The sequence below is a fragment of the Lissotriton vulgaris genome, chromosome 4_1 (assembly GCF_964263255.1).
Source record: "Lissotriton vulgaris chromosome 4_1, aLisVul1.2, whole genome shotgun sequence".
Classification (NCBI taxonomy): Eukaryota; Metazoa; Chordata; class Amphibia; order Caudata; family Salamandridae; genus Lissotriton; species Lissotriton vulgaris.
Genome location: NC_141691.1, coordinates 318295794 through 318439972, shown reverse-complemented (window position 1 = coordinate 318439972; position 144179 = coordinate 318295794).

Genomic DNA, 144179 nt, shown 5'->3' with positions numbered 1-144179 from the left:
CACTCCAGATAGTACAATAGTAGGGAAAGTGTTGGATAGCAAAGAGGATAACATTTACTATTCCAACTCCAGAGAGTGCAACAGTGGAAAAGTGTTAGATAGCAGAGGGGTAAAAATGACTATTCCCACTCCAGAAAGTGCAACAGTAGAGAAAGTGTTGGATAGCAAAGGGGAATAATTTACTATTTCCACTCCAGGGAGTGTAACAGTAAGGAAAGTGTTGGATAGCGGAGGTGAATAATTTACAATTCCCACTCCAGGGAGTGCAACAGTAGAGAAAGTAGAGAAAGTGTTGGGTAGCGGGAGGGTAACAATTACTATTCCCACTCCTGGATTTCCTGGATGAGGCCATGTCCCCGTTTATAGTAAAATATGCCAATTTTACAATTCTTGGGGATTTAAATATTCATATTGAAGATATGACATGTAAAATTGTCTCTAGTTTTATCAAAGACTGCAGGGTTTTTGACATGCAGCTTGTTAATAAGGATCCTATGCATAAGGCTGGCCACCTACTCAATCCTATATTGTCAAATTGAAAAACTTTGAGAGTTGACTGGGCAGTACCTCTATCTTGGTCAGATCATTTGCAGTCCCTTTTCACCTTTCTGTACCAGTTTTTTTTGCGCAATGACGCCAACTCCATTTTTGTTGGCATGAGTTGGTCGAGGCTTAATGTAACAACTTTGAATTAGAAGATGATGCATAACTGCTCGAAACTCAATAATTCAGTAAATTCTGATGCACTAGCCATTGACGGGTAGGTCAGAGATGCACTTGACTATCCAATTTCTGTCATGGAAAAAACAGCATAGAATCCTTCCTCCGACTCCCTGGTTCATTGACACTTTGCTTGAAAACAAAGAGTGTTGCAAAGTCCTGGAAAGAATCTGGCGTAAATTGTACTGCGAATTGGATGAAGCCAATTATAAGGTGGCTTTAAAACAGAACCTTAAAAATTGCAGAGCAGCTAGGGCTTCTTTTTTTGGACAAAGTTAGTGAAGCCGAAAACTGTCCAAAACACTCTTTCCCAGTGTGAGGAACCAGCTACTTTCTTCTTAAAAATGTAGCAGATGTTAAGGCGTTCTTTGCCCTCTCACCAAAATGGGGCCATCAAGAGGACTGGCCATCTTAGCCATGTGTATCTTCCAGCCCATGGATCAGCAAACGCTTTTCTATCTTCTGACCTCTATTAAGTCAGGTTCACCTCTTGATCCTTGCCCTCCCTTGCTTTCCTGTAAATTGGAATCTGAACCATTGGACCTACTCACCCAGTTCTTAAACATCTCTTTCTCCCAAGGCATGGTTCAAAAGCCAAGGAAGCAAGCACTGGTCAAGCCCCTATTAAAGAAACGTAACCTGGATGCTCACTCTTAGTCAAATTATAGGCCGATCTGTTTATTACCTATTCTATCCAAGGTTTTGGAAAAGCATGTGAACAAACAGCCTATGTCATTCACAGAGTCCAATGACCTGCTCCACCATTCTCAGCACTCTTAGCAGTGACAGCCTGGACTGCAGTGCAGCCTTTGATACGGTGAACGATACCACACTGCTCCAAAGACTAAATGTTATTGGCGTGCAGGGACATCTTATTTCCAGGACTAGGTTTTTCAGGTCTAATCTTAATAGCATTGCTCCAAGCCACACCCTCTTACATCTGGAGTCCCTCAAGGCTTCATTTTAAGCCCCACCTTGTTTAATCATTGTGTAAGACCATTTGCGGACATTGTTATAATTATAATTCTGTCATATGATGATGATGCTCAGATTACGGTGTCCTTGTCCTCCAAAGAAAACAACAGCGCAGAGGCATGCATAAAAAATCTTTTTACACAGAACTTTTCATGGATGACTGACAACTTCCTTAAGTTAAATGGGGACAAAGCCAAGGTGCTGTCGGTGGGTAACCTTTCCCATATTTGGAGCTCTCATTTGTGGCCAAAGGTGATGTGTAACATTCCCAGCTTTGACCCTGTGGTTAAGAACTGGGGAGCTTGGCTGAATAATGAGCTATCCACGAGTCACCAAATCATGAGTGGCCAGTTGTTTTGGTATACTAAGATGGCTTAAAAATATCTTGGGGGGCGTGGCTAAGCAAGATGGCTGAACGGCTGTGATCCGTTTCAGCTCTGGACCCCCTAGGTTGCCATGAGTGATCTCAACGCCCATAGAGGGCTACACATCGTATGGGCTCTATTACTGGCCCATAATAATCAGGAGTGAGGCTGTGGAAAGTGGCTCCTGAGCTCAGGTGCATGGACAGAATATGGCGAATCAGTGGGCCGAGCTAGGCCTCAACATGGTGCAAAGGCCGGCGCAGAACCGAGCGCCTTTTGCAACTTGAATGCCTACTGTCCCTGGACGCTGCCAGTCTGCCAACCTACCAGCCGTGTGTCTCCCTGCCAACGGCAAAGCCACAGGGGAGCTCTGATGCATGTTGCCAGCCTTGGCGGTCTGATGTGCCGCTTTGATGAGAGCAGCGCTGTACATGTCAGCGGCGGGGCAGAGCCGCAAGATGTGTGAGCCTTCGGAGCGGGCTAAGAAATAAGGCTTGTGGAGGCATTACCAGGGAGCGCATGCAGACGACCGACTATGTGGCCCTTCAGTCGGGTTAGTCTGCGTTATTAATTTGAATTTGAGTGAGCAGTGTCTTGGGGAGAGGCATGTGTGGAACAGCTCCACCTGACCTTTAAATGGCACCTGCACCTTAGAAAATTCCCGGGACCGGCCCTGACTTCGCTTTCCTGGTAGTGAGGGTGAAAGAGGTGAGCAAGGAATCTCTACATTGGACTGACCACCCAGCCAGGAGCGGAGATCACCCAAGCTTCCCCTTCGCTGTGACAGCTCCTCTTCCAGCGTTGCCTGACTTTAAGATGAGATACTTTCTCAAGGTTATTAATAAAGGTTACACCCTGATTAGTGGTGAACAGCAGAATCAATCGAAAGCAATGGTAAACAGACAAAATATCGACTACAAAATATCTAATGGACATAATATCGAGTACAAAATATAGGCTGGACAGAATATCGAATGGACAGAATATAGACATCAAAAATATTGTTTTGAAGGTAAGTAATGTAATATCGAATTTTAAAATATAGATAGTCAAAATATCGAAGTACATAATATAGGTTAATAAAATATCGAACATTTAATAATATCGAATTTTTTATAGGGTATTTTATGTGTTAAAAGTGTTTATTTATGTTATAATGTAATTTGATTAATGAATTTAATGTTATTTAAATTTTGCGTAATTTAATTCTGTAGCGGGTTGTCGGTTTATAGGGGAATAGGGTGGGAAGTAATTTAATTATAATTAATTAAAAATGTAAATGTATTTAATGGTTTTTGTTGATAAGTAATTGTTAATTAATTTTCATTTTGTAATTAATTACATTTTAATTGCCAATTAATTTATTTAATTGATTAATTGATAATTATGTTAATTTAACTAATTTAATTTCTGTAGCGGGTTGTGGGTTTATAGGGGAGTAGTGTGGGAAGTAATTTAATTATAATTAATTAAATATGTTAATTTATGTAGTGTTATTTATTTATAATTAATTGTTAAATAATTTTTATTTGGTAATTAATTAAATTTTAATTTCCAATTAATTTTATTTAATTGATTAATTGATAATTATGATAATTTAACTAATTTAATTTCTGTAGCGGGTTGTGGGTTTATAGGGGAATAGGGTGGGATGTAATTTAATCCTAATTAATTAAATATGTTAATTTATGTAGTGTTATTTATTTATAAATAATTATTAAATAATTGTTATTTGGTAATTATTTACATTTTCATTGAGAATTAATTTTATTAAATTGATTAATTGATAATTATGTTAATTTTACTAATTCATTTTCTGTAGTGGGTTGTGGGTTTATAGGGGAATAGGGTGGGAAGTAATTTAATTATAAGTAATTACATATGTTAATTTTTTTGGGGCATTTATTAGATTTTAATTGTTAAGTAACTTTCTAATTACTAATTAATTAATTGTTAATTTGTAATTAATTATTATTAATAGATAGCTAATTGTAATGATTAAATTAAATTAGTATTTGTAATTAATTAATTATTATATTATATTAAATTGGTAATTTCTTTTAATTCTTTTTTATAGATATTAATATATATAATTTTAAAATAATATATGAAGTATCTACTTTCCCTACTGTTGCACTCACTGGAGTGGGAATAGTAATTTTTAACCCCTACGCTATCCAACGCTTTCCCTACTGTTGCACTCTCTGGAGTAGGAATAGTAAGTTTTACCCCTACACTATCCAACCCTTTTCCTACTGTTGCACTCTCTGGAGTGGGAATAGTAATTTTTACCCCTATGCTATCCAACACTTTCCCTACTGTTGCACTCTCTGGAGTGGGAATAGTAATTTTTACCCCTATGCTATCCAACGCTTTCCCTACTGTTGCACTCTCTGGAGCAGGAATAGTCATTTTAATCCCTACGCTATCCAATGCTTTCCCTACTGTTGCACTCTTTGGAGTGGGAATAGTAATTTTTACCCCTACGCTATCCAACGCTTTCCTTACTGTTGCATTCTCTGGAGTGGGAATAGTAATTTTTACCCCACGCTATCCAACCCTTTCCCTACTGTTGAATTCTCTGGAGTGGGAATAGTAATTTTTACCTCTACGCTATCCAACGCCTTACCTCTGTTGCACTTTCTGGAGTGGGAATAGTAATTTTAACCCCTACGCTATCCAACGCTTTCCCTACTGTTGTACTCTTTGGAGTGGGAATAGGAATGTTTACCCCTACGCTATCCAACGCTTTCCCTACTGTTTCACTATCTGGATTGGGAATAGTAATTTTTACCCCTACGATATCCAACGCTTTCCCTACTGTTGCACTCTCTTGAGTGGGAATAGTAATTTTTACCCCTACGCTATCCAACGCTTTCCCTACTGTTGCACTCTCTGGAGTTGGAATGGTAAGTTTTACCCCTACCCTATCCAACCCTTTCCCTACTGTTGCACTCTCTGGAGTGGGAATAGTAATGTTTACCCCTACGCTATCCAATGCTTTCCCTACTGTTGCACTCTCTGGAGTGGGAATAGTAATTTTTACCCCTACGCTATCCAACGCTTTACCTACTGTTGCACTCTCTGGAGTGGGAATAGTAATTGTTACCTCTACGCTATCCAACGCCTTATCTACTGTTGCAATCTCTGGAGTGGGAATAGTAATTTTACACCTCTGCTATCTTACGGTAATAATATTGGATATTTTTAAATTATATTATGTTACTATATATATATATTTTTTAACAAATATGATTGTAAAGTTTTTTTATAACTTTAATTAATTATTTCATTATTATAAGGCAATTTAAGTATTTTTAAGTATATTTTAGAAAATAGTTTTCAATATTAATTTAATTTAATTTGTTTTTAATAAAGTAAATATTTTTACAAACTATATTTTTGAAAACGATATTTTTTACTCGATATTTTTGTACTTACCTGTTTGTAGATACAAAGTCGATATTCTGTCTGTCGATATTTTTTGCCGATATTTTTGGTAGTCGATATTATGTCCCTCGATAATATGTCAGTGATCCGAAAGCAATAAATGTATACATTTTAAAGAAAATAACAAATATTGACATAACAATTTGAAAGGTAAAACACGAGGTGAAAATGTACTTTAAAGAACATATATTTAATATAGGATCACAATTTTTGGTCCGGGAAAATGATAATCAAAAGCAACGAAACATAGTTTGAAAGGTGAATTTAGTTAGCCTATACAACAACTATGTTGACATCTTTTCTGATATTCAAAACAATCAATGTGTGAGGAAAAAGATGCCATTGTCGACGTTTCGGTCTGTGATGGCGATGAGACTGTCAGACCATCTTCAGGACCGCATAAACATGACTACTTTGTTTCCCTAGGACTGGAACAAATATCTTCAGAGTCGTGGAAACAATAGATAACTATTTTACTCAGTCAATCATGCATGCTTCATTTCTAAAGAATTGCAGAAGAATAGTGAGACAGGCTTTTTCAATAAAAGGATTTATTGAACAGTCTTCTTTCTAATGCAAGAGAGGTGAACTGCTACAATCGTTACACAGAATGCAAAGTATTGTCAGGATAACACTCCGCAGGATCCGCATGCAGCAACAATGCTCCACCTCCGGACCCTCCGAACACCCCAAAGTGTAAACACAGGGTGTTCAGACGATACGGCGAGGGAAAAACCCCAAAAGGGGAAAAACCCAAAAGAATAAAGAGAAGAAGGAAGGGGCAGCAGGGATAAAGAAACTGTAAGACAAAAGTACAAAGGTTAGTACAAGTCTTAACCCCACACTCATTCAATTCTCGCTAATCCACAAACAGTTAGCTTCACCTGTAAAATATGCACACAGACACCATACTGCTGTTTCTTCTGTCTTCCTTCTATCCTGCATAGCACAAGAGACTGTATAAATCAATGAGGCATAATACACCATCTGCCTAAAACTTTGATTCTTGCTAGTAACGTACCCCATAGCCATTACTCATAAATATCTGAAGAATAGCTCCATGATAATCAATAAATAAAATGATAATATATCTGGCACGCCTGCGCCAAAAGAAAGTAACGAAGATCCACTGAAGTCAATAGAAATCCTCCTTCGCTATGATAGCGCCAACGTTTCCTCTATACTCAATATGCACGAGGGTTAACCCAAAAACGGCATGGTGTAGTTCCTTCACTACTGCCGACCGCTTTGGTATTTAAAGTTCAAAGTCCGGTTTGAAAACAATCACTTCACAGATTCGTGACGGTAGTGCGGAGGTCCTCATCCCCCCCTGCACTCCGCCACTTGCTAAGTCCAAACTGCAGTAATAGTAACACACCGCTGTAACAGACAACGGCGTGTGTACCACAAACTCTGAGACCACAAGAAAGAAAAATGTTTCCTCGCAGCCGTGAGGCTAGACCATACCCCGAAATGCTCCGCTCAGCTGACAATGAAAAGAGCAATGAAATAAACGCGCTAGCCAGCGCGCTTCAAATACCGGAACTGCTTCATCCTCATGAAAGGGAAAACAGCCAGGGAAAACTCAGGAAACGAATCCGGGACACAGAGGAGCAGCCGCTGCCTCCGAACAAAACAGGAATCACGAGCACTGGCCGTCAGGCTCTGCCCAGTGATATCCTGTGACTCCGCCGGGGATTCTGGGAACAGTAGTCTTGAGCCCAAGATTGCTGGGAAATGTTGTTTTTAGGCAGGCGCGCTGAGCTACAACCTGACAAGTATAATGTGTACTGCGAGAATAGTATTATAAAATAATACTGTAATAGCATTGTCTAGTGCTATGACATAAACAACTACATACATAAATAACACAGGCTAAAATACTCAACTGGTGCTTCTGAAATACGCCTACCCCAATGTACCTAACCTAGGTCTAGTACTAGGGAAGAAGTAAGTGTGGTCTGTAGCATAGGTTTTAGTTCTGCCAAGAATTGCCAAAGGTTTCTCTAGGTTCTAATCAGCTCCATACCTTTAGAATGAAGGAGGTTGGTATATCTGTCTTGGAACTCGATTTCCCAACACCCCGCAAGGGGAGTCAGAAACACTGGAGATGGATTCTCGGCAGAGGAGGACAGCTTCTTGTCAGTGCATCAGCTGGAGTTTCGGCTTCCTTCGGTACTTGCTGTAGCGAGCTGTGTCGGGCAAGTAGGTAGTCGAACTGCACCGAACCACACCATGCTTTGCTATAGCAAGTGAAGATATATTTATACCTTGAAGGTGTTTAGGAATGCCTGCTTTGATGTACAGTCGGGCATATGAACGTCATGGATGAACCACTAAGGAATACTTGTTCATGCATAATAATGAGTTTCTTGGAGAAATCAATATCCAGGCTAGGAGAAGTCCCTTCTGCTTAAGAGTCTGGTTTTCCAAGAAATTGTTGTGACGTTTGATGAAGGATGGAAGTAGCCATGCCTGTATTTGGGTAGCATTGGTTATGCCCAAATAAGGGCTTGATTTCTATGCCTATATAAGGGCAAAGCAAATTGTACCTATAAAGGAGAAGAATCTGGAAAATTCATTCAGAATCTAAAACGCCATACAACACCCACCCATTTTCTTATGTATGACATTACTAAGTTCTAAACACGTTAAATATATCTAAACATGATGTGTTACAACCCACCCAAAACACATAAAAATGCAATGGTACTGGTTGTACATGAAAAGCGCATTGATGCTGTACACATTAAAAGCAATGTTTCATTCTAAACATATATGTTGACATTTGTAAATGCTGTCTGAATGAATCAAGAAAATGTACATTTATGAAATGGTTCGTAAATACAGAAGAAAAAGGTCTGAAGCCATTTCATGTCAGATTACATAAAAACTGTTTGTGTATGTGGACAAGGTCAAATATTGTCTCTGGAAGTTTTTCAAAGAATTCTTGTTCTCTATGAATAGTTCTACTTCAAGCGGATTACTTGTGCCAAAAAAAGGAAAAAAATAAATTTGGGAAAGAAAAAAATATTCAATCATAGGAAAAGAGTCCCAAAGTTAGAATGTTGTTTTTGAAAAATGAAGGCCGAGTTCAAAGTCTCTCAGAACACCGTGTGCCAAATAACAAGTCAGTGTTACTGTTTGGAGAAAACATAAAATCTTCTAAGTCTGTAAAAAAGTCATCTACCATTGTAGCTGAAAGTTGGATTACCTCGTTTAGAAGATTAACTGCACATAGATGTGAAGCCTCGCCGTCAGCATTGGTCGCATTAGCAATGTTCATAGTGGATGGTACCTGTGTGCCTGTTTCCTCTTGTACCTCACTGTTAGCATTTTGCGTCTGTGAGAGCTCAATGAATGCTGTCATCAGAATTGGTAGCCGCTGGGGACAACACTGCTCATGGGCCTTTACCGGTTCAAGCAAAGTATCAACATCCATTGGCATGACGGATGGTAGTGTGAGACATGAGTCTAACAGACATTCTTCTCCGCATAGCAGGCAGCGTAGAACAGTCAACAATTGCCAAATTGGGGGGCGTGGCCAGTGACATGGTGGAGTAAAACGTGTCTCCACTGGGCTCCTGGTGCCCTGCCGTAATCCGTCGCCGTAATAGTGCCAAATACTTCATAAACCTCCATAACTTTGAGCCAGAGCAGCCTCGAGACCTCGGCAATCGGACCCGCTCGCAATCCTGCGGGGGAAGTGTTGAAATCGGCGCCGAGAGGGGGACTTGAGCTGGCGGAGCGGAGACAAGATGGCGGCCGGACGGAGCCCTTCGGCCTGAAAGCGGCGCTGCCTAGGTCCTGCGGTCTGCACCCCCTGGGACCCCCCGCATCTGCCGGACCAGCACCGGTGCCCAGCGGAAAGAGAGGCGGACCCCCCCCCCCCCTCCCCCCCCTCCCGACCCCCGGAGCCCGCCATGCGGGCCTGCGGACAACTGCGGGGGGAGACGGAGACCTGGAAGGGGACCTGCCATCCTGGGGACGGAGAAAGCGGAGGTGAGCTGTTCCGGATGGAGATCAGCGACGGAGGTGCCCTGTATCAGCGGCGGCTCGGGTAAGGAGGGGGGCTGACCCAGCTTGGAAGCCCTGGGAGGACACACATGTACCCCCCCGTCCCCCCGGCCCTGCTCTGTCCTCGGTTGCCCGGCCTGGACTGAGGGGGGCCCCCGGTGACTGACCGCTGCTGGATGCTGTGGTGCTCCCGCCCGCCCGGCGTGCAGAGGTACCCTGAACTTGTGCCCCCTCCCCCTGCGCCCTGTAGCCGCTGCGGTGTGGGGGAGACTCCCTGCACCACTCTGTGAGGGATCCGCGGCCACCGGGGGAGAGTAGACTTCGCGCACCCTCGGCCTCCCCGTTAACTGCGCTGGATAGCGCCGGCAACAGCTGCCCCACGGCCGGATCTGGCCTCCCCTCCCCCCCTTCTTCCAGGGAGGTTGTGGCCGAGGGCTGCGATCCGCGACCTGTAGCGACTGGGGTCGCGGTGGTGCGTGCCACGTCATCCTGGGGGTACCGAGTGGAGGCCAACGACCATTACCGCCATCCCCACGAGGAGGGCCCTGCTGTGAGTGGTGGACGCGGTGAAAAAAAAAAAAAGGGGGCCATTTTTCTGATCCTCAGGAGGGTGCGTGCCTGCGCCCTGTATACCTCTACACCTCCGCCCTTGCCCTCGCCTCTTGGGCTGTGACCTGCGTGGGGGACCTACCGATCCGAAGGTGCCTGGACCGGGGGTTTCTATCCCTCCACCGCCTTCTATAGCCGCACCAAGACACTCCCGCCCCGGGTCGAACATTGACATGGGGAAAAGAGATCCACCGCCGAGGCCAGCTCGGCAGGAAACCATCGAAAGCTACGCCACAACACGGTCGCAGAGGGAGACGGCCCCGCCGACCCTAGAAGCGCGTTCAGACACGGCCAAAATCATGGAGGCGATCCAAGCCTCGAGGGTGGACATTCAGAGCTCTAGGACGGCACTCGAGGCGAAAATAGGTGAGGTGGGCTCGGAGGTTCTCTTGCTGCGTCAGGATTTCCGGAACCTGACAGAAAGGGTGACGGCCACTGAGACCAGAATTGGTGAGGCGGAGGATTCACTTACCACACTCCGGAAAGATATGGCGGAGTTGCAGGCGTCCCACAAACAGCTGCTGTGGAGGGTCGATGATGCCGAAAATAGGGCGAGGCGCAACAACCTCCGCTTCGTGGGCTTTAGGGAAGGTATTGAGAAGAATGACGTAGCGGCCTTCCTCCGTGACTGGTTGCAATCGACGTTCCCTCGCGCCCAATTTTCAAACTGTTTTATCATAGAAAGGGCGCACAGAGCTCTACTGATGAAACCTCCAGAGGGGGCCCGGCCACGGCCAATCATTGCCCGCTTCCTTAACTTTGCGGACAGAGACCTCATCCTGAGGGAGGCGAGAAAACAGGGGGAACTCAGGCTGGAAAATACAAATATCATGATCTTCCCAGATTATAGTCAAGACGTGCAGAAGCAGCGCCGGTCTTATGACTCAGTTAAGGCAAAACTCCGAACTTTACATATATCCTACATGCTGCTCTTCCCGGCAAAACTAAAAGTGCTATATAAGGGCAGATCGCTCTTCTTCAACCGTCCTGAGGAGGCCTGGCAGTGGCTGGAGGAACGACCGATGCTCCGTGAAGCAGAGGAAGAGGGTCGCAGGATCCGCACCGAAATGGCGGTAGCCAACTTCCGGAGAAGCCCACCGAAAACGCAAGGGTCCCACATCCCGAGAATGCAACGACACACACTCTCACCGGCACATTCGGAAAGGCCCGCGATAATCAAAGGAGAAGGAAACCGGGAAGCGACCATGGGGAAAACCCTGCGCCGGGATCCAGATTTGGCAGCTTGGCTCACCACACTGTCGAAGGGATGGAGGATAACGAAAGTGACCGTCTGTCGGAAGCGGAGGATTTGACAGACCGCTCGCTACACCCACTGGTAGCGGCGATCCGAGAAATGGAACAGGGAGCGACGGGAGGCACTGACGACCGTGATGTGGACACGCAGGACTCCCATTCATGAAGAAGTATGGCAAAGACATCCGTGACGGCAGGGCACAGCTGCAGAGGACACGCAAGTTACAACCACTACTCTTTGAGTATATTCTGACACTACTGTTGTTTGTTTGTCTAGTTGCTGCCTTTGGTGGCCTACGGGGTCGGGGATCCCCGTCCTAGCGTTGGTTTGTTATTTGAGCCCGGGACAATAACGGCTGAAACCCTAGTCTCAGTCTAATTGGGGGGGGACAGAGGGAGGGCGACAGACCTTTACCACCTGAAAGTCCTGTGCTTCATTGGTTACAAGTATGGGAGGGACGGGAGGTGAAGGTGGGGCGGGGGTGGGAGGGGTTTGGGAAGGTCAAACAGTTTGGTGTTGGGGTTGTTGGGATGAGGGGGGGGGGAAGTTGGTACTGCAGTCAAATTTCCTGGTGTTCTATGCTACACCTCCACACCGCAAGTCACTCTCGCGAGCCCGGGGAGGCCATTGGGTATACCTCGACATATCACATGAAGGTCTGGGCCGCTTGACATGGGAGGGCTGCCCGCCTACCTACTTCAAGCCAACTCCATGCTAAATGACCCAGACACACACCTGGAAAGCCGGGGTGGGATGAGTATCTTGTCCTGGAACGTGAATGGATTGGGCAGTAAGATTAAAAGGGCACTGGTCAGCTCGTATTTGAAACGTACAGCCCCGGATGTCACGCTCCTACAAGAGACACATCTCAAAGGCACCAAGTGCGGCTTCCTAGCTAGAGGTCGTTTCAAGCTACTAGCACACGCAGGGTATACCTCTGACTCTAGGGGAGTCGCCATCATTCTGAAAAAGACCACTCCATTTCTCACTACACGAACATGGACAGACCCCCTGGGAACATATGTAGCTATCAAGGGGACATGGAACAGATGCGCCTATACTATTGTCTCAGTCTATGCACCATCGAAGCTCCAGGCTAACACACTTAAGAAGGTAGCGGACATCCTGCTGGAAACAGCCGACACCATACAGATTGTAGGGGGAGACTTTAATGATGTTATGGATGTCTCCAGGGACAGATCCAGCACGGCGCAGAGGAAGGAGACGCAAACCCCCTTGTTGTCCTGGGCAAACAACCTAGGTCTCACAGACATATGGAGATGGCTACACCCTGAGGCACGGACTTACTCGTTCTTCTCGGGTGCCCACCAGGCCTTCTCGAGATTAGTCTATGTATTTATGGCCCGCCAACACCTCATGATGCAAGACGTGGCAGAATACAAAGCTAGAGGGGTCTCGGATCATTCCCCACTGCTAGTCAAACTGGGGGCGAAACGCCAGGGAGATAGACGACACTTACACTTAACGGCGTGGGATCTGCAGAACCCGAACGTCTTACGGGGACTTAGGGCAGACATTAAAGTCTATGTTGCCGAGAACGAGGGTTCAGTGAAGTCGAAAGTGGTTTTTTTGGGAAGCTCTCAAGACAGTTATGAGAGATAGGGCGAAGAATAGGTTGGCTGAGGAGCGACGAAAGCTCCACTCTGAGGCCGAACTCCTTGAGCAGGACATATTGGTTCGGGAAAGGGACTGCCAGAACTCGAGAGACCCAGGGGCACTAAGGAGACTCACAGATAGACAAGCTCAATACAGAGAGCTGGTGACAGGGGAGGCGAAAACCCAGGCACTGGCCACCCTGCACCGCCTGTATGATGTAGGAGACAAGTCTGGTAAGCTCCTGGCGTGGCTCAGCAAAAAAGAAAGGGCGGAAAGGTGGGTGGAGAAGATTACAGACTCTCAGGGTACGACATACCAATCAGACGTACTTATAGCTGAGGCATTCGCAGACCACTATGAACACTTTTATGAGTCTAGAGAGCTGGGGACGCGGGAAGAAGCGCTACAGTATATGGCCCAAACTGACCTCCCGACCTTGTCCACTGAGGTGAGGACGCAAAAGCGATGGACTCGGAAATTGCACTCGACGACATATCTGACGCACTAGCCAAACTGAGACCGGGGAAAACACCAGGCCCCAATGGCTTCCCAGCCGAATTCTTTAAAAGAACGGCTGATCTACTAGTGAAACATTTGAAGGGATTATTTGAGGATGCCCTCCGAGATGGAAGGCTTCACCCTGATCTGACTATGGCTACTATTGTCCCTATTCACAAGGATGGCAAACCGTGGGAGCTCTGCGAGTCCTACCGGCCAATTTCACTATTAAATTCGGAAACGAAGCTACTAGCCACTATCCTGGCGATGAGAGTGAGACGGGTGATATCGCAGCTGATCCACCTTGATCAGACTGGGTTCATATCAGACAGGGCGACCAGACTGAATCTTAGGCGCACTCACAATTGGTTAAGGAGGTGGGGGACAGGGAGGACCCGCACTGGTTCCTATCGCTAGATGCAGAAAAAGCCTTTGATGCGGTACACTGGCCTTTTCTAGAGGGGGTCTTACAGAAATTTGGCTTCGGGCCTAACTTCCAGAAATCGGTGCAGCTGCTGTACACTGAACCGAGGGCCAGGGTGAGAGTGAACGGAGTCCTCTCACGGGAAATTAAAATACGACGGGGGACCAGGCAGGGGTGCCCTCTCTCCCCACTCTTATTTGCTCTAACGATAGAGGTCTTGGCGGCTAAAATTCGCCAGAACCCGACCATCAGGGGATTTCAGCGGACCGTCGGAGATGTTAACGAGGAAAAGATCTCGCTTTATGCAGATGACGTCCTCCTATATGTAACCTCACCGGAGAAGTCGATCCCGCAGTTGTTCCATGAACTGGAACTATATGGTGAATATGCCGGATACAGAATAAACTGGCATAAGTCGGTCCTATATGACCCCGCGGGGAGGGAGGAGTGGCCGGACCTCCCAGGACGGCTGCTCACTACGACTGGGGGATTTCAGTATCTAGGACTCTACCTCACCTTGGATAGACATATCTCATATACCCGCAACATTGAGCGTATCATGGTTAACTTCATCGCGGACATGGACCGCTGGAGACAGCTCCCTCTCACCCTCTTGGGCCGAGCGGCCATGTACAAAATGATCGTCCTCCCCAAGTACCTATATGCCCTCCAGAACGAGTACTACCCCCTTCCCCCAAAAGTCTTCCCTAAGATACATGCAGACCTTCGTGCCTTTCTATGGCTGGGCAAACAACCCAGGGTGGCCCTGACCACCCTACAGAGGCACCAGTATAGTGGGGGAATCTCGCTTCCGAATCTGGAAGCATATTACTGGGCAGAACACCTGGTCCCGATAAATGAATGGTTACATGCGCAGGCAGATCACCCTTCATACGCACTAGAGCGCCACAAATTAGCACCCAGACACATCCTTTCTTATTTATACGGGGGACATGGTAGGAAATGTCTACTACCGGCAACTACAATCACCATTCAGGCCTGGAGGGCGTCCACGCAACGAATGGGGCGGGACGGGAAGCCAACGAAGCAAACACCAATCTGGCACTGCACGTGGCTGACGGAGCTCCACAAACTGACGGGATACAATAGATGGGACGACATAGGAATTTCCACGCTGGGAGACATCCTGGCCAAACGGCAACTGAAAACATTCACGGCGCTGACCACGGAATTCGGCTTACACCCCACACAGAGGTACAAATACACTATGGTAATCCCAGAATATTGACACCACAGGTTTGGCAGAATTTGCCCCGCTTGAGGTCAGGCTTATGCAGGAACATATTCAGCAGAAGGCGGTATCTCTGACCTATAAGACCCTCACAAACAACACGCTGGGAGACCTGGCCAGGCTACGACAACATTGGGAGGCGGACGTGGGAGGCATGGAAGACATTGACTGGGAATTGGTCTTAACACACCCTAGAGAGGTTGCAGTTAAATCCCGCCTCCGCCTTATCCAGTTTAATGTGCTACATAGAACCTACTTCGACAGGGTAAGACTTCAGAGGATGGGAAAGATAGATGATGCCAAATGCCTGCGATGTCATGACCCCAGGGGGGACTTCTTTCACATCCTGTGGTCGTGCCCTAAAATACAGGGGTATTGGTCGGAAGTCTTCATGGAACTGTCCGCAGTACTGGAGACCCCATTACAGGTCGACCCCAAGCTGGCTTTGCTGGGCATGTCGATCGATGTGGACCTCCCGCACCCTCAGTTGGCCTTTCTAGTACTAGCATTAGTGGTGGCAAAGAGGGACATTGCAAAATACTGGGGGGCGCCGGATCTACCATGTCTGGAGGAGTGGAGGGGTGGCCTGGACATGTACATGGCGGCTGAGAGGGTTACATATAAGGCAAGAGGGTGTCCCAAGAAGTTTAGAAAAGTGTGGGGGAAATGGCGAAACTATCACGGACTAGATGCTGGACTGTGAGGGTTCATTACGAGAGGTCCAACTCGGAGGGCAAAGAGACTTTCAAATAATGGTAATGCTGATGATATGGTGGAAAACCTGCTTGGAGCTTATTTTTGTATGTGAATTACATGCCTTCCTATGGGTAGTGGCAGGGACGGGGCGGCGGGAATGGGGGGTAATGCATGATGCACTACATGTTGGAGATGACTGCAATGTTCAGTTGGGAGAAAATGTCAATAAACACGGTTTAAAAAACAAAAAACAATTGCCAAATTGGTCTGTATGACAGAAACCATTTGGTATTTAATTCTTGTAGTCGAGGTAGTCCCAAAATTTGGACGATGCGCTCACGACACTTCATCGCCAGTAGAATTGTCTCCATGGAGAACTGGGTGTCACTGGTGAATTGGCTTGCCATATCGCAGCAGTAGGAGCAAAAATAGTATCCCTGAAGTGAGTCCCAAAATGAGGGGCAGTCCTACAAACACAGAATGCACGAAGTTTGGAAATATTCCTAGGACAGCTTAAAAAGGTGCTAACACTCCAGAAAAACTGTCTTAAATACATGTACAATACCCCTTGTATCAGACATGTTTAAGATATGACTTAAAATGTCTGAGAAATGTACAGGGAAGTTTGTAGTTAAGAGGGCATGTATCTCTGCAGAAGTCCTTGCAACTTGCAGATTATAGGTTTCTTTGGCCGAGGTCAGTGGCACTTTTTTTTGCAAAAGAATGGCCTTCATTCTGCTTAAAGTATCAATTTGTATAGGAGAGATGTTCAGTGAAGGCCATAACGGTGACTCCCTGTCTGTCTTGGTCTTTGGAAATAATACTTGCATACAGCAAGTGATCCTGGCTGACACAGTTACAAGATATGGTAAACCTGTCAACATGCAACAGCAGCTGTGATCGTTCAACATGAGGTAACTTCCATTGGAAAGTTGTCCAAAAATTGGATCAATCAACGCAGCTGGTGAACCTTGCACGTGGCAGGATATCTTGGTAGAGGAACCATCGCAAGCCCGTGTAAATTAATACCCTGACAAAGGAGAGAACCGCTTAGTGCGTTTTCACAATTTTTACCACTAAGAAACACTTCTCTTCCCCCACTCCAACATCTGTGTGTGTATGGTAGTTCCCAGGATATCTTGATGTATTCTTTACCCAACCTTTCATATGTGCCTGCTGGTATATGTTTTAGGCAATACTGAAAATGGAAAATTGTAACAGGCAGAGGGATTGTTTCATGTATAATCCATTCAGTTGCTGGCTTTTCAGTGACAGTAAATGGCAATCTTTCCAGTTTTTCAATTCTCAGCACCGTATAGTCTGCTCCCCTTTGTGCCAGTTTGATCTGTTTATCATTGAGATTTAATTCTGAAAACAATGACATGGTATTGATTAGCAAGGGGTTTTGTTTATATGAAGTTTCAGCACTGGTTAGGACTTGTTTAGGGGCAATCAAAGTACCAAACCTGAATTCAATCAGCGGCTGTTCAGTTGAATTAAAAATGAAAAAGTTCTAGCAATAAGAAACACAAGATGTTACCACACTAACATCATAGGTACAATAAATGAGTAATAAAACATGAAACCAGGATAATTTGTTTGTCTGAAAAGTTATTATTTTAAATTCAATACAAAGGATATTTCTGTACAAAAAATGAACATTAACATAGGACAGGGTACATACATAGATATACTTTGGATATTTAAGGTATCGGTTGCTTTTCCTATAACATATCCAAGAAAACAGTCCAGACTGCTGGGACACAATGTTGAATTGATTCCCACTATTAATCAGGAGAAAATCAAAAGTTGATACAAAACAAACTATGCAGAATTGGACTAGGCAAGTCGACGTTTCGGTCTTATCTTGATCATTCACAAGACCATCATCAGGACGAAGTGATAATATATACAATTGATGACCCTCTGTAAGGAAAATAACATGACATTACGGTGTGTTCTGTTACAATTAAATACCTGGTTAGCTAACTATAAAACTTTAGAATTACATCTTTATTCGACAATTTTATATACATTGTGAAATTATAAAACAGTCGGTGTGGCGACTGGAATAATACAAAGAAACATTAATCAATCAGAGGACTCCAGATAATCAATATAATGGTCCCTGAGTGCTACTCAATATATGTTGGCTTACACTCACTTTTTTGATTCAGACTCACGTCACTTTAGACTATGTGACGGCATCCGCTTCTTCTTTTAAGGCGGGCAATGTGCTAAGTCAATTTTAGGTAGCAAGCACTATTGGGGAGAGAAAAGTCATTCTCAGTTTTTTTCTTTTCTTAAAGTATGAGGCATGCATATTGGCATTTTCTGTTTTGCAAGGATTTACCTTATGCATACAGCAGTGCTGCAATGAACAGGTTCTGGTGATTGATCCAATTTGTATCACTGTTCCAAGGCGCTCACGTTTATCTAAATAGAAAACAATGTATCCGTATTTTAATGGACTAGTATTTGTTCGTCAATTTTTTGTGCAGAACACGTCTATTTAGACTGAAAGCTTTCGGTTAATCGTCTGCCCTAATATGAGCATAATAATGCGGGTTGATTGTTATTTATAGATGTGTGGGCTGAATATGGGGCGACATGATTAGGATACCTTGTGTTTGGCATCAGTGGTGCTGCCCATATAGCTTAGACACCAAACTCATTTTTGAAAATCAATGATGTTGGCTGTTTTGCGTTTTAGGCATTGCACTGCGTGTATTGTAAGGACCGAGTATTTGGGGTTGATAGTTAAAGCCCAACACACGTACAATTTACAGGGCGGGAAAAGCAATTGCAATGCATGTATCAAGTTGCTCGTTTACGGAAATTAACGGAAATTAGCCCCAATAGGGATCTCTAGTTTACGAGCATTCCCAGTATTAAAGCGCTAGATATAGCTTGCGGTTTACAGGGCGGAGAAAGCAGTTATATTACATGAGCCGAGTTGTTTGGGGTGTAAGTTTCAAGCCTAGCGCACGCGCAATTTAAAGGCAGCAGAGTGTTTGTTTACGAGAATTAAACCCTGGAGGGATCTATATTTCGCGAGCATTTACAGCATTAGAGCGCTAGTTCACTTACTTGTAGGCTTTGGTCACGGGACGTCAATTACGTGCGATCCGGATAGTAACAGTGTAGCAGCTTAACATTGTTCAAATACCGGTGTTTGACAAATGATGGAATGCGTGATCTCGCGATATTACGCGTTGGCGCTTGGAGAATAGAGGTCGATTGAATCCAAGGCGGCCATCTTAGCGCATGTTAGTTAGTATTACATGGCTCATGCAGTTATCACAACGATTAATTATTTGTGGGTTAATCAGATATTTGAAGCGGTGACGTTGTTGTTACGATTGACTCGTGATTTAAGAAATTGTTTCAGATACCGAATCGGTATGTCACTGAATCACAGCAACGAGTTAGGTATTTATTAATACAAGGCAATTTGATATTATTTGTATACCATTTTTCAGTGAACAGCAAACCAAGTGGTGTCATGGTGTTCACTAGTGGTGTGTTACCCATTCAGGATATCCATGTCTAAGGGGCGGCCATCTTGGATTTATATTTGTGCCTTATATTCTATAGATTGTATCAGGTTAAATCCCTGTATTTAAACACTCGTTGGTTAGATTCAAATATATGAAAAATGTCATCTCATTACCTTCAGGTTAAGTAGCAGCTTATATAAATCTATACGGCAGGTGAGGGTTACATGTAAAGGCCATATTTAAGCACACATTATACGATTTTGGGGTAATTTCGTATACTAGTTTGGTGAGTAATCTACCCAATTACCATCACTTAAACCAGAAGCTGCAAATCAGGTGTAACAAGTGACTATCAGTGCTGTCACCAGTTGGGTGCTCACAATCTAGTTACCTGATATCCTATCTATCAGCAGAGTCTAGCACAATATACAAAATAGTTAGTTTGAACGTACACAGCATATATTAATGTATATGGCTAGAGCAGGTAATTTTGTTGACACAATAGAATGAACTGATTAGGTCAAACATGCAAGGGTATGCCATTCGGTGCACACATTCAGTCCGTTGTTTACACTTTTTGCTAATTCAATCCAACGGTTTTCCTTAATGATCAGACTTTTATCACAGTTTTTTTGTCTAATAGATGGTTAAAGTCTAAAGTGACGTGAGTCTGAATCAAAAAAGTGAGTGTAAGCCAACATATATTGAGTAGCACTCAGGGACCATTATATTGATTATCTGGAGTCCTCTGATTGATTAATGTTTCTTTGTATTATTCCAGTCGCCACACCGACTGTTTTATAATTTCACAATGTATATAAAATTGTCGAATAAAGATGTAATTCTAAAGTTTTATAGTTAGCTAACCAGGTATTTAATTGTAACAGAACACACCGTAATGTCATGTTATTTTCCTTACAGAGGGTCATCAATTGTATATATTATCACTTCGTCCTGATGATGGTCTTGTGAATGATCAAGATAAGACCGAAACGTCGACTTGCCTAGTCCAATTCTGCATAGTTTGTTTTGTATCAACTTTTGATTTTCTCCTGATTAATAGTGGGAATCAATTCAACATTGTGTCCCAGCAGTCTGGACTGTTTTCTTGGATATGTTATAGGAAAAGCAACCGATACCTTAAATATCCAAAGTATATCTATGTATGTACCCTGTCCTATGTTAATGTTCATTTTTTGTACAGAAATATCCTTTGTCTTGAATTTAAAATAATAACTTTTCAGACAAACAAATTATCCTGGTTTCATGTTTTTTTACTCATTTATTGTACCTATAATGTTAGTGTGGTAACATCTTGTGTTTCTTATTGCTAGAACTTTTTCATTTTTAATTCAACTGAACAGCCGCTGATTGAATTCAGGTTTGGTACTTTGATTGCCCCTAAACAAGTCCTAACCAGTGCTGAAACTTCATATAAACAAAACCCCTTGCTGGCCACTTTATATTACATTAAACTCTGCCCGAGCCCGCAAGGGTATATTGGGTTACTCACCTTCTTATACATGGTATTGATTAAACACCAAGGCACATCGCCTGAATGCAGGTTTTGCAACGTCCAGCCTAATAGCATGATAGAACGTAATTGCGACTGACCATGTTGCAACATGACCAAGTCCTGTTCCATGATGTCTATGGCAGAAGACACTATGCTGTCCAAAGAAAATATCCTGGATGACAGAGTCGTTAACCCATTATCAACCACAGAGAGAGTTTTCTCTAAATTAATAGAATACATTTCTCGTATTCTTTCTGCAGTCTCTGCTTGCGTAATCTTCCATGCTTCATTATAAGCAGCATAGATACCGGCATATATAAAACGTTTATGACGCAGTGTTCTTGGGCCAAGCAAGAATTCCCTAAGATCAGCACCATCTTTAAGTAAAGAGTGTTGTTTTACATCCTTGAGTGTAGATCTATGTAACCATTCAAGGCACAGTTTCTCTACACTGTATGTTGTTACTATTCCTGAATGCTATCTTTGAACATATCTTGCGTCTGGCCTAGTGAATGTGAAAGCCTGTTTTTTTTCAGGAATCTATCTTGACAGTTGTTTGTGTCTGTGGGCCAGATCAACCATTTTTTCCAATCTGGATCGTTTCTGTTGTGATGCAAAATAGTATGTATGTCGACCTACTCCTCTGAAGTGTTACTGCTATCAGGTGCAAGTGTAGGTATGGACGGAGTGTTCAGGTCTTTTATCTTGGCTAATCCTAGACAAGACGTCTGTTGGACAGTGTCATTCAAAAACATAATTTACTCAGGGATGATACAGGCTCTAAACATAGCTTTTATCCCCTGTACCTTCCAATCCTTTGTGCCCCAGACAGTTTTCGTGTCAATGTTGTCTTTCCAAAAGTCGAAACCTAGTTTAGATATTTGAGCATAAAAGGCTGAAGAATAAATCTGTTTGTTATTTGTCTACATACTTTTCATGCCTGTTTTGTTTACATTTCTAAAGTAAAATGATTCAGCATTGGATACATTGAACCCTGAAAAGTACTGGAGTTTTCTTGTAAATGTTTTTGAGCTACCCTTTGTTGGTGTAAGACAATAATCCCATTGGTTATACATTAATACATTTCTAGGGCTTGCAGATTTGTGCAAGAAGTGATGACCATAATGATTATAAAAAAACATGTGTTCATAGACCGAGGTCTGACATCATATTATTAACAGTCTTGAAGTCCCAATCATCAGAAATGGTACTAGATGAAACAAAGTAATTTAATGAGATCTTGAATTGGTGTAGAATCTTCACAGCTCGGACGGGCCAAAAATGTCATAGTCAGTTCTGTCCCAAGCTATACCCCCAAGTATAGGAATGGCTGTGATATTCACTGTTTTTTAATTTTTTTTAAACGTTTATTATATCGTTCAACACAAGATACAAAAGTAACCCTGCAGCGGCAGGGGCCGGTACCACATGCATGCAACACGGATCAGTAATGCCAATAACACAGCTCTTCAGCTGACAACCCAAGGGTCCGGCAGCAGTAAAGGATAGACGATGTATCGGAAACATTTCGAATCAAGGATATGAATAAGGTTTCATTTTATATTTAACCCCCCCCCCCAGAACGAGATAAAGAAGAAAATACAGGATAGCCGGAGCTACACATTCGGAGGTATAAACTATGCGGGTAGGTGTTAAAAGCAGTCGTGAATCAAAATAGGCCAACAGTAAAAACGCAAGCGCCAGTAAGTTCACTAAGGGTAAAGAACTAAGCTACCTATCTATCATCACAGCCACCCACTCCATACCCCGCCCACTCACATACATCAGGATGAAACCGAAAGGTATCGCGACCGGACCCTGCGAGAAAAAGAAAAAGAAAAGGGCCATAGAACACAACAAAGGCAAAATAACAAACCCCCCTCACACCCCCCACCCTGCTGCCCTGCAATGGCTATGGCCTACCCCACTAGCAGCACGCCTGTCGCCCAGAGGAATACCGAAAGAGAGAAGAGAAGAAAAAAGGGGCCATAGAACAAAACAAAGGCAAAATAACAAACCCCCCACCAACCTGCACCCCTGCAATGGCTACGGCCTAACCCACTAGCAGCGTGCCTGTCGCCCAGAAGCACCCCTAAAAGAAGAAAGCAGCGGAGGAGGAGAAACAAAAACACACACTCCCGGACTCCCCTCCCCCCCACCAGATGCGCCCCCCTGGAAAACAAACTCAAAAGAAAGGGCAGCGAAATACGCAATCAATCCGGGGAAGTACCAAACATACCACCCGACTCCCGCAGTCCACAGGTCAAAATCCCAGCAACCGATTACATTATTGTCCCGTGTCCTGAAAAGCCCCACAAGTTAACCTTGGCCAGTACGAGTGTTCACTGGAGCAAGTGTAACCCAGGCCACAGCAGCAGTGAGAGCGGTAAAGCTTTCATGGAAATTCAAGTCAGTACGAACAAGCCAATTAAAGGATAAAAGGTCACAGTCTACACAAAGCAAGTGAGGAAAAGCATGGCAGGATGATAAAACTCTCCAATAGTCACAGATGATCTTGTTGAGGCAGTCAAGGTTGTCCATAGTGATGTTCGGCGAGATAGGGCTCAAGCAGGGAACGCTGACCATGTTCACGGGCGCGCGATCTGTAGTATAGGAATCCGCAGCGCCAAAGGAATCCGGCTCCTGCACAGGGACCTCGAAGTCGGATATACGATGTTCCGTTGGTAGCACCGCTGGCTGTGATGATGGCAAAAAGCCACTGTCCGGTCTCCGGCAAAGATCGTCCATCGTTACCGACAGTGCCCGGTAGTTGATGATGATCTGTGAGTGGAGCGCTCTAATGGCCGCCATTACGGTGTGCAGCAGTGGCGTGTCTTTTGTCCCCTCCATCTCCTCTCGCAAGCAACAGATCAGGATGCAAACCCTCGGAGGCCGGCTTCTCCGGGGTAGCAGGCAAATCTGGAGCGGACACCAACAACGGGCGCTCTCACCTCACGATGTTACTCCTTCGCTGCTGATCAGGGCTCCCGTCTGCACCCCCACGGCAAGCTTACTGAGTCTCCAGGCGTCGGATACGGGGCCACCAAACGATGTGACACGCCGTAGCATGTATGTTGCAGGCAGGATACGAAATCGCCGTCAAGAACCAGGAAGATTATATCTCCGTTCGGGAGACCGGACAAAGCCCAAGGTTCCAGCCGATGTTGTTCAATTCCAGCCCGGATGGGGTGGAAATCGAGGCCCCGACTTCAGCTCCGGCGTAGGCCAAGAATGAAACAAGGCATAACTCTGCCACCCGGTATGATAAAAAGTTCGGGATTGCGCCTTCAGAGTCAGCTACTCCTCACACATACGGGAGTCCGATGTGAAATCAGGATAACTTGCAGGATATACGAGCTGCTGGCGGAGGTCGGCGGAGCCGGGAGCTTAAGCGGCCATCTTGCTTGCTGACGTAGCGCCTCCCCCTGTGATGTTCACTGTTGACAAGTCTCTTTGTTCACGATGGGATGATTTGTGTGGCTTGAGGAGTAAGTTGATGTTCTTACTTGCTGTGTCCTTTTTGACATATCTTCCATTTATCAGCATTCCCAAAGTTATTACCAGAGTCAACCAAATTAGCAGAAAAATCACACCCAACACAATCCAAAGTTCCATCCAAGGTAAAAACCAGATAAGTCTTTTCCAGGTGAGGAAAAAGGTTTGTTGCTTGTTCTTTGTAAGTTCTTTTCACTGGCGTCGTTTCAGGTTCGCTGGGCTCCTCAGAAAACATATCAAAGTTATGAAATAGCCAGAGGCAGTACTGTCAATTGTTGGGATTGCATCAGGATTCGGTGAAGTCGCTGGAACCTCACAATCCCTTGTTACATTTGTGTAGTCAGATGCTGCTGCATTGTAGACAGGCGTTTCTTGACAAACTGTTATTTGGGTTGCAAGAGGTACAAGTTCCATAGCTTTATTGCATAGTCCTTCATTTTGCACAGCAGATTCCTCAAAGGTGATGAGTCTCTCAGTTTGAACCTCTTGGATAGTAGCTGGATTGGTGGAGTCCACTTGGCCTACTGCTTATGATCGGCCACATGATGTGGTTTGACCAGGTTGATTGACACAAACCTGTTCTCCTTTTTTCTAGCAAGGGGCAGCAGTAATACTGTTCTTGATCCGTGGATTGCTAGGACAGGTACTGGTTGTCTGTAAGAAGGCGCAAATTCCTTCTTATCCGCGATCTTCTCTCTGACTAGATCCCCAAACTTAGGAATCCAGACATTCCTTACTGGGACAGTCGGGTTTTCTTCAGTGGTGGTTGGCTTTAGGAACACGTTACTTTGTTTGGTTCTTATTTCACTTCAGTCCTGTAAAACTGCCAAACGTTCTCTGATATCAAAGGGTTTTTCGTCTACCACTGAAGTCTGACAATCGAGGTCCGCTACTAACATTCTGGTCGCAAAAAAGACTTCATATGGTGTGATTCCCCCTACAAAACTTCTTGGCAGATTGTTAAGACTAATTTGGACACTTATTAGATGTTTGACCCACCCGTTACCCGAGCCTAATACCCTAGCTGTTATGGATTGCTTTATGTCCTGTTTTTATCTCTCCACAACCGAATTTCCCACAGGATGGAATGGACTAGAGTACTGCAATGCAACGCCCAATTTGGCCATGGCTTCCTTGTAAGCTCGAGAGCTAAATGCGGAACCCTGATCAGAATGTAGCGTGCAGACTACGTATGTGCCAATAAAGACTTGCAAATCTTTTATAACAGTTCGAGCGTCAGCCGAGCACTGAGGCCACATCCAAATGAACCTTGAGCACGAATCCACTGCGACCTAGATATATTTATAGTTACCATCCCTCTGTAAGGAACCGCAGTGGTCCAGGTAAACGCAAGCTAATGGTTTGTCTGAAATCAACAGGGGCGTCTGCGCAGGACGTTTCACAGTAGAGACTTTCATCTTTTGACATATTTCACATTCCAAAAGATAGTTTCTGGTTTGTTTCCTTATGCGCGGCCACTAATATCTCTGTCTTAATAATGATACTGTGGCGGAAACACCTGCATGTGCAGAGGCGAGCCCTTCATGTGCTGCTAAGATTAGTCCTAATCTATGTTCCATGTTTGGGATTACTTTATCCCCCACTCCAGGGATTCGAGCAAACTGAACATTGTTTGCATCAGTTATGTATGAGTATTTGAGTGGAAACCCTTTAGGTAATGTTTTACCACTGTCTTTGCTTGAAGCATTGACAGCCAGCATTATTTTGCAGTCTATTTTCGTTTTTGAACAAGTGATTGCTGCTATGGAAAGCGTTTGTACAGCTGCCTTTGCGGCTTCATCATCCAATGAATTCCCTTCAACGTAAACGCCATCACGTTGATGACTCAGGATATGTATCATGTGAGGGCTTTGTAGTCCTTGTCGTAACTGAACTACTTGTTCCCAAAGCAGTTTATGCTTTATTGTGCCACCTTTTGCATCTTTGTAACCATTTTGAAGCCAGCTTTGCAAATATTCATTATAAGATTGAACACAATAATACGAATCCCACACTATAAGTGTGGGGAATTCGCGGTCCGTTTTTTCTAGTGCCATCTTGAATGCTTGTAGTTCAGCTCGCTGAGCTGTACAATCACCTAAAGATTGAGTTTTAGAGACCATTAGTCGGAATTTGCCATTGCGCCAACGACCTTTAACAATCGCGCACGCCGCACTATAGGCTCGTCTACCCCTCGTAGCGGGTTGAGCTGATCCATCAGTATAAATTATACATTCATACTGCTCTAGAGGCAGAATTTCAGTAGGCAGAGGACATTCTGGTTCGTATTGTAGAAATGCTTGTGTTTTCAAATAAGGATCAAAAAGGTATTTAACGTCTCCTGCAGCAAGAGAATTAACCCATTGTATCCATCTTGGATGTAAAGCTTTAGCATTTGGAGTGCTGATTTTTGTCACTGCTTCTAAGGCAGGTACAGGTGTAACAACCATAATGCGAGGGCTCTCTCTTTTGCTACAGCAGTGTGAACCGCTGTCAGATTTTTTCTGTTGAAATGAACTTCATTTCTGCATGTGTTTACAAGTGTGATTTGTTAAGCTATTGGTACTTTTTCAGCTTCGTTAAAAGTTAAGTACGTGAATCTGCATTGTCCTGGAATGATTCAGATCACTAAGTTGCTTACGTTTACGCGTGTTTGTAAATAGTTCGTTGTAAATGGTTAGTTGCTAACATGTCTGTTTGCAATGAACGCAAAATTTCAGTGTGTTTTTGTGTCCAATTAACTGTTTTAAAATCAGGTTTGATTAATTTGTAGAGAGGTTTAAAGCTTTCTTCCAAAATTCAGGAAACCTAGAATCACCACTTGGTATTCAAGTTGATCTAAGATCTCCCTGTCCTGTTTTTTAGCTTCTTGCTTAACTGGGTACTGCATTTGTGCAGTTTGTTGGTTTTTCAACTGAATTTTATGGTGAGGAGAATCCTTATCCCATCCTACATGATTCTTGATTCTTGTGTAATGCAAGAGCATGGGCAACTGCCCATTTTCTGGCATAAGTATATTTGAAATGAAGTGGAATGCGGTTGGAGAAGGCTGACATAATGACGTCCTTGCCTTGTAGGCACTCCCTGACAAATTCTGATGGCTAGTCTTGTTCAGCTAGAAGAATGTCATAGCCCTTAGAAAGTCGCTCCCAAGAGAGTGCTCTTATGTTTCTTGGTATGTCTCCCTCCATTCGGAGTGTTATTTCATTTAACTTATGTGGAGAACTAACCCTGGTATCTGCAGTTTCAACTTGAATTAATTCATTCAAGTCCACTGTCTCCAAATGATCCTTCAAGTTCTTGCGAGCTATGATGACTTCTGCTGCGCTGTCCAACATTGTCTGAGCCCATTCCCCGTTCTTGAGTTGTGTCCTCAAGATCATCGGCATGTTTGATTTTTAGACCTACTACCTTCTTTTTGGTGAATTGAGGTTTCTTGTTTTTCTGAACATGTTGATCGTCTTTGGACTTCACGCGTTCTTCCTTGTGTTCTGACCTTCCTCTTCTTCCAGATTTCTGTGATGAAGTCTGAAAGGTACGAGAGGAACGTGTATCAGTATCTTGATAACTATCAGGTTTTCTCAAATTATTCCTATTCCTGAGGTTGTACCTCCTTTCAGAGGGCTCCTTTTGAGGAGACCTACCTCTGGAATGAGAACGCTTCTCTTTAGAAGTTTGTTTATTGTTTTCCCACTTCTTTTTAGAAGGAGTAGGAGTGCTTTTAGTAAAGACTTTTTCAGGACTTTCCGACAGTTGGGGTTTAACAGGTTTACCACCCAGACTGTCTCTGCCTAATTCTTCATAGGATTTTTCAATTATTCTGGCTAGTTCCTGTGGTTGCTCAGTTACATCAAATTCCCTTCATTTCTGGTGGATCTCCACAGATGCTGCTTCACCTTTAATATTAGCTAATATTATTGCTGAGACCTGCTTGAAATCTTTCAGTAATTGCATACCTAAATTTAAAGCAGGCTCTGCCCCGTATTCATTTTGAATCTGTTTCAGGACATCGGGTATTACCGCCATGGATGGAACGCCGTGCGTTTTAGTGTAAATAGCAGCAAAGACTGTACCCCAAGTGGTGCAGTCTTCCAGATGTGGTGTGATCCCCATTGATAAACAGATTGTTAAAATCCTGTGTTTTTCATGAGGGTTAGTATTGGGAAATACCACTTCAATTTGAGTAATTTTTTGAGCTATCCAGAATGGAATTTGTTCCCGCTTTGCAGGTACTTTACCAATGACTGAGTGTAAAGTCTGTGGGTATGTTGTGGAATCATTATGGCAGGTTGGACTGTGAGAGTCCGCATGACATATTGAACCAATTGTCTATAAATTTAGATTAACTCTTTTAGCTGAGTTCGTAATTCTACATCTGTCATTTCATTAATGTCAGGATGTGGTGTATAGCTGGCTAAGACCGGCCATGTTGCTCCTGGTCTACCTAGTGGACCGAGCCTGGTAATGTGATTTAAATGTTTTAGGATGCCTTTAAACCAGAGCTCATGCTCCTGGTAGGTTAGTGGAATATCAATATCCTCGAAAGGAATGTAGTCCTCTGGTGGTTCATCTTCTTTGTAGAAGTGAAACACATGTGTTACTGGATTTGCTTCAGGGAAGATTATCCATGAGTAGAATACCTCTGTCTGGTGATATTCATGCGTCTCTGTCACAAAAACTATAATAACACCTCTCGATGTTAAGCAATTTTTTATAGGTTTTATAGTGATGGCTTTCCTTAAATTTGGAGGAATGGATGTAGCATCCTCATCGGTTTCATTAAAACCTGTATTGTTAAAAAGCTGCTGGATCAGCCGCAGCTCCACCGTTTTCGGTGCTGTTGTCACTATCCGGCATTTTGTTGACTGAAAGTTTTCAGAGCAAGTTTCAAGGGAAAAAAGATAAGGTGCACAATATTTTGGAACACTGTATCCTTCAACGTTGAACAAACCAAAAAGCTAATACATAGAATTTTTTTGTCCTACTCAGCTCTGGCGGATATTATACTTTTACCCACTTCAGACGTATATTGGAGTATTTTACGGGAAAAAGGGGTCTCTAAGAAAAGCACGACTGAGCTACTTTATTATCTAGTGTTAAATTAGTGCCTTACCAAATATTGGGCACCATGTAGTGTAGTTCCTATATTCCCAATAGGCTCTGCGTATTGGAATACTATAGCCTAAAGATATGACATAGGACCGAGGTCAGTATGTCTCTATCGAATATACTAAACTTAATTGTGAGTGCCAGCTAGCTCAGAGGTCACTAGAAACTTTCTCGAGTACACAAGAAGGGATTAGTTTCTGACAACCGGATAAACATGACTACTTTGTTTACCTAGGACTGGAACAAATATCTTCAGAGTTGTGGAAACAATAGATAACTATTTCACTCAGTTAAGCGTGCATGCTTCGTTTCTACAGAGTTGCAGAAGAATAGTGAGACAGGCTTTTTTTTAATAAAAGGATTTATTGACCAGGCGCACAAGGGCAACGCCTCTACTTCAGGACCTACACTGGCTGCCAATAGCTCAGAGAGTTAAATTCAAGAGTCTATGCATTGCTCATAAAGCGGTCCATGGCTCAGCCCCTATCTATATCAAGGATCGACTGACTAAATATGTACCAAATAGGACCCTTCGGTCTGCTGACGCATGTAATTTGACATGCCCTAAGTTCAGCCTAGTATCCAAGGGTGGTAGAGCCTTTTCAAGCATGGCCCCCCGAGTATGGAATCTGCTCCCAGTCAGATTGAGGAAAGAAACTAATCTCCTCATCTTCAGAAAGCACCTGAAGACGCTGCTCTTCTTGGAAGCTTGGGGTTCATCGTAGTGGGAGGTTGCGTGTTCTTACCAGTGTTATGTGTCCATCGTGAGCGCTTAGATACCTCGGGGTGATATAGCGCTTTATAAAAGAATAATAACATAACATAACATAACATAACATAACATAACAGTCTTCTTTCTCATGCAAGATAGGTGAACTGCTACAATCGTTAGACAAAAAACAAAGTATAATGCGTACAGCGAGAATAGTATTATAAAATAATACTGTAATAGCATTGTCTAGTCCTATGACACATAAAAATACATACTTAAATAACACAGGCTAAAATGCTCAACTGGTGCTTCTAAAATACGCCTACCCCAATGTACCTAACTAAGGTCTACTACTAGGAAAGAAGTAAGTGTGGTCTTTAGCATAAGTTTTAGTTCTGCCAAGAATTGCCACAGGTTTCTCTAGGTTCTAATCTGCTCCATACATTTAGAATGAAGGAGGTTGGTGTCTCTGTCTCGGAACTCGATTTTACAACACCCCGCAAGGGGAGTCAGAAACACTGGAGCTGGATTCTCGGCAGAGGAGGACAGCTTCTTGTAAGTGCGTCAGCTGGAGAGTCGGCTACCTTCGGCACTTGCTGTAGCGAGCTGCGTCGGGCAAGTAGGTACTCGAACTGCACCGAACCACACTGTGTTTTGCTATAGCAAGTGAAGGTATATTTATACCTTGAAGGTGTTTAGGAATGCCTGCTTTGAGGTAAAGTCGGGCACATGAACGTCATGGATGAACCCCTAAGGAATAGTTGTTCATGCGTAATAATGAATTTCTTAGAGAAATCCATATCCAGGCTAGGGCAAGTTCCTTCTGCTTAAGAGTCTGAAATGGTTGTGATGTTTGATGAACGGATGGAAGTAGCTATGCCTGTATTTGGGTAGCATGGGCTATGCCTGAATAAGGGCTTGATTTCTATGCCTATGTAAGGGCAACGTGAATTGTACCTATATAAGGGCATGAATCGGGAAAATTCATTTGGAATCTAAAACACCATACAACATCCCAGTAGCCAGATGGCCAGCCTGCGTAGCTGCGGTTTCTCATGTACCTACAGCCTGCTCAGTACAGTGCTCCCTACAATAACTACTGTCCAAGAACACGGTGCGGGCTGCCCATCGAACCACAAGGTCTTGCAGCGTTAGCCAAGGCATACCCAGGATAAGACGGAATTAGGGGGCGTCAATAAGGTCAAACTGGATGTATTCAAAGTGATCAGCAACAAACTGCATCATGAGAGGAACGGTGTGGTATCTTACTGGTATAGAAGTTACCGCTGTCCCATCAACAGCTTTCACGTTTTCTGGGGTCCTTTTTTCCCTCACAGTACTCGGATGGTCTGCGCATATTTCTGTTCAATGTAATTCTTAGTTGAACCGGATTCCAGTAGTGCAGATATCTCCAGTCGTTTATTCTTGGTAACCCAAAGAGCGATACAGATGTTGAGATGCACCACAGCTGGTTGTAGGGTGCTGGCTATTACTGTAGAGATCGATTCACGTATATCACCCAAGCCAGTGATCTCGTCCTGTCTCTGTCTCTTCAGTTTTCTCAGTAAAATGGCTGCTTGCTTCCATGGAATATTGGCTCTATCTGGGAGTCTATTATGGGCGATGCACTCTTTGATGAAGTGTCCACCTTTTCCACAATAAAGGCAGAGTTTAAGTTTCCGTCTCTTCTCTCTTTCTTTGTTAGTAGAGGACCCCTGATGCCCCCTATCTGCATGGGTTCCGGCCCTTTCACTGGTTTACTATGGTCTTCGGCTGAAGGCTTGAGACTAGAAAACACATGACGATTCTCCCCCCGACTTCCGTCTCCTTTCCGTTCCTGTAGTCAGTGGTCCAGGTGGACCATGAGATCTATCATCTCCTCACATGTCTGGGGCAACTGCACATCTTGTGAAAGGACATGCTTTAGTTCCCCATGCAATCCTTGATAAAACAGAGTGGTATGTTCCTCTTGAGGCCAATCAGTTTCCACCACAAGACAGATGAACGTGGTTATATAGGTCAGGAAATCCTGAGACCCTTATTTGAGGGTTATCAGTTCCCGATCCAAGGTCAGCATATGTGATTTCCGATCAAACAGTGTTAGACGGACCGGGAGGGTCGGCCGAGTAAAAGGGGAGAGGTCTCCAGGGAGAGCCGTCTCCAGCGATCGTACAGACAAGTAACTTCCCCCCCACAGACGGACACCACACAAGGATAAGGTTAAACGATATTTTATCAGCAATTCTTCGAGTACGGTCAAATGATACAAGGAGGTCTGGACTCAGGGGTCCCCTCGGTTCGGGTCTCTGGTGGGGAAAAGGGGTAGCGGGACAGTCTTGTTACCAATTGGGTGGATGGATAGCTCTCAATCCTCGAGCTCGGCGTTCTAGATGATCGGGCCGCGGCGGAGCCAGCAGGTCCCGAGATGGTTGAAGGTAGCGACGGTCCGCGGCGGAGCCAGCAGGTCCCGATGAAGATGGTGGTACAAACGGTCCGCGGCCACGCCAGCAGGTCCCGACGACGACGAAGGTTTACGGAGGTTGCGGCAGCGCCAGCAGGCAGGACGATAGTTCACAAGGTAGGGCTACGGCAGCGCCAGTAGTCCGTCAAGGATGAGTTCTTCACTGCGTCTCTCGACTCCAGGATACAACTGCCTTCCTGCTCTGGAGCTGCCTCAGTTATAGGGCTGTTGCCCTTTGATGTCCGGACCCTCGCACTTGGAGGTCGGGGGGTCCAGGATGAGGGAGTCCAGACACCCAGCAGGGGGGTGGAGCCAGCGCCCGGGGAGGCTGGGGGCGAGCGGTACCTGGCGGGGGAGAGCCATCGACACCTCTTTCTCCCATTGACCTGCCAAGTAGTCCTCTCACCTCCTGGGTGGATGGTGGTGCCGGGATGTCTGAGGCCTGGCCAGGCCCAGGGTTAGGGTCGATCGGAGGCCACGCGGCCTCGTGGTGCAGTGTCCAAGATGGCGCCCAGGTCGGGCGCGCGGGTCAGTAGTGGATCGGGCCCAAGAGGTCGAGATGTTCAGAGGCAGGGGTCCCGGAGGGGACGGAAAACGTGAAGTGGTGGTGTGTAACACTTGGGGGACCGGGCTCGGGCCTGGTCGGGTGGAGGGGGAGCGGGCCCTTCATGTGGCCTGTCCAACATGCGTCCCCCCCAGCTGAAGGCGGGGAGAGTCACCCATCCTCTTGGGGACTCTCCTCGTCGAGGCGGAAAAAGCGTGACAGGCCATCCGCGTTGGCGTGGTCTTGTCCAGGTCGATGTTCCACAGTGAAGTCCATCCCCTGTAGGGAGATGGACCAATGTAGTAGTTTTGGGTTCTCCCCCGCATCTGCATCAGCCACTGCAGGGGTCGATGGTCGGTCTGTACCCGAAAGTGTGTGCCAAAGAGATAGGGCCGGAGCTTTTTGAGGGCCCATACCACGGCGAAGGCCTCCCTCTCGATGGTGCTCCAGCGTTGTTCTCGAGGCAGGAGTCGCCTGCTGATGAAGGCCACTGGCTGATCAAGGCCTTCGGGGTTCAATTGAGACAGGACCGCCCCAATGCCGTGGTCGGAGGCATCCGTCTGGACGACGAATTCCCGGCTGTAGTCGGGGGCCTGGAGCACAGGGGCGGAGCACATGGCGGCCTTCAGTTGTTCGAAGGCTGTTTGACAATCTGGGGTCCAGTTGACCTTCTTTGGTTGATTTTTGGACGTGAGTTCTGTGAGGGGCCCCACTATGCTACCATAGTCCTTCACGAACCGTCGGTAATAGCCCGTGAGTCCCAGAAAGGCGCGTACCTCGGTCTGGGTGATGGGGGGCTGCCAGGACTGGATGGCGGCGATCTTGAGCTGCAGAGGGGCCACCAGGCCGCTTCCCACCTGGTGTCCGAGGTAGGTCACGGACCCCTGACCAATCTGGCATTTGCTGGCCTTGATCGTGAGGCCAGCTCGCTGAAGGGCCTGTAGCACCTCCCGGAGGTGGTGGAGGTGGTCGGACCAGTGATGGCTGTATACAGCGATGTCGTCTAGGTAGGCGGCACTGAATCCTTCGAGTCCGGTCAAGACCTGATTAACGAGTCGCTGAAACGTTGCTGGGGCATTCTTCATGCCGAAGGGCATGACCTTGAAATGATAATGGCCGTCAGGAGTGGAAAACGCAGATCGTTCTTGGGCCCGGGGTGTGAGGCCGATCTGCCAGTAGCCCGCCGTCAGGTCGAAAATGCTGAGGTAGCGGGCAGCTCCCATGCGGTCGATTAGTTAATCTGCCCGGGGGATGGGATGTGCGTCTGTTCTGGTGACCGCATTCAAGCCCCGGTAGTCGACGCAGAACCGGAGTTCCGGTGTGGTGCCGGGGGTGGCTGCCTTGGGGACCAGTACTACTGGGCTGGCCCAGGGGCTGTCTGAGGGCTCAATGACCCCGAGCGTGAGCATCTTGGTTACTTCTTCTTGGATGCAGGCCCGTACCCGATCTGGTACGCGGTAGGCCCGGTGGCGGATAGGGGGGCTGTCCCCCGTGTCCACGTCGTGCACACACCAGGAGGTGACACCTGGGGTGAGGGAGAACAGGCTGGCGAACTGCAGCAGAAGGTCTCGACATTCTTGGCGTTGTTCCAGGGTGAGGGCCTCCGAGAGTCGGACCCCGTCCACGGAGCCGTCTTTCTCCCGAGTCCGTAGGAGGTCAGGGAGGGGTTCGGAGTCTTCTTCGGCTCCATTGTCTGTGGCCATCAGGAGGCTGAGTTCTGAACGCACGAAATGGGGTTTCAGTCTATTAGCGTGGAGGACCCGGAGGGGGTTCCGTGAGGATTCCATGTCGATGAGATAGGTGACAGGGCCCTTGCGCTCGACTACTTTGAAGGGCCCCGTCCACTTGTCTTGCAGGGCGCATGGTTCGGTGGGGGACATCACCCATACTTGTTGTCCGGGTTCAAATTCGATGGAGGAGGCATTTTGGTCATACCACTTTTTCATGTCCTCTTGACTGGCCTCCAAGTTTGCTTTTGCCAGCTCTCTGAACCGTCGGGTCTGGTTGCGGAGGGTTAGGAGGTATTTGAAGACATCTGGAGGGTTCTTTAGAGGGGGCATTTCCCAGCCTTCCTTGACTAGGCTGAGCGGCCCCCGTACGGGGTGTCCATACAACAGTTCAAACGGGCTGAAGCCGAGGGACTTCTGGGGGACTTCTCGATATGCGAAGAGGAGGCACGGCAGTAGCATATCCCACTGGCGACGGAGGGGCTCTTCCAACCCCCCAATCATCCCTTTGAGCGTGCGGTTGAACCGCTCAACGAGTCCGTTTCCTTGAGGGTGATAGGGGGTCGTGAATCGGTAGGTGACCCCACACTGTTGCCAGAGGGACTTCATATATTTTGAAATAAAGTTCGTGCCTCTGTCGCTGACGACTTCTCGGGGGAAGCCCACACGGGAGAAGATCCCCATCAGGGCCCGGCCGACTACCAGGGCTGTCACAGTTCGCAGGGGAACAGCCTCGGGGTAGCGGGTGGCGTGGTCCACCAGTACCAGGATGAACCGATGTCCTTGTGCTGTACGGGGGTCCAGGGGCCCCACAATGTCTATCCCGACCCTCTCGAACGGGGTGGTGACCACTGGAAATGGTTGCAGGGGGGCTTTTAGTTTGCGGCCGCTCTTCCCACTGGCTTGGCACGTGGGGCAAGATCGGCAATGCTGGAGTACATCATTCCTCATTTTAGGCCAGAAGAAGTGGGTCACTAGGCGGCTGCAAGTTTTATCCTGACCCAGGTGTCCAGCCAGGGGGACATCGTGGGCCAGATTTAGCAAGAAGTCTCTAAAACGGAGGGGCACCACTAGCACTCGACTGGCCCCCAACTCCGCGATCTTTTGTTCACTGTATAGCAGATCATTGTCCCAATAGACCCAATGTGTTCCGGAGGTATCCCCTGCGCTCTGGGCGAGGGCTTGTTGGCGGAGTCCCTCGAGGGAGGGACAGGTCTTCTGCTCTTGGCGAAACTGCTCCTGTGTGGGTACCCCTTCTTGATGCCACTGGTCGAGGCCAGAGAGGTCCGGAGGTTGAGCTGGTTCTGGGGGGACGGTACGGTCGGCGTCTTCGACTGGCGCGACCGGGGGAGGAGGCGCCGGCCATTCAGGCTCCTCGGGTCGGAGATTGGCACGGGCGGCCATGGACCGGGTGGTGACGCACGCCCAGTCCGGGATGCCTAACATCCCCAGGTGTTCTCTTCGTTCTACGGCTGCCCACGGAGAGCTTTCAAGGTCATTCCCCAGGAGGCAGTCTACGGGGGCATCGTCTCGGACCGTCACCTTCAACATGCCGGAGACTCCTCCCCATTCGAAAGGGACGCAGGCCATCCGACACAGACTCTCCGAGTTATCGGCTGAACGGACAGGGCAGAGAATATTTGGTAGGAACTGTTCTGGGGTCACCAGGTGACAGCGGACGGCTGTTACACTGGCCCCGGTGTCACGGAGGGCTTCGGCCCGGCGTCCATTGATGCTCACCCATTGGCTGTACTTCCGGGTGTTAGCGGGTAGGGGGACCCGCGGGACCATGTCTTTCCCCCCTAAGCAGGCTAGAGCCATGGCGGCTGGCTCCCATTCTTGATGTTCTTGCTCATATTCTTCTTGTTCCTCGGAGATCTGTTCTTCCCCCAGGGCAGCGGCAGCCACCTGGCGGGGTCTCGGGCTCTGGTTCTGTGGGCAATTTGGGTCGTTTGCGTAGTGGCCGACTCGCTGGCATCGGTGACACGTGACATTGGCCCTATATCCCGGTCGTGCCGGGGTGCTGCCCCGGTTGGCCGGGGGAGTGGTGCTGGCAGCGGGGGCGGCCGGAGTGCTGTCTCTTCCTCTTCCTTGGCCCCCTCCTCCTCGGGGACGGTGCTGACCGTGGTGGTTTCGGTTCTGTTCATAGGACCCATTTCGGCCGACTCTGGTGATTTCCCACCGGTCAGCTTCGGCTGCGAGCTGCCGCGGATCAGACAATTTGCTGTCGAGGAGGTGCTGCCGGAGCTCGATGAAGCAATTGTTTGACAGATGCTCCCACACCATGAGATTGAAGAGCTGTTCGTAAGTTGTGACATTGCTTCCTTTGATCCAACCCTCGAAGGCTCTGCTGAAATAGTTAACGTACTCCACCCAAGTTGTACCCGGGATGCGGGTGCAGTCTCTTAACCTCTGGCGGTACATCTCGGGTGTGAGCCCATATCGGGTAAGGAGGGCCGCTTTCATGTGGTCATAGGAGGTCATCAGATGGTCCGGGAGCTGTAGCAGGGCATCGCGGCCCTCATTGAGGAATCTCCCCCATAGACCGGCTCCCCAGTCGCTTCGATCGATCCGGTGGGAGGTCATAGCTATTTCGTAGGCCTTGAACCATTGTTGGATGTCGTCCTCTCGGAAGTATTCTCGAACGACATCCTTGGGGATGTGTACCTTCTTATCTGTTGCTCCCGGGGTGCGGGGTTGCTCGGTCGCCCCTGATTCCTTGTTCTGCTTGCGTAAGTCTATCTCAGCTAATTTGCGCTCATGTTCATATGCCAGTCTTTTTTCCTCGAGCTCTCTTTGTCTCTGTTTTTCCTCTCTTTCCTCTCGGAGCCTCAGATGTTCTAAGTTCAGTTTCTGTTCGGCCAACTTGAGTTCACCATCCATTTTGAGCCGGGCCATTTCTAGTTCATGTAGTCTTGTTCTTTCTCGTTCCTGGATCTCGTCTTGCGAGAGGCCCGTTCTTCGCTCCTCGGGAGCCGCAGTGTCTTTTTCTACTGCTGCGATATTTTGGTCCGGGGGTCTGACGGCCCCGGTTTCTGCCCAGGACTCCAGGGCCTGTTTGAAATCATCTTTGGTATTTAGACCGGTGGTAGCGATACCTAGTTCGATGCAGAATTGTTTTAATTCACGATGGCTGTATTCTTCCAATTTCTCCATCTGAAATTTCTCGGTGGATCCGCTTTCTTTGGTTGTCATCGTGATTTCGTCGTGGGGTGAGTTACTCTCTGTACGATTATGCGGTGATTCGGATCGCGCCGCTGGCCACCAATGTTAGACGGACCGGGAGGGTCGGCCGAGTAAAAGGGGAGAGGTCTCCAGGGAGAGCCGTCTCCAGCGATCGTACAGACAAGTAACTTCCCCCCCACAGACGGACACCACACAAGGATAAGGTTAAACGATATTTTATCAGCAATTCTTCGAGTACGGTCAAATGATACAAGGAGGTCTGGACTCAGGGGTCCCCTCGGTTCGGGTCTCTGGTGGGGAAAAGGGGTAGCGGGACAGTCTTGTTACCAATTGGGTGGATGGATAGCTCTCAATCCTCGAGCTCGGCGTTCTAGATGATCGGGCCGCGGCGGAGCCAGCAGGTCCCGAGATGGTTGAAGGTAGCGACGGTCCGCGGCGGAGCCAGCAGGTCCCGATGAAGATGGTGGTACAAACGGTCCGCGGCCACGCCAGCAGGTCCCGACGACGACGAAGGTTTACGGAGGTTGCGGCAGCGCCAGCAGGCAGGACGATAGTTCACAAGGTAGGGCTACGGAAGCGCCAGTAGTCCGTCAAGGATGAGTTCTTCACTGCGTCTCTCGACTCCAGGATACAACTGCCTTCCTGCTCTGGAGCTGCCTCAGTTATAGGGCTGTTGCCCTTTGATGTCCGGACCCTCGCACTTGGAGGTCGGGGGGTCCAGAATGAGGGAGTCCAGACACCCAGCAGGGGGGTGGAGCCAGCGCCCGGGGAGGCTGGGGGCGAGCGGTACCTGGCGGGGGAGAGCCATCGACACCTCTTTCTCCCATTGACCTGCCAAGTAGTCCGCTCACCTCCTGGGTGGATGGTGGTGCCGGGATGTCTGAGGCCTGGCCAGGCCCAGGGTTAGGGTCGATCGGAGGCCACGCGGCCTCGTGGTGCAGTGTCCAAGATGGCGCCCAGGTCGGGCGCGCGGGTCAGTAGTGGATCGGGCCCAAGAGGTCGAGATGTTCAGAGGCAGGGGTCCCGGAGGGGACGGAAAACGTGAAGTGGTGGTGTGTAACACTTGGGGGACCGGGCTCGGGCCTGGTCGGGCGGAGGGGGAGCGGGCCCTTCATGTGGCCTGTCCAACAAACAGTTTTCTCATTTCAAAACAAAAGTCCGTGAATTTGTACAACACAGGGTTGTTTTGTTCCATTAATGGTATGGTCCAGCTAGCCGCATTCACTCCGATGTATGACATCATAAAGGCTGTTTTCGCAGCTTTGTCCTGGAAGACAGCAGGTTTACACTAGAAATGCAGTCAGCATGATTCAGAAATGTTTCAAATTTTCTTGGATCCTCGTAGAAATGTTCCGGAGGTGCCAAAGGGATTCCAGTGTAATGTATTACATGAACTGTAGGTGTAGAGTCAGTAGAAGGTGGGGGTACAGACGCTGTAGCAAAGAACGCAGCACCCAGTGTGGTGTCAGGAGGTGTTGTATGCATAGTATGGACAGGAGGGGGAAGAGTCCATTCCCTAATATAGGAACCCGACCCCTTGCCTTCTGTTCTACTTTTTCTGAATAGGCCCGCTACCTCTCTACGTAATGTACCCATCTCTTTTCGGATGTCTTGATTCTCTAATCTAGTGGATTGCACCTCCTGCTGAAGAGACAAAAGGCTCTCCAGGAGGGAGGTCAATACTGCTTTGGTGTCCATTGTCCAGGCTGGGTATCAGTCTTGGGCTTGACAATCTGTCAGGATGTATCAGCAGCTCAAGAATGACCACTAACCTCAAAGGTCGGCCAGCGGGGACGATGACTTGTTGCGTTGCCTCTCTATTCCCTCAAACACAAAATCCCACAGAGTGAAATAACACCGCTATGGAAGGGAGCACTCGGGGGAAAAGGGAAGTAGATAAAATAATAAACACTGCTGCAGGCAAGGCTCCTTGTCTCCCTAAGCCTGGTCTAGGGTTCGGGATGTCTTCCACAAAATCACACTTCTGAAGATGACTGCATATAAATAGAAGAAAGAAAAGGGTGTGAGAGGTAGAACAGACAAAAACACATCTACACACGTATTGGGGTATGTAACTAAACAGACACTTACTCAAGGCCCTGCAGCTATGTATGTCCTATGGAGAGACATCAATTCCGTAGACTAGAACTATGACAGGACACTGTATGAAACACGAGAGCTCACACTTGTAGGAAAACAGATCCAAAAGAACATAAGGCACCATCTTTTGCTTAGAAGCGTAAGTACCTTCTTAGGAGTTAAATAGTACAATCGTGGGGCTCCCACCACTGAATTCAAAGTAAAGGAGCAGGGAAAAATGGTGCATCCAGCCGCTGTTAGTATCCACAGCATGAGTGCGGTAATTGCTGGCGTGCCCAGCCGCTGTTGCTTTCACAGTGCTTGGCAAGCAGACACACCCGACTGCAGTTTCCCCTTGTTGGAAAGTGGGTTATTGGTAGGGGCAAATGTAGGTCTGCCACTGGCAGTAAGGCCACTAACACATGATAGGACTCAACATAGGTCTTAGAAAAATGTTCCTTTGCTCAACCCCTGGTAACGTGGCTGCGAGCAGACAGTCTTAACTTCAAAGACAGGTATGTAAAGCATTCAAAAACACAATTTCAGTGACTTATTAAGACACAACACAAAATAAAAATCCAACACCAATTTATAAAACTAGGTAATATTTTTATCTTTTAAATGACACCAAAACCAATATAATCCACTGTAGGGAACCAGAGATATGAATTTTTAAAGATGTCACTTTCTAGTGCTTAGAAACCAACAGCGCCCCTTTAACCCTTCCCATGCTCATGACGGAGCCGCTCCGTCATGAGCATCGGCTGAGCTGTGCTCATGACGGAACGGTTCCGTCATGGCCCTGCCGCCGCGCCTGTGCAGCGCTGATTTCGCGCATGCGCGGCGCGTTCTATTGAGCGGGCGGGGCCATGACGAAACCGCTCCGTCATGAGCACAGCGCAACCGCTACTCCTGACGGAGTCGCTCCGTCACGAGCATGCGGGTGCCGCTCGGCCCCCACCCCCCGCGCTGCGGCAGAATTGCCGCCGCAGCGAAGGGGTTAAGTCGCTTCATTTTCTCTGTCAGGGACACACCTTTATAAATTGTTCTGAAGAATTCTTACCACTGTAGTGGGCCGTCTTCTTCAGCAAGCGGGGTCCAGTTAGAACACCTTCCTGGCGTTCTGCTTGCAGGTCCCAAAGTATCCAACACACAATCCAAGGTTCTGGAATCTCCAAGAGGGTCCTTGAAAGTGTGAAACTTCAATTCCGCAATCCACTTGAACAAAGCCCTTACAAATCCACTGGTACTCCAGGCTTTGAATTCTTTGTGGGGTTGTCCAGGTGAGCTCTGTTAACCTGTAGCTTGCAGGGAGTTTCCACTCTTGAGTTCTCTGGCAGCAAGGTAATCCACAGGGCTGTCGTTTCAGATGGTGCAGTCTTCATAGGTCAGGCCTTAGAGTTCCTTGCACAGCAAAAAATCTTCAGCAGGGCACTTCTTGCTTCATTCAGTTTCAAGCAGAAGATCTGGAGGGCTCTGTCCCACTCAGATACTTATTCAAAATTTACTGGGTCAAGCACCAGGTCACTTCTGACCAATTAGAACAGGGCAACTCCTCATAGTTATGACCCCATACTGTAGAATGTGGCATTATTTTGTCCCAGAGTGCATCATTCTTCCAAATCCATAATGGCTGATTTGAGGTAAGAGCTGGCTAAACACACCCCCTGGGATGCCTTATTTCCATGGACTCTCCCCCTACCATCTGCAAATACCTTCCTTAAGCCTAGCCCTGACTCTGGGTCAAGATTGTCAGAGTGAAGCTGAAACCCAGGCCTCCCTTCTGCCTATGAAGAGCGTAGTTTACGACGCCACCTCCTGGCCTGGAATTCCTATAGACCAGCACACTGTCCTCCCAGCAGCCTGGCTAATCCATTTAACTCTGACCAATCAGGGCAGATCACAGGAAGGCTGAATTTGGACTTACAAACAAGAAAGTCTTATAACTTCTTGTATGTACACTTTAGGAAAAATTCAACAATCTAATATTGTTGGATTTCCTACTACCATTCTGGGAAGTCTTTGAATGGTCCGGCTAGTCCTCTCCTATCAATATTTATTAATCAATAACTTCCTACAATGTTAACCTATGGGCAATGGGTGTGCAATGGGGAAAATGACGTGCGCCACATTTCTAGGACCAGGGCTTATAAAACCATATTTTATAAGTATTTCCCTAATTTTTACCGGACCCCCACCCCCTGTGCAACTAGGGGAGACTTCAGGGGTTCTGAATCTGCAGAGATATTGCAGATCATCCTTACCCAATTCTTCTAGCATCAAAGTCGAATTTGAGCACCTCTTTAATACAATGAGGGGAGTTAAATGTACAATTTCACTTTACCCAGGCATATAAAAACTCATTGTTATAAGGGCGCTCCTTATAGATAACTGACCCCCCACCCCTGGGATACCTAGGGGTGACCCTGGGGGTCCCTAATATACATGCAAAAACATGGTAGGTTTTTAATTTTTAAGGGCCTCTACCCCCAAAGTTGAGTTTGGGCACAATTTAAGGTTTAAAAGCTGTCCTGGCCACGAGTGCAGCTTTTAACCTGACCGTGTGGCTCTTTCCCAAATGAAGACTCCACGCGACATTTTTCTGCTCTGGTAGGCTGTTGCCTCTCTTCTGCAAAGTGCCTTCAGACCTCTTTTGGTGATAAGTGCGCTATATAAAAGCATTTGACATTGACATTGACATTGACATTGACCACAGGCTTCAGCACTGCACACATGCTGGTGCAGAGAATCTGCTGACCTCTAAACTGCCATGCCCCAGGATACTGGAGACTTCTAGGTAGTTTAAATCCCTTGCCCTATTACATAATAGGGACTTAGGGGGTAGGTCATGCCAACTACAGGGGTACCCCACCATACCATAGTGTACCCTAGTGTATGTTGGGTGTCTTAACTGTGTTGTAATGTGTTCCTTTTAGCTTGGCACTGGCCCTGGGCCTGGTTAAACAGAGCCCAGGGTCGGTCTGATTCAGTTACCACCAGTTCCAGTCAGCAAAAAGTTGGGGGTTGCCCAGGGCACAAGGTGACTTTGCAACATAGCCCCCCCCAAACAAAAGGTGATGGGTTACTAACCTACACCCTGGTAGTCCTCATCGGCAAAGTGGAAAAACCTGGAAAGTCCATCTGCATTGGCATGGGCAACCCCAGTTCTGTGTTCCACTGTAAAGTCCATTCCCTGTAGGGAAATAGACCACCTTAACAGCTTGGGATTCTCCCCTCTCATCTACATGAGCCATCTGAGCGGCCTGTGGTCAGTTTGAACACGAAAGTGAGTTCCAAACAAATATGGTCTCAACTTTTTCAGTGACCACAAAACAGCAAAAGCCTCTCTCTCAATGGCACTCCACATCTGCTCTCTGGGAAGAAGGCTCCTGCTAATAAAAGATGAGAGGGTAAAAGTACCTTCAAGGGATTTTGTTTGTATTATTTATAACTTAAAACAAACAGTGCTGATTTATGACCCAAAATAATATAGGTCAGTCGTGCAGATATGCAACAGTGATTAATCATTAAACATCGGCGAAGATAATAGCCATCAGTACACAGGATATGCGTCATATTGCAGCTAAGGGTCTTCAGAAATATCCTTTTGTCCTGAAGATGGTCTCATCAATTCACTACTAGAGACCGAAACGTCGACTCATGCTATTTCTTTGTTGAATTTAGTATATCAATTGGAACAAGGGAGAAAAGCGTAGACAATTGTTCCAAAGAAGTGTTCAATTCATATTTTTAATATGTACTTCTTGCAACATTGTTGATATTGATTGTGTACCCTTTTTAATTTTTTGAAAAGTATTAAATACAAATATTTCATTTACACCCGTTTTTCTTCTGTTCTCTATGCTCAGATCACCTAGTGTGACTACTACAAATTGAATGATTAATCACTGTTGCATATCTGCACGACTGACCTATATTATTTTGGAAATGAATATATTGAGGCAAATGCACAGCTCTTTAGTAGCGATATCCTGGGTATTTTAATTGTTTTAGGTGCCCCACAGGTGACGTCCGGCGTCCCGGGACGTCCAATATTTAAAGACACTCGTGTTTCTATTGGACCACTAGACCCATCCCTGTGGGCACACCGTTTCCCCTCAGCGCAAAATGAGGGTTCTAACACAATTTTTAGTGGTTCAATGCTTCAGTGTTTTTATTCTTCACACTTTTTATGATTGTTTTTCATTCCATCAATATCTCTTGATTTTTATACGTTTAACATTTGACATTGTTAGGATCACATCCAATGCATTTCGGGCATTTATCTCAGCTCTTCATCAGGGATAACACTAAAACGATAAGAAAAAATGAACATAAAATAAGTAAAAAGTGTGTATATGGTATAAGTATTACTAATTCATGTTTATACTATTTTGTGTGCTAAACGTGACTGATTCTCTGTCTGTTGCTAACACGGGGATGTTAAAGGACCATGTGCGGTTTAAAGTGCAATCGTGAAGTGTTACCAAACAACACGTACCGAACCTTAATGCCCGTGAATTGAAAAATATGGCGACTCGCGCCTCACGTACATGCCGGTTCCTACCACTTTGTCGTCTGTCTCAAAGTGCACAAGCTAAAAGAGAAAACGTGAACGGCCAATCGTTATCGTCGTGTTCTTATGTTCCGATAAACAACTCATACTTTTACGGTCACCAATTGTTATGTTACCAAACTAACCTTATCTGTGGCGTCATGAAACCTTCTCAATCTCTCCGACGTAAATCCGCCTGTCTAGAACGCCGATAGCGTCTACCAAACATTTTCTGTTATCCGCCATTAAATTCAAACCGTTCCGTTCACGTGACTTAATAAAGCTAAACAAGGGACAACATTCCCAATCGCACTACTATGGTACCATGGTAACCTTTGATAACATTTTATTAATCATACGCCCAGAAGTGATGTTCTCTGGCGCGTAAAACCGCTCGTATTGCAATTTATATCTCTCATAACTCGAGGAGCTCTAAACTCAAAAGAAATTCTGTTGTGGACAGAAGCTAGAGGTGGGACTAGAACCCACGATACTTCAAAAAAGGGGCAATTCCCGTGTGTTTTAGTGTGTGGAGCTACAGGAGGAGTGTTGTATGATGTGTAGCAATATTCATACAGATTCACACACACATTCAAGAATTGATAAAAAATGAAAATAGTATTGGCATGAGGATACAAGTAATCCTGCTAATAAAATATAACAACTCAAAAAATTAAACACATCGCAATAGCTATATTGTTGGTCGAGGAGCATTTCATAGGTCTTCATAAATAACTTGATAGTTCTATCCGGTCGTTAAGACCATATGGTTTGTGTGAAGACAGTTTGTGTATCCAGTAGTTCTCCCTTTGTAGGAGGTACTTGGTATTGTCTCTTCCTTCCACTTTGTCAACAGTCTCTAATATGGTGAATTTGAGTTGGGATATGTTGTGTTTTTCTTCCATGAAGTGGACAGCAGTTGAGGATTTCATATTCTTCATACGTATGTTTGATTTGTGCTCCGTGAGTCTGATCTTGACACGTCTCTCAATTTTGCCTATATATAGTTTTCCGCACGGACATTTTAGTGCATATATGACATTCGCTGTGTCACTGCCAGATGAAGATGTTTTGTAACAAAAAAACATCACCTGAAAAGATTTAGATACCTGGAACAAACTGGCTTCGCAAACAGACATCATTTGTACAAAAGCTGATAAGGGTGGCGCGCTAGTTATAATGAACACCACCATGTATGAAGAGAAGGTTATGGAACACGCAATGGACACAAACACATATATGAAACTGGAAGGTAATCCCACCACAGAATTCTTGAAACTTTTAAAAGATATCATAGAGAAAGCTCATGAGATGGGAACCATAAATGACAAAACCAAGAATTTTCTAATCAAAGCTAACCCTAAAAGTCCGGTTTTACATATGACACCAAAAATCCATAAGAATCTCAGAAACCCCCCTTACGACCAATTGTCTCAACTTGCGGTAGCTTACATGAACCGGTTGGCCAATTATTGAATACATTTTTACAAGCAACAGTTAAAAACATGAGAACCTACGTGAAGGACACTACTGACTTTCTCCACAAATTGGACGGAACAACTATTGACCCGGAAGAAAATGTAATACTATGTACCGCAGATGTTCGCTCTTTATATACTTAAATACCCCACTCTCTAGGTATAGAAGCAGTGGAAAAAGCCCTACTCAATACTGACCTGGAGCTTCCATTTCAAACGTTCCTAATGGAACTAATGGTATTTACATTATATCAGAGCTATTTTCGATACAAAAACACTTGGTATCAGCAACTGGTAGGAACAGCGATGGGCAATTCGGCGGCACCGGTATATGCCAACATCTTCATGCAGGACTATGAGGAAACCCACATATTTGCAAAAGCAGAATGGCAAAATAATCTAAAACTGTTAATAAGATTCATAGATGATATATTCATCATATGGAGAAACTCTAAAGAGGAATTACAATCTGCTCTCACAGAATTTAACAACATAGATGACCGCATTCAACTGACATGGGACATTTCAGAAACATCTGTCACCATTTTGGATGTAAAAGTATCAATTACCAACAAAGGCTTCGAAACCGATCTATTCATCAAAAGCACGGACAGAAACTACATGCTACACTTTTCTAGTTTTCATGAACCCAATTTGAAAAAACATCTCCCCTTCTCCCAAATGGCGAGAGTAAAAAGTATAGCATCAGAAGAAAACAACATGCAAGTGAGACTAGAGGAGATGGCCACAAGGTTCAGGAAAAGAGGTTACCCTGAAAATATAATTGAAGAGTCAAGAAAAAGAGTTGACGCAATGGAGAGACCAGAATTACTAAAAACAATAAACAAAAAGGAACAGACCAGGATGGTAGTAGCTTCTGAATTTTCTACAGCTAGCACAAAATTCAGAAAAATAATTTCAAAACATTGGAATATATTGAACCTTGAACCAGACTTTAACAAAGCATTTGAAAACCCTCCATTATTTGCATATACACATGCCCGCAACTTAGGAGAGATATTAAAACACAAACCACCTAAGATTGAAACATTTAAAGGTACCAGCGCTTGTCTTAACTGTGGCAAATGTACCAGTATAATTAAGGGCAATAAGATCAACCACCCAATGAAAGGATTCAAAGTAAAATTAAGGGTGAATGCTACTTGTGACACAGCGAATGTCATATATTCACTAAAATGTCAGTGCGGAAAACTATATATAGGCAAAACTGAGAGACGCATCAAGATCAGACTCACGGAGCACAAATCAAACATACGTATGAAGAATATGAAATCCTCAATTGCTGTCCACTTCATGGAAGAAAAACACAACATATCCCAGCTCAAATTCACAATATTAGAGACTGTTGACAAAGTGGAAGGAAGAGACAATACCAAGTACCTCCTACAAAGGGAGAACTACTGGATACAGAAACTGTCTTCACAGAAACCATACGGTCTTAATGACCGAATTGAACTATCATGTTATTTATGAAGACCTATGTAATGCTCCTTGACCAACAATGTAGCTATTGCGATGTGTTTTATTTTTGGAGTTGTTATATTTTATTAGCAGGATTACTTGTATCCTCATGCCAATCCTATTTTCATTTGTTATCTATTCTTGAATGTATCTGTATGAATATTGCCACACATCATACAACACTCCTCCTGTAGCTCCACACACTAAAACACACGGGAATTGCCCCTTTTTTGAAGTATTGTGGGTTCTAGTCACACCTGTAGCTTCTGTCCACAACAGAATTTTTTTTGAGTTTAGAACTCCTCGAGTTGTGAGAGATATAAATTGCAATACGAGCGGTTTCACGTGCCAGAGAACATCACTTCTGGGCCTATGGTTAATAACATTTGATCAAATGTTACCATGGCACCATAGTAGTGCGATTGGGAATTTATTCCCTTGTTTAGCTTTATTAAGTCACGTGAACCCAACGGTTTGAATTTAATGGCGGATAACAGAAAATGTTTGGTAGACGCTATCGGCGTTCTAGACAGGCGGATTTACGCCGGAGAGATTGAGAAGGTTTCATGACGCCACAGATAAGGTTAGTTTGGTAACATAACGATTGGTGACTGTAAAAGTATGAGTTGTTTATCGGAACATAAGAAAACGTCGATAATGATTGGCCGTTCACGTTTTCTCTTTTAGCTTGTGCACTTTGAGACAGACGACAAAGTGGTAGGAACCGGCATGTAAGTGAGGCGCGAGTCGCCATACTTTTCAATTCACGGGCATTAAGGTTCGGTAGGTGTTGTTTGGTAACACTTCACGATTGCACTTTAAACCGCACATGGTCCTTTAACATCCCCGTGTTAGCAGCAGACAGAGAATCAGTCACGTTTAGCACACAAAATAGTATAAACATGACTTAGTAATACTTATACCATATGCACACTTTTTACTTATTTTATGTTTGTTTTTTCTTATCGTTTTAATGTTATTCCCTGATGAAGGGCTGAGATAAATGCCCGAAATGCATTGGATGTGATCCTAACAATGTCGAATGTTAAACGTATAAAAATCAAGAGATACTGATGGAATGAAAAACAATCATAAAAAGTGTGAAGAATAAAAACACTGAAGCATTGAACCACTAACATTTGTGTTGGAACCCTCATTTTGCGCTGAGGGGAAACGGTATGCCCGCAGGGATGGGTCTAGTGGTCCACTAGAAACACGAGTATCTATATTATTTTGGGTCATAATTCAGCACTGTTTCTTTTAAGTTATAAATAATACGAACAAAATCCCTTGAAGGTACTTTTACCCTCTCATATTTCTTGCCCGAACCCTCAAGGGTATATTGGGCCGCTCGCTTTTTCGATATCCTGCTAATAAAGGCAACTGGCTGGTCCAGTCGCCCTTCATTTAGCTGTGCCAAAACCGCCTCAACCCCTTCCTCTGAAGCATCAGGCTAAAATAATGGCTTACGCCGATGACACCCAGCTCTTGTTCACCTGGCCAAAGGACAACTTGGACACGTCGACTGTTCGGCTTTGCCTTTCATCTGTCTTTCGCTGGCTAGCACTTGCCCAGCTCAAGTGTAACGAAGACAAGTCCGAGGCTCTCTTTTATGGTTCCATTCCGGATAATTTTAGAAACCTCCTATGGCCACCAGATCTGCCTTGCCCCAATTCCATGGGTGGCCCTGCTAAGAACCTGGGGGTCTGGTTTGGGAGTGATCTCAAGTTTGAGGACCATATAAAAAAACTCACGGTGTGTGTTTTGCTACTCTCAAAGCCTTACGTAGGTTCTTTCCACTTCTTCCGAGAGAGGCCAAAGAGACTGTGTTGCATGCTTTAATCCTTTCTAGGCTTGACTACGTGAATCCCCTGTTTAGCGGCTTACCTGCTTGTTTGATCCAACGGCTTCAGGTTATTCAAAATGCGGCTGCACGACTCCTGTTTAAACTGCCCAGGAGATCTAGCATCCGCCCTCACTTATGCAGCCTCCATTGGCTTCCGATGGTGCACCGGATTATTTTTTCAAACTTTGGTTCTCCTTTCCGAGCGATCCATCAGCTCGGACCTGTGTACTTGAGGAAACGGTTTACCCTGTATGTTCCGAAGCGTTGTCTCCGCTCGGCTAATCAGTGCCAAATGACCGTGCCTAGATTTAAGCTCTCCAGAGTTGGAGGCCAGTCCATTTCAGTCAGGGTTGGCAGGGCCTGGAACGCTCTTCCATTCCATCTTAAGGCTGCCCAGACCTCTGCCGCCATTAAGAAAGGGCTGAAAACCCATCTGTTTAATATGAACCTGTAACTGCCCGCCCCCCCCTTGTTATTTCTGCCACCTCTCTCTCCGCGCCAGGATACTTGCTAGTAAGAGAGCGCGTTACAAAAGTCTTTATAACATAACATAACATAACATAACTACAAATTATTTTGCGTAGTCGGGGGCGAGTAACACTGGAGCCAAACACATAGCAGCTTTCAGAGTGTCAAAAGCCTTCTGACACTCTGGGGTCCAAATCACCTTTTTGGGTGTCTTTTTAGAAGTCAGTTCTGTTAGGGGCCCCACAATGGTCCCATAATTTTGAACAAACCTTCTATAGTACCCTGTCAGTCAAAGGAATGCCCTGACCTGAGTCTGGGTAACAGGAGCTGTCCAATCCAAAATAGTTTGGATTTTAGCCTGGAGAGGCTGTACATGGACCCCACCTACCAGGTGGCCCAGGTACACTACAGAACTCTGCCCTATTTGGCACTTGCTTGCCTTAACACCTTCAATGCTAAAGGTATTTCCCAAGGTGCTGCATGCTCCTATTTCCCATTGTCCATGACGATCTGAGCTCATCATGAGCACAGGAGCACTGTACTGCATGACGAGCTGAGCTCGTCATGAGCATGGAAGGGGTTAATAGTCAGGCCTGCCTGCTGCATTGCCTGAAGCACTTCCTTTAGGTGGTTTAAGTGATCCCCCAGGTAGAACTGTATACAGCTGTATCATCCAGGTAAGCTGCACTGAACTGTTCCAACCCAGACAAGACCCTGTTCACCAACCTTTGGAAGGTGGCAGGTACATTCTTTAATCCAAAGGGCATTACCTTGAACTGATAATGGCATTCTGGTGTGGAGAATGGTGACCTCTCCTTTGCTCCAGCACTGAGGGCAATCTGCAAGTAACCTGAAGTCAAATCAAAAGTACTCAGGTACTTATCAGCCCCTAACCTATCAATGAGCTCATCAGCTCTAATTATAGGGTGAGCGTCAGTCTTTGTAACTGCATTCAAACCTCTGTAGTCCACACAGAACCTTAACTCCTTTGGTCTCCCCGAAGGATTAGGTTTAGGTACCAGTACCACTGGTCTGGCCCATGGACTCTCAGACGGTTCAATTACCCCCAGCTCCAGCATCTTAGCAACCTCAGCGTTAATGCTGGCTCTGACGTGGTCGGACGACCTATACAGTTTATTTTTGACAGGTCGGCTGTCACCAGTGTCAATGTGGTGCACACACCAATCAGAGATGCTTGGGGTCAGAGAGAACAGGCCAGCAAACTGCTCCAGCACCTGCTTACAGTCTCTGTGCTGCTGGTCTGTCAACTTGAGAGAGAGCACAACTCCCTCAACTGACCCATCTTGCACATTAGTGGAGAGGAAGTCGGGCACAGGCTCAGTGTCCTCCTCCACACCCTCATCAGTGGCCAGTAAAATGGTCATGTCTGCCCTGTCATGGTGGGGTTTCAATCTATTCACATGCAGGACCCTGTGAGGGTTCCTAGGGGTGCCAATGTCAACCAAATAGGTAACCTCACCCTTCTTCTCTAAGATTGGATAGGGCCGACTCCACTTGTCATGGAGGGCCCTGGGAGCTACAGGTTCCAACACCCACACCAACTGTCCTGGAGTAAACTCAGGCATATTAGCCTTTTGATCATACCAGTGCTTTTTGAGCTCCTGGCTGGCCTCCAGTTTCCTGTTTGCCTTGTACATGTGCTCCCCCATTCTAGATCTCAGGCCTAGCACATAATCAAGCACATTGTGCTTAGCTTCTTTAAGAGGCTTCTCTAAAGACTCTCTTAGCAGGCTCAATAGCCCCCTCACAGGGTGTCCAAACACCTGCTCAAAAGGACTGAAACCAACCCCTTTCTGTGGCACCTCCCTGTAGGCAAACAGTAAGCATGGGAGGAGAACATCCCATCTCCTCCTGAGTTTCTCTGACAACCCATTTATCATGCCCTTCAGTGTTTTGTTGAATCTCTCAACAAGACCATTTCCTTGTGGGTGATAGGGGGTGGTGAACTTGTAGTTGACAACATACTCATCCCACATAGCAGTCAGATAGCTGGACAGGAAGTTTGTGCCCCTATCTGCCACCACCTCTTTTGGAAAATCCACTCTGGTGAACACACCAAGCAGTTCTCTAGCCACTGCAGGAGAATCAATGGTTCTAAGAGGTATGCATTCAGGGTATCTAGTAGCATGGTCAACTACCACTAAGATATACCTATTCCCTGATGCAGTAGGTGGGTCCAGGGGACCAACAATGTCCATCCCCACCCTTTCAAAAGGAACCCCAACCACTGGCAGTGGTATTAGGGGAGCCTTTGTCTTGCCCCCTGCCTTGCCACTGGCCTGACAGGTGACACAGGAGCTGCAAACCTCCTTTACCTTTTCAGACATATTGGGCCAGTAGAAATGGTTCACCAACCGGTTCCATGTCTTTGTCCGTCCCAAATGTCCTGCCAAGGGGATATCATGACCCACAGTCACAATGAACTCTCTGTACTTCTGGGGCACCACCAATCTCCTGGTGGCCCCCTCCTTGAGGTTTCTGGCCTCAGTATAAATCAGTCCATCTTCCCAGTAGAGTTTGTGAAACCCACTGTCACCCCCCTCCTCTTGCTTAGTAGCAGTCCACCTCAAGCTCTCAAGGGTGGAAGAGTCACGCTGTCCCTGACTGAACTCCTTTCTGGAGGGTCCACCTGCTCCTGTCAGTTCTGCCAAATCTGACAGCTCTGGTGGGGAGGATCTGGCCTCTAAGGGAGGGACTCCATCCCTATCAGGGTTAGATTCTTCCTGCACCTCTGGAGTTCCCTGGGCTGGCTCACCAGGCCCAGTGCCCTTGTCCTTGGATGCTTGGCCCTTTGTTCCAGGGTCCAAGTGTCCAGCCCCTCCCTTCCGGCTAGCCTGTGACCTAGTCACAGCACATACCCACTCAGGGAGCTCCAATATGTTCATATGGAGTCCTCTCGCCACCTCTGACCATTCAGAGGCTTCAAGATCATTGCCCAGTAAACACTGGACTGGGAGCACCTTTGACACAGCTACCTCATAGGGCCTGTCACACCTCCCCATTCCAAATCCACCACAGCCATGGGATGGAGTTTGGTAGTGCTGTCTGCATATGTCACCTGGTGAAACTCACCAGGTAACAACCTCTCTGGTGGCACCAGTTCATCCAGGACCATAGTTACACTAGCCCCAGTGTCTCTGAAAGCCTCAACCTCGGTCCCATTCACTTTAGGCCTTTGCCTGTACGTGTCCATGTTTGGAGGTAAGGCAGCAAGGGTGGCAAGACTCACCCCACCCAGGGACACTAAGGTTGCTCCCACCACCTGCCTGTTCTGTACACCACCCTCCACCCCTACACTGACACTGGCAATCCCTGTGAATGGCCCTTTGGGGGGAGCTTCTTGGTGCAGACCGCATCTCACTGCTTATGCCCTGGCTGGTTACAGTCAAAGCACTTACCCACCTTTTTGTGGGATCAAAGAACTTACCAGGCTTTCCCTGAAACCCCCTCCCTTTGAATTTGGGTTGGCTCAGGGCCCCCCTCCTTGTGTAGGTTTTTGTGGGTCTTTGGAGGACTCCTTAAGTTTTTGACCTTCATTTGCCTGGGCTTTCCCCTGGGGAGGGACCTGTCCTCCTTTCTTCTAGACACCCCCCTGATGCTGAATGGAAACCCGGGTTCTCACCCACTCATCAGCTGATTCCCTCAGCTCTCTGGGGTCTGTCAGCTTTGAACTAAATTTCTGGGTACCTCTAAACTTTACCCTGTACTGTTCTGGAGTCAGAACAAACCTCTTGACTAAGCATGCTTTCATCTGCTGGTATGATTCTGCATCCTCTCCCTTCAGGGTCAGGAGCCTATCCCTCCCAGCTACTGGAATCAACTCCCACAGGAGTGCACCCCAATACCTAGAGTGAACCCTACTAATTTTAAGAGCCCTCTCAAAAACTGCTAGCCACTTGTCAATGTCATCCCCCTCAGTGTACTTGGGTACTATGCCCTTGGGAAGTTTAGGTTCAAATCTACCACCCCTGGACATCTCAGCATCTTCTTCACTTTCGCTGCCATCATTCCTTTTCTCCTCCTCCCTCTCCCACTTTCTCTTAGCCAATTAGAATTTCTCCTTCTCCAAGGCAATCAACTCTAATTGAGCCTGAAGCTGTCTCTCTGCGAGGGACAGTAGTGGTACCTGAGTAAGGGACCCTTCCCCACTCCCACCACCACCTTGATTCCCCTGGCTAACACTAGTCACAATGGGAATGGTCTCATCCTCACCCCTCTCTCGGGTGAGGTTGGGGGGAACATCTTCCCACCCCCTTGGGTTCTCCTCCGCTGCCCGTGCCTAGGCCTTTAGGGACTCAAACAACCCTGCCTTCCTCATATTCTTCAGAAAAGGGGGTGGTGATGAACAGAGTGTCTGAATTAAGCAGACCACTCTTACCCAGTCCATAGATCAGGGCTTGATCCATCACAGTTATTTATCTCACTGCACCATCCCAACTCAGAACCTGGCTATATGCAAATCAGTCTGTCCCTGGCCCAGTGCATCACGGGAACAGGGCAGACCAAACTACCAAGCCAATTCTTCACCAGAAAGGAGACAAGCTACCGGGGACCGGTTTCTGGCATTTCAGCCGTCTTCGGCCCGGCTTGCTTGAATCCTGATGGTGCAGTGAGAAAGGGACTCATGTCTGAGTATACCCTGCCACACCTATAGTGGCCAAAAAACGATTCAGAAAAGGGGGTGGTGATGAACCAGGTTCTGAGCTGGGATGGTGCAGTGAGCTAAAAAACGGTGTTGGATCTAGCCCCGATCTCTTGAGTGGGTGAGAGTATTCTGCTTAATTCAGAAACTCTGTCCATCACCACCCCTTGTTGTTAAATATTTTGTCCACCCTAAGCGTGGAAGGGTATACTCAGATGTGAGTCCCTTGCTCATTGCACCATCAGGATTCAAGCAAGCCGGGCCGATGACGGCTGAAATGCCAGAAACCGGTCCCCGTAAGCTTGTTTCCTTCCCAGTGTAAGAATTGGCTTGGTAGTTTGGTTTGCCCTGTTCCCATCATGCACTGGGACAGGAACAGACTAATTTGCATATCGCCAGGTTCTGAGCTGGGATGGTGCAGTGAGCTAAAAAACGGTGTTGGATCTAGCCCTGATCTCTTGACTGGGTGAGAGTATTCTGCTTAATTCAGAAACTCTGTCCATCACCACCCCTTGTTGTTAAATATTCCTCATATTCTTGGCAGGACGCAGCCCCCTAAGCCTACACTTTTTAGAATCTTAAATTATTCCCTGAAAGGTATACTTTTTAAACAAAAGTCCTCATCCACACATCTGAACACCAAATGTTGGAGAGTGGGTTATTGGTAGGGGCAAATGTAGGTCAGCCACTGGCAATTAGGCCACTAACACATGATAGGACTCAGCATAGGTCTTAGAAAATTATTCCTTTGCTCAACCCTCGGTAGCATGGCTGCGAGCAGACAGGCTTAACTTCAAAGACAGGTATGTAAAGCATTCAAAAACACCATTTCAGTAAATAATTAGGACACAACACAAAATAGAAATCCAACACCAATTTATAACAATAGGTAATATTTGTATCTTTTAAATGACACCAAAATGAAAATAATCCACTGTAGGGAACCAGAGATATGATTTTTTAAAGATTAGTCACTTTCTAGTGCTTAGAAACCAACAGTGCCCCTTTAAGTCATTTCGTTTTCTCTGTCATAGACATACCTTTATAAATTGTTCTGAAGAATTCTCACCACTGTAGTGGGCCGCCTTCTTCAGCAAGCGGGGTCCAGTTAGAACACCTTCCTGGCGTTCTGCTTGCGGGTCCCAAAGTATCCAACACACAATCCAAGGTTCTGGAATCTCCAAGAGGGTCCTTGAACGTGTGAAACTTCAATTCTGCAATCCAATTGAACAAAACCCTTACAAATCCACTGGTACTCCAGGCTTTGAATTCTTTGTGGGGTTGTCCAGGTGAGCTCTGTTAACCTGTAGCTTGCAGGGAGTTACCACTCTTGAGTTCTTTGTCAGCAAGGTAATCCACAGGGCTGTAGTTTCAGATAGTGCAGTCTTCATAAGTCAGGCCTTAGAGTTCCTTGCACAGCAAAAAATCTTCAGCAGGGCACTTCTTGCTTCATTCAGTTTCAAGCAGCAGATCTGGAGGGCTCTGCCCCTCTCAGATACTTATTCAAAATTCTCTGGGTCAAGCACCAGGTCACTTCTGACAAATGAGAGCAGAGCAACTCCTCATAGTTATGACCACATCCTGTAGAGTGTGGCATTATTTTGTCCCAGAGTGCATCATTCTTCCAAATCCATAATGGCTAAACACACCCCCTGGGATGCCTTATTTCCATGGACTCTCCCCCTACCATCTGCACATACCTTCCTTAAGCCTAGCCCTGACTCTGGGTCAAGATTATCAGAGTGAATCTGGAACCCAGGCCTCCTCTCTGCCTTTGAAGAGCGAAGTTTACGACGCCACCTCCTGGCCTGGAATTCCTATAGACCAGCACACTGCCCTCCCAGCAGCCTGGCTAAACCTCTTAATTCTGACCAATCAGGGCAGGCCACAGAAAGGCTGAATTTGGACTTACAAACAAGAAAGTCTTATCACTTCCTGTATGTACACTTTAGGAGAAATTCAACAATCTAATATTGTTGGATTTACTACTACCATTCTGGGATGTCTTTGAATGGTCCGGCTAGTCCTCTCCTATCAATATTTATTAATCAATAACTTCCTACCATGTAAAACTATGGGCCAGGGGGTTTGCAAAGTATTTCCCTAATTTCTACCGGACCCCCACCCCCTGTGCAACTAGGGGAGACTTCAGGGGTTCTGAATCTGCAGAAATATTGCAGATCATCCTTACCCAATTCTTCTAGCATCAAAGTCGAACTTGAGCACCTCTTTAATACAATGTGGGGAGTGAAATGTAAAATTTCACTTTACCCAGGCATATAAAACTCATATTATAAGGGCGCTCCTTATAGATAACTGAACCTCCACCCCTGAGATACCCAGGGGTGACCGTGGGGGTCCCTAATATGCAAAAACAGGGTATGTTTTTCATTTTTAAGGGCCCCTACCCCCAAAGTCGAGTTTGGGCACAATTTAAGGTTTAAAAGCTCTCATGACCACCAGTGCAGCTTTTAACCTGACCTCAGGCTTCAGCACTCCACACATGCTGGTGCAGAGAATCTTCTGGCCTCTAAACTGCCATGCCCCAGGATACTGGAGACTTCTAGGTAGTTTCAATCCCCTGCCCTATTACATACTAGAGGCTAGGTCATGCCATCTACAGGGGTACCCCACCATACCATAGTGCACCCTAGTGTATGTTGGGTGTCTTAACTGTGTTCTAATGTGTTACTTTTAGCTTGGCACTGGCCCAGGGGCTGGTTAAACAGAGCCCAGGGTCAGTCAGAGTCAGTTACCACCAGTTCCAGTCAGAAAAAAGTTGGGGGGTGCCCATGGCACAGGATGACTTTGCAAAACCCCTACAGTGTGAGTGCAAGCACCAGAAACGCACCAGACATGCACCAGGCACAGTAACCCCACAGTGGAGTGCTTCTTGGTGTGTCAACGAAAACCGGCAAATAACAGGCTTGCAGGCACAAAGTAATTATTTACAAATGTCGCGGTGCACGGAGAAGCACTCCGGCGTCTTTCCCTGTGTTCACAGGACGATACCTGATATTCTCAGAGTCCTGCAGAATACAAAGGAAAGACCAAGGAGCAGCCCTGTGCTCACGTCAGCAATCTATGGTGGGTTTGCGAATCGCTCACGTTGGGAATCACTGGAGGAGCAAAGCCATACTCGCTGGGTCTCTGGGAACAGCAGCTCATCGTTATCAAATTATATCACAGATCGTAACTTGGGCCCAAGACACTGTACAACGAAACAAAAAATAGTACCAACACCTACTTCTATAAGCCAATAGATATCCAGAGATACCTTGGAAGAATTCAACTTTTGATATCATCTAGCGCCATTCTATACAAAGGGCTCCGGCTGGCGGGAATCAATTCTATAACTTCTAACTAATCAGCTCCTGCAACACTTGACAAAAAGGAATCAAACAAGAAGCAGGAACTATATCCGATTATTTTCACAAAAACTCCTACTAAAATTGCGTGGCTACTCCAGGAAGAAGGCGCTGGCCGCCGAAACGCGCGTAGAGACTCATTGTGCCACCTATCTACTATAGATAATTTTTAACTTGTGTTTTCATTAACTTTTGTACAATGTTTTTTACAATAATGTGTTCTGTGAAATTTTAACCTTATTATTGTGTTTTGCCACTGATGTGTCTATTTTTTACTTAATAAAATACCAAGTTTTGTAGCCAGCTGTAGCCAATTGTTCATTTTTATTGTTATTGTGTTCTAAATATTAGTTGCCTAGGTTGTTGTTTTTCAAATGTATTGTTTTCCCTGACCTAGGAACTATAAGATCCACGTACTCAGGGGGTCCTTGTTAAATATATGTTACCTCTCTATATCTCCTGGCTTGGGCGGTCTTGCCAAAGGTTCTTTATTTATTTCAGGCTCTTCCCATTGAACTTGACCGGGCTCTTCTACCGTGCCTGCGCTCACTTGTCACTAGATTCATTTGGCAGGGGGGAGGGGCGCGCCTCTCTTTTCATGTCCTGCGACACCCAAGGAAAGATGGGGGGTTAGGACTGCCAGACTTTCAGTTATAATTCCAGGCTGCACAACTGCGGGTGGTGATGGAATGGACCGTTAGAGAGTCCGATAAGCACTGGTTCCACGTGGATAGAGCAATCATGGGGCGAACGATATGGAACGTTCTGTGGAAGCTGATGAAAGACAAGCCGACAAATGCATATCTAAGCACGCCCACACGTACCACACTCACAATCTAGGACCAAGTCACGAGGAGGGAGGGTTAGACATCTTTCCCCTCGCCATACACCCCAATTCACTTTAATCCGGCATTCCCGCCAGCACTGCGCGAAGGACCCTTTGACTGTTGGAGGGAGGTTGTTTAAAACTTTCAGACTTCTTCCACAACTTTGATATGTTGACATTCGAGAGCTGTAAAAGGGAATTCCAGGTGGCGCACAGCGAACATTATCATTATCTCCAACTTAAGCATTGGGCTACATTACCACACATAAGAGAAGCAGCCACCAGGGATCTCACAACTATGGAGAGATTGGTTCTAAAAGCGGGTACCCTGAAGGGGCAATCTCCTCACTATATGTCATGCTATTAGCTACTGTACGCGCCCTAAGGTGCGCTACATGTCCTTTTGGGAACAGGAGCTGGGAAGGGGGTTCTCTGATGAGGAATGGAAACTTATCAGGGGCGATATTACTAAGCATAACCACTCTGTTGGGGGGGTTGATTTGGTTTCTTGCTTCTTTCTCTGTTTAAGGGGTTACCCTTAAAGTTGAATGCTTAAAATCAGACATCCTCTTCTTTGGCTGCAGCGGGGTGTAACAGACCTTGTGATACGTGAATCTGGACTATAATTAGCCGTATGCCTAGACCCAGGGCCCTGCGCACTCTCCAGTATGCTTGTTGTAACATTTGCTCATGATGCTGTATAATAAAAAGAATTTTGACCCCAAAAAATGTCTTGGGCTGTCTTGCCAGCTTTGCCCAAAGAACGGACATTCAGGCCCTAGTTCTGTCCAGATTTTCTATATGGGAACATTCTCCATCTAGGGATCAAGAGCCTACTCAGGTGGTTGCAGATGGTGCAAAATGAGGCAGCCAGACCTCCACTCCATGCCGAAGCTCTCTTCAACTGCCAATCTACTTCGAGAATTGCATTGGCTTCCTATTAGGTGCTTTGTTCAACTCAAAGCACTATGTTATGTGCATAAATGTCTCTAATTCTGGTCCGATTTATCTTAGATCTCTAGTGTCTTCTAATACGCCAGCCGATCTTTGCGGTCAAGCAATCTTGGCCTGGCTCTGGTTCCCAGAATCAAGAGGTCCCGGCAAGGTGGTCAAACCTTTTATTTCGTGGGACAAAAGCTTTGGAATTCCTTCCCTCTGATCTAATGTCTTGCCGTTCCCTTCTGCAGTTAAAAACCTGCCTATTATAACTGTTTGGAGTAGGAATTATTTCTTTTAGAGTGTTTACGGATCCATTTAGTTGGCAAAGCTCTGGGAAACCCTTTCTAAGTAGCCATGCCCTATATAAATTCTATTACCATAACATAACATTCATATCATCGCCCACCGTCCCTTTTCTTGTGAGTTCGACTCATCTTATGGCTTCTTTCTAGGACAGGACTGTCTCGCCCTCCAGGTTGCGGCGCCTATCGCAGGTTGCATTTTGTAGCATAGTTCCCTTAATCTCCCATGCTGTCCCCTCATCTCCTGCCCATTTCTGCTTGGTATTAGGTCTCACCTAGCATTGCAGAGCGCATGCGTTGCTCGCTCTGCGAGACATATTGTGGTAGAGGAGATTTCAGAAGGGGACTTGAAGCACCGCCCATTATTTTCATTGGCTGGCGTCATCGTTTGTGCTAAATGGTGGCCTCCGATTGAAAATGAGGCTTCTTTGTTACCGCCCTGTCTCCTCTTGGGACGGCCCAACCGGACTGGATTGTTTGCTTAACGGCTGTTGTTAGGGTATTTCTTATCTAAAGGAGGTGTGTAGTGACGGATCATGTTTCCCAAGTCTTGTTTTTTCAGCTTGTTTCACTTGCCTTAAGCAAGGGCTCCATAAGTCGGTAACCGCTTTTTTTTTTGTTATTTGAAGCGCGGTCCTCTTTCACTTTGGGTGCCGGCTTGTTTATTTCATTATTTAGCTGCGCAATTTGCTTTCAATGCGCTGGTTTTCTTTCGGCTTTGGCAATGACAACAGCTTTTTTTCTAGCCAGCTGCAGTGCTTGCTGCATGTACAGAAGAAGGCGTTTTCAAGCCCGTTTCCACGCTTGTTTATTTGATTATTTAGCTGCACAATTTGCTTTCACCGCGCTTGTTTTCTTTCGGCTTTGGAAACTGTCCCCTGTCTTCCCCTATTACATCTGTTTCCATCCGGCCAACTAGCGGCGTAACTATGTTTAGTGCAGTACGGGCAGTGGCACCAGGGTCCTGGTACTAGAACAGCCCACTGCATCCCAAATTATGGTTGCCTATTACTACCGAACCAGCACGAGGCGGGCGCTGTTTCTTTGTATGCATTAGGGCGTGTGACGGTCCTGCTATGCCATGGGTTTTGAGTAGGATGTTAGGACATTGGTGTACACGCCACGTGTGCATCGTCCATCAGCCGTCTTGTTTATATACCCACTGCTGCAAGTCAACTTACTTTTACGGCTCGATCCCAAAGTATAATTCTGAAAATCATATAGGTTGAAGTTAAGTATCGATATCAGTCCTGGATTTTCCCCATTTAAAGTGATAGGCCACTTTGCAAATTTTTAGCTAGGCAGATTAAACTACACTGAAATTGTATGCAGTTTTGGAAACTTAAAAAAATACAAATCTGGGAAAGGCACGCTTTATAACTGCATTCGAGGCGACGGAAACGAGATACAAAATTTCCAATATGTAAATCGGAACAAAGATTGACTCCGCCCCCCCATCCCTAGATCCCACGGTTCGAACCATGTGTTGCAATAAAAGGCATTTTTTTAGGTTTTATTTGAAATGTTCACACATAGGTCTGAATGCAGCAGCCAATGAATTGCACGTAGAAAATCAGTTTGAAACCCTGCCACATTTAACACTCCAGAGTGGGAATACCACGGGCTCAGGCGCAGACGCACTGTTTGTCCCTACTGTTCAGAAACCAACCTTCCTACTGCGTGAATTACATGCAGAGTTGAAAGTTTACTTTTAATACATATGCCCAACGGGTGGCCAGTATGCACCAAGTCTGTAGGTACGGTGCCAACATGCGTACAGCAGCACCTGACAGTGCACCCGGTGTCTACAAAGGTACATGTAAGATGTGCACCGTGTGTACAGACGCCAATAGACTGCCCTCAGCGTTGTGGTGTCCTGGCCTAGGGCCTAGAAAGTAGGGCCACAGGACACACGTGTTACTTTGGGTGGCTAGTAACTTACTGACCACGCCCAGGACCCTGGGCTCTTTATTAACAATGTAGCGTGTCCACGCTTACGTCTGGGCTCTACCAAAGCCCCTTCACGCCTGAGGGGCGAAACATTCAGGAACAGTGGGAGGGGGCGTGTGCTGCAGTGGTACACCCCACTGGCAGCAACACTACATTCCTCCTTTACCTAGGGATGAAATGAAACTGAAAACAAGTACACAGATACTCAATAGTCTATCAGGTCAGCGAACATGCTGTGAAAGTTGTAGTTGCGGCATTCAAACAAAGTTCACCAACTGTCTCTGGTTCAGTCTCTGCTCAACGGGTAAAACCCATAACATTTCAAATATCAAAAACAGAACAGTCTTACTTTATTCTCGGCGGGGTCAGCCATCTCGATCAGTTCAACGCCAGCACTGTGCCACAAAGTCACGATACCTCTGGGAAGGCTTTGGACACGGACGCAGGCTGTATCTTGCTTGGCTTCGGCCTTCCCCCGTAGCTGTGGGTGACTCTTCTGTGTCTCTGGACTCGTTGACGTTGGACTCTTCCACTGGTCTCTCCGTGACGTGGACGCTCGGGTGGTGTCTTCTGTTTGGCCCGTTGCAGCGTCTGTTCCCCCCGGTCCTGATGGTCGGCGTTGGGGAGTCGGGTACCACTCATCCGGGTCAGGGTCTGCACTTCCCTCTGGTACTTGCTTGAAAAACGAGATGTTTCTTGTGACTGATTCCCCATTCCTGACAGCTGTGACCATGGTTCCGTTTATCTCCGTCACAGTCCATGGGTCCAATTCGAAGGGCAGACGGAACTTTCCTCCGGGGTGGCGGTCTTTCACTAGAACCATGTCCCTGACTTGTATGGGGCTGTCTGTTGCTCTTCTCCGTCGGGATGCTTCCTGGTTGGTTTTGGCGCGCTGCTCCATGGGCCGGTTTCTTGGGTTTGGGGCAAGCTCCCACGCTGGGTGGTGCGGAATAGTGTCCGCCATGACTCGATTGAAGGAGAGTCGGCTTGGGGATACTCCTGTAGTGCAATGCGGGGTCAGGCGGTACTCTCTGAGGAATTGGTAGATGGCCAGCTCCAGACACTGGCCGTCGGCAACTGCAATTTGTATCGTTTTGTTCAAGGTTCTCATTAGTCTCTCGACCTCTCCGTTGGCCTGTGGCCATCTTGGCGTTATCCGTTTGTGTTTAATGCTCTGGCTCTGAAGATACTCCGTGAACTCATTGCCGTTGAACGGGGGTCCGTTGTCAGTGCGGACTTCCTTCATGAGCCCGTGGGTGGCCATTATCTTTTCGAATTTTGGTATTACTTCCGAGGCTGCTGTTGATGACACAATTTCTATTTCCGGATAGCGAGAGAAATCGTCCACTACGACGAGCATGTATTTTCCCCCAGGGAGACTGCCGAAGTCTGCACTCACTCGCACCCAAGGGGATGTTGGGCCTTCTTCGGTTATCACTGGCGCTGGAGGGTTTGGAAGGCTCGTCGCAAGACACACTGGGCACCTATGGATCACTTCTTCAACTGCTCTGTCGAGCCCAGGGAACCACACCTTACTCCGGAGCCTGTTTTTGGATTTGACGATCCCTTGGTGTGATCCGTGTGCCAGCAAGGCAGCTTGTTGGGCTAGGCTGCTGGGTAGCACCAGGCGGGGGCCTCTCAGGAGGCAACCTTCGGTTGAGACTGACAGTTCGTGTCTGACCTGGTACAGGGCTTTCAGGACGGCTTGGGCGTGAGAGGTGCGAAAAGATGCCGGGCTCTGCAGTGCCTTCCAGTCACCGGATTCTATGGCATGGATCGCGATTTGGAGGCAGTCATCGTCTTTAGTGGCCCTTGATACTTCTTCCAGGGACATGGGACGTGGTCTTGACCGTTCGACGATTAGTCGGACGTATTCTTCTGTGGCTGCTGCTTCGGCTGCTTCCGCATCGGTAACTGGACGGGCGTGTCTTGACAGATAGTCTGCAGGGTTACGCGTGCCGGGACGGTATTCCACTGTGAATTGGAACTCCTGCAGCTGCAGCACCCACTTCTCAATCCTCAGGGGTGGGCGAGATGAAGAGCCTTGAAAAAGAGGTATGAGGGGCTTATAATCGGTGATCACTGAGAAGGGGTGTCCATAGAGGTAAATGTGGAAATGGCGGCATCCCCACAGGATAGCGATAGCCTCCCGCTCAATTTGGGAATAGCGTTGTTCGGTAGGCGTTAGCGTACGGCTGGCGTATGCCACGGGGGCCCACTCTCCACATGTTTGTCGTTGCGACAGGACAGCTCCTAGGCCGGTGGGACTGGCGTCTACCAGCAATTGTGACTCATGTTGCGGGTCGAAGTAGGCTAGGGTGGTGTCAGCCGACAGAGCTGCCTTTGTGTTCGTGAATGACGCTTGTTGCTCCGGGCCCCATGTCCAGGTGGCATTTGACTTTGTGAGGTCGCGTAGGGGGCCGGTCAGGTCAGACAGATCTTTGATGAAACGCCCACAGTACGTCACCATGCCCAAGAAACTGCGGACGGCTGTTACAGAGGTGGGGGCTGGTGCGTTGTGAATGTCTCTGACTTTTTCTGGGTCTGGGCCTACTCCTTGATCGGAGAACTTGTAACCAAAGAAGCTTATGTCCTTGCGTAGAAATTCACATTTGTCTTTGTGGAGGGTCAGTCCTCTCTCTTTTAGCCGGTTGAATACCGCTTGTAGGCGTCTGATGTGTTCATCCAGAGTTGGGGCGTGTACCAGAATATCATCGCTCACATTTAGCACGCCGTCAAGGCCTTGTAAGACATTGTGAATGATGTTTTGAAATGCCGAAGTTCAGCCTTGTATATCTCCACAGGCCGGCGTGGGTGGAGAAGGTTGTGATTGGGCGTGAGTCTGGGTGGAGCGGGATCTGATGGTACCCCGACCTCAGGTCCATCTTGGAGAACCACTTGGACCCCGCGAGCTCCCCGATGATGTCATCAATGGTCGGCGTCAAATGACGCTCTCTTTTAATGGCCAGGTTGGGGAGGAGCATATCCACACAAATTCTTACTGCTTCGGGCTGCTTCGGTTTTTTGGCCACCACGATGGGGGACACCCACGGTGTCGGTCCAGTCACTCGTTCGATGATGCCAGCTTGTTCTAACATCCTTAGTTCGGCTTCAACTTTGGGCCGGAGATGAAAAGCAATGCATCTGTGTCGGAGGGCTACTGGGGCTACCGACTGGTCAATGTGGAGTCGGACGGGGGGGCCTCGTAGACATCCGATGCCTTCGAACAGTGAGGAATGCTCTGCGTACAGGTGGTCCAATCCTTGTGCTTGCACGGTCAGGGCAAAGTGTATGATTCCTAGCTCTCGTGCTGTCTTGCAACCAAGGAGGAATCCCGAGCCTTCCTGGGAGACGTAGATTTTTGTCTGTAGCTGCGTAGACTCGTGGGACACAGCTGTCCGGAATACTCCGCACAGGCGCAATGGGCGCATGGTCCTGTAGGCAAATACTTGCACTCTGGTGGGGTGGAGCGTGGGGGCGTTTTCGAGGCACTGGTACACGCTGGCGGCCATGAGATTTATCGTCGCTCTGGTGTCGATGAGTGCTCTAACGGCTTGGCCATGTACTTGGATGGTGCACATTGGTTCGGATGAAGACGTGGCTGCAAGGGTGTTAGGCATGCGCACCACGTGGACTGACGCAGTGTCTTCTTCGTCGTCGTCCATGTCGCTGCTGTTTGACGTGTTCGGTAATGGCGCCACTTGTCGCGCTCTCCTGGGTGGGCCACTCTGCTTCTTCCGCTGTGACGACAGACAGACACTCGCAAAGTGGTTGGCTTAGCCACATGCACTGCAGATTTTCCCTTGAGCTGGGCAGGTGCCCTTGTGTGGGGTGGCACCTCCGCACCACATGCAGGCTTGATCGTGAGCGGGCTGCGCTTGTTTTGGCCGCTCTTTTCGAGGGGGTCTTGTCCGGTTGTCAGGATGTTGCGACTTGACGGCGCAGACAGGTTCTGTCTTGACAGTGGCCGCGGGTTTTAGCTCCATGTGGGCCGCACGGGCCTTGGAAAGTTCCTTCGATCGTCCTAGGGCTAGGATGTCGCGCATCGGCATAGCGTCAGTTTCAAGCACTCTCTCACGCAGCTTCAGGGAGGCGCAACCTTGAATGAATTGGGCGCGAATTTCATCCTCTGCATCCGGGAGCGTGCACGTGCTGGCCAGTTTCTTCAGCCGCGCGTAGAATACATCCACGGACTCTTCTGGGAGCTGGCGTGCTTGTCGGAGCAGGAACCGTTCGTAATCCGCACTGGTAAACCGCTCAAAGTACCTTGTGATGGCGTCCCGCAGGGTGGCGTATGTGTGGGGCGGGTCACCTTCCGTGATGTCCTTGGAGTTGTCGTGAATAGCCTCCCCTCCCAGGTACAAAAGCAATGCACGACGCCGCGCCACTGCGATGTCCGCTGCGATGAAGTAGTTCTCCAGTCGTTCAACCCACTTCCGCCAACGTGTGGCTTGCGAGGGGGGCGTTCCCGTGATGGAGAAGGGCTCTAGGGGCAGCACGTTGGTCATGGCGGCGAAAACAGGACTCAGTGAGATGTCCGGGCGCTCCTAGCAGGTAGGGGGAGACTGTGTGGCCTTCACCAGTGCTGTGGGAAGGAGCTTGCACTTGCGAGATGCACCCTGGCGCCGTCCCGCCGGATGCGTGAGGATTAGCAGGGTCTGCGGGGCCGAGGACACGCGAGATGCGTGAGAACAAGCGGTGCACGTCGGGGACGTGTTGCCGGGCGCTTATCGCGCATGCGCGGGACCGCCGGGGATGCCGCGCTGGGCTGGCGTCTCTGGGAGAGGCGAAAACCGGGGCCCAAGGGTAGCTGGAGCCAACGAGAAAGGCCGCTGCTGGTACCTGGAAGTGGCACGACGGCCACGCTGCAGAAGACGGCCCCCGGACAGCCCAGGAGGCAGATGGGAGCCGAGCGGGGATGCCGGAGGGCAGCGCGGGTCTCCTCCGCTTCTGGGCGGGCAGGGTGAGTCCTTGATGGCGCGGCCGGGGCAGGTGATCCAGGATGCTGGGGCAGAGCGCTGCGAGCAGGGCTGCACGTCGAGGAGCTGCCGGGCAGCGGGGCTGCTGTCGGAGGGCCGCTCGTCATTGAGCTGCTGGGCAGCGGGGGCGCCGTTGGGGGGGCGCGCTGTGACACAGGGCACGCAGTGGGGGCTGTGGACCACCGTCGTCGCCAATGTGGTGTCCTGGCCTAGGGCCTAGAAAGTAGGGCCACAGGACACACGTGTTACTTTGGGTGGCTAGTAACTTACTGACCACGCCCAGGACCCTGGGCTCTTTATTAACAATGTAGAGTGTCCACGCTTACGTCTGGGCTCTACCAAAGCCCCTTCACGCCTGAGGGGCGAAACATTCAGGAACAGTGGGAGGGGGTGTGTGCTGCAGTGGTACACCCCACTGGCAGCAACACTACAAGCGTGCACAGATTCAAGGGTGTGGCAGGTGGTGCGTACAGAGGTGGGCAGGACGCACACGATATATACAGAGGTAGGTGTGGCTGGTATGTATGATGCGCTAGGCGCCTATAGATGCAAACAGGATGCGCTTGGCATGTACAGGATCAAGAATGATGCAGACAATGTGTACAGAGGCCGGTGGGCAGGACGCACACGATTTATACAGAGGTAGGTGTGGCTGATATGCATAATGCGCTAGGCGCCTATAGATGCAAACAGGGTGCACTTGGCATGTACAGGATCAAGAATGATGCAGACAATGTGTACAGAGGCCGGTAGGCAGGTTGCACATTTTGTACAGACAGAGTCAGTTGTTGTGCACCTGTTATGCACGAAGAGATGTGTGTATGCTAAACATTATGTGTATAGTTGTAAACATGAGGTATGAGGTGGGTGCACACCATATGTAAAGATGTAGGTAGGTCAAACACATAATCTGCATAGAGTAGGCGCGGTGCACACAGTGTGCACAGTGCTTAATTTGTAAAACAATAAGTGTCAGGGCCCTTGTGAGGAGGCCACTGCAAATTGCACCACCAATTGCTCCTGCCAGCGCTGCCAATAAAAGCACCAGCACAACTGTGTGAAGAAGAGCTGTGGTGTGTGCTTTTTATTGACAACTCCTGTTTCTTCCACTGAGATAATAATACAGTTGGTGCATGGGTCCCTTCATTTTGTGACAAACGATGTCTGCTTTCAGGTGAAGTTGCTGTCCGTTCAGTATTTTCATCTGCGCCAATCAGGGTGTTTACTCTTTCACCTAATATATCTAAAGCACCCTTTCTGTTGATATAGATGGTGAGTTTCATTCCATGTTTCAAGCTATTAGTATTGTAAATATCAATGCCTTGTATTTATGTTTTAAAACCCAAAACATAAATAGATGCCATTGTCATTTACAATGCCAATAGATCAAAATAGTGTGAATGGGAGACCTTTTGCATTGCAAATGCTTGTTTTTACTAGCGTAGCATGCTGCCAGAGCCAGTAGTGTGAACACGGCGTCCTGAGGCCCTGTTAATTTCTCCCTGATGTCCCAGGAAGAACACCATTGTTAACACAAATACAGCAGAGCTGCAGCTTGAAGATTGACTCGTTCTTGATAAATAACTAATGATAAACTGATATCACCATGCCAGTAATGGTGCCAAATCCTTGGCACATGGCACGGTAGGCCGGGGTGGTTCCAGCAAGTTTTGTTTTTATTCTCTGACCAGAGTCCGGCCTGTCACCTACAGCGCAGGCCTAAATTTACAAAGGAAAAGAGAAAAAAGGTAAAAGCAACAAAATACAGCGCAAGTTATAATGACGTGTAATAGCTGTAATATTATGGGATAGCCTAGGTGCAAAGAACCCAAGACGTGCCCTTCATACGTCTTGCGAAAGATGGGTACAACCCACCAAACATAAACTTTTAACACATTGGTCTTGCACTCTAGAGACAGTAGTTAAGTAGTAAGTAACAGTTTTTAGTGTCCAAAGTCCATACTCAACAGTTCGATCTTCCCAGATAAAGACTAAATAATTGGTGCAAGTTGATTGTAGTCAAAACATTTTTTTTAAATCTTTTATTTCTTGAAAAATTTAATAAAAACCATTCACGCTATGGACAAGACTTGTGACGCGTTTTGTCCCTCTTGGGACTTCTTCAGGGCTAAAATGTGCACAAACAAAAAGACTATTTACAACATGAATTAAAAACAAAGCAACCATATCAAATGAACCAGACAACATATTAAACACATAACCAATTGCTACCAAAAGGAAAAGAACAAGGGAAGATAATCAGTTTTCAACTATATGTGCTTATACAGAGAAAAAAAAAGAACACCAATTAAGCAATGTCAAAGGGAGGACACATTGATCTCAATTGTAAATAATTTCTAGGTACGATTAGCTACAAAACATTCTGAGCAATTTTTTTGTTATTAAATGTTGTGCCTCACGGTAAGTAGTAAGAACTCCCGCTCAGCTCACATCGGTAGAAGAGACTTCAGTAGTGGTACAAGTATTATTTTACCTGAACTCCTCAATAAAACCATCCTAGTGTTTATTTTTTAGACATGTAAAAATACCAACTTTTTCATATAGCGCTTACTAAAAGAGGTCTGTACTCTGAATGCTCAACAAATCAGAAGCCGTGTTACATTTAATCAAAACAGCTCCTTTGTTCCCATCCTCTGAAAGATGAAATGCTGGGCTCTTTTGAGTGATAAGAATGGGCTGCAGACAGGGTTCCATGGTAGAGGAGATGTTTACATTTTAAAAGTAGCATCCTAACGATGACAAAATTCATTTTTTTATTTGTAGGGGTTCATCATAATCACACATACTTCACACCTCCTTATATTCCTTTCATTTAATTTCTTTTCATTTCATATTTCATTTTTCGCGAAGAGGTGTGGTGCAGCAGCCAGGGCGACTGACTCCGGAACACGGGAGATTGCGTTTTGATGGCCTGGGCCAGGGCAGGTTAGCCCAGCATCTTGTGACTCTGGGCAATATCTCGCCTGATCTTCCCGATGGCCCCCAGCTCCGGGACACCTCTCCGGAGGTAGCTGTGCGCTTTACAAAAGCTGGTATTTTATTTAATTTCGTTGTATTAACCTGAGACATTATAACGTGAACTGTAATAACATGAGTTGCTGTGTATTAGCGTCATTTTAATGTAAACGTCAAGAAATTAAAGTTGAATTCATATGTGTTTAGCTGAAAACATTATCGTGTCAAATTCTTTACATTCTGCTGACAAATATTTACGTATTTGACGTGTCCATGTAACATGCTAATGTAGAGGTGATCAGTCAAGAGTGTTGATTTTATATGTAATTTCATATTGCCTGTGCGCCATTTTCTTATGTTGATCGATTGCTGTAGACCTGAAATGCATTTTCCCTGGAAGTTCTCGCATTATATTTAAAAGTTGAATTTCATGAAGGATTTATTCTTTCTCACATTTCAGTTGCAGTTGGAAAAATCACCTTTGTTAGTTAGAATATCTTTGTTTTGGGAGTTAGGCGTAGGGAGAAGAGGATACATTGAGTATTAATACTGATAGTGGAGAACTGTTGTACTTTCTCATTGGAGTGAGCCTGGGAGTCAAGGTCATCTCACCCATGAACTTCCGATGAAGGGTAATCTGGATGTCTTTCTCAATAATCTTTTGTATCCTGATTCTTGAACTAACCATTGTGTGCATGTTGCACTACCTTAACTTAATCAGTATTTTTGCCTTGTATTAGTGTCAATGTATTTCTACACCCTCACTTTGAGGTGCCTGTACATCCAGTTATTCTTGGATTTGTAATAAACTAACTAAACTTAATTGGGAGTCGTTGGTTCATAAGAGTCATGGTAAATTGGAACTTAAATAATTGATCTGCTAACGATTCCCCCCCCACGCTTTCATGCAGAGAAAAAGAACCATTGACTCAAGGTTCCAGAGCCGAACTAGAATATGGAACCCGGCTCCTTCGGTTGGTAGCAGAGTAGGATGGTTCTCAAATGAAGTGGGGGGATACCAGAAAATCAAGAAAAAGAGCTAGAACCGTAGATTTTCAAAATAGACTCCAATGATCGAGAACGGAGACTGACGGACTTTGGAGGAGACCGATTGAGTTTGACGGTGTGGCGAGAACATCGGAAAATGGAGTAGTGAGTATCAATAGGGATGTGTGGTGTGTTATATTGAGGAAGTGATATGATTATGTGATGTCTGGCATAGTTTGTGTGAAAGTCGAGTGAATGTGGTTTAGGGCCAGCCGTGGCCCAAGGATTGAGATTTCAGTTTCAGGTCCTGAAGTGGTCTAAAATCCCAGCATATATTGAATGTTGTAAAGACACTGAGTTATTGTGATTGTCTGACCGTGGATTTGATGAGTTGTCATGAGTCGTCATTGGCAGTTCGACCTAAGACAGGGAACTTTGTGTGAGTAATTGTGTGGGAAACCTTGTGTACAGCAGTGGACTATACCGATTCAGGTGACCAGTGCAAGTCAAGGGTCACTGTGTGTGAATGCTTTTGGGTGATTGAATTCTATCGATCTTATAGAAGGCAGACAATTAAGGAGTCGTGAATGCGTGAGTGAACATGGATGGAGAAATTGTGAAGGAGGGTGAATCGCAGCAAGTAGGAAAAAGGTGACACGCTGTGATAGGTTTGGTTGGTGTAACGCCAGGCTGGGATTTGGTGGTAGTCTTCAGGGAGCTGTGATTGAGAAAATTGTCTGTTGTGAGGAAATTTTTATCTAATCATGCAATGTTTTAGGGTGTTGAAAGATTTGTTCAGGGGAGATAAGGGAGTTGCTACTCGAGGGGGTGAGGAAGCACCGCCCTAGGATACTCCAGAACATTATATGACGACAAACGTAGGACTCCATACCATTGTTTATCTTTAAAACTGGCATAAAATCACTGAAAAGGAGGGGTGTTTGACATTTCCACGTTATGGTTTATTTGGATTGGAAGTGTTTTATCAGTTGATGGGAGTGATTTCTTCACTACGGCCTCTGCCTAGACCAACACAGTTTGAGGCATGAGATGCGTGAATGCGAGCAGCACATGCAAAGAACAGTGAGCGATTCCACGGAAAGATGAAAAAGGCAATGAAGGCATATCAGGATGCATGGTGGGACGCACAACTTAAAACATGGAGAGTAGACACCATTGAGGGATATAGATTGTGCCCGATGCTGGTGAGAGAGGGAAATACTCAGGATTGGAATGGAGATGAAAATGAAAATGATGGGAGTGATATGGATGACAACTTGTTCGATAGGTTATTATCTAAGCATCCTTCACCTTACAATCCACATTCAGAGGAGGGAAGGCAAGAACTGGCGAATGCAGGCAATACAAGAAGAATTTTAACATCACAAACAGGCCTGTGTGCAGGGATAGTGGGAAGGATTTCAGTAGAAGTAGAAGGAACAGGTATACCTGCTTTAGGAAGCGCAGAGTCAAGTGGAGTCAATGCTGCTTTACGGTTACCAGAAGCCCTTATGGTACAGTTCAGCATCAGATCTATAGTCTCTGTGTACAATCCAAACTTAGTGTGAAACTCCAGTCAGCAACAGTTAGGATTGGAGGAAAGGATCAGCTCAGGAAAATGAGACCATGAACGGAAACAGTCCATCTCTGGTGCCGCTGGAATTTAGTACCCCTTTGCTGGAGACTGTAGTTCCTTCGAGAATACGCATTGGGTCTAATACCATACGATCTGTATCAGTAGTGACCTCAAATTCAGATTTGAGGATATGGGAAGTTACAGTCAGAGTACCATGGGAAGAACACCAGAGCAAGTGCAGGTCATGGAATCTCTGGAAACCAGCATGTCCTATATAGCGATAGAGAAGGACAGAATAGCATGTTGATTCAGGGCACGATCAAGGCTGCGCTAAAGGCAGAGTTGTTGGATGAGGTGAGGCTGAAGGATGAGGTCGACGAAATAATCAATGTGAATTTGCCTTTGTAGAGGATAGAGACTCATGAATAAGACAAGCTATTTTTTGTGGCTTAGGATGTCACCCAAAAGGTAAGACGAGCACAAGAAAAATTGACAGAATTGGTTAAAAAATATGATGTAGATCGGTCTAAGACAAAGATGCTACAGGGAAACCATAGCTTGAACTACAGTGATCAGGAACTTGCAGAGAAAAGAGTAACAGGCTTTAAAAACACACATTTGAGAGTTCATCATAGGGATATGCGCTTGGAGTATGCTTGACAAATGGGAAGAAAGGTGGTCAGAGAAAAAGAGCATTAGGTAGGTGACGGGGGAAAAGCTGCCTCCCGGAGGGGGACCAGCAGGAGTTGAGGCTTTTCCACTGGGAGAAGTGCCTAGTGGAGGGTATGTGCATGATCCTTGGTGTAGGTGTGATTTAGGGGTGTTCACAAACAATTTACCTAGTTGAGGGAGAAGCTTGGTGAATGATACAAGCAAGTGAATCGCTTTGTAATGATCGCAAAGGTGTTGTGGATTAATCTGAACACATTGTTTCATATTGTGGTACCTAGTGATTTATGAGCCACTTGTTAAATTGCTATTGATTGGACTTTTGCTAAACCAGAGAGGGTAATCACCTTTGATTATGAAAAAGATGGAGCAGGTGATTACTTGGTTGCAGTCCAAAATAGCCCCACAAGAAGTCTATTGGGTTAAAATAGATCGAACAACCCAGGAACCTAAAGAATCAGTACATACTTATTAAGAATGGCTTTTGCAAGCTTTCAAGCAATACGATGGGTTAGATACTCTTGACCCAAAAGACGTGGGACAGTTTGTTTCCAAATTTGTGATAGGGTTGAGAGCTTAAAGTGTTATGATCCAGCAACATTTGATCTGCTGGCAAAATAAGTCAGTGGATGACATTTTACGGTATCCCAGGTATTGAAGTGAAGAAGTGGATTTCAACCACAGGAGAATTATTGACAAGTTGATGATGGTCCAAATGAGGAATGCGTAAAGACTAGATCAGGCGCAGACAAATGTGGGAACAATGGGTTGGAATCAGGGGCGCAACCAAGGAGGGGTTCAAAACGTTCTGAATAACTCTGGACAGGGAAAAGGGAGAGGTGTCCCTACAGACCCCAAAACAGGTATAGACATTGCCATGCTAAAGAACACAACCTTTTGCCACAAAATATGACATTGGAAGTCCAAGTGTCAATTAAATCCAGCAAATCAGATGCAGGAGGGAGAGTTAGTGCAAGTCCCAGATGTGATAAACAACGTGACAAGGCCAAGATCCTACAATGCGGGAAAGTCAAACCCAGTTCTTGAAGTGCCACAACCTTTGATATCTCTGCAGAGTAATTGAGGGTACCAGCAAATTACCTTTATGGAAGCACTGGATGGACTCGATCCAGACCTGTCACAATGATGGTGCCTGAGTTGGGTGGAAGACTGTACCCTTGGAGCAGTCTTAGAGGTAGGCCAGAGTAAACTGTACGTGGAGGCGGTCATCCCATTACATTCTTGACAGAAGAGGTACCAATGAAAATAGGAACCTTTCAGATTGGCACTAATTTGTGGTGTGCGATTCGAGTCCAGTCTGTTTATTAGGGCGTGATCTCTTATGTAAACTGAAATGTACCATTTATTGTACCCCAAAGGGAACTGAACTGCAGGAAAATGATGATGACATTGCATTCAAATTGGCAAATCAGAATCACTGCATAGGCATGTTTTCAGTACTGACAGTGGAAGACATGCCACTAGATCTGAGAGACACTTTCTCTCCAATGGAGTGGGACTGCACAAGAGAAGTGAAAGGGCTGATTTGAGGAGTTGAGCCAGTCTGTATACAAATCAAACCAAATACAGAGTTTCTGAGAATGCCCTAATACAACCTAACCCCCGGAGACGGCGGTTGACTCCATCATTTGCGCAGGGTATATTGCTGAGGGTAGTAGGAAGCCCATGCAATTAACCTATCATGGGGTTGCAGACAACGAGCGGAAAATTTTGCATAGTTCAGGATTTTAGAAAGATAAATACGATTGTGATTCCATGTTGTCCAGTAGTACAGAATCAATTTGTGATCCTGTTTCAGATTCCTTGTAAAGCTGTTTTGTTTAGTGTGATTGATCTGTGCCAAGCATTTTTCTTCACCCCATTGCATGAGGAAAGCCAATTTATATTTGCTTTCCGGCTGGAGAATTGTATTTTAATGTGGTGTTGTATTCCACAAGGGTATACTGAAAGTCCATCTATCTTCAACCAAATTCTGAAAAAAAGAACCTTGGGAGCTTGGTGTTGCCACATAATTCAGTGCTCGTGCAATACATAGATGATCTTTTAATTTCATCAGAGACAGAAGAGGCTTGCAGGGATGATACCATTGCCTTACAGATACATTTAGCTGAAAATGGAGACAAGGTGTCGCCAAACAAGGTTCAGTACTCCTTAACAGAAGTTTAGTACCTGGGTCATTGCTTTGAGAAAGGCAAGAGAAAGGTGTCACCAGACCACATTGAGACAATCATAAAAATGAATTGCCCTACCACTCAAAAAGAAGTCAGGATGTTTTGTGAATGGTTGCCTACTGCCAGCAATGGATTCTGAATTTCTCCTTGAAGGCGAAGCCCATACAGAGGCTGACGCACAAAGATGGGATCAATCCGGTACTCGGGGATAAAGATTGATTGGTTGCCTTCTTAGAGCTGAGAGAGTGCTTTGTCATGCTCCAGCTTTGAGAATGCCTGATTACAACAAAGCGTTTTCGCTATTCTGCTGCGAGAAGGAGGGTTGTGCTTTATCTGCACTCATCCAGACACATCGGGGTGTCTGTAGACCAGTGTCCTACTTCTCAGGTACATTAGATCCTGTAGTTCAGCGTTGCCTTGATGTCTCTGATCCATTGCTGCAACAGGTGTCCGCATTGAAAGATGTGAAAATATCATGATGGGTCATCCACTTACTGTATATGTTTTACACTCAGTTGAGCTTCTGATGACCAGAACCAAAATACAGCATTTGATGAATAACAGGTTAACAAGGTCTAAGCAGATTTTGTTGGCTGCTGAAAATGTAACCCTGAAGCAATTTTCTGAGTTAAATCCTGCTACCTTGTTGCCTATTCCAAATGCTGATGGGGAGGATTGTTAGAACTATGACTGTTTGGATGTAACTGAACTTTGTACCAAACCAAGACCTGACATTGTCAATGAACCACTGCCTGACTTTGATCAAATCCTTTTTGTTGATGATTCATGTTTAAGAGACAATGATGGTTATCTAAGAGCGGATTTTGCTGTCTGTACCAATTCTGGAGTGGTGAAAGCTGCTTGTTTACAGAGAGTATACTCCACACAAGTGGCTGAAATCATCCCCTTGACATGTGCATTCTTCTTCTGACCAAATCTGAGTCACTGTCTATACCAATGGCAGTACGGTTTCAGTGTAGTTGCTGACTCCGGATGGCCATGGTCAGAGAGGGGGTTCTTAACGTCATCAGGATCCCTCATAAGAAACTGGAGTATGTGAGACAAATGCTGGAAGCCCTGCAGCGACCAAAAGAAGTGGCTGTCGTAAAATGAGCTGCACATGGGAAAGGGGAATATTTTGTGACTGTGAGCAACTAATATGCGGATGAAGTTTCCCGGTTTTGTGCCACCTGGCATGTATCTTTAATGGGGAATATTCTGGCGGGAGCACAGAGAGAACTGAGCTCAGCATGATGCTAGCCATTGCAGATACCTGAGATGAGGTCAGGTGTCTGCAGGGAGAAGCATCAGATCAGGAACAGGCTGGTTGGATCGAATTAGGATGAAACGAGGGAAGATGACATTTGGGTTTCAACAGATGGTAGAGCAGTGTTGCCGGAATGTTTGCTGAGTCCTAGGGTCAGACAGATTCATGGAGTGGTTCATATCGAAAGAGATGCAATAGTGAGATTGTTCAGGCAAACGTGGTTCAACCCGAGATTCCGTGTGATTGCTGATACAGTGTGCCATCAATGTGTCACGTGTCAACAGATGAATGCTGGAAAGAAAACTGTATTTGCTTTGAGTCACATTGGAAGGTCAGGAGGTCCTTTCAAATGAATGCAGTTGGACTTTGTCAAGATGCCTGTGTGTAATGGTAATGGTGGCCGCAGGAAATGGGAAAACCATCCACCCTAACAGGCTTGGTTAAAAATTTGGGAGTACAATGGGAGGCTGACCTGTCGTTCTCCTCTCAAATTCAGCAAGGAACATCCTCCTGTTTTGGAAAATTAAGGTACATGAGAAAATGTTTACATCTGCTACCAGAACACTGCAGGCGTACCATAGTTCATGCAACTGTGACGTCCAGGCTGGATTATGCGAATGGCCTCTATTTGGGCCTACCGGCCTATTTGGTCAAGAGGCTGCAATTAGTTCAAAACGCTGCAGCGCGTTTGATCAGATGCGTGCCCATGCGAAAAAATTCACTGGCTTCCAGCGGCATGAGAATTACATTTAAGGCCCTAACCTTAGCTTTTAGATCGTTCCATGGTCTCTTCCCCAGATATTTGAAACAGCGATTATATGTTTACAAACAATCTCGCCTATTGCAGTCTAACAATCAGAATCTGCTGGCCATCCCACGAATCAGGAAGGAGCGCTGGGGTGGCAGATCCTTTGTGGCGAAAGTAGCTAAACTCTGGAATTCCTTGCCGCCTGCTTTAAGGCAAATTGATTCAGAATGCCTATTTAGGAAGGCTGTCAAGACTTGGCTTTTTAACCTGTATTGTTCCTGGGGAGTGAATTGATGTCTGACTTTTTTAATATGCTGTCACTTTGTTGTTACAGCGCCGGGAGACCTCCTACGGGAGGTAGCTGTTTTGCGCTTTATAATTGGCCGTACTATTATTAATGGTTTGAGATACATTCTGGTTGTTGTGTGCATCTTTTCACAGTGAGTGGAAGCTTATCTGACTAGAAGGTGTGATAGCCTCACAGTAGCAAAGTTATTGTTAAGGGAGCTTAGCCCATTCTTAGGGTTTCCAACTACATTGGAGTCAGCAAGAGGAACTCACTTCCACAGTGAGATCATGAAGCTGTTGTGCATTGACTTAAAAGTTGATTAGAGACTGCACTGTAGCTACAGGCCAAAAGCGTTAGGAATAGTGGAACAGATAAATGGGACCTTGAAGATGAGAATAGCAAAAGTGTGTGCCTGGACTTCTCTGAAATGGCCTGATGCGTTGCCTTTGGTTTTGATGAGCATTCTAGACTGGGGGACTGGGCTATCCCCTCATGAAATCCTCATGGGGAGGGCGGGGTTCTCTTACCTGGAGTGCCATCCACAGGGTTAATTTACATCACAGATGAATTGGTTCTTGACTACTGCAAAGGATGGGCTAATCTGGTTTGTTTTGTGCCTGGATGGACCTCTGCCATGACCTGGGTCGGGAGTTGGGTCCTTGTTCAAAAGCATGTGAGGGAGACTGTCTTGACTCACTGTGGTAAGGTCCATACCAGGTGATCTTGATAACGAACAGTGCTGTGAAGTGTGGAGGGTTGACAACTGGATACATGCTTCACACAACCGCAGTGTCTCAGGACCGTCAGAAGAAACAGCTCCTCTCCCAGAAGTTACTCCAGCCGTGGTTGCAAGACCACTGGAGAGGCCAAGCCAAACTGTGGGGGTTCCTGAAAAGGCTGGATACCCACCAAGACAAGCTGAGGAGGGTCAAGCTACACAAGGCCCTGATTTAGACTCTGAGGGAGATGGTAAGGTTGCAAGTGGTATAGAGTTTGACTCAGCTGAAGAAACTGGTGTGGAAAGTGGTCATGTGCTGCCAAAGAAAACATGGGTCACAATTGAATCGTGGCCGGCGAGAATGAAAAGGCAAAACTAAGGACTTGCACCAGAGAGAGATCTTGCACCCATAGCTGAATCATCTGAATCTTATCAAAGTGAGTCAGAACAAGCTCAGGGGAGCATACGGAGATCGCAGAGAGCAAGAGTACCATGCCAGAGATATACCTCTCCGGAGTGGACTTACCTTGCCACAAATGATGGGGAGAGTGAGATCTGAAACATTGATACTGATAATTGGGATCAGGCTGAGAGTTCTTGGAGTAGAGGTTGATGGAATTCTGACATTGACTGTACCATATCCACAAAGACTGAGTGGCTTAAGGAGTTTGATTTTGGAAGATCTTACGTTGCCATCGCCTCAGGAGATTGTATCATTTTAAATTGAACTTTTGCAGTGAGACATTGATAAAGTTGGCTCCGATCTCATAAGGGATGCACTTTGAACTTTGAACTTTGAACTGTAAATAAAAATCCTTTTGCCTAGGAAGATTAACTAGGCCCAAGTGGAAGAATTTCCAAAAAGGGGACCTTTCCGTAGTAAAAGAAAGAGGGCTAGGGAAGACTTTCAGGCTGCGTAAATATTGTGCAAAAGACTTATAACTGTTTCCACGATTTCAACTGTTTACAAACTTTATTGTGCAACAGTGAGAGGCAGAGAAAGAGAGACTGCGTTAATCTTACAGCTACAATCTGAATCTGAATCAGCTGGAAATGGAGTCTGGAAATCCAAACTGTAGGCACAAATGTATAATAGGCACATTTATTGTAGGAGCAATCGTAATAATAGCTGTAGTCATCATTATGTCCCCTATAAGTTCACATGAAGCAGAGGTTAAGGGAGTGGGTGCACTTGGGACAGCCACACCTATCCCTTCTAGCACAAAAGAGGGTACATTAGGATCTGATCATGTAGATTTGTCTAAAGGTGATTATACGTTGAATGGTCATGCAGAATTGCTGTATGAGTATGTGAAAACCATTGGTTGTGAGAGATTGTTATGTGTGTATGCAATTGCCTGCCTCAGTTGAGGAGGGTATTAGGTACCATCACCTGCCCTTGACATATGGCATTAGTTGCAGTTTGCTCCTTATTATGTTTTATGGAAAGGATCATTACAAGTACTGTTTCTCGAATTAAGATTTGGTGCTTTCAGGAGCTCCAGTTTACAAACGGTTGAACAAATATGATTAGTATAAGAAAGAAGAGAGAATGGTAAAGTACTTTGTACCTACTGTTACACTAGACACAGCTTATGCCCATAGACACAACTAAACCTGTACATTAACCGAGATAGAGAAGAAGTTTGTAGCTCAATCAATCAATCAATCAGTTATTTGTAGAGCGCACTAATCACCCGTGCTGGTATCAAGGCGCTGAGTGGTGGGGGGGGGAAGCTACTGCTTGAACAGCCAGGTCTTGAGAAGTCTCCTGAAGGTCAGCAGGTCCTGGGTCTGTTGCAGCTGTGTGGGGAGTGTGTTCCATGTCTTGGCGGCGAGGTAGGAGAAGGATATTCTGCCGGTGGAGGTCCTGTGGATGCTTGGGATGGTGGCGAGGGTGAGGTCCGTGGAGTGAAGCTGGTGGCTCGGGATGTAGAAGGTGAGACGTTTGTTGAGGTATGCTGGTCCGGCGTTGTGGAGTGCTTTGTGAGCGTGGGTGAGGAGCTTGAAAGTGATCCTCTTGTTGGCTGGGAGCCAGTGCAGGTCTTTCAGGTGGGCGGTGATGTCGGACTGGCTGGGTATGTTGAGGTTGAGGCGTGCAGATGCGTTCTGTATGCATTGGAGTCTTTTCTGGAGTTTGGTGGTGGTCCGTAGCTGCCGTAGTTCAGCCTGCTGCTGACAAGGGCCTGGGTGACCGTCCTTCTGGTTCCGGTGGGGATCCATCTGTAGATCTTGCGAAGCAGGAGGAGGGTGTTAAAGCAGGAGGAGGAGATGGCGTTGACTTGCTGGGTCATTGAGAGCAATGAGTCTAGGATAAACACCAGGTTGCGTGCGCGGTTGGTGGGTCTGGGTGCAGCTCCCACAGCAGTAGGCTACCAGGAGTGGTCCCGGGCAGAGGGGGTGGAGCCGAGGATGAGGACCTCTGTCTTGTCTGAGTTGAGTTTCAGGTGGCTGTTCTGCATCCAGTGGGCGACGGCCTTCATTCCCTCATGGAGATTGGTTCTTGGTGAGTTAGAGGATCAGCTGAGTGTCGTCGGCGTAGGAGACGATGTTAAGGTTGTGCGAGCGGATGATGTTGGTGAGCAGGCGTTGAAAAGGATAGGTCTGAGGGATGATCCTTGGGGTATGCCGCAAATAATCTTGGTGGCTTTGGAACGGAAAGAGGGAGGCGAACCCTCTGGGTTCTGTCGGTGAAGTAGGAGGTGGTCCAGTCCAGGGATTTGTTGCAAATTCCTGGGTCGGGTAGGCGTGTGCGTAGGGTGTTGTGGCAGATGGTGTCGAAGGCGGTTGAGAGGTCCAGGAGGATGAGGTCTGTGGTTTTGCCATAGTCCATTAGGGTCCTGATGTCGTCTGTGGCAGCGATGAGGGCTGTTTCGGTGCTGTGATTGCTGCGGAATCCAGATTGGGACAGGTCCAAGATGTTGTTCTCCTTGAGGAAGTGGGTCAGTTGCCTGTTTACGAACTTTTCCATGACTTTTGCCAGGAACGGAAGCAGAGAGATGGACTGAAAGCTCTTGAGGTCCTTTGTGTCTGCTATGGGTTTTTTGAGTAGGGCGTTGATCTCGGCGTGCTTCCAGCTTTTCGGGAAGGTGGCTGTCTCGAAGGGGCTGTTGATGATCCTCCGGAGTTGGGGTGTGATGATGCTGTTTGCTTTGTTTAAGACGCGGGGTGGGCAGGTGACTGATGGTGAGCTGGAGTGAATGGTGTTCATGGTCTTGATGGTGTCATCGTCATTGACGTGGGTCCAGGAGATCAGGCGGTTAGTGAGGTTGGGTCGTGGTGGGTCTGTGGTGTCGGCGTCTGTAGGGAGGGTCTGGGCATTGAAGCTGTTGTGGATGTCTGCAATCTTGCTGTAAAAGAAGGTGGCTAGGGAGTCGCATAAGTCCTGCGATGGCGGGATGTTGTTGGCGCTGGAACTGGGCTTGGAGAGTTCCTTAACGATGTGGAAGAGCTCTTTCCTGTTGTGTGCGTTGTTGTCGATGCTTTCCTTGAAGGCGGTCATTTTGGTGGCTTGGATGAGTTAGTGGTGCTTGCGGCTGGCATTTGTTAGGGCTGCGTGGTTGTCCGGAGTCTGATCGGGGCGCCACTTTCTCTTGAGTCTTGACCCGGTCCGCCTTGACTCCTGGAGGTCGTTGGTGAACCAGCTAGCCTTTCTGTTGGTCTGTTTGAGGGTTTTTTGATTGGTGCGAGTGTGTTGGCACAGTCATCGATCCATTGCCTGAAGTTGCCGGCGGCTGTATCGGTGGTGTCTGTCGTGGGTGTCGGGCGAGGGTGGTGGCGAGCTGGTCTTTGGCGACCTTGTTCCAGCTGCAGTAGGGGATCCGTTGCGGGTGGTGGTGAGAGGTGGGTTTCTTGAAGATTAAGTGTACGCAGCGATGGTCGGCTCAAGTACAAGATAGACCTAGGGGATTAACAGTTAAACTTGATAGTAAGTAGAAAGTTTTTAAATGGACCATGGAAGAGTTAGCTCACAAAGCTAAGGGAAGTTATGGTCCTATAGCTCTAGATTGGGAACAACAAAGCAAGCTTTGCATTCAACAAGTATGAGACAGTATAAAGTGAACTGTGATAACGTGAATTGCGGTGTATTAGGGACATTTTAATGTAAATGTGAAGAGATTAAAGTAGAATTCATATGTGTTTAGCTGAAAACATTAACGTGTAGAATTCATACATGCTGCTGACAATTAGTTGATGATCTTATGTAACGTGTTAATTTAGAAGTGATCAGTAAAGAGTGTACATTTTATATGTATTTTCATAATGCCTGTGTGCCATTTTATTATGTTGGCTGAATTCTGAAGGCCTGAAATGCATTTTCCCTGAAAGCTCTCGCATTAGATTTAATAGTTGTATTTCATTTGCATGTTGGATTTGTTCTTTCTCATATTTTTGTTGGAGGCGGAAGAATCATCCTTGTTAGAATAATGTCTTCGTTTTAGGAGTTAGGCTTAGGGAGAAGAAGATACATTGAGCGTTGATACTGATAGTGGAGAACTGTTGTAATTTCTCATCGGAGTGAGCCTGGGAATCAAGGTCATCTCGCCAAAACTTGGGAGCATCGCTGCCTAATGGAAAGTTACCTGCGAGGAGTTGGTCTGATTGGGTGACGTGAATCCTAAGGGACCCTAGGATACTACCTGTGGTATTGATGTATTGTAACTAGGGAACGTGTCTGGGGAATTCTGCCTTGCCTTGTGAGAGAGAGCATCTTAGAACGAGCTCTGTAGCTTTATGCTACTTGACCCAACTGATGCGAAGAGACTTCTTAAGAAGGATTCACACGCTGACAACTTAACTGATCTTGCCTTAGGGAATGCTATGTAGTGATGTCACCTTAGTGGTAGTGTAGGTGCAGATTAATGCTGTACACCCACAAACTTCTGAGTAAAGGGAATCTGGATGTCTGCTCAATAATCTTTTGTATCCTGATTCTCGGAATAATCATTATGTGCATGTTGCACCACCTTAACTTCATCTGTAGATTTGGCTTTGTATTAGTTCCAATGTATTTCTACACCTTCGCTTTGAGGTGTCTGTACGTCCAGTTATTCTTGGCTTTGTAATAACCCAACTAAACTTAATTGGGAGTTCGTGATTCTTAAGAGTCATGGTCCCCGATGTAGGTAAACTCCAATTTACCACTTCTTAAATACCGAATCATACCGATTCGGTATTTAAGAAGTGGTAAATTGGAGGGGGGGAGATGTGGGTATTTCAGAATCGGTAAATACCGAATCTGTAAGATTCGGTATTTACCGATTCTGTAAATACCGAATCGGTATCCCCCATTGATTCCTATGGGCCTTGAAGCCCATAGGAATCAATGTGCATTACCGAATCGGTATTTACCGATTCGGTAATTACCGATTTCTGCAAGGGTGCAGGGGGTGTCACTTTGACACCCTCTAGCACCCCCAATACTGGCTTGTGTGCCATGTGGCACACAGACATGCCCTAAGGGCATGTCTGTCTGTCACATGGCATAGGTGTGCATGCACACATGTGCATGCACACCTGGATTCGGTATTTTAACACCCAATTGGATTGGGTGTTAAAATACCGAATCTGAAGGGCCTGTGGGACTGAAAGTAGTCCCACCTACATCCCGAATTTTAAAACTCGGTTAACTTACCGATTCGGTATTTTTCAAATTCGGTAATTTTACCGAATTGGTAAAATACCGAATCGTACAAAAAAGGTCCCCTACATCTCAAAAGGCCAAATACCGGTCGGAAACGGCCGAATTCGGCCGTTTCCGACTGGTATTGGCCACCTACATCGGGCCCATGGTAAATTGAAACTGAAGTGATTGATCTGCTATCGATTTTTCCGCCCCCCACACTTTCATGCTGAGAAAAAGAACCATTGACTTGAGGTTCCAGAGTGGATCCAGAATGTGGAACCCAGCTCCTTCACTAGCTAATGAACAGTCAATTGGTGCTATGAACCCCAGATCAAGTGGTGTAATAACATCAGTAGAACACCCTGCGTATGTTATTGGACCAGAATATTTGGTTTCCACGTTTACATTAAACAAAGTGGATTTTAATGCAGCTGTTCTGTGTCCCTTTGGTAGGAAATAAAGGTATCACCAAACATGAAACAATTAAGCTTCATCTAAAGGCAATAGCTGCATGACAAATTTGCAGGACTGGATTATGTAGTATAAATGTTTGTCTTATCTCACCAACACATATTTTGTATAAATGTTTTATATCACATCGGCACACTATATTTTTAACATATTCATATTTCTACAAACGTTCAAGGATTTGGAAACAAAGCATCCCTCCAGCTTGTTTTAATTACTGTATTATTTTTATTAAATTAATGAGACACTAGCAAATGGTCCGAGGACTGCACCCCTGGAATGGGAGGCAATAAAGAGGGTCATTATTGTGTCCTCTGCAGAGATATCAAGCTGTCCCCTGTACATGTGAGGTGCTCACCCAATGCTGCCTTTTTCCCCCTTTTGCACACTCTTTACATACATTCATAATGAAAAAAAATGCTAGCATCGCAATTAAAAAAAAGTAACTGCTCTGGGTGGGATGCTCTATTCTGACTTTGTAGTTAATTGGGTGCGTTTGTGCCTAGATTTACGTAGCGCTAAAAGCTGACCGTGCAAATGCAGCGAGACGATAAGTGGTCTCTGTAAATTCATCTGGGTCAAAATCTGACCACTCCTTCTCAATCCACTCATCTGCAAAGGGTGCACTCCTGTAAAACTGTTGTGGTCTAGTGCAGTTTATGGTAGCCCACAATGCTTCTCAGATGCCCTCTAGGCACTATAAGATGATTTTGAAGCTGTTGTAGCTCTGTTTTCCGAAACAGAGCATCTCTGTTAGAATTACTTCAGCTATACTTTTGTCAGAGATCAAAGGAAGCAGCCGGTTAACCAGGACACATGTTGGGTTGACATATATGAAGAGGCATTACAAATGCATGTGTACTCTCGGGTAACTAGATGACACTTGCAGTTCAAACAACACACACAGACTCCTTAAACAGGAGAATATCGGATCACCACAGTTATGGAGTAAATGCATTAGCCGCCTATCTTGGAACCGGTTCTAATTCAAACTATCACACTTATGCAAAGTGTGTGATACTGGTCAAATCACTTTATCCCCCAGGGTCCCAAATCTCTTATCTCCAAACACTGAGAAAGCTGGAGATTGGCAGGACTGGAGACAGCCAAACCGACTGCATTAAGCACAATGTAAAGTCAACCAGACATTTCAAAAATACATTTGGCACCAACAAAGCGCCACTTCAGCATCAGCACAGCACCACCAGAGAATCAGAGGAGCATCATCATCTCAGCACCGACTGAGCATCACTCAGCACCACCTGAGCACCAGCTCTACACGACCTCAGCTCCATTGCAGCACCAGCACCTCAGCATCACTCAGCACCACCTCAGTCTACCCTCGGAATCTGGCATCTGTTGATTCTCCCCTAGTGTCCGTCCGCTGCAAGTGTTGTAATTCAGGTACTATTTCCCAACCTCCACCCTCCCGTTGTTTATGTCCTCCATAACAAGAAAAAAGCTGTAACAAACAAGCATTATAACAGGCAGGAAGAAGTTGCCAGTATTGCAAGGACAAAAAACTAGAAGAAATTTTTTATGTCAATTCTTTTTTTTAATAGTGTTGTTCAGTTGTACATAGTGTCTTCGTGGTTATATATACAGTAATAAAAATACTATAACACTTTTCAACATGCAGGCACACTCTTCCGCAGCATAGCTTAATGCTATTGGCAAAGCCAATAGCTGTGGCTAAACACTTATAAGGCACCAAAGGCGAGAACTATTGGCTATGTCAAAGCTTGTTTAGGTCTGGTGTTATCCAAGGCCTTATGATTTAAAACATTATATATGCACAATATACTTTTTAAGGGGCTTTCAGTCAGCTTGTTCCATACATTGGTCTGTTGGTGTGCCATTCACGTTTTGATGCTGCTCACTACAGCAAACACCATGGGGAAGAGGGGGGTCAGCCCATTAATGGCACTGGATAGCTTTGAGTGACTGCATTCAGTCTTTCACAAGGAGCACATCCGCACACAAGCTAGTTTCCTTCTGTGCCAATGTTTTTTCTAAATGCATTACTTTAATGTTGAGTTTGTGTTTAGTGCCTGATGTGACAGCAGGATGCTTTATACCAGATGTGAGCACAGGCCACATTTCACACTTTATCAGTTCCTGTCTCCTGCCAATGCTGTTATAAATTCCTTCTGGAGTGTCATTTGTTTTCTATTTGACTGCTGGTATTGCACAGCATAACAGATTGCGTCCATTTGAAACCGTTCCATATTAAGTTATTGAAAGCTTCAATATTATACATGTGAATTCATAAGCAGAAATTCTTCAGAACATGGTTATTCTGGACTCAATTTCACCAATGGATCTGTAATAAACCTTTCCCAGGGAGACAACCAGCCTTTATCGTGTTTAATTTGCAGCACTTGTAACACGTTACTAATTACCTGCTTTCCTTTCGTCTCTTTCCTTCTTCCATTTTTCTTTGCTTCCATTTTCCCTTCTTTCTATATTTCATTCTTCCATTCCTCTTTCCTTCTTTATTTCTTTCCTTACTTCTTGTTGCTTTCATTCTTTCATTCCTTCTTTCCTTTCTACTTTCATTCTTTTATTTTTCTTTCCTTTTTTCTTTCATTTCTGCTTTCCTTTTATCAGTTTTCTTTTTTCCTGTCATTCCTTTTTCCTGACATACTTTCTTTTCTCTGTCAATCTTTCATTCCCTCTTTCTTTTCTTCATTATGTAATTCCTTCCTTCTTTCTTGATTTCCTTTTTTCTTTCATTCCCTCCTTCTTTGTTTCCTTTTTTCTTTCTTTCTTGCTTTCTTTTTCTCTTGCTTTCTTTCCTCCCTTCTTCTTTCCTTTCTTTCTCTCTTGCCTTTTTTCATGCTTTAATTCCTTTCTTCGTTCATTCCTTCCTTCTTTCATTGCTTCTTTCTAGCTTTAAATCCTATGTTCTTGCTTTCCTTCTTTCTTGCTTTCTTGTTCTGTATTTTTCTTTCTTTCTCTCTTTTTCTTTCTTTTCCTTCATATTTCTTTCTTTCTCTTTCTTTCTTTTCTTCTATCTGTCTGTCTTTCTAGCCTTCTTTCTGTCTTTTGATCAATCTTTCTTTCTTCTTTCTTGCTTTCCTTTTTTATTTCTTTCCTTCATTATTGGCTTAGTTCTTTCTGTCCTGCTTTCATTCCTTTCTTTTGTTCCTTCTTTCCTGCTTTCTTACCTTCCTTCCTTCTTTCTTAAAGGTAAGAGGCTGGCAGCCAATGTCACAAAAATTGGATTTATTTGGTCTGTTTTAGCTAAGACTTTTTGATTTTATTAAATTCAGCCACATTTAATCAATTTGCCTGTGGTTGTATCATTCACATTTTTCCCCAACCCACTCAGGAATGCATCAAGGAGCAATGTCCCACGCCACTCTGAACATTAACTGCCTTCAATATGAGTTACAGCATGCTTCCCTTTTGCAAGGAGAACTTCCACACACAAAGTAGTGTCCTTCAGTGCCATGGAGTACTATGGCAATGTGTGTTTGTTTAGACCAAAAACCATTTTATCCTTTAGTCAATGTTTTGTTTTGGGGATTGACAAACACCTGGCAGCTTCTCAAATAATAACGTTTTGCAAAAGCCATGACAAAACCAACCAAGAGTTGCCAAAAGTCTGGTGGACGATTCCAGATCTATTGACTTTGCCAATGCTTCTCTTCTCTATTGCATTTGTTTCCTTTGGAGCAAAACGTTCTATGTATTGCTTCATAAGCCCCCGCAGAGAGTTGTTGGTCTGTTTGAGCATCTGTTCACTGTGGAAAGCTGCTACTGTAAAATTGCTCAAGTAGCTTATTGTTATCGGAAACTACACTTCGTCTGACCCTTTTCACAGCTAGACATATGCTCTCTAGAATACTAGTCACAGGACACCTTTCCACTTCCTTTGTAAGTATATAACTGGGCTACATAGAATGAAGACAGTAAATTCTGCCATTAACTGTTTTCAATAACTGGCTTATTAGATATTTAATGTTGTCCTAAACTATTGGCATTGTCGAATTGCGATTCTCCTATTAACATGACCAGAGAATCTGGATTTCATTAAAGACACGGAGGCTGACATTATGCATTTATCCTTTAATAGCAACTCACACAGCCGCACTACATCACAAAGGATAAAGTTCTAGAGTCATAACAAAGGATGTATCTAGGAGATGATCTGCCTCTTTTAAAAGAATCGCAGCAGGAAGAACTTCAAAAGGAACTGAGAGATCCGGGTAACGGGAAACAACTTCAAGGGAAGAAACATCAAGGAAGAAACTTCAGCAAGTCAAAGGCCAGCCGGTTAAACGGAGTTGCCTGAAAGAAAGAAATGAGTAAGAACCAAGAGCCTGAAGAGCAAACTCATCACATGGGCACAGCAAAGATTAAAACCAATTGAAGCAATTCATAAAATCATGCACAAATACAATATATCAAAGATGTAGAAGTAGTAAGTTCAAAGACACTCCTCAAGTTGTAAAAGGGAGGAGGGAGGGATAATGTCAGCCTCCGTGTCTTTAATGAAATCCAGATTCTCTGGTCATGTTAATAGGAGAATCGCAATTTCATTACAAGACCGGAGGCTACATTATGCATGTTCGTAGCCCCGAAGGACCACCTCAGACATATGCTCGATAGGCTTACAGTAATGACGAGCAAAGGTATTAGCATTTGACCAGTCAGCAGCTTTCAGAATATCATCCAACTTACCACCTGACCAGAAGGACTTACTGGCCATAGCTCCTCTGACAGAGTGAGCTTGGAACTTAGAGAGGTCAACACCAGCGAGCTTCATGGTAGACTTAACCCATCTAGCAATGGAGGTGGAAGAAACAGGTTTGAAAGGTTTCACAAAGGAAACTAAGAGTTGATTTGCGCCACTGGGGCGCAGGAGAGACATCCTAGCGTCATATTCTTTCATGCAAGCAACCACACAAAGTTTAGGTAAGGTGTCAAAACGAGGATAGAAGATAAAATCTGACATCGTTTTGGTTCTTCTAAGTAATTCGAACTTGACACCAAACATATCATAACATCTGTTGGAAATGTCTAAGCTTCTGATGTCAGAAACCCTCCTACAGGAAATTAAGCACAAGAGTGTAGCAAGCTTAAAGGAGAGAAACTTTCTATTAAGGGAAGAGTTATCTGGCCAGGAACAAAAAAGGTCTAAAACGCACTTGACATCCCAAAGGGTCTGGTATTTAGGCCTAGGGGGTCTCCTTAGTCTTATACTCTTGAGGACCCTACAAATGATAGGATTTTTACCTACCGATTTACCGTTGATAGGAGCGTGACCAGCGGAAATTGCGGATCTGAAGCAGTTAATAGAGCGATAGGAAAGGCCTCTGTCAAATTGTTCGACCAGAAAATTAACGATATTCACGACAGGAGTCTCCACGGGATCCAGACTCCTTTCCAGGCACCAATGAAACCATTTCTTCCAAATGCTGTTGTATCTAAGGTGTGTCCCAGGTGCCCAAGATTCTCCGAGGAGAGAGAGAGCTGTTGACGAAAGTCCAGACAGCTCGTTAGATTGCCTGACACTTTCCAGGCAAGAAGGTTCAAATTCCCCTCGAGAATAAGACGGTGATCTTCCCCGTCTGCGTTTGAGACCAGGCCTGGAGAGGCTGGGATGAGAAAGGGAATGTCGCATGCTAGTTCCAGGGCTGTTGGGAACCAGGCTTGGGACGGCCAAAAGGGAGTTATCAGGATCACGGAGCATTGCTCCGATCTGACCTTCTGAAGGACCCTCTGAATCATGGCGAAAGGAGGAAAGGCATAACCCAGGAAGTGGGACCAGGGTTGGAGAAACGCGTTCACAGCAAGAGCGCCCGGGTCTGGCATCCAACTGAAATAGTTGGGAAGTTGGAAGGTGAGCCTGCTGGCGAATAGGTCCACGTCCATGGGACCCCAAAGGAGGGAAAGGGAATTGAAGACGTTCACGTCGAGTTTCCAGTCCGAGAAATCTATAAGGAATCTCGAATTCCAGTCTGCTGAAATGTTCGATTTCCCGGGGAGATATTCCGCCCTGAGGGAGATCTTGTGTTCCAAACAGAACATCCAAAGTCTCCTGGCGAGGTTGGAGAGATCCGCAGATTTCGTCCCTCCAAGGCGATTGATATAGGCCACAGCGGAGACGTTGTCCATTTTCAGAACAACGGACCTCCCTTGGATGGAGTGTTTGAAGCTCATAAGAGCGTATAGACCAGCCATCAACTCCAGAAAATTTATGTGTTGGGAGGATTCCGATAGGGTCCAAACTCCACCGGTGTCCTGGTCTCCAAAGCGAGCACCCCAGCCATGAAGACTGGCGTCTGATTCTAGGACAAAATCCGGGGATGAGCCAAAGATGGCTTTGCCGTTCCAGGCATCTAAGTTCTCTAGCCACCAAAAAAGCTCTGTTCTCGCGTCCGGATCTAGAGAGACAAGGTCCCCATACCACAGACCTGAATTGAGGGCTTTTCTTTTTATTCTCTGAAGTGCGCGGTAGTTCAGAGGGCCGGGAAAAATGGCCTGGATGGACGAGGAGAGGAGTCCAAGAAGTCTGGCTAGTTCGCGGAGAGTTAAAGACTCTTGTTTCAGGACGGATCTGATCTCCTTTCGGATCTTGGCAATCTTCTTGGCCGGAAGAAGGAGGAGACATTTCGTGGTGTCTAGAGTGAAGCCGAGGAATTCTATAGTCCTGCAGGGAGAGAGCATGGACTTGTCCCTGTTGATGATGAAGCCAAGGCTCTCTATCAGGTTCATGGAGGTTTCTAGGTCTCTTAGGAGATCTGAGCGGGATTGGGACATGATAAGAATATCGTCCAAGTAAATGATGAGGCGGATACCCCTCTCTCTTAGAATTGTAACGACACACTTCATGATCTTGGTAAAGCACCAAGGGGCAGAAGAGAGGCCGAAGGGAAGAGCTTGGAATTGGTAGAGATGTTCCTTCCAAGCAAATTGGAGGAGGGGTTGATGTTCCTTGTACATAGGAATCGTGAAGTAAGCGTCCTTTAAGTCTAACTTGGCCATCCAGTCCCCTTCCAGAAGGAGATCCCTCAGGAGGTGGATACCCTCCATTTTGAAATGGCGATAAACTAGAAATCTGTTGACTTCTCGAAGGTTTATTACGGGTCTCCAACCCTTGTCCTTTTTTTGAATGAGAAACAGAGTGCTTATGAACCTTGCATCGGACCAAGGAACCTCCACTATTGCGTCTTTTTTGAGCATGGAAGCGATTTCTTCCTCCACGATCTTTTCTTGATCTTCTGAAAGGACAAAGGGGGGGGGGTAGATGTGACTGGAGGGGAATCTGTAAGAAGTCTATCTTGAAGCCCCTGACGGTTTCTAAAACCCATGGGTCTTGGGTAATTGAATCCCAAACATGATAAAACTGTTTTAGTCTGCCCCCTACTATGGGAATAGAAGAAGGAGGAGTAGTACTTACTTGTAGAGTTGGAGGTGTTGGGAGCGCCTCGGCCTCTTGAGCCACGGTTTCTCGGGCCTCTTCCTCTTTGGGGGAAGAAGGGTTGTCTAGGGGGGTAGAAGCCCCTTCCTGTTCCTCTGAAGGATGAGTAGGGTCGTTGGTTGCCTCGGCCTGAAGAGCGACCCCTTCTGCCGGCCTGGCCAAAAAGGTTGGTGTTGAAGACCCGTCTCAGGTTGTTCTGGGCTCTATCAAGGGCAGTAAAGGTGTTAACATATTTGCCAATTTCTTTGATTATGTCCTCTCCGAACAGGAGGCCTTTGGGGTTCTGGGAGGGTTCTTTCTCCGCCATGTCACCTAATTTGGGGTTGATTTTGTTCAGGATAGATCTCCTCCTCTCAATGTTCAAACCAGAGTTGGCGTTGCCAAGGAGGACGATAGCCCTTTGGCTCCAGCCTCGAACGAGGTCGACGTTCAGGGGGGTAGAGGAGAGGTGGGACTGTTCCGCCATATCTAGGATTCTAACCAAGGGTCCCAGGACGTCCAGGAGTCGGTCTTGGCAGCCCTTAAGGGCCCTCTCCAAGCCTTTTCTGGGGTCACGCCCTAATTTAAAAAGGAATTTAATGAGGCTAGGGTCAAGGTTTGGAGTCTGGCAGACTCTGTCATCAATGGTAGGTCTGGGGGATTCAGACCTCATAGTGTTTCTGGTGTTTCTATCCAGAAAGTTTCTCAACCAGCGTGCCACAAATTTGGAAACATGATCCTGCGGGAACCATTTAGAGCTGTTGGGGTGAGAAATGTTTAGGGGGGAAAACATTTCCTCCCCAATAGGGTTTAGAATAATATTCTTTGGAGTAGGTTCCGGATCGAAGTGGGAATTGAGATCATGTTGGACCTCGTCCAGGTCAAAGACGAACTCGTCTGAGGGGTCTTTGGAGGAGTTGTCATCCAAGGAGGAGGGAGAGGAGTCAAGACCAACATTTGTATTTGTTTGAATAGCACTATTCCAAAGTGTGCCGCGAGGGACACCGTACACATTTGTGCCGCCATGGGCACCGGTCAAAGGAGTGTCCCGAGGGACATCAGGTTCAAGTGGGGCGCGGTGGCCTCCCATCCAAAGTGAGGTGCTAGGACCTCCTATGTTTTGAAAGGCGCTAGGGCCTGTAGTGCTTTCGCAATGTTTGGTCTTTTTGGGTCTCTTACCGTGTAAGGGGAGATCCTGGGGGTCACCTGGTCTTTTAGAGAGCATGACATCCCTGAGGGAGGACATCATGCAAGACTTAATTTCTTGTTGCAGGAATTTTTTAAGCGAATCGTTAATGGGGGCAGGTGAGCTAGCAGTGGCATCATCAGAATCCACGTCAGACATGGTGTGGTGGAGAAAGCTTATTAACAGGTAAGGTAATAATTAGATCCCTCTATTACTCCTCTCCTTTTTTTTTTTTTTTTTAATTGGTATTCTTTTTTTTTTTTTTTTTTGCAGGTGAAGCCTCAGGCTATTCTCCTTTTTTTTTTTTTTTTAATTTATTTAATTATATTAAATTAAGGTAATTATTAATAGGTGAAGGGGTATAATTATGGTGAACAGTTTATGAAAAGGGGTGAAATAATGGGGAAGTTAGGTTTCAAGACTACAGCAGCGTATTGAGACGGCAGGGAAGTATTGATGAAGTGAAGGAACGCTTCAAAGCGTGTTTGGATATATTCCCAGATGAGTCAGGGAGACGAGCGCAGTGGTCGTAGGTCCCCGGCGGCTGAAGCAGAGCAACTGACAAGCTAAATCAGTCGCGCTCGAGCTCAGCCGCCGGGGGAAAGGAAAGTGGCTTGGCAGGGAAGGCACGCAACGCGGGTGTCGCGAGCGTGCTTTCCTCTAATCCCCAAAGTCAGGAAATGGATCCAAATCTCAAGCGCGCCTCTGCCGCATGAAGCGGAGATCCGACGCGCTTTGAAGGGGAGAACCGGGTTTAAGGCGGAAGGGAGGAAGGCGGTCGTAAAGACGGTATGAGGGGAAGCGCGGTTGCGCGTTTTATGGGGGAGAAGGGAGGTGGACAACCATAGATTGGAAGTCCATTAGTAGGGAGGTGGGGTGGGAGGGGGGAAGCCTGCGCCACCCACCGCCATCAAGATCTGTGCTGAGGCACAGAGTTGAAGGAAGAGCATGGCGAGGTTGCCAGAAAACGCTGAAAAAAGAGGTTTAAGACACTGAAAATAGTTTCAAATAGGCATAAAGGTACCTGTTATACAATACAATGAAAATAAAGCGATATAGAGATAAAGATTAAAGCAAAGTACAAGTCTAAGCTTAAAGACAAGGAGCAAGTAACAGTAGTGACTTATCTGCTGGCGAGCCGCTTTTAAAAGAGGCAGATCATCTCCTAGATACATACTTTGTTATGACTCTAGAACTTTATCCTTTGTGATGTAGTGCGGCTGTGTGAGTTGCTATTAAAGGATAAATGCATAATGTAGCCTCCGGTCTTGTAATGAAATCCTGCCCTGGGCGTGCTAAAGCACGGATGGGGCTTGCTTATGTTGCGCGGGGCAAGAGCGTGCAAACGCCACACAGGGAGACCACACTAGACTCTAGGTCGGAAGTGATGACCTAGAGCGGCCGCCCTCCTTTTATTTATCCCCGCAGGCCACACCTGGCCTGCGGATGTGGTGGGTGCACATACGTTGGCCACTAGACCGCCAACTGCTACATCCCTATCCAACTCAGTTCTTTTTCTAAACACAAACACAATGTTTTAAACATATCAACGGGTCTGATAAATAGTCTCAGTACTTGCGTGGACCTCAGTCAGTGGTGTCCAGATGCCTTCAGCCGGCAAAGTCTCTCATCCGTTGGCTCGGGTGGGGGTTCGGCCTCAGGCTGTATCTTTGGGAGCCAGTGCGCCCGCCCGTGCTATCCAGGCCAGTGCCCTCGGAGCGAGCCACTGGTTGAGGTGAGGGTCTTGCCTCCGGGGTCTCAATTTTCCGCCAGTTCCCGACTCTTCCTCCCGGCCTTCGGGCGTGGCGGTGGCCATGTGGCTTGTTTGGTCACTTGAGGTCTCTCGGGGGTGTTCTAATGGGACCTCCTTGGACCATGAGATGTTCCTGGATACTTCTTCTTCTCCTCTCCGCTCTGTTATCATGGTGTTGTGGTTAGCAGTGACCATCCAGGAGCCTGGCTCGTAGTTCGTCAGGAACTTCCCTCCTTGACGTCGGTCTCGTAGGATGACTGTCGCTCCAGGGCAGATCATTCTTGGGGTGGCGCGGCGGTGGATGCTCGCGTCCTGATTGTGTCAGATCCTTCTCTCTTGCACTTCTTCGGGTCCAGCGGAGGTGACGACCACCCTGGGCAGGTAGGGAGTAGGTCTCGGTGGGGTCCATGTAGCCTGAGGGCCCACGGACTCCGCTGGGTAGTACAGTGAGGTGTGCTTCGGTATTCCTTCAGAAACTCGTGGAGTCTCTGTTCCGGGTCCGCTTGTTCCACGACCGCTATGCGAAACATCTTGTTCAGAGTGCACATGAAGCGTTCGACCTCTCCGTTGGCTTGGGGCCACTGAGGGGTGATACCCTTGGAATGGCGGACCATTATCGCTGCGTACCTCTTGGGGAAAACCAAACATGGTGAAGATCTTCTTCAATATTGGTCCCACGTGGTTGAAAGCCATGGACACGACGGGTTCTACTATGGGGTACTTTGAGTATGCATCTATAACCACAAGCGTGCGTCTTCCTCCCAGGAAACTCCCAAAGTCTATGCTTATTTTGGGCAACAGAACGGTGCAGGCCTCCTCGGTGATGACTGGGATTGGTTTCTCGGGGCTGCTTGTGGCCTGGCATGGTGAACAGCGTCGGACATACTCCTCCACCATGTCCTTAGTTCCGGGAACCAGACTTTCTCTCACATTCGTGCCTTCATTTTGGTTACCCCTTGGTGTCCTCCATGGGCTAATTGGACTGCCCGATGTTTGAGACTTTGTGGGATCACCAGCCTGGACCCTCTCAGCAGGATGTCGCCTCTGGTGGCGCTGAGCTCGTGACGTACCCGCCACATTTATGTTAGGGTGTCACGGTCTTCCAGGTTCCAGGAGTTGGCCTGATGAAGATAATTTGTCCACAATCCTTCTTGCACAGCACGCAATGTCCTGGTGTCGACCGCGTCGGTGGCGGCAGCCTCTCTCACATCGTCTAGGGTCATGCTCTGGGGGCATGCTGCAAGGGATGTTAGGTGGGCATATTGTTCAACCTTGTTGGCTTCTTCTTGCTTCTCCGACCGAACGGGGTGCCTCGAGAGGAAGTCAGCTGGGTTCTTAGATCCTGGGCGATATACCACTTCCATTTCATATGGTTGCAGATGAACGGCCGATCGCTCGATGCGCGGAGGTGGGTGAGGTGCCATTCCCTTAAAAAGGGGAACAAGGGGCTGATGGTAGGTGACCATGGTGAATGTTATGTTATGTTAAAATTAATTTGTAAAGTGCACATACACCAAGGAGGTTTCTTGGTGCAGCAATGTTTTTAGAACCCAAGTCCGAGTGCGCAATTAAAAAGCCTGACAAAATAGCCAAGTTTAAAGACAACTTCTAAAACTGAGAAGAGTAGGGCAGAAGCGTATTTCAGAGGTGAGAGAGTTCCAGAACATGGGGGCCAGGACAGCAAACCTGGCACCACGAGTACGCTTTAGTCTGTAGGAAGGAAGAGACAGAAGTTGCTTGTGTGCTGAGCGAAGGTTACGCGTGGGAATGTGCTTGTGAATCAGATTGTTCACAAATTTAGAACTTTTCCCATGGAGGGATTTAAAGATAAGGCACCCAACCTTGAAGGCGCAATGCTGGATTATTGGGAGCCAATGGAATTGCTTCAGGAGGGGGGTAACGTGGAGATGTCTGGGTTGATGAGCAAGCAAACGAGCCGCCTGGTTTTGAACCAGTTGTAAATGTTTGGAAAGACAGAGGGGAATGCCATAGTAAAGTGAATTGGCATGGTCAAAATGAGACATAACCATGGCAAGAATCACCTGGATTCGAGCTTCATAGGTAAGGAACCTGCAGATTTTTTTTATTTTCCTAAGTTGGAAAAAGCAGGTGGAAATCACTGACCCTATCTGAGCCTTCATCGTAAGGTCCTGGCTGATGATGACCCCCAAGCTCTTAGCCGACGTCGATGGCGAGGGAGGTTGGCCAAGTTCCCTGGGCCAGAAATGAGGGCCCCAGGGGTTCTTAGTAATGCCACTAGTAAGAACTAACTCCGTCTTGTCCGGATTGAGCTTAAGATGATGGCTGTTCATCCACCGACCGATGAACAGCATGGTGGACTGGAAAGTGTGAACCGACTCCGAGAAGTTGCAGATAGGAAAAATGAGTTGAAAGTCGTCTGCATAATTGAAGGTGCAGACTTTGCGTTCTTTCAAGACTCGGACAAGAGGGAGGAAGTACAGATTAAATAACAGGGGAGAGAGCGAGGAGCCCTGAGGGACTCCGCAGGAGATGCTTACTCTAGGAGCGATAAAAGGTGCTGTACTAACTGCCTGTGATTGATTCTTCAAAAAGGAGATAATCCAGCCAAGGGCAGGTCCCGTGATTCCTGCGTCTCTGACACGATCGACCAAAATAGTGTGGTCGACCTAAAACTGTGAGAATCACTGCCTCGGTGGAGTGAGCCGGGCGAAACACTGCCTGGTTGGAGTCAAGGAATTCAGATTCTTCTAAGAACTCAGTAAGGCGTCTCGTGACATAAGTTTCCAGAGCCTTAGCAAGGTAGGAAAGAAGAGAGATAAGGCGATAGTTTGTTAACAATTGAAGGGCAGCCAACGGCTTCTTCAAGAGGGGAATGACAATAGCCTCCTTGAAGGTAGCGGGGAGAGTGTCTTGGGATAGTGATTGATTCAGAAGATGGAGTGCAGGACTGGGAAGGGTAGTGAAAATTTCTTTCAAAATGCTGGGGGGACAACAGTCGGTAGGAGAGCCTGTCTTGATCTTAGAAAGCAAGTCCACAAAAGCAAGCTCGGTGATACTTGTAAATTGCGTAAAGGTGCTGTGGTGTTCGACGACAATAGGGCTGAGCAGCAGATTATTATAGACTGGAATGCCTGTCTTTATTAATGAAATTTTGTTGATAAAGAAGGAGTTCAAGGAATTACAGAAATTTTGCGAGGGGACGGGTTTGAAAGAGATTCTGTCAGGATTAGATAGCTCATTTACTATGGAAAAAATCTCTTTTGTATGATTAGAAGTGGACAAAATTTTAGAGGAGAAATATGTTGCTTTGGCGGTCAGAATGGATTTTTTATAAATCTTCATCTATACTACTATTATAAAGAGAGAACACAAACCTTTTGGCAAGGTAAACTCGGGAACCACATCGCCAATCCACACACCCAATACATTGTTGTAATCCTCAGGGTGTGCAGATGGACATAGGCTATAGAAAATTAAAAAAAAACGTAAATGTAAAAATGTAACTTAAAAAAAAAGTAGTGCCCTGAAAGTAGCGCCGGCCGCGACGCTGACGGCCACGACGTAGTGCTGGCCGCAACGTATGTGATGACGAGGAGGAGCGGCGGTGAAGTGAGGAGCTCGGGGAGGAACGGCGGCTCAGGTAAGGCTCTGGGACATGGGATGGGAGGGAGCCAGTGTGGGAGGTTGGCCCGAAACAACTGCGGTAAGGCTCAGGGTCTAGGGGGCAGCATTTCAGGCTTGCAAGGAGGTGCGGCGGTGAAGTGAGGAGCTCGGGGAGGAGCGGCGGCTCAGGTAAGGCTCTGGGACACGGGACGGGAGGGAGCCGGTGTGGGAGGTTGGCCGGAACAACTGCGGTAAGGCTCAGGGTCTGGGGGCAGCATTTCAGGCTTGCGTGCACTCCCGCCCCGGCCCCCGCCTGCCACGACATTGTCCGGGACACAGACAATGTCGTGGCGGGCGGGGGCCGGGGCGGGAGTGCACGCAAGCCTGAAATGCTGCCCCCAGCCCCCTTCTGCCCCAGGCAACGCTGGGGCGGGCTGCTAGTGGAATTTATAAAGAGACGTTTGTCTTCGGGAAGATAATTGCGTCTCCAAGTCCTTTCTAATTGCCGGAAGGCTAATTTCGGATTTTTTAACTCGACAGAGAACCATTTATGAGTGTCATGACGGCGGGGGACATGTGCTTTCTTGAGGGGCGCAAATTTATTGCTAGTGGCCAACAACTAGCAAGTAAGCTGTCCGTCAGCCTGGTTGATGGAAGAATTGATTAGGGGGAGAGAATTAGTAAGTGAATCAAGGAATAGTGTTTTCTCACTTATATTCCAATATCTGCTGAAGCCTCCTCCTCGACAAGATGATTTAATAAGGGAAATTGTCAAGAATAGTAAATTTAATTATATAGTGGTCAGACCAGGTGCATGATGATACAGATACAGGGGACATGGCTATATTAACAGTCCAGATCTGATCAAGGGTATGTCCCTTGATGTGAGTGGCCGTGGTAACTTGTTGCACCAGATTTAGTCCAGAGAGTAACTCACTGAGTTCGGCCGATTGGGATCACCCGATGTTTCATTGGCCCAATAGTTAAAGTCACCAATCAGCATGACCTTTCCGTGGGTGGTGACTAAGTGCGCAACCTGTTCACCTAAGGAATGAGGGAACAGGGGCATCCTTTGAGGGGGCCTGTAGAGTAGGACACAAACTAACGGTGTCGTGATCCGTTCGCATTCAAGTTTGAGCACTAAGTTGTCCACAGAGGGTAGAGCTCAAGAGGGAAGCGTAGAGTGTTTAAAATCATGGCTGGTAATGATTGGTACTCCTCCACCCACTTTCCCCTGAGGTAGGTTAGCTTGAATGATGTGATAGTCAGAAGGGAGAGCAGCTAAGATAGCAGGGGAGGATTCCTGAGATAACCAGGTTTCTGTAAGCAATAGGAAGTCTGGTTGTTCAAATTTGAGCAGCAAGAAGATGTCTAATTGGTGCTTGGCCAGAGAGCGAGTATTTAGGTATATGACAGAAAGCTTTTGAGTGCCATTATGCTCCACAGTCTGGGAAGGAGTTGCTGTTTGAAAAATGAAGCTAATTCGGGGAATGTTGTTCTAAGCTGCGAGATCCCCTGAGATTTTAAGGTAGAATAAGTCAGGGTGTCAAGAGTGGAGGGCAGTTTGTGCAATGCCAATAGTTCAGTAATGCTATAATGGATTGTGTTTTTGGCATAGTGACAGGCCCCAGGCTCCGTACATGCGCGGACGAGCGCAGAGGGACTTGCCTTTGGCGCGCCTTCGGCACGCCGCAGGCGCTCCCGCGCTAATATCGGCATGAAATAGCCGCTGCCGCCTAAGTTCCGCCCCGCCTACACTGTAATTGGCTGAGGGAATCAGCTGACAGAAGCTGGTCCTGCCTCGCTCGTGAATCAGCGAGTTACAGGAATATTGCCCAAAGTTGAATTCTTTTTTTAAAAAACATTTGTTTCCAAGTTACAAGTAAAAAATAAGCACAACACAGATTTTAGCAAATAGCACTCAGCGAGCTGGGGAATCGTAAACAAAGTAACAGTTCCCGCGTTTCGATTGGCAAAGAAATAGCCGCTGGCAGCCTAAGCTCCGCCCCGCCTGCACTGTGATTGGCTGAGAAAATCAGCTGACAGTAGCCGGTCCTGCCTCGCTCATGAATCAGCGAGCTACAGGAATATTGCCCAAAGTTGAATTCTTTTTAAAAAAAAACATTTGTTTCCAAGTTCCAAGTTAAAAATAAGCACAACACAGATTTTAGCAAATTGCGCTCAGTGAGCTGGGGGATCATAAACAAAGTAACAGTTCCCGCGCTGCGATCGGCAAAGAAATAGCAGCTGGCAGCCTAAGCTCCACCCCGCCTGCACTGTGATTGGCTGAGGGAATCAGCTGACAGTAGCCAGTCCTGCCTCGCTCGTGAATCAGCGAGTTACAGGAATATTGCCCAAAGTTGAATTCTTTTTAAAAAAAAACATTTGTTTCCAAGTTCCAAGTTAAAAATAAGCACAACACAGATTTTATCAAATTGCACTCGGTGAGCTGGGGGATCGTAAACAAAGTAGCAGTTCCTGCGCTGCGATCAGCAAAGAAATAGCCGCTGGCAGCCTAAGCTCTGCCTGCACTGTTATTGGCTGAGGGAATCAGCTGACAGTAGCCGGTCCTGCCTCGCTCGTGAATCAGCGAGTTACAGGAATATTGCCCAAAGTTGAATTCTTTTTTTAAAAAAAACATTTGTTTCCAAGTTACAAGTTAAAAATAAGCACAACACAGATTTTCGCAAATAGCACTCAGCGAGCTAGGGGATCGTAAACAAAGTAACAGTTCCCGCGCTGCGATCGGCAAAGAAATAGCAGCTGGCAGCCTAAGCTCCACCCCGCCTGCACTGTGATTGTCTGAGGGAATCAGCTGACAGTAGCCAGTCCTGCCTCGCTCGTGAATCAGCAAGTTACAGAAATATTGCCCAAAGTAGAATTTTTTTTTTTAAACATTTGTTTCCGAGTTACAAGTTGAAATTAAGCACCACACAGATTTTAGCATGGTTGTCCTTTGAGGTACAGGTCAAAATGGATGCAGGCCCATTTGATGGCTAGGGCCTCTCGCTCAATCTGAGCGTACCTCGTTTCCATGGGTGTGAGGGACTTGCTAGCGAACGCTAAGGCCACCCAGTGGCCGGGTTCGTGTTCTTGAGCCAATACTGCCCCAAGTCCTACGGGGCTCGCGCCGACCAGTACTTCTGTTCGCTTTGCGGGATCAAAGTAGGCCAGTGTGGCTTCTACTAGGAGGGCATCCTTTATTCCTTGGAAGGCATCTACATCTCTTGGACCCCAGTGCCAGGTTGCATCCGTTCTTGTAAGGGCCTGCAGCGGCTCTGCTCGGGTGGCCAGATCAGGTATAAACCTCCCGCAGTACGTGGCCATACCCAGGAACCTCCGTACTTCTGTTGTTGTCGTCGGTGCGGGGGCATCCTTGATCGCCTGCCACTTCCTCGGGTCCACTTGGATGCCTTCCTGGTTGAACACGTAGCCGAAGAACTCGAGGGACGGTTGGAAAAACTGGCATTTGTCCTTATGTAGGGTTGCTCCATATTCACTAAGGCGTTTCAGTGTGTTGCGGAGGTGTTTATGGTGATCAGCGGCCGTCGCTGAGTGGATGAGAATATCGTCGCTCTCGTTCAACATCCTGGTAGGCCCAACAGCAGTTCTCGTATTGTGTTCTGGAATACCTCAGCTGCTGAGGATATCCCGAAGTTCAGACTCTTGTATTTCTGCAGTCCTATATGGGTGCTGAATGTGGTGATGTACCGGCTTTCTTCAGATAGGGGCAGCTGGTGGTACCTTGCGTTCAAGTCGATTTTTGAAAACCACTTGGACCCATTAACATCTGCGATGATGTCGTCCATTGTCGATGTTATGTGGCGTTCTCTTCGGATAACCTTATTCGGTAGTCTCATATCGATGCAGAGGCGTATGGCTCCAGGCTGTTTCGGCTTTTCGGCGATAACCATTCGGGACACCCAGGGCGTGGGCCTGGATACTTTTTCGATGACTCCTTGTTTCTCTAGGGCCTCTAGCTCCTTCTCCACCAGTGGCCGTAGGTAGAATGGGACTCTCCTGTGCCGCAAGGTGACTGGGGCGACCGACTTGTCTATGTGAAGCTTGATTGGGTCACATTTGATGCACCCCAGCCCTTGGAAGAGTTTGGGGAATTGGTTGAGTAACTCCCCTACTTGGTACGTCTGGATCCTTCTTGCGAACAAGATGAGTCTGAGATCTTTTGCAGTGTGGCTGCTCAGGAGGGTGTCCGCTTCTCTGTCAATGACATGGATGGTTGCCATTACTTCGAGATCATCTGCTTTGATGCGTACTGATATTTTCCCTTTCAGTGGGAGGGGCGTGATGGCTCTGTATGCGTAGATCCGGGTTTTTGACGGCACCATAGGAGGGCGAGGTCATAGGCATTGGTACTGCTGATGTCCCATGACGTTCACCGTTGCTCCCGTGTCGATGACTGCTTTTATTTCTGTTCCCGCAACGTGAACTATGCCCATTGGCTGTTGCCGGCGGCGTTGTTTGAGTTCTCTTGCGAAGGATACCAGGTATACTTCTTCTTCCTCTTCTTCAGAGGAATCTTCTACCGTCGGCAGGTGTTTCTTGAGCCTTCTATGTGTGTGTTCAGGTGATGCGGTGTCTGTCACTGACAGTTGCCGGACCATAGGAGGGCGAGGTCATAGGCATTGGTACTGTTGGCGTCCCATGACGTTCACCGTTGCTCCCGTGTCGATGACTGCTTTTATTTCTGTTACCGCAATGTGAACTATGCCCATTGGCTGTTGCCGGCGGCGTTGTTTGAGTTCTCTTGCGAAGGATACCAGGTATACTTCTTCTTCCTCTTCTTCAGAGGAGTCTTCTACCGTCGGCAGGTGTTTCTTGAGCCTTCTATGTGTGTGTTCAGGTGATGCGGTGTCTGTCACTGACAGTTGCCGGACGGCTCGCGTTGGGGGCTTTTGCCCACGGAAATCTCGGTTCCTGGTGCGCCTTCTGCAGACAGAGGCAAAGTGATTGGGTTTCTCACAGTTGGTGCAGGTTTTCCATTGGGCCGGACAGTCTTTGGTGGCGTGCGGCTCATGAGCGCAGTATCCACATCTTGATTTTGAGGTGTCTACCTTTGGTCTTCTGAATGTGTCTCCTCTGGGTTTGGTCCGGATGGTGTCGGACTTCCCGTGGGGTTTAATCAGGGCTTGATCCATCTCGTTTGCTCTAGCGGCGGACAGGTCATGTGATCTTGCTAGTATCAGCATGTTCTCAAGCGCGATCTTTGGTTGGTGTAAAATATGATTCCTCTTAAGGTCTTGTTGCCGCACCCCAGGATTAGTTGTGTTCTGATTTCTAGTGGTTGGTCATCGTCAGTGCACATGCTGGCAGGCTCCCGGAGTTGCGCGTAGAAAGTGTCCATGGACTCTCCCTCTCTCTGGCAGGCTTGTCTGACCTTGAAACGTTCAAAATCAGGGTTTAACTGCGGATCAAAGTGGCTATTTAGCGCTGTTACTGCAGCGGCGTAGTCATTTGCCGCTCCTGTGTTGGGCAGATGCTTGAAGAGCTTGAAAATCTCATCCCCAGCATTGTGTAACGGCAAGGACCACTTTACTATGTCGTCCGTCTCCTGGTCGCTACAAATTAATTGTTGAGGTGTTCAATCCATATCTTCCAACGGGGGAGGCTGATGCAGCATCTTCTAACTCACTGAATGGAGGTAGGACTCCTGATGCTGCATGTTGGAATGGCGTGCGGGCTGGCGCTGCGGCTTGGTTGTCATCTCCCATGGCGTCCGGCTATGGGTGCTCCTGGATGTGTTCAGGCAGGTGGTGCGCCTCGTGCTGTAGGCGGGGGCCTAGGGGAGGATGGCGCAGGGTGACCCACATGGTGTTCTGCACTAAGGCCTGTCTCTTCCTCTTGGCCCTCTGTTGGCTGGTTCCCCTATGTTCTGCAGTGTCCCTTCCCCTCTTCTGACCGTTGCAGGGTTAGTAATGGTGACAAGGTGTCTTGAAGCCACTGCTGCCCATGTGTGCCCTTCCTTAGCTGCCTGGCGCAGGGATGTTCCCCCTCTTTCTCCTTACTTTTTTTTCCTTAATGTTGAGCTTGCTTTGCCCTGGTGTCCTTCTCCTTGTTGCACTAGCTCCACCAGGTGGGGCCTCAGGCAGCCCGTCACTTAGGTTGTGCCCAGAGCTAAATCTTCCAGCAGGGGCATGGCCTGCTCGTCGAGCCTGGCCTGTGCTTGTGGTGGCAGGACCTCCTGCACACAGCCTTGCGCCTCTGGACCTGGCACACGAACTTCACCGAAGCTTTCCGCCTCAGGCGCGGCTGCTGCTGAGTTGGGGGCGGGCACACACTTCAAGCGCCCGGCTGCCTCCGCCTCGTGCGGCTCTCGGCCGCGTCGTGATGCTCCCGGGGCGGCCGCGGTGGTCGGGCCCCCTTTGCTCGTCGCAAGTGTCTAATAATGCCCTGGGGGTGCTAAAGCACGGATGGGGCTTGCTTATGTTGCACGGGGCAAGAGCGCGCAAACACCACACAGGGAGACCTCGAGTGGCCGTCCTTTTTTATTTTTATTTTATTTTGAAGGTTTTATATAGCGCTAGCTCCACCCGAGGGAATCAGAGCGCTTTACATCAGCAATGAAAGTACATAATAAAAACAAACATGACAGTTGAACCAAAATGGGTTATACAGGTGCTCAAACCAATAAAAAATACAGGGGGTAATTTATGGAACATAGTGATTAGAGGTACATATAGACGGTGATAGAGAAAGAGAAGAAAGTTCCCGGAACCAGGATGATTACTGAAAATAGTAAATTTAACAGTATGTCAAGGATGGTTCAAAGGACAAAGGTATTGCGGGGAGAAGAGAGGGGGAGGAGGGAGAGTGATGTGGCAAGAGAAAAAGAAGGGGGGTGAATTTGGGAAGGGGGAGTAGTCTAAGTAGGGAGAGGGAGAGGTAGTCATAAAGGAGATCTTGGATTTAATTTCCCCAAAATTTAGTGAGCAAATGACTTTTAAGGTCTTTTTTGAATCTATTGTAGGAGGGGTTGCAACAAAGGTCTTTGGGTAGGGCATTCCAAATGGTTGGGGCCTTACCAGAGAAAGAGCGGGATTTCGAAGCAGCTTTTTTGAGTAGGGGGGTATGTGAAGAAGAGTGTTGGTGCTTCTCAGTGTTCGGGCACAGCCAGCTTTTTTAAGTTTAGTTGAGAGGTAGGATTGGGTCCTCTGGTAAAAGGCTTTGTGAGTAATACAGGCAATTTTATAGGAGGATCTGCCTTCAATGGGGAGCCACTTGAGGGCAGGGGAGATGTGGTCGAAGCGTCAACAGTTTGTGGTTAGCCTGGCGGCGAGGTTGAGAACAGATTTGATGGGGGCCAGGTGGATTTTGGGGGTGCCAGAGAGAAGGGCATTACCATAGTCAATTTTGGATAGAACAAGGGACTGGATAGTTAATTTCAGGTCTTCAGCTGGGATAAAAGGTTTGACTTTTTTGAGAAGTTGGAGTGTGAATAATGCACTTTTTGCTGAGTTCTTGAAATGGGAATTTAGTGTGTGTGTATTGTTGATGGTGATGCCAAGTGATTTAAATGAATCGGCGAGGAAGAGAGAGCAGTTTAGCGCAATAAGGTCAGCGATCCACGATTGGATGGGGAGAAGGTTGTTTTTGGGAGAGAAGAGGATGATCTCAGTTTTGTTCGGGTTGAGTTTCAGATGATTGTTGTGGAACCAGGTTTGGATCTTTGTTAAGGCCATGTTAAGGTGCAGGATATCAACATGGGATTTTATTTTGTAGTTCAATTGGGTATCGTCAGCATATAGGTGGTAGTTGATTTTTTCTTGTTTGAGTATCCGGGTAAGGGGTTCCATAAAGAGGTTAAAGAGAGCGGGAGAGAGGATGGATCCTTGAGGGACCCCAAGGGAGACAGGGGTTGGGTTAGAGAGGCAGTTTTGTATTTTAATTTGCTGGGTTCTATGTTGAAAGTAGGAGGTGAACCAACTAAGGACAGTGCCACTGAGGCCGAAGCGATTTTTGAGTGTGTTAAGTAGGTTTGGGTGGTAAACTGTATCAAATGCGGCAGAAAGGTCAAGAAGGATGAGAAGGTAGGTCTCGCCCTTGTCCAGGGCTAGGTGAATATCATCAACTATATTGAGAAGCGCGGTTTCCGTGCTGCACCCTTTGCGGAAGCCAGATTGAAGGGGGACAAGCAGGTTGAACGTGTCAATGTGTTTGTCCAGTTGGAGGAGGGCGCATTTTTCCAGGGCTTTGGAGAGGAGGGGGAGGTTGGAGATAGGATGGAGATTATTAGGGTCGTTGGGGTCAACTTTGAGATTTTGGGGGATGGGGGTGATTTGCCCGAGTTGAAGGGAGATGGGTACACTCCCTGTGGAGAGAGAGGTGTTGATGATGTTTGTCCAGTAGGGTACGATGACATGTTTGAGATCTTGGATGAGTGCAGAAGGGAGTGGGTCTTTGGTGTGGGAGGAAGGTTTGATTTGGGCTAAAATGTTGAGGACCTCCTGTTCAGATACAGGGTGGAAATTAAGCCATGAGGCGTTATTTTTAAGCGGAAAGGAAATGGGTTCCAGTGGGAAAGAGTAGGGAGGGGATGAGAGGGGGTCGGGGAAGTGTTCAAGGGGAGAGGGGGAAGAGGTGTGGGAATCAGGGGTGGTTGAGGGGTGAGCAAGTGTAGAGTATCGAGGAAAGCACAGTTTATTTTTGTAATTTTTTCACAGAAAAAGTTGGCAATTTCTTCGCATCTGTTAGTGGAGGCCACCGGGTTATGGGGCGCAGGGTTGGTTTGGTTTCTAATAATGTTGAACAGTTCTCTGGGTCTATTTTTGGCGCAAGAGAGTTGAAGACGAAAGAATGATGCTTTCTCTGATAAGATGTGTTTTTTGTAAGAGGATCTCGCAGTTCTAAGGAGGGCAAGATGGGATGGGGAGGGGTGTTGCCTCCATATTCTTTCCGCCTGTCTCAGTGAGTGTCTTTCTTTATTAAGGTCTAGGGTGAACCATGATTTAGAGGTGGCAGTTTTTAATGACTTAGTTTTCAGAGGGGCAAGTTGGTCTAACACCTCTGTTACAGTTTTGTTGAAATGCTCAGTGAGATCATTAGCATTTGAAGAGGGGGGAGAGACTAAGTTGGGATTGGAGTTTATGTTCAAGTGTGCCAGGAGGGATTTAAAAAAAAATTCTAGCAACAATTGTAGCTTTATTTATTTTTATGGGGGCAGGATATTGTGAACAAAATGAGATGGTGGTCAGACCAGTCAATGGGGATGATGTTGGATAGGGATGTAAGATCAGGGTTGGAAATGATTGCGTCTAGGATAGCTCCTTTGGCATGGGTAGGGGAGAGGCAAAGTTGCTTGAGGTCGCTAATCTCAAGGAGATTATTGATGAGGTTGATTGTCGGGTCATTAGGTTCGTTCCAGTGGAGGTTGAGATCTCCAAGGAAAAGGTTTTTGGAGCTGGAGAGTAAATATTTAGTTAGGAGGTCAGAGAATTCTTCTGCAAAGGGAAGGGGTTCCCCAGGGGGATGATAGATGTTATGTATTCGTATTGGGGGGAGCATTTCATTTTGAGTTCGACGCACAGGTATTCAAACGTTGAGTAGTCAGTGTTATTAATAGGGGAGAGTTGAAGTTCTTCTTTAAAGATGATTGCTAGCCCACCCCCTATTTTTTCAGGTCTATCTCTTCTGAGGATAGAGTAGCTAGGTGGGGTCAGAAGGTCAATGATGGGTGTCGAATGTTCTTTGAGCCAGGTTTCAGTGAGGAAGGCGATATCTGTATCTTCATTAAGAATGGTTTCAGAGATTTCTGTCGCATGTTAGACAGCTGAACAGCAGTTTACGAGCATGCAGGTAAGGGGTTTGGGTTTGGCGATAGGGGGGGAGTAATTGAATACTAGTAAGTTGGGGGGGTCTTGGGGAGCTAGGAGGCTCTGGGATTCTGCTGGTCCCCAGAATAACAGGGATTTTGGAGTGAGAGGGGGGAGATTCTTTAAGTGGGTGGTTGTTAAGGTAGGAGAGGCAGAGGGAAGAGAGGTCAGGGGCGGAGTAGGTGTTAGAGGTTCGAAGGGGTCTGTGAGAGCGGGAGAGGAGTGGCGTTGTTAACCCATGTTTGGGCTCTAAGTGTTTTCGGGAGTTAGCATAAAGGGGGGTGAGGCAGGAGGTGCGGTCAATGGGTTTGTAGGATTTAAATTGGTTGAAATCTTTTCGGAGTAGGGTAAGTTCGGTAGCTAGGGTAACAAGATTATCGTCCAAGTTACGAAGTGTCTGGCTGAGGTTAAAGAGGAGAAGGGTGGTGGTAGTTAGAGTGGAGGTGGTGTTAGGGGCAGAGTGACTAGAGAGATGAGGTTGGCATCTAGGTTTGAGCGGTTCATCCGGAGGGAGTTGTGTGGGTAGGTCTGTGTTTAAATGAGGAGTGTTGGAGGCCAGGGGAGGGAAGGGTAGTACGGCCTGGTGTTGGAGGGGCAGGATGGGAATGACGTGCAATGGCTTGAAGGGGGGTGGTGGGAAAGGGGGGGTAGGCGAGGTGGGGAGCATGTGAGGTGTGAAAGGGGAAGTGGTATAGGCGTAGTGGGTGGGTGAGAGGTAAGAGGAAGGCGGGGTCAGGACCCGGGAGAAACGGTCGTAAGGGGATGGTTTAAAAGGTGAGGGGGGGTGATAGGGAGGTGATAGGGTGTTGTAAGTGGATGGTATTTTGGGGATATGGGAATTTGAAGAAGTGGGTTAGCGGAGAAGGGGGGATATTTCCAGAGAAGTGGGTATAACCGGTGCTGCAGAAGGGGATTGTCATTACAGGGGGGAGTGTTGTGGGGGTGTGGTGTTAGTCTCTGGGGGGTGGAGGAGAGTTGGGAGTAGGCATGAAAGGGAGCTAGAGTGGGGAGAGGGGACAGGACTGCGGCAGGGAGGGTTCGGGTGAGGGTGACATAGAGATATTATTTGTGGCGGAAGGGGCCAGGGCATGTACTTGGGGGGTTTTAGTCGTTATGGGATGTTTTAGAATGGGAGTAGGGGTACTGGGAGGTGGTCCGGTGTTGGAGGAGGACGGTCGTTAGGGGTTATGGGAGTATGGTGGAGGGTCTTAGAGGTGTGTAGAGGGGATGATGTCAGAGTGGTGGGTGGGCAAGGAGTTAATGGGAAGGGTGAGTCAAAGAGGGTGGGCTGTCGTTAGGGAGAGGGTTAGGAGTTGTGGTGATTGAGGGGTGTACTGAGGGATTGAGGGACTGAGGGGGTGTTGAAAGGGGAGAGGGCAGTGTCAGCTGGTTAGAAAGAGTGCTGAAGAGGAGTTCAAAAATTGTGAGGTGTTGTTCAGAGGATTGGATCAAGATACTTCCAGTTTGGTAGATGGAGATGGTTATATCACCAGGGAAGAGCGAGGAAGGAGAAGTGGCAAGTTTGAAACCGTGGGGGATTCTGATTGCGCTCGACAATGGGAGGTGGTGTAAGAAGGTGCTCTTCCATTTGGAGCGGCGTTTGGTGTAGAAGATATAGTTTGTTTTAATGGGGAACGTGGGGCTGTGATAGTTGTCCTCGATAAGGGTTTCTGGGTGTTGTTTTAAAAATTTATGTTTAAGATTCTTTTTGGCATTTTCCAAAAGGTTGGGAGGATATGGAATGGTCCAGGAGTTGGGTCCGTGTTTGGTGAGGGCGGGCTGTTTGTCGGTTGGGGTCTGAGGGGGGCAGAGTGTGGGTGGTATTGAGGCAGGACATGGTGGTGGGGTTTGGCTAGAAGAGAGAAGGAGAGCGAGCGATGAGGTAGGGGGAGAAATTATAGATGAAGGGGGCTAAGGGTAAGAGCTTATGGGGAGAGGGGGAAATTTTAAGAAGCAGGAGGCTGAAGGTAAAAGCGTGGAAGGAGACAGAGAAGGAGGAAGGGGTTGGGGGTTGAACAAGGCAAGAGGAGCGAGCGGAGAGAGGCTAGTAAAATAACAATATATCACACATTATATATATGATTAACACTGATTAACACATTAAAACAGGTTGGGGAAAGCGAGGTTAGTGGGTTCTTGCAGTAAATTAATCACGCATTATAAATTGACAGTCTCATCCTTTTGTTTATACCCCCTGGCCACGCCTGGCCTGCAGATTTGGTGGTTGCAAATACATTGGCCACTAGACCGCCAACTGCTACAGGCAGGAAAATACTAAACACAAAAATGCTGAGTACATCAGCCAGATTCAGCTTTTTGACATACACACGTGGGCCAAACGTGACATATGATGTGTTTTGAGCTTAGTTGTCACTCATACATGCTCTAGACGAGCCACTTACTTGTAACATTACAGATAGAATGAAAAGGTTATCAGTCATCCTGATGCACCACAGAGAATTCACACAGTGTATGTGTAAGTAATGCACCTCTTAGAAGTAGAAGCTAAGAAAAATATAAGGGACATGTGCTGGATCTACTCTGCATCACTTCTACAGTATAAAATGCAGCGCCTGTGAATACTCCTCAATAAAAGGTTATACCCACGAGTAGCCGAATCTTAGATGGATGCACCGGGGCACATAATAATGGTGAATACGAAAATGAACATCCAAAACGTGCACATGGCACTCGTTTTCTGGCTGGCATTAGTTTCACAATATAAAATACACGCATGACACAAACAAATTAAGGTCGTAGTGAAAGCATATAATAACTGGAAGATACTTTAACAGAATTTCAGATATGCATCTTTATAGCAAGGTTGGCCTGAAGAGATATGATGCTAAAAACAGAGGGGCATATTACATAGGCAGGCAAAATGAAATTATCGCCGCTTTTGCGGCCGTTCTCGGCCGCAAAGCGGCGATTATTTAATCGCCCTATTAGCAAGCTGTCGCTAACATCAGTTACCAACAGCTTTTAGGTGATAGCGAGCGGTTTGGGGCCCGCTTTGCATGTCCGCGATATTTATCACTAATGACATGCAAAGTGGGCGTACCCAACCTGTTAGCGACTGAAAGCAGCTAACATCGCTATCGCCTACTTTCAATGCAGGCATAGCGATTAACATATTCGCGCTAAGCGCGAATATCACCAAATCCTAATGCCTGCTCAGGCCACTTCTTAGCCTGTATATCCAATGGGAGGTGGATATTCAGGTTAAGTCCCTATTAGTGATAATGCCTGAATATCGCTGAATTACCAGTGATATTCACACATTTCGCCGCTATCGCCGGATATTTTATTGCTTTGGAGATAAACGTTACTAATAGCAAGTCATCTCTGCGATAAAATCTGGCGATGCGCGGCGTAAAAAAATTTCGCTAAGCCTATTTAGCGATAAATATCGCTAGTTGTTGATAATATGCCCCAGACATCTTTGGAACACGTTAAAATCAAATGTTGGCCCCGTTGATGCTTGAAGGTACCTACATTCCACAACTAGGGACTATAATTCTAAAGTACACAACTCATTCAAGGCTGGAGTTCTCTCCAGCTGTCTTGCTAACTTATTTATCCTGACTTTGGAATCCTACTGCTCACTAATATGGGCCAACATCTAAATAAGCCTACACAATGTGATCAGTGAATTCATAATTAATAACCATTAGCGTGAATAAAAACAAGAATTGTGCTAATCAAGACTGTATTATTCATTCCAACATGGTTGAGCTTTCTCTAAAACGTGGTTGTGACTGGTCGGGGTTGCAAAGCTGCAGAAGTGCGGTTTGCGACTTTGTTATCAAGCATGTGTGATTTCTTGCTGTTTCCTGACTCTGCAAGTCAGATAACTTAAAACCTCAAGGAATGGGTTGCACTTTGAGTAGAATCGATATGAAAGTGCTCCTCTTGTTGAAGCAAGTAACAGAGTGCCTGCCACTGTTACTTCATTACAAGCTAAATCCTTTTTACTTGCATTGTGGTAGGTGGCAGAGGGAATTATGTCACTTTCAATCATTGAGGCTGTGCCTCACTTTGGTTCACCAGATGTGGCGTGTCTTGGATTGTTTCTTCTGAAGGCATGTCTTCATTTTGTAACATCTTGGTTCGCATAGAAGTCACGGTATAATGGTAAAGGCTACTATGGCTAGTGTAGTCACAACAGTAGTGCAGTTTCGTAAGTTAAATGTGTGAAGGGGAATGTGTTTAAGGACATTGTTATCACTGTATTCATTGTGTAGTTTAAAAAAAATCTTTCCTGAGGCGTATGTGCATACTGATTGTCGAAACTCCTTTCAGAGAGCCACATGGCATGCAGAAGGTGTATGACTCAACCATGGGGGTTGAGGGCTATTGCTTCTGATGTCCCTGGGTCCAACCTACTATGAGCAACTGGCCAAGTACTAACCCTTCAGCACTTGAATCTCAGTGGTAGCGCGGGTTGAGCCGTCCAAGACTTCTTGAGGTGAGATAGGTGCAAGTTTTCAATGGACGCATGATTCAAAACAGTCCCAGGATGTGCATGCCCAGATGTGGATCTCGTGCTAGCTATGACACTGGATTCAAGCTAGCTTGGCTGATGAGGGTCATACCCGAAGCCGGTCCCAGGTTGCTTGTTTTCTGGTCCAGGGAGGACCTGACCTGGCAGTTCGGTCAGGACTGTTCGCATGAGGAGCTGGGTCAATACTGATTAGCATATGGCTGGGTCCTAACTGGGGTGGCATGGTGAGCAAAAATGATGGATTTAACTCAGATCTGTGACTCTGGATCAATGTTGACAATGTTCAGCATTCTGTATATCATCTTTTTGTGTCAAAGCAGACTCAGCCACCCTAATAAAATTAATGTCTAGTCAGATACTTGTGTTTGCTTTTATGAAAAAAGTAGTATTTACATACAACCACAATGTGAAATATGGCACACCACAAATATTATACACAGACTTCGTAAGACCAGTACTCTAGCATTGTCCAGGTAAGATCCAGAGTCTCATTTCCCAATCTATGGACTTTGGGTATTCTACATCTGCATGAGGCAACATTCAGTCTAGGTCCTGCTAGTGAGTACAACCCTTGGATGTTCCACAATAGGTTTTTATAAGTAAAATTATCTGAACGCTAAAGTGCTTCAGTAAGAGCAAGTTCTCCCAGAGGCTCTGCAGCTCAGTAATCATTCTTACCCACTCTCACTGGAGTTGTGATATTGAAGGGCCGGGCATGTGTCAGTGGCCTGGCAGTGAGAAGAAGTCAAAATGCTGCAGGCAAGGTGGCAGGCGTCCATGGCCATATGTTTTGTAAGTCCAGCAACAGGTCTTGGGTGCTTAAGAGGTCTGGTGGTTGAGTCAATGCTCTGTTGCATATGGGCCACTCCGCTTCACTGTCACACCTTGCTCCAGGGCAATGGCCTTATCTTTATGATTCCCTTATCAACCCAATCTCCTTCCTGAGATGTGCCCAGTCTCCACTTAACAATGATCTGCAGAAAGCTTGGCCACCCTTCTTCTTGTGTGGGCGTGTCCCACCCAGCTCTCAGCAATGCAAGCAATACATAAATCTGTCTGGGATCGCTCCTGCACCTCAACATGCCTTTCCAAGGCCCTGGGATTCCTATATGAAATCCACAGACCACCATTTACTGCACCACACAGAGGCAAACATACATTAAAGAACACACACACACAAAAACACGGTTGCTCTTCAGCGTTACATACTAGCATGATGTAGGCCAAGTTATGTACATAGCAGTGGATGTTTAGATGAGTGAGCCATTAGACCTTACTCTGGTGACACAGACAAAAAGGCCTGTTCACTGTACTGATCACTATTACCAAAGTGGCATGCTGCCACCACCGCCCTTTTACTACTCAATTCTTATTAAGTGTTGTAGCCCTTTACCACTACAAAGGTTAATGCTTTGTACTCCCCTCCATGTCAAACAAGACTGCACTCTCTGAGACTACCCAATGTTGTGGTATACACACATGATCCATGTTCGCCAATGACAAAAAATCAGCTCCAAGGATCCAGATATCGGCGCAGCTGGCGAACTCAGAATAGGGTTCACATCCATCACCATGCAGTGGATCTTTCTGCCCCAACACTGATCAGCTATGTTAGAAATTGGGTTCTTGGTTGGCAGAGTATGCACCCTGTCCAAGAAGGAGCCACAATCTTGTCAAGGTAAGTCACTACACACACTAAAGTATCCTGTGCTCACCCTCTGGTAGCTTGGCATAGAGCAGATAGGCTTAACTTAAGGGGCAATGTGTAAAGTATTTGTGCAACACTTAAACAGTAACACAGTGAAAACACCACAAAGAGACCGCACAACAGTTTAGAACAAGCATTTACAATGCAATGGTCTTGGCATTAATAAAGGTAGAGCTATTGGCATTGCTCATGACTTTTTTTTTAATCATAAATAAATGGCATTGTCATTTACATTGCCAATAGCTTAATCGTTACATAAATGGCATTGTCATTTACAATGCCAATAGCGTAATTGCTCGCAAATGCATGACCTATTGCATTTACACCCACACAGAGCCACACACACAAAGCCACCCACACACACACATACAGAGCCACACACACACACACACACACACAGAGCCCCCCCCCACACACAGCCCCCACACACACACAGAGCCCCCCCACACACACAGAGCCCCACACACATAGAGCCCCACACACACACAGAGCTCCACACACACACACACAGCCCCCCACACACACATAACACACACACAGAGCCCCCCCCACACACGCACAGAGCCCCACACACACAGAGCCCCCCACACACACAGAGCCACACACACACAGAGGCCCCCCCCACACACAGAGCCCCCCACACACACAGAGCCACACACATACAGAGCCCCCCAAACACAAAGCCCCCACAGACACAGAGCCACACACACACAGACACACACAGAGCCACACACACACACCCAGAGCCACACACACACACCCAGAGCCACACACACACACTCAGAGCCACACACACACACCCAGAGCCCACACATACACCCAGAGACACACACACACCCAGAGCCACATACACACCCAGAGTCACATACACACACAGGAGAGCAAGCAGAGCGAGGGGGCAGGGAAGCAAGCACAGCGAGGGGGCAGGGAAGCAAGCACAGCGAGGGGGCAGGGAAGCAAGCACAGCGAGGGTGCAGGGAAGCAAGCACAGCCAGGGGGCAGGGGAGCAAGCACAGCCAGGGGGCAGGGGAAAAAGCAAAGCCTGGGGGCAGGGAAGCAAGCACAGCCAGGGGGGCATGGAAGCAAGCACAGCCAGGGGGCAGGGGAGCAAGCACAGCGAGGGGGCAGGGGAGCAAGCACAGCCAGGCGGCAGGGGAGCAAGCACAGTGAGGGGGCAGGGGAGCAAGCACAGCAAGGGGGCAGGGAAGCAAGCACAGCCAGTGGGCAGGGAAGCAAGCACAGCCAGGGGGCAGGGACGCAAGCACAGCCAGGGGGCAGGGGAACCAGGGGGCATGGGTGCAAGCACAGCCAGGGGGCAGGGAGCAAGCACAGCAAGGGGGCAGGGGGGCAAGCACAGCCAGGGGGTAGGGGAACAAGCACAGCCAGGGGAGCAAGCACAGCCAGGGGGCAGGGAAGCAAGCACAGCCAGGGGGCAGGGAAGCAAGCACAGCCAGGAGGAAGGGAAGCAAACACAGCCGTGGGGCAGGGAAGCAAGCACAGCCAGGGGCAGGGAAGCAAGCACAGCGAGTGGGCAGGGCAGCAAGCACAGTGAGGGGCAGGGGAGCAAGCACAGCGAGGGGGCAGAGGAACCAGGGGGCAGGGGAGCAAGTACACTCAGGGGGTAGGGGAGCAAGCACACATCTTCGGACTGAACTGCGCAAGTGCAGCCTACGGTCCTCGACCTAAAAAGTGCCAAGCAGAAGGGTTCGTCTTGGATATCTTTAATTTTTCTTTTTCTCTTTTTGTGTGTCTATTTGAAGATAGCGGGGGAGGAAAAGGCCAAAGAAGCCAACCCTGCTCTGATGCCCCCCGCTCCTCCCCTGTCCTCCACCATACCAGGTCCGACTATTTCTTACCTTACTACCTGGCATAAACCCCACTGCTCTAAACGCCACACTACTGACACTTACCGCCCACCTCTTGTCCGATCCCCAACCGTGGACGCCAGCAGTCACTGTGTCTATTTGAAGATAGCGGGGGAGGGAAAGGCCAAAGAAGCCGACCCTGCTCTGATGTCCCCCGCTCCTTCCCTGTGCTCCACCATACCGGGTCCGACTATTTCTTTCCTAACTACCTGGCATAAACCCCACTGCTCTAAACGCCACGCTACTGCCACTTACCGCCCACCTCTTGTCCGATCCCCAACGTGGACGCCAGCAGTCACTGTTCAAATTTCGCTGCCGAGTTCTTCACTGACAGATTCGCTACCCGTTTTTCTTAGTGCACAGATTTATTATTCGAATTTTGATGTGTGCTTAACGTTGTTATGCAGGATAAATTGGAATTCTGAAAGAAAAAGCTAACGAAGATAGGAGGATGTGAATTTACCACTTACCGCCCACCTCTAGTCCGATCCCCAACCGTGGACGCCAGCAGTCACTGTTCAAATTTCGCTGCTGAGTTCTTCACTGACAGATTCGCTACCGCACTCTAGCCCGCTCTAAACGCCAAGCAACTAACATGTGGACAGCACCAGCACAGATCATGTTTACAAATACTACATAGGCACATGCGGGGCTCGCAGCAAATGATCACTTTGAATTCTGCACAGCGGTTGAGGATTGGCTGAGAGGCCGACAGTTGTCCAATCTCAAGTCAAAGAAGTCGTCGCTCCTGCTCCCATTATATGCTCAGCCATGGGATTGGCTGTCGTTCGACCCGGAATTAGTGCTATTGTGAACTACTGTTGACCGTAAAAGATCAATGACGGACAACGGAAGTTGGGCTGATTTTATGGATTGTCTCCGCTAGTAGCAGAAGGTGGAGTCTTTATGTATTAAGTGAGTGCTTTTGTTTTGCGGTATCATTTTGTTTTGCGGTATCATCCCGATTTTAGGTCTCGTCTCTCAATGTGCAAGCACATTGAGCAGAGCGAGACTATAGCGTCTTAAACAGACTTTACCTAACTGGGCGATTTGGTGCTGCGCCCGTGGCTTTTAGGTCAATGCGCAAGCGCATTGACCTAAAATGCGCGTGCACATCATCAAATCGCCATCTGTTCCCTCAGCCGCACTCCTCCCACACCTTTGAAGTGAAGCTTAGCTTCACTTCAAAGGCCCCTGCTGCTTTCACACCCTCTCCCCGCTCCGCCCCCTCCCCTGCCCGCCGTGTCGCATTTCTCCCCCCCCTCCTCTGCCTTCCCTCCGTCGCTCGACCCCCTCCCCTGCCTGCTGTGTCGCATTTCTTCTACTTTACTTAAACCTCTAAACACGTTTTTCTTCTACACCGCTGCCAAAGTAAGTAGTAGCAACATGTGATCGTGTCAGTTTAAATTGTATTTACAATGAAATTGTTAGCGCTTTTATCACATACTACTAAATACACAAACTAGAGTCGTGTCTCAGAAAACTGATTACTTTGTGCCTGGCTGCCTCACGCTGTTTACCCCGAAGAGGGGTTCGGAATGAGAAGAGTAATTCGATTTTTTCCCTTTTCCACATGTGGCAATTTTGTACCACTTTATTTTTTTTTAGGTTTGGGTAGACTGTCACTTCTCAACAAGTGTATAGTTACAACACCCTCTTTTGCCGCTGCATCTGCTCTCAACACTGGCTCCCACCTCCCCACCCCATTTAAAAAAAACCTTTAATATTATTCTTTTTTTTTTTTAAAGGTAGCCTTTTTCAGCCATTGGCTTGAAACGTTGTTAATCGTGTTGTGGCTTAGCACGGACAAGTATTTCACTCTCACTTGATGCTACTGGCTGTGAGTATCTGTACACCCCCAATGAAATGACTATATTGAACTTTACGATGGACTGCTTTACAACTATAGCAGCTCCCTGTGCGTCTTGCTCCCAAGCCTGTCACATCTTATCTTCCCTTCCTCCTCCTGAGTACTCCTCCTCCCCAACCACTTGGGTCCTCCTACCCACTAACCCCTTCCCTTGTAAGTGTTCCCCTTAAAAAACCCATCCTCTCTCAGTGGCTTCTAAGTAGTGCCACAAGTACCTGGTCTTTTTTTTTTTATTGTTGCTAGCAATGAAATGTCCATATTCATCTGTCCTCTTTTTGATTGCATGTCGAATGAAGGTCAGGAGGCTGGGGTCTATATTAAAGTCCTTCTTTCTAGATCGGTACTAAAGGATCATAATGAAGACTCCCATGCCATCCAGCTTTCCTGCGCCAAAAACGAAAACAGAACTGGATTGAGGGCTTAAGAACTTTCAATATAAACATCCTTTAGTTTCTTTGTCCAGCTTTAATTAGCTTATCCTTCATGTTTTATCACAATAAACCCAAATCTAATGGCTTTTCCCAGGTTTATCAGTAGTTGAAAATCTCAATTTTTAGGGCTTCGATATAAAAGTTGTAAGCAATAGTGCATAAATTTGTTGAACACTGTGCTTAGTTTGAGACACTGGGTCCAAGCAGGACTTATTAGGGATGGAGACACTTTTCCTCATCACACACGAAGAGCAAGAGAGAGAACAGCACATAGGGAGGAGGGAAAGAAAGACAGAAAACCTGTTTTTGTGTATAGTGATTCTTTGATTTTACCAGAACAGTACATAAGGAGGAGGAAAAGAAATACCCTCTCACTCACACTCACTCACACCCCCTCACCCTCACCCTCACACCCCCTCGCTCCCCTCACACCTTCACACCCCTCACAACACTCTCACCCTCACTACACCTCACACACTCAACATCACACACCATCAGACACACTCGCCCACTCTTACCCCCGCAACCTCTCACCATCAACACCCCTCACCCTCACTCACCCTTACCCTCATCCCCTCACCCTCACACAACCTCTGTCACCCTCACACACCCTAACTCTCACACTCACCCACTCACACACCCTCACACTCCATAACTCACCCTCACACACCCTCACCCTCACACACCGTCACACACCCACACACTCATACTCCCTCAGTCACCCTCACACACCCTCACTCACCCTCACACACCCTCACACACCGTCACACACACTCAGCCTCACACCACCTCACTCACCCTCACCATCACACACACTCACACACCCTCACCCTCACACCCCCTCACCCTCACACCCCTCACCCCCACACCTCTCACCCTCACACCCGTCACCCTCACACCCCTCACCCTCACACCCCTCACCCTCACACCACTCAAGCCACAGATGGGTGTGCAATGGGAGGACGCTCAGCTTGCAGGGTAATCAGTTTGCTTCATCCACCCCATTTCACAAATACACAAGGGTACTTTACAATCAAAAGAAATTAATGTATGTGGTTTTGATTGTTAACTTGTAGATCAGAATAAAAAAAAATATCTTCACAAGGTTGCTATTTAGTAACATTTTACATGAAGTTTTTCACTGGATACAAAGGTTAGGCAAGATAGATGAAGTGATGAGGTGGGTATTGCTAGCGCCACACATACAGCAAATTAGTGTAAAGGAGTTAGGCCCTTGGTTGTGGGAAAGGCTGGACCTTATGTATACGTTTTTCACACATGCCATCCCACTTTTTTGTTAGCTCTTAGTTATAAGCAACACATCAACCTTAGTTAGATATGTTAGGTATATTTATTTTTACCTTTTCTTTCAAATCTTTCTTAGAAAAAAATCTTAGATTACATGTCAGAGAGAGAACACAACAAATATAACATATATGTACATCAACTTAAACACAACATTTACCAAGAAAAGAAAACATCATTACATCAAATTACATTCACTATACACAACAAAGCATCTATATCTGTTTCAGACTGTTCCAAAAGGCGAGTTACAATTTTCTAGCCTCTTTAACCATCAGTGATTTGGAATCTCAGGAACAGTAGTAGACAAAGTCACAGTTAAACAGGAGATATCACGACACATTAATTCTACGAGTCAGTGATTATTGGTATTATTCAGTTTTTATCTCCTTTCTTGCCGATGCGTTTCGAACTCCATACAACAGTTATGGGTTCTCCTCAGGGCCTTGTCACTTCTATCTGCATGTGTGTAAGGGAAAGAGAGAACACTGTTTCAGTGTCGATTCCTAGAGCCTCATATTACTATTCCACTTATAATCTCCTACATTTAAAGTTCATGTTACCTTAATTGTAGCCGTGGTTATCCTATGTCTGGTTCTGGGTCTTTTGAGCTGCAGTCTAAAGGACATTAAAAAATCCCATTTAGAGCCAGACTCAATACTCGCCCTACGGTCACTTCTTGCAAAAACACTGCAGGACGTACCTTAAACTGTCTTTTAGGTCCGTGTATGGGCGTCTCCCTATGGCACGGTGATGCTTTTTTGGACCTGGGGGGAGGGCAAGGAGGGGGTTACTACTAGTGGGCTCATGTCATATCTCATCCATGTTAGGTAGAAGGTTGTAACATTCCTACCTTGTTTGGTACACCGCGGGCTTCGGGAGCGACTCACTCCATGATCAACTTTTTGCACATGGCCCTCCGGACTCTGGTTGAGTGTACTGCGTGATTCTATCTTATCGTTCTCCGGTATCATACACTGTTTAAAAGATAGACCGGAGTGCGAATTAGTTTCCCATTACATGGACTGGTCCTACGTGCATAACTCAAACCCTCTTACGGCTCACCTTGCTCTGTCCAGCTTGCTTTCACTAATGCTTCGTTCACTGTGGAGGGCGGCGGGCAGGTTGCCTAGTTACTTATGACGGTCTCATGACCGTTGGATTTCTGGGATTTGTAGTTTATTGGTTAAGGGAGTACGCGGATACCTGTAGATTAGCCCTACGTGTTTCGGTTATATCGCTGTTCTACTTGGCCTCCCCAATGCTGTACCCTTCAGTCAAGGGGGACTATCACACCCCCGTGGAGCCCCACACAATTCTTCCACTACAGTCTAGACACCTCAGAGAGAGTGTTTAATCTGTTTTGCGTGCTATTAAATTTCGGAATCAGGTATGCCTCTTTTCTAAGTAGTGTGTCTTCAATGTCAATCGGACCTTTGTTGCCTGTTGGTACGATTGTGCACAGTACAGTCCATTTAAAGTCCATTTCACTGTGGTTGGAGTCCAAGAAATGTTGCACCATTGGAGCGCTCACCACCCTCTTTTTAATTCTTGACCTATGCTGTGTGATCCGGCTGTTGACCTGTTGTGTCGTTTTACCTATGTACATCTTCTGGCAGGCACAAATGATGGCATAGACCACGTTTCGTGTCTTGCAATTCGAGAAACTGGTGTTTTTGCATTTTACTCCCCTGTGTTCAAACTCAGACGCTTCAATTGTGGAGTCACACAATATGCAATTTCCACACTTGCGGTGCCCTTCAATTGGCTTCATGCCCCATATTGAGAGTAGATCACTTTTTGGCTTGGGAGTTAGTACATCCGCTCTGATTACACTTTGGCCAATGCTCTTATTTTTCTTATAAGCGAACAACGGTCGCGGAAATGAGCATTCAAGTTCCTCTAACAGGTGCCAGTTCTTCAAGACCATTTGTCTTACTCTGTGTGTGTCTGGTCCAAACGTTGTCACACATACTAACCTGTCCATATCTTGTTTCACCTTTCTCTCAAGTAAGCACTCCCGAGGGGTGTGGTGTGCCCTCTTCTTAGAATTACTTAGCAGTTTTTTGGGGTACCCTCGATTCTTCATCTCTTCGCAAAACCTGGTTGCGTGTCTCTCGTATTCCGTTACCTCCGAACAATTCCTTCGAATCTGAAGCAATTGCCCGTAAGGCAGGTTATCCCTCAGACTTCTGGGGTGTGCAGTTCGGTGGTGAAGGATCGTATTTTTATCCGTCTTTTTTCGAAAAAGGGAAGACTTCAACTCCCCATCCATGCACTTTATTTCAAGGTCTAGAAATGTCATCTTCTCATTACTGGACTCCAATGAGAACTTGATGTCACGGTGTCTACTATTGATCCACAAATGGAAGTCCACCAACTCCGTGTGGCTCCCCTGCCACAGGAGCCACACGTCGTCGATGTATCTCAACCATTGTTTAATGTGTTTGTTGAAGGGATTGTTGGAGTAGATGAATCTGTTCTCATACTCCGCCATGTAGAGTATGGCCCTCTCCGGCGCATACGGACAGCCCATGGCCGTCCCTTTGATCTGCATATAAAATCGGTCATTAAACCTGAAGTAGTTCTTTTTTAGCGTTATTTGAGCTAATTGCAGGATAAACGAGGAGGGGACCTGGTGGGGCCTATCCCTCTTCTCGAGGTATAGTTCCAGCACTTCTAGTGCCTCATCTTGGGGAATTTGGGTGTACAAGGACGTAACGGCCATTGTCACCATCAATTCCGTCTTTGGGTCAAATTGCATTCCCTCAATTTTTAGTAGGAAGTCGGTGGTGTCCTTCAAATATGATTTTACACCATCGACAAAGGGCTTCAGAAAGAAGTCAATATATTTTGAAAGTGACTCCAAACAAGACTCACACCCGGAGACGATTGGTCGTCCTGGGGGCTCCTCCGGGTTCTTGTGGATTTTTGGTAAAAAGTATAAAATGGGCGTTCTTGGAAATTTCTTTATTAAGAACTCACTTTCTTTCTGCCCAACAAATCCCTCCTCCACACCACTCTTTATTATTTCACAGATTTGTCCCTGAATGGCCCGGACTGGGTCCTCAGGGAGTTCTCTGTACCACTCGACATTATTGACCTGTGTTGCCCCTTCCTTGAGGTATTTGTCCTTAGACCAGATAACCACTGCTCCGCCTTTATCCGCGGGTTTGATGACGACCGACGGGTCATCTGTGAAATATTAAAGAGTGGTGTGGAGGAGGGATTTGTTGGGCAGAAAGAAAGTGAGTTCTTAATAAAGAAATTTCCAAGAACGCCCATTTTATACTTTTTACCAAAAATCCACAAGAACCCGGAGGAGCCCCCAGGACGACCAATCGTCTCCGGGTGTGAGTCTTGTTTGGAGTCACTTTCAAAATATATTGACTTCTTTCTGAAACCCTTTGTCGATGGTGTAAAATCATATTTGAAGGACACCACCGACTTCCTACTAAAAATTGAGGGAATGCAATTTGACCCAAAGACGGAATTGATGGTGACAATGGACGTTACGTCCTTGTACACCCAAATTCCCCAAGATGAGGCACTAGAAGTGCTGGAACTATACCTCGAGAAGAGGGATAGGCCCCACCAGGTCCCCACCTCGTTTATCCTGCAATTAGCTGAAATAACGCTAAAAAAGAACTACTTCAGGTTTAATGACCGATTTTATATGCAGATCAAAGGGACGGCCATGGGCTGTCCGTATGCGCCGGAGATGGCCATACTCTACATGGCGGAGTATGAGAACAGATTCATCTACTCCAACAATCCCTTCAACAAACACATTAAACAATGGTTGAGATACATCGACGACGTGTGGCTCCTGTGGCAGGGGAGCCACACGGAGTTGGTGGACTTCCATTTGTGGATCAATAGTAGACACCGTGACATCAAGTTCTCATTGGAGTCCAGTAATGAGAAGATGACATTTCTAGACCTTGAAATAAAGTGCATGGATGGGGAGTTGAAGTCTTCCCTTTTTCGAAAAAAGACGGATAAAAATACGATCCTTCACCACCGAAGTGCACACCCCAGAAGTCTGAGGGATAACCTGCCTTACGGGCAATTGCTTCGGATTCGAAGGAATTGTTCGGAGGTAACGGAATACGAGAGACACGCAACCAGGTTTTGCGACGAGATGAAGAATTGAGGGTACCCCAAAAAACTGCTAAGTAATTCTAAGAAGAGGGCACACCACACCCCTCGGGAGTGCTTACTTGAGAGAAAGGTGAAACAAGATATGGACAGGTTAGTATGTGTGACAACGTTTGGACCAGACACACACAGAGTAAGACAAATGGTCTTGAAGAACTGGCACCTGTTAGAGGAACTTGAATGCTCATTTCCGCGACCGTTGTTCGCTTATAAGAAAAATAAGAGCATTGGCCAAAGTGTAATCAGAGCGGATGTACTAACTCCCAAGCCAAAAAGTGATCTACTCTCAATATGGGGCATGAAGCCAATTGAAGGGCACCGCAAGTGTGGAAATTGCATATCGTGTGACTCCACAATTGAAGGGTCTGAGTTTGAACACAGGGGAGTAAAATGCAAAAACACCAGTTTCTCGAATTGCAAGACACGAAACGTGGTCTATGCCATCATTTGTGCCTGCCAGAAGATGTACATAGGTAAAACGACACAACAGGTCAACAGCCGGATCACACAGCATAGGTCAAGAATTAAAAAGAGGGTGGTGAGCGCTCCAATGGTCCAACATTTCTTGGACTACAACCACAGTGAAATGGACTTTAAATGGACTGTACTGTGCACAATCGTACCAACAGGCAACAAAGGTCCGACTGACATTGAAGACACACTACTTAGAAAAGAGGCATACCTGATTCTGAAATTTAATAGCACGCAAAACGGATTAAACACTCTCTCTGAGGTGTCTAGACTGTAGTGGAAGAATTGTGTGGGGCTCCACGGGGGTGTGATAGTCCCCCTTGACTGAAGGGTACAGCATTGGGGAGGCCAAGTAGAACAGCGATATAACCGAAACACGTAGGGCTAATCTACAGGTATCCGCGTACTCCCTTAACCAATAAACTACAAATCCCAGAAATCCAACGGTCATGAGACCGTCATAAGTAACTAGGCAACCTGCCCGCCGCCCTCATCAGTGAACGAAGCATTAGTGAAAGCAAGCTGGACAGAGCAAGGTGAGCCGTAAGAGGGTTTGAGTTATGCACGTAGGACCAGTCCATGTAATGGGAAACTAATTCGCACTCCGGTCTATCTTTTAAACAGTGTATGATACCGGAGAACGATAAGATAGAATCACGCGGTACACTCAACCAGAGTCCGGAGGACCGTGTGCAAAAAGTTGATCATGGAGTGAGTCGCTCCCGAAGCCCGCGGTGTACCAAACAAGGTAGGAATGTTACAACCTTCTACCTAACATGGATGAGATATAACATGAGCCCACTAGTAGTAACCCCCTCCTTGCCCTCCCCCCAGGTCCAAAAAAGCATCACCGTGCCATAGGGAGACGCCCATACACGGACCTAAAAGACAGTTTAAGGTACGTCCTGCAGTGTTTTTGCAAGAAGTGACCGTAGGGCGAGTATTGAGTCTGGCTCTAAATGGGATTTTTTAATGTCCTTTAGACTGCAGCTCAAAAGACCCAGAACCAGACATAGGATAACCACGGCTACAACTAAGGTAACATGAACTTTAAATGTAGGAGATTATAAGTGGAATAGTAATATGAGGCTCTAGGAATCGACACTGAAACAGTGTTCTCTCTTTCCCTTACACACATGCAGATAGAAGTGACAAGGCCCTGAGGAGAACCCATAACTGTTGTATGGAGTTCGAAACGCGTCGGCAAGAAAGGAGATAAAAACTTAATAATACCAATAATCACTGACTCGTAGAATTAATGTGTCGTGATATCTCCTGTTTAACTGTGACTTTGTCTACTACTGTTCCTGAGATTCCAAATCACTGATGGTTAAAGAGGCTAGAAAATTGTAACTCGCCTTTTGGAACAGTCTGAAACAGATATAGATGCTTTGTTGTGTATAGTGAATGTAATTTGATGTAATGATGTTTTCTTTTCTTGGTAAATGTTGTGTTTAAGTTGATGTACATATATGTTATATTTGTTGTGTTCTCTCTCTGACATGTAATCTAAGATTTTTTTCTAAGAAAGATTTGAAAGAAAAGGTAAAAATAAATATACCTAACATATCTAACTAAGGTTGATGTGTTGCTTATAACTAAGAGCTAACAAAAAAGTGGGGTGGCATTTTGTGTGAAAAACACACATACAGCAAAGGCAGACTGACTGTATTCCCTCAAGACATTTTCTACAAAAAAACAGGATATTAATAGTGAACATTATGCAAAAAGCATGCATCAAATAAAAAATAAAACAAATATTCAAAACCCAATAATTCAGCATTTTAACAAGACTATGCACATTGGTGAGGTGGCAAAGTTTCAGAACTAAATTAGTCACATCTCCTCTTCCCTGTTGAGCTTTCGACATTTCTAGACACAGAGGTTGGTCTACTTTGGGGGTTGTCGTATGTGGGGGGGGGGGTTTAAAGTCATAATTCTCAATAGAAACACAATAAATACTAACTAATGTAATGGGATTAGGAGCTCTATGAATGCAAGACATATTGCATTGCTGTGCTTCTCTCCCCTGCTGCACTCTCCTGCTCTCTAGATATGTGGCATAACAACAAGACCTGCCATCAAAGTCACGTACATACAAAACATGTTGCATTCCAAATGCTATAGGAGTCACATTCACAAAAGTTAAAACTATTGGCGTTGTGAATGACAAAACTATCAATTTAACTATTTCAAAAATCAACACAAAAAAATAAAAAATTAGTTACAAAACCAATAGCTCCAACTTTTGTAATGCGAGACCTATTGCATTTCCAATGCTTGTTCTTAGTGCACGATTCAGAAAAGGGGGTGGTGATGAACAGAGTGTCTGAATTAAGCAGACCACTCTTACCCAGTCCAAAGATCAGGGCTTGATCCATCACCGTTATTTATCTCACTGCCCCATCCCAGCTCAGAACCTGGCTATATGCAAATCAGTCTGTCCCTGGCCCAGTGCATCATGGGAACAGGGCAGACTAAACTACCAAGCCAATTCTTCACCAGAAAGGAGACAAGCTACCGGGGACCGGTTTCTGGCATTTCAGCCGTCTTCGGCCCGGCTTGCTTGAATCCTGATGGAGCAGTGAGAAAGGGACTCATGTCTGAGTATACCCTGCCACACCTATAGTGGCCAAAAAACGATTCAGAAAAGGGGGTGGTGATGAACAGAGTGTCTGAATTAAGCAGACCACTCTTACCCAGTCCAAAGATCAGGGCTTGATCCATCACCGTTATTTATCTCCCTGCCCCATCCCAGCTCAGAACCTGGCTATATGCAAATCAGTCTGTCCCTGGCCCAGTGCATCATGGGAACAGGGCAGACTAAACTACCAAGCCAATTCTTCACCAGAAAGGAGACAAGCTACCGGGGACCGGTTTCTGGCATTTCATCTGTCTTCGGCCCGGCTTGCTTGAATCCTGATGGAGCAGTGAGAAAGGGACTCATGTCTGAGTATACCCTGCCACACCTATAGTGGCCAAAAACGATTCAGAAAAGGGGGTGGTGATGAACAGAGTGTCTGAATTAAGCAGACCACTCTTACCCAGTCCAAAGATCAGGGCTTGATCCATCACCGTTAATTATCTCACTGCCCCATCCCAGCTCAGAACCTGGCTATATGCAAATCAGTCTGTCCCTGGCCCAGTGCATCATGGGAACAGGGCAGACTAAACTACCAAGCCAATTCTTCACCAGAAAGGAGACAAGCTACCGGGGACCGGTTTCTGGCATTTCAGCCGTCTTCGGCCCGGCTTGCTTGAATCCTGATGGAGCAGTGAGAAAGGGACTCATGTCTGAGTATACCCTGCCACACCTATAGTGGCCAAAAACGATTCAGAAAAGGGGGTGGTGATGAACAGAGTGTCTGAATTAAGCAGACCACTCTTACCCAGTCCAAAGATCAGGGCTTGATCCATCACCGTTATTTATCTCATTGCCCCATCCCAGCTCAGAGCCTGGCTATATGCAAATCAGTCTGTCCCTGGCCCAGTGCATCATGGGAACAGGGCAGACTAAACTACCAAGCCAATTCTTCACCAGAAAGGAGACAAGCTACCGGGGACCGGTTTCTGGCATTTCAGCCGTCTTCGGCCCGGCTTGCTTGAATCCTGATGGAGCAGTGAGAAAGGGACTCATGTCTGAGTATACCCTGCCACACCTATAGTGGCCAAAAAACGATTCAGAAAAGGGGGTGGTGATGAACAGAGTGTCTGAATTAAGCAGACCACTCTTACCCAGTCCAAAGATCAGGGCTTGATCCATCACCGTTATTTATCTCCCTGCCCCATCCCAGCTCAGAACCTGGCTATATGCAAATCAGTCTGTCCCTGGCCCAGTGCATCATGGGAACAGGACAGACTAAACTAGCAAGCCAATTCTTCACCAGAAAGGAGACAAGCTACCGGGGACCGGTTTCTGGCATTTCAGCCGTCTTCGGCCCGGCTTGCTTGAATGCTGATGGAGCAGTGAGAAAGGGACTCATGTCTGAGTATACCCTGCCACACCTATAGTGGCCAAAAACGATTCAGAAAAGGGGGTGGTGATGAACAGAGTGTCTGAATTAAGCAGACCACTCTTACCCAGTCCAAAGATCAGGGCTTGATCCATCACCGTTAATTATCTCACTGCCCCATCCCAGCTCAGAACCTGGCTATATGCAAATCAGTCTGTCCCTGGCCCAGTGCATCATGGGAACAGGGCAGACTAAACTACCAAGCCAATTCTTCACCAGAAAGGAGACAAGCTACCGGGGACCGGTTTCTGGCATTTCAGCCGTCTTCGGCCCGGCTTGCTTGAATCCTGATGGAGCAGTGAGAAAGGGACTCATGTCTGAGTATACCCTGCCACACCTATAGTGGCCAAAAACGATTCAGAAAAGGGGGTGGTGATGAACAGAGTGTCTGAATTAAGCAGACCACTCTTACCCAGTCCAAAGATCAGGGCTTGATCCATCACCGTTATTTATCTCACTGCCCCATCCCAGCTCAGAGCCTGGCTATATGCAAATCAGTCTGTCCCTGGCCCAGTGCATCATGGGAACAGGGCAGACTAAACTACCAAGCCAATTCTTCACCAGAAAGGAGACAAGCTACCGGGGACCGGTTTCTGGCATTTCAGCCGTCTTCGGCCCGGCTTGCTTGAATCCTGATGGAGCAGTGAGAAAGGGACTCATGTCTGAGTATACCCTGCCACACCTATAGTGGCCAAAAACGATTCAGAAAAGGGGGTGGTGATGAACAGAGTGTCTGAATAAAGCAGACCACTCTTACCCAGTCCAAAGATCAGGGCTTGATCCATCACCGTTATTTATCTCACTGCCCCATCCCAGCTCAGAACCTGGCTATATGCAAATCAGTCTGTCCCTGACCCAGTGCATCATGGGAACAGGGCAGACTAAACTACCAAGCTAATTCTTCACCAGAAAGGAGACAAGCTACCGGGGACCGGTTTCTGGCATTTCAGCCGTCTTCGGCCCGGCTTGCTTGAATCCTGATGGAGCAGTGAGAAAGGGACTCATGTCTGAGTATACCCTGCCACACCTATAGTGGCCAAAAACGATTCAGAAAAAGGGGTGGTGATGAACAGAGTGTCTGAATTAAGCAGACCACTCTTACCCAGTCCAAAGATCAGGGCTTGATCCATTACCGTTATTTATCTCACTGCCCCATCCCAGCTCAGAACCTGGCTATATGCAAATCAGTCTGTCCCTGGCCCAGTGCATCATTTTTGTGCACCACAAGCGTGGAAGGGTATACTCAGATGTGAGTCCCTTGCTCATTGCACCATCAGGATTCAAGCAAGCCGGGCCGAAGACGGCTGAAATGCCAGAAACCGGTCCCCGGTAGCTTGTTTCCTTCCCAGTATAAGAATTGGCTTGGTAGTTTGGTCTGCCCTGTTCCCATGATGCACTGGGCCAGGGTCAGACTAATTTGCATATAGCCAAGTTCTGAGCTGGGATGGTGCAGTGAGCTAAAAAACGGTGATGGATCAAGCCCTGATCTTTGGACTGGGTAAGAGTGGTCTGCTTAATTCAGACACTCTGTTCATCACCACCCCCTTTTCTGAATCATCATCACTGTTCTTAGTGCACAGCTTGATTATTCAAAATTTGATGTGTGCTTAACGTTGTTGTGGCAGGATAAATTGGAATTCTGAAAGAAAAAGCTAACGAAGATAGGAGGATGTGAATTGGGTCTTTGTTACTGATACGGATGCGCACAAACGAGGGGGAGAACAGCCAGGTGGGGAGATTGAAACAACGGTACACCGCAAAGGTCTGAAATTTTCAGAATCGGGGGCGTGTTTTTTGCTGAGTGAAGGATGATGTCACAGATAGAAAGAACGCAAAAACCACGACCCTGAATCCGAAAAAGACGGGGCTTGAACGGAGTGATGCCCCTCTCCTCCAATGGGTGGCCTCCGTTTAGGAATCCAGCCAATGGAGAAGAGGGGCGGGTTCCAAGCCCCCTCTAAGAAACATAAAATCTCGCGCTCCGCCCACTGCTACGCAGTGCGACGGTCCTCAAGCTAAAAATTAACTGTGATTTTAAAAGTAAAACAAGATCAAAATGATAAGAAACTTTTCAGTAGACGTTGAAGTACGAAGTTGTACAGAATGCAAAAGTCAGAAGAGCTCTCAGAGACATTAAGCATTTACGTTAATTATGTGGTTGTACTAGGCCAGGATAAGGTCAAGAGTTCAGGCTGACTACAAGGGAGCACGGCCCTGGAACGGGTAACTTCTTAGGTCTGCTGAACATAAGTACCTTTGATCCAGACAATGTAGTAGCTACAAGGCTACGTAGATCAGACTGTGGGCGAGATACGTAGAGATCTTCCAGATACCTGCGGTGATGTGCTGAGTCCAGTACACGTAACGGTGAGAGTGCACTGGTTCTGACCCACACTGTAGCAGAGCAGCACCGAATCGGATGTCTAGGTGTGAGTGTGGGTTGTCGAGCACCTTAGGGCCTCACTTCCAAGGGTCCAGGACTGGGATGGCACTACTTGGCAGGGCAGACTCACGGCTTGCAGAATCCAGGTGCAGATGCAGGTGATTCAAGCCTTTGATATCCCTGGGACTTGGAAACAAGAGGCATGCGAGCAAGCCCTTGGAGTCAACCTGGGTTCAAGTGATGCGGGTCCAGTCTGTCCCACCCAGTCGATTAAACCGGAGACAGCTGGGTCCCTTAGCACGGCAAGAGCACAGCAAAGCAGAGTTCAGCAAAGCTGTGGTCTGACAGCGTAGCAGTCTTTTTAGCAGCACCACAGCTCTTTTTCCTGGTAGAGTGGTCACAGGTTCAGAAGTGTACTCTCTGGATGAGGTCAACGACCCAGTACTTATACCCAAATGTGTCTTTGAACTGGGGGAGACATCAAAGAATGGTCTTTGAAGTTCACCCAGGTCCTTTCTTTGCAGCCCTGGCTCCAGAGTATCAGTAGGGGGTAATCAGCCCTTTGGTAGTGTCTGACCATTACCTATTGAAGTGTAAGTGTCCTCCCTTCTCTCCCTCCCTTGCCTAGGTAGAGCCATCAGAATGCAGATGTATGTAATTGGGTACTCAGGCACACCTAGCCTTCCTGTGATTGTGGCTGTCTAGAGGGAATGCACAAAGTGTAGCTGTCACCCACCCAAGACGTGTATTGGAGGCCGGCTGCAAGGCACACAGAGCTGTAAGAGTAGAGAAATGTCCACTTTCTATGTGGCATTTCTCTAATAGTAATGCGAAATCCACCTTTACTGGTAAACGGGATTTGTTATTACCATTCCAAAGATATACAACATGAAATATCTACTCCATTCTAATCAGGAAGAACAACCTAAAAGTGTATAAAGGAATTCCCAATTTTAGCTTATGAGAGAAGCAGGCCTCACAGCAGTAAAAAATGAAGTTAGCTGCTTTTCACTCCCAGGGCATGCAGACTGTGAATGTACCTGTTCTTCCTTTTACTTACACTACACCCTGCCCTTTGGGTTGTCTAGGGCCTACCTTAGGGGTGACGTGTGCAACTAAAGGGAAGTTTATGGCTCAGCAACTAGTATTAAATGCCAAGTCATAGTGGTAGTTAACTGTACACACAGACCCTGTGTTGTCAGGCCTGAGACACAGTTAAGGGCCTGTAGGACTTATCCCTTTTTGGCTAAAGTCCCTAAACCTTTTGCTTTCCCTTTTGACCTTTTTCTGACATTATGTTGCCAACTTAGGTACTGTGGACACTTTGCCACTGCTAAACAGTGTCAAAGTGCAAGTGCTCCCTATATAAAGTGTACTGGTAATTGGTTGTCCAAGATTGGTATGTTTGCCTTACTAGTAAAGTCCCTACTAAGGGCACTATGTGTGTCAGGGCTGGTAATGCAAACGCTTCTAGTGGGCCTGCGTGTTACAGCACTATTTGTGCCACCCACACAAGTAGCCTAAAAAAGGGAACTCAGGCCTGCCATTGCAGTGCCTGTACGCAGTATGTTAAACTGCCATGTTGTTCTGTCACGTGCACTCACTTGCCAGACCTTACCCTTCCCTTTCTATGCACATGAGGTACCCCTATGGTAGGTCCAGGGTACCCCCTGGGCAGGGTGCAGTGCATGTGAAAGGTTGGACATGTACCACAGTGTGTACTATGTCCTGACAGTGAAATAACCTCCATATAGTTTTTCACTGTGGAAAGGCCATCTTGCACATAGGATAGCATGGGAAGGTTGTGTAATATGTTTTTCAGCCTATCTTCCCAAAGGCTTAAGAAGGAAAGGTGAGGTTTAGTATGCCTGAACTCACAATGTAATAACACATCTTTTTATGAAGGTGGTTGTTGCATTGTGTGTTTAGAAGCCACTCTTTTAGAAGTGGCTGAGTTTTTGTGCTCTAACATTTCTGTGTGTCTCTGCCTGGCTTGTGGATTGACTGCCTGGATTTGAAAGCAATAGGACCTGGGGAATGTCTTGACCCAGGGGAGGAGGTGAGACAGCAACAGGCTGACCTGCATCTGGACTATAGGGGGAGGAGAAGCCCCTAGAGGTGAAGAGGCCTGGGTTGCTGCTATAAACAATTGTCCAATTGTCCCATCTCCTGCTGAGTGATTGAGAATCCAGACCTCCACTAATCAAAGGAAGAAATGTTTCACTGGCAAGGAGGCACTCAGAACTGGTTTGAACAGTGCCCCTTGAAACACAAAGACTTCGAAGCCATTGAGGGTTATACCAATGAGAGGTGAAGCCCCTGAACATTGGAGAATGGTTTGATCAAATGTGAACAAGACTGTAGCTACTTTGTGGTCAAGAGGACCTTTGCCAAGGAAGAAACAACTGAAGAGACTGAAGTATATGACTGACGCTTGCTGTGTATTCTGGGGCAGACCTGCAGTTTGTTGTTTTAACCAAGGAAAGGCTAAAGGGACTTTGCTGTGTGCTTTGTCCTCCTGCTTGAAAGGACTTTGCTGTGAGCTGTGTCCTGAAGTAATTTATCCCCAAGGGCCCAAGGTGAGCTGGCTCCCTGTTTAGAAACACAAGAACACAAAAGTGTCCGAAAGAGTCTCAGCGGAACTGTGTGAGTTTGCTTGTTGCAGCCTGAGACCCTCGTAAGGTGTGCCCTGTGATTGTGGGCACCTGGAGTCCAAGCAAGGATCAGCGATGCTGTGTGCATGTGCTTTGTGCAGCCTGAACCCCTTTGTGAGGATTGTCAGGGATCGTGTGCACCGGAATCCAAGTGAGTCTCATCAACACTGTGTGTGTTGTGCACCATGAGACCTTCATGAGGATTTGCCTTGTCATCGTGTGCACTAGAATCCAAGTGAGTCTCATCGATGTTATGTGCGGGTGCGTTGTGCACCATGAGACCTTCGTGAGGATTTGCTTTCTTATCTTATGCACCGGAGTTAAAGTGAGTCTCAGCGACGCTGTGCACATGATCTTCGTGCTGGCTGAAATCTGTGTGTGGAGTGCCGGGTGATCGTGCACCTGAACCTTAAGGAAACTAGGTGACGCTGTGTGCATGTGCTTGGCGGCAGCCTAAGATCTTTGTAACTGTAGCGTCCCGGACTGGCAGACCCAGAGGAGCTGAATTGCCAGCCCAAGCCTGCTGTTGCCAATTCACAAAGTTGCATTGGAGGCCCAGCTGCTGGATGAGGAGAGGAGAGTGGGTTTGCGCCCCCCAGGTAACGTGTGTCGACTCCTGGGGCGAGGCGCGGTCTCGGAGGGAGATGCTCTTGGCTTCTCTCTCGTGTTGGCAGCGCAGGCCTCTATTGCCCTATTGCCAATGGAGTGGCAGTACAGGGCCCGGAGTACAGAGCTGCACTTTTTGATTACCTCAGACCCGAGTTGGGGGCAACGTTTGAAAGGCTGACTACAAGTCAGACGGAGAGGCAGAACTTACAAGGGGTGGCTGGCCGAACAACTGTCCAGGAGAAATAGTACACAACCTCATATGTTGAATTTATATTGTGTGGTCTTATCATATATCTTTTTACATAAATATTATACTCGTTTTTATATAACTCGTGTGGAGTCTATTGTAGTGTCATCATTGGGTTGTTGTGAGCGTGGTTGCAAATCCTTTACACATTTGCCTTGTAGATAAGCCTGGCTGCTCGTGCCCAGCTACCGAGGGGGTGAGGGGGGCTATCTAAGAAGGTAACCTTCCTTTCCCTGATGTTGGAACACGGGTCCCTACTTGGCCTAAGGTCCCTATCTCAGCCAACCAGGGATCACTGTTCTAACAGGTCCTACTTATGTGGGTGGTACAATCAGTGCTGCAAGTTCACTAGTAGCATTTAATTTACAGGCCCCGGCCACATGTAGTGCACTTTACTAAGGACTTAAAAGTAATTTAAATATACCAATTGGGGATGAAGCAATATTACCATCTTTGGGGTAGAGAGAGCAGAAGCACTTTAGCACTGTTTAGCAGTGGTAAAGTGTGCAGAGTACTAAAGCCATGAAAACCAAGGTCAGAAAAAAGTTGAGGGCAGAACACTCTAAGGCTGTCAGGTCTAACAACCTGTTTGGTAGCTTGAGTGCCATGTTATTCTTGTGTTTTTCCCCTGCACTCACTGTTGCCAGGCAAAAAATGTCTACCCATGATTGACCAAGAAATCCACCAAAGTGACCTTGCCATAAGAGCATAATCCCTTTATGCATCAAACAGTTTATAAAGTTTGCCACAAATCATCTTCACTTTTTTTTGGCCTCGTCTACTTGCCCAGTCCAAGAAAAGTGCCTTAAGATGTACCTTCACCCTCTCATCTTGTGATGATGGATAATTGGCACTGTTTATTGCATGGATTGGGTGTTTATATGCCTTGGTATCCATCCAATACGTTGTGTGCATGCTATAAGGTTTCTATCTTTAATCTTGTGTGGGTGGAAAATGTGCAAGTTATGTGAGTCTCCTTGGCTACAGATGGAGAGGCAAGACCACCCTCTCCGCGTGGGGATGATGGTAGGAAACAAGTGGATGCATAAAGCATATACGGTAAGCAGATTCTTCTTCGTCCCTTCATTACAGTTATGCACACATGGGAAGAGATTTTACAATCACACCAGTGTCGCGATGTACCCACTACCCACTGTGGTACATGATTGGAGGACATGTTTGAAAGCAGATAGTGTGGGGTTGTCTATGGCTGTACTATATTTACCGTCACTGAAAGGAAGCGGAAAGAGAGGGCTTAGGATAAGGCAGGGGGTAGAGATAAAAAGGGTCAAGGAAGAGAAGCACAGGAAAAGATCTGATTAAAGGCTACATTGGAGAAAGTCTAGGCCTAGTGCTTGACGGTAGAAATTAAGTTGATGAGGGCACAAGAATAGGAACTAGGGGCCAGTGTACAAACCCATTTTGTGGTTGCACACCCTGCAATTTGCAAAATTAGAGCATTAGCACCTGCAAAATGGTTGTTGGTATTCAATAAACCCATTTTGTAATTAAATAAAGCCTACCCAAATTGTAAAATGGGTTTAGAAATGGATATCGAATCACAATTTTGAATGGGCATGCTTAGGGCCTCCTTTACAAAATGTGATTGAGTATCACCTGTATCAGTGGTTTGTGACCCAATTCTAATTGCAAACCATTGATAAGTTACCCAAACCTGAAAGAAGATGGTAACTCATTTGCAAAATGGGGCTGCAACAGACATGTTAAAAAATGTCTGTTGGGGAGTAGGCAGTATTACTGCCAACTCCCAAAAAGTAAGCCTTTCCTTTTAAACAGCCCAGCTTACTTTAAGGAAAAGGGGCAGCATTTAAAGAAAGTTTACTTTATTTAATGGCAATCACTGACATTGTGGTCGGCTGACCCAAGCATGCCTCCATCCTTGTAACTGCCTCCAATCGAAGTGAGTCGCACTTTGTGACCTACTTCATTAATATTCATTAGTTAGGTCAGATTGCGACACTCTCCAAATTTTAATTTTATGAACCGATCTGTTACTGCATAATTTGGGTTGTCAATGTAGAACTGATTCACAAAATGTAGGTGCACAATTAGCACATCTAGTACATGGAGTTTATAGTTAAATATGTTAAAATTAGCCGAGCTTTAATGTGGCTTCTGCCTGACACCCACGCTCTACCATCTTGCTTCAACAATTTAAAAATAAGTATAAATCTTTGGTCTAAAAAAGGAGAGGAAGAGGTAGCCATCTAGTGGGCAAATTGTATAATATGAATCTATAAACCAGAAAACCTGGGCCCTTATTTATGAGGCCTTGCGTCAGTTTTGCGCCGCCGGTGCGTCACTTTTTGTGACGCACCAGCGGCGTACAAAATGCGCCTTGTTGCGCCATATTTAAAAAGTGACGCATCTAGGTAGATGCGTCACTTTTTAAACCCCTGCGCCACATTATACCTGCGTCAGGTATAATGTATGCAGAGGGAGCGTTCCCCCGCAAAAAGCCTCGTAATAGTGACGCAGTGAAATCTATGAGATTTCACTGCGTCACTTTTAGGATGCTGTTGCGTCAAAATCTTGCGCCTGCCTCACAGCAGGTGTAAGACTGACGCAAGCCCTTTCACATGGGGCTTTCCCCATGTGAAAGGACGCATTACTGGAGTTGCGTCACTTTTGTGACACACTCCAGCAATGCGTCACTTTTGCGCTTACAGATGCGTCAGAAATACTGACGTATCTGTAAGTCCTTGCGACATGATGCGTCATACATTAAATATGACGCATCATTGGTGCCGCAAGCAGTGCGCAGTGAAAAGTGACGCATCGCTGTTTTCACGCAGCGATGCGTCACTTTTCATAAATGAGGCCCCAGGTACCAATCCTAGCTACCCTGTTGATCAAATTGTTTGATTCTAGGCAAATATTTTATTTTATAGTGCTTCCTTTTCCTTCTTATCACATATGCGAGCACTTTCCAATGTGTATTAAGGTGAAACGCTTGTTCATGTTAAACAAAATACCTTTTTATAACTTTAGAGACCCTTGGCGTGAAACTGACTGAGCTTTCCCTGTTAATTTGTTGACTCATCTACCTCTAATGGTACAATCGAAAAAGATTCCAAAGCGCGTCTCTTTGAAAGATGCTTAAGTTAAATACTTTTTCTCCCACTCACTCTTTAAGTCTGCTTTGAATTTTTCCTTTATTGTTTCCCTAATGTATTCCTGCGTTGATTGTTTGGAAAGTGTACTCGAATATAACCTGTCACTTAACATAAATTATCTCCTATTGCTTCATAGGTTGCATCTCTAATGTACTACTGCTGTAGCTGTTTGGTAACTGCACTCTCGTAAAGCGCTCTGATGCCTCCCAGCCGTGTCCGCTCTCTATAAAATAAAAAATAAAAAAATTAAAAAGTGTTACGCTGCTTGTTAACTCTGCACTCTTGCTTTGTCTTGCACCCTCCGCCTATTGAGAAACTAGTGAAACAGAAATAATAAAAATAATATGGTGGGGGGATTGCAATACCATAATATCAGTTTGTGAAGCCGGGTGTTTTCCAGTCACCAGCTGTTCTTAGTCACGTGTCCACTAGATGGCTCTAAAGTGTTTCTATTAAGAAAGTGAAGTTGCATTAACCATAATTTGAGGCCATAGAGTCGCTCCATAACCAGGCCCGGCTCCAGGAATTTTTATTTGGGTGGGCCAAGGGTGCATTTGGGTGGGCCATTGTGGGCTCGATTTGTCGCATATATGTCTAGGCAGGCCTGCTTCAGGGGCCTCCTTTATCTCTTCTTAGTCTTACAAGGCCCAGTAAAATGCACTCTTTTCCAAATCTATTTCTAAATATTATCACTCTCAAAAAGTGTTTTTTCCATGTCATGTTCCTTTGATGGGAAGAGGAGGTTTCTGAGGTGGGAGTATCAGGCAAGTGACACTTCTCGGGCTCCCTCTGTGTGAGCCTTCAGGGAGAATCCCTCTTCATTACTACCTCCACCTGACCACGGACTCTGCAACGCACTCCCTTACAGGCTTGATTATCCACTACTCCTCTCCAGTGCACCTTATCTCACAGCTGACCTTGGGCCCCAGCCCCATATCAGGCACCATCAGGCTCCACTTACATTTTTCCTGTAATAACATTAGTACAATCACCTTCAAACTTAAAACATTGAATATAGCATTAAATAAAATTAGAACGCATTTTAAAGTATGTTCCACAGTAGCCCTTATGACACGACTGCTAATTAAATAAACAAAACATGACAGGACAGGGCCGGCTTCAGCGCTGATGCGAAAGTCTTTTTTGGAGCAGCACCAATAACCTCTTTCTCCGTAAATACCTTTACTACCACCTTCCAACAGTACCACCTTCCAACAGTGCCCCTCATCCCTCCATGGCCCCAACTATTGACCTCCTCCTCGGATTCCCTTACTGCAACACGCCACAAGTGCCCCTCATCTCCCCTCACCCCTCCCCCCTATGACATCCTCCTCGAATTCCCTCACTGCCACCCTCCACCAGTACCCCTCATCTCTCCCTAGCTCCCCCTCCCCCTCATGCCCTCTTACTCAGATTCTCTCACTGCCACCCTTCAACAGTGTCCCTCATCGCTCCATAGCCCCTCCCACTATCTCCTCCTCGGATTCCCTCACTGCCACCCTCCAACAGTGCCCTCATCTTTACGTAGCCCCTCTCTCATATGCATTTCATTTGTTTTATAGCGCTGCTCATATCAGTGTAGGGTGTCACAGTACTTTTCACCACGCACAGATTATACAGAGACAACGAATCATACAAGTATGTAAATCAGCCTATAGGGAATGCCACATAAGCCAATGAGGATTTCAAGGTGTATGACTCACATGTCATCCATACTGGTGGACAGTATATTTTAAGAAGGTTTGGTCTGGGGAAACACAACCTTAGGATTCAAAGAGTATTCCATGGGGGTCAGATTTACTGATAAAAATGTATATCTGCCCATACATACTCATTTTAGCAACATTAGAATAATGAAAGACTGGGGAAGTTCTAACTATATAACAAAACAAAAAAAGCGAAGTTCTAACTATACAATTCATGTTTGTATGCAGCTCTTTGATGACATTTCATTGGTCACTGTGCTATGTTAGAATTGTAACTTCTGAACTGCAAGTAACACAAGGATCTCTGTGACAAAGGCAGTAACCCAAAGAGCTATCCATGTAAAATACAATTCATCTGCATTTAAAACTACTAACAGACAAATGATTGCTCTCCAGCAGGATCATTAATCACCAGCGTTATCTGGGCATTTTGTATTGTCTTATTGCTGTCCTGCATCGTCCATGATAATGATAAAAACTGTTTAAATGAAGCACACACAAAGTATGTGTCCTGCTGGGCCTGTGCAGATTTTAAAAAGAAAAAAGTTTAGTAACACATTCTCTTACCTACTCCAGTAGTCAAACTTTGTGTCACCGCCTGATGTGATAAGCCTCTGCAGGGGTCAGAAAATGTGAATAGGAATAAACAAACTTATTTTCTCCTGCACTGCATAGAAATATCCACGCAGCAGAACAGTAGGCAAAGGTTACCATTGTCAAAGAAAGGATTTGTCACCTTTCGCCATGTGGAGATGAAGGGGTGAAAAAATAAAGAAAGTCTCGTTAACATGTAAATTGTCTTTTAAAGACCTGTGAAGTACTCGGGTGAGGCTGCGATAATATCTAAAACTGTCTATGTGCGCCCGGGAAGCTGTCTCGGCCGGGGCTGACACACACGACAGGGAGTGTTGAAGCACTTTGAGCCCAATGGCGTTGCACGCCTGCCTTCAAGGCCTCACTGTGAGGGCCAACGCTCCTGGTTGGGGAGGCCTGGCCCACACCGCCCACCCGCTAGAAACGGGCCTGTCCATAAGTATGGATTGCATTTGCAACCTGTCATTAAAGCATCAGTTTTATCTGGATTCAATTGCAATTAATGCTTATCCTTCCAGATCTTGCCTTTGTCCACACAGTTCCTTAACGTACAAATCTTCTTTTTAGATCTAGACTCTAGTCGAGAAAGAATCAGAGTGTCTTCAATGCAGTTAAATGTATGAATTATAGAGGATTGAACCAGAGCTGACAGAGGTTGGTCATATAGATTAACCAGATAGAGAGAAAGGGTAGAGGCCTAGGGAGCTCTGCATTGGCAGGTTATAGATTCTGACCAGTAAAGTCCTTGATTCACTCTTTGTGAGCAGGTAGATAAGGAGGTGAACCAAGTATGGTAAGTGTTATGTTGGCATTGGTGGGTTCATCCAAAGCTGTGGACCTGGAGGGGTGTTTGGGGTTTGGTCTCTTCCCGTTCGATCACAATGATAGCGACCGTGACCTAGGTACGCGGAGAAAAGAAGAGAGCGAGGCTTACATACCACACAGTCACCTGTTCGGGCTCCATTATTTTCTTAAGAAATCTGGCCTATTTTCATGCAGCAGGCCTTGCAATCCAACAACTGGGGATGGAGACAGTCTAAACCCGCCACCTCACCTTCTTAGTAGCCGGGGCGCTGCTAGCCCGACGGCGCCTGTGGTGTTGGATGCTCCGGCTCTGTTGTGTGGCGCTGCTGGCGTACAGCTCTTCGGGTGGGCCTCTTGGTGGGGCTTGTCGGCTGGCAGTGCCCTTTCTCCGGCCTGCTAACCAAGTGCATGCCCACACACTGCCCTGATATGCCTTGATATTGTCTTGCTGGATCTTTGTCGCACGTAGCATGTTGCCGGCCTGCTGACGTCAGCAGGGTTGTTTCCTGCCCAGCCTGGAGGCGGGACTATCCAGTGGTTTCTCTTGCGGTCCGTAGGCCACCCTGGAAGTGCATTCTTGGCCTCTCCTCAATGGCCCTGCTTCTCCTCTTGCCACAGCATTTAGGAATCAGCCTGCTATGTGCTTTGGTGGTCCTGTGCTGACCCTTGTGGTTTCTACGCCTGCTCTACAGCCTTAGGACTATCCAGTAGGCCACGTTCCTCCTGCAGCCCAAGGTGGGTTAACATTTATGCTACTGTTCTACCCCTGCATGGTTTTCTCTTACAGAGGTGAGACCCAACGCTAGTCATCTGAGCACGCCTAACTGTCTCTGGTTACTCCTGGTGGGGCCTGCCTCCAACCTGACTCTGTGGGGGCAAAGGGCAGAATGAGCGTAGTGCACCATATTCATCGCACCATCGCCCACATGACAACAATACCACCTGTAGAGCCAATTCTGATCGATGGTCCCCATCTGCATATGCTGCAAAGTGGAAGAAATGGGTGGAGCACCCGAAGACCTATTTTGCAGCCAGCGACCTAGCGACAGACGACGCATCATGCTCCCTCATCTGGAAGGGCCAGCATTACATAAACTGGGAAAATCGGTTGCAGAAGCTTGACCACCTTTCACATACAACACCGTTAAGCGGACGTTAACTGCCCATTTCAAACTGCTGGGCAATACTGATTATGAACCTTTTTTGCTATGTCAACCCAGACAGCTACCGAATGAGTCAGTTGACAGCTTCTATGCTAGTCTGAGGGAGCTAGCTAGCATGTACCAACTACCAGGTGCGAATGATGAGACCCGAGCTCAATTTGTCCAGGGTTGTTCCTCAACAAAACTCAGGGAGAACACCCTTCAGGTCCTGTGACATGCCCATGGTGAACATGATACCCATGGGCAGTTAAAAAGACTTGTGCAAGGTGCGAGCAGCTCACATGGAGGCAGCGCTACACCCCCAAGATAAAACTGAACCAGTCAATGCAGCTGCCATCCAAAACTGTGACAAAAGAAAGGTCTGCACCAAGACGACTGCAGCGTCCAAGACATGCTATGGATGTGGAGGTTTCTATCCACATCAAGAAACATGCCCAGTGCAAGGAAAGCGATGTTCAGCATGCAACAAACACAACAACTTTGCCAAGGTCTATCATACATCGGTGCCCCCAAAAGATCAGAGACCAACACCGGTCAATGCCCACCATGCAGCAGAAGTCCCAGAGGATGGAGGGGACATGGCCAATGTTGACATCGAAGATGCAGTTCACGTGATACATGTCATGCAACCTGACGGATGCCCCCAAAAGCATATCCCAAGGTGCAGCGTCCTCCTGGGTGGTCATCAAGTACAGACGCTGGACGATACTGGGGCTTACATTTACATCATGGCCCAGTCCCTGATGAGCCGCTTCCTGATCAACCTACTCTGATGCTCACCACTATGAGGGTGTTCACCTATGGATCCAATGCTTCCCTTTCCCTAGCGGGAATTTTCACCACCGAGATTGGTCATGAATCTCGCTCAACTCCGGCCAAGGTATATGTCACCAAATGGGGCACTGGGATGTTACTGAGTTGTCAGACAGCAGAGAATCTTCAACTCGTCATGTTCACTTTCAACACACACCAGGAAAGTGTGAAAGATCTGGTGACTCAGTTTGCATCATTATTTGAGGGTATAGGGTGCCTCAAAAGCGGTTTGATCCACTTACACAGCAATGACTCAATCTAACAGGTGGCTTTGAAGCATGGCCTTCCACCTCAGTCCAAAGGTGAAAGAAGAATTGATGAAGCTTGAACCGGCAGACATTATTGAAAAGGTGCAGGGCCCAACTCCATAACTGTCCCCAATCATTGTGTCACACAAACCCAAACGGCCAGGAGATGTCAGAATATGCGTAGATATGCGCCTACTGAATTTGGCTATCAAACGAGAGCACCATCTGACGCCCACCTTAGACGACATTGTATCCAATGTAAGAGGATCAAAATGGTTCTCAAAGATGAATTTGAGAGCTAACTATCACCAGTTAACGTTCAACCCAGAGTCTCAAGCTATCACTAAATTTCCTACCCATGCAGGATTAAGAAGGGAAAAATGTCTTAGTTTTGGAATCTCCAGTGCCACTGAAGTTTTTCAGGACACCATCTGAAGTGTGCTAGTTGGCTTAGACAGAGGAATCAATGCCAGCTATAACATTCTGGTCCGTGCTCCCGTGCTTGAAGAACATCTCAATTGTTTGAGAGATACTTCTCAATGTCTAAAGGAGAACGGTCTCATCCTTCACCGAGAATAGTGTGCTTTTCTCCAAAAAGAGATATTGTTTTTTGGGTAATGTTTCTCCAAGGATGATGTACAACTGGCTGTGAGGACGCAGGAGTTTTTTTAATCCCGGGCAGACAATTAATTTCCTCTACAGCACACAAAACAAAATACAGAGTGCATACTCTTCCAATATTATAAAGGATTTATACCCAATATTCACAAGAGGGTTTTAACTATTGAAATTGTCCCACCTCTACATATTATCAATGGATGCATTATGAATTGATTGGCACTGGTAGCGATCACCAAGTCTGATTCCAAGGATTCTTGGAAGGATATATGTTGATTGAAACGATCCAGACATTATATGAACTAACTGATAGCCTGATACTGCTGTCTAAACCAAACACTAAGAAGCCTGAAGAAGGAGGTTGGATTTATGTAAACCCTCAAAAAGGCGTCGCTTTTTTGGCCTACAAATATACGTCTTCTTGTGCTATTTTACATGAATTTATGAATGCAGTATTATATACATTGTTATATGTAATTAGGTTTTTTTTAAACTTATTGTGTTTTTAATGTGTATTGTGATGTATTATTTCTA